We start from the raw sequence: 106558 nt of genomic DNA on the forward strand, positions 1-106558 counted from the left end.
GAACTTTACAAAGTTTCTCTTTGTTTTTTTTGCCTTGCATTATGACCAGACTAAGTGGGATTGCAAAGACAAAATTAAATGAAAGAATCTGGAGGCGTTTTGTTTATTTCTTTTTTTCTTTTAAGAACCAATTTTGCTGCTATCTTTCCACCGGGCACCACCTGTGTGTACTGCCTACCTTTTGCCAAAAGACAAACACGTGTTGTCACTCTCATTTAGGCTCGCACTTAAACTAAATGGTATCGGGCTGCTTGGGAGCTGATGATAAGCTACGGTGCAGTGACGCATACATCACTCACCCTGGCAACCGTGGGTTGCAGTTGAGAAATGTCTGCTCCTGCCAAAAGAAGAATTACATGTCCTGACCCCCGGTGCAGGACTCTCTCTTGTGTCAATAGTCTCAGACCTTGAAAAATAGAAGCCCATGCAAAACCGGCATATTGAGTGGGGAAGCTGTGGAGTTCTTAATCAACCTTGTAACTCAGATCCTGCGGGGGAAATGAATTAATAAAAAGGAAACAAAGGCAACCATGGCTTTTATAAATATTATTATGGTAATACTTTTGATGAAAACTTTTATTTGCCATATATCAGATTACCCTTCATATATATATACATATGAATAGGAAATAGTGCTTGCATTCTACTTCTCTCTCCTTGTGCCTATATGAATGGCAAGGAAAACGCTGGAAGACATGAGTTCCCAGTCTGAAGGCTGAGGAGCTTTCGGCCACTATACTTGCTTTCAGATCCCACGGGTGTACCAGCCCATACAGAGGGGCATCAGGCTCTAATCCAATCATTTTCACCCTGAAGGACTTTATTCATAAATATTCTAAAAAAGATTTGAAAAGTGACGGAACAGCGGGGGCTTATGCAACTAAGCTGCCTATTCCTGATACTTTGTTTCAAAAAAGTCAGAATTTTAGATCAAAATCTATCTCCATATTTGATCAAAAGGGAACGGATTGTATTTAGCTGTTCATTATGCAACAAAGTCTCTGCACTCAGGAGCCTGAGAAGCTCCGCTTCGTTGAACATTACTTTCCATTCGTCACATACCTTACTACCTGGGGGGGGGGGGGGGGGGGGGAAGCAAGTAGTTCGTTTGTATGCCCTATAACCAGCAAGCTTTGCTGCTCTGCCCCCAGGTAAGTAAACAAAGGGCGCAGGGTTGTGGACACCTGACTAGGAGCATTCAGTGACTAACTGCACGCCCCCCACCCCCCAGAGTTATTCCCCAAAGCGGCAGTTTTGGGGAATAACTTACGCTGCTTCAAAATCCGTGGCGTGCCACGCGTCCAGAGCACAACGCGACGCAGCAAACCGTGGCTCGTCTTTGTGTGGCGTGAGAGGCCGATGCTGCCGTTTCACAGCTCAGTGACAGAAAGCAGAGGCCCAAGGAAACCCAACGTGGAGTGTCAGCCAGTCGAGGGGTTCGATTGCCAACCACGGCGAAGCAGGCGACCGTCCCCCAAGACGCCAGAAGTCCAGGGTCCATAAATGCTGCCGGCTTTTCTGCGTCTCATCTGGTTGGAGCTAATGATTTGTTTTTGGAGTGTGTGTCGGCAAAGCAAAACCATCTGACAAGATGCCTCAAGGGGGCTCCTGACCCAGAGGCACCATTTTTAAGAGGGCCCCTCTGCTAGACCTTTGTTGTTTTTATATTTTCTGGTTCTTTCTTGCATTCAAATTTTTTGGATAGTAGACAGTATGGAGGGGAAATTTGCAGGGCGGGGGAGCATCAGCTGCCGGCTTATTCAGCCGTATGCCCTCTTTGAACCCCCTTATAAGTTCATGGGGATTTGATAATTTGGAGAAAATCCATTTGATTTAGAGATACAATCTCTAAGATTGTGTTTTTCTTAGGCAGCACCTTTGACAATAAGCGGTAACTCCTTTTATAACCCTTAATTCCTCACTGGTGCTGGGACACTTGGGAGGGAGGAACCATCATTAATGTAATAAGTTACGCCATCCACAGATCCAGCAGATCAATTCTGCCCTGGGGCTGCCTGGCAGGTTCATCTGGCCCCGTCCCCATGTTTGTTCACACTGGTCAAAGGTGTCTTTGTTTAGAACAATGTGCATCCACCGCCACACAAAGGGCAAGAAAAACACAGCCGGTTCGAAAAAAAAAGAAAAAAAAATCGAGTAAATCGGTAAAACACAACTCGACCACAATGGAACATAAACCCCCCCCTTCTTTTGTGAATTATTTTTGCGAGATCTCACATCGGATCAAACATAGCTGTCTGTCAAATGCGATGATTAAAGCAGACACGTGAGTTGGCCGTACCTGTCTGCCCTACCCCTCGCCTCGCGCCCGCCTATCACACGCCCGCCGTTGCCACGGGTTGCGTGTGCGCGCCGGCTGCGCGAGCGGAGCCGCGCGATAGTGTCACACAGTACAGCCAGACATGGCGGCGGATATACAGCCCGAGTGGATTTCTGCTCTCCCTTCTTCCTGGAGTTACGGGGTGACTCGAGATGGACGCGTCTTCTTCATTAAGTAACTATCCCACCCGAAAGGGAAACTAAAAAATAATACAAAAATAAACGCCTCAAGTAATTTCCCGCTTCCCGTGTTTTTTTTTTTTCCCTTCATTCCGGAACAAAGTCACCGTGTTATAACGAACGCCTTCTCCCTTCTCCCCCGTCTGTGTCTCCCTCTGTCTCCCCCTCCACAGCGAGGAAGCCAAGAGCACAACCTGGCTGCATCCGGTGAGCGGCGAGGCGGTAATAACCGGCCACAGGAACACTCCAGGTGAGCTGTCAAGTTTTCCTCCGCCGTGTTTAACGTATCTCGTGTCCGCAGTCACGTTGTCCACCAAATCCACCCAAACCGACGCGAGCAACACGGCGCGCGCCAGAGAGAGAGAGAGAGAGAGAGAGAGACACTGACACGGAGAGAGAGAGACAAACAGACAGACAGAGACGCCAATGCTGTGTTTCGAAATCCACGAGTGTTTTTTTGGCACCGATGCCGTGTAAAGTGAGCCCTCTCGTGGAATAAAGCCCCACGGAATCCCGCAGAGCAAGAAGTTGCGAGAGCTCAAACGATTGGTGGATGGCTCCCCCATTAATCTGCAGATATTTTCACAATCGATTAATTCTCTTAGATACGATTAAGTCTTAATTCCAGCCTATCAATACGATTTGATTTTCTGCTCCTGTTTTGCTGATTTATGGTAAATTTAGTATTTCTTTTTTTTGCTTTTGAACAAGTCTGATGGGTGATTATTTGCTATTTTCTGCCGTTTGAACAACAATTGACTACTTGCTTGAGAAATGATTTCACAGACTGATCAATTCTGAAAGTAAGAATTAGTTGCGTTGTCTAAAACTTGATCAAATGGTACAAATTGCTTGGGTTAATTTGTCCAACCAAAGGTCCAAAGCCCATGAGATATTTCATTAACAATAACACAAAAAAGGTAAATCCTCACATTTCAGAAGCAGAATCCCGCAAACGTTTGTCATTCTTACTGAAAAAATGATAACAGTAGATCTAATTTCAAAATGTTTTCAAATCCGACCCTTAACTTGCAGCTCTATCAGCGTGTGAAATGACAGCCGGGAGGGCGCAGCTCCCGTTAGTTTAGTACACACACATCTGTCTGCCACACCAGCTGGTTTTCACGCGTTTCCCTCTTCCACAGACCTACCCACTGGATGGGAGGAAGGATATACTTTCGAGGGTGCGCGCTGCTTCATCAAGTGAGTTTTGACAACCTCACATGACACGCACACTCGCACTCACACACACACCACACACACACGTCACGACACCAGAATCTGCGAACATGGATTGCGGCAGGCGCTAATTAAAAACAGGACGCATTTGTTCAGCACTGTTTTTTTTTTTTTTATCACTTGAGATAAGTGAAGAACTCATCTCGGGGCCACTCCTTAAAACGCTGCTGTGTGTTACAAGCAAAGATTGCATGGCTGTGCTTTGGGAACCTTTACTCCCCATTTCTGTCCTGCAGAAACATATCGCACAAGTTAATGGTTACTCGGGGACATTGTGAAAATACGGACTGACATGGGCACTGTGGTCGCTGTCTTCTTGCAGGCAGGCCTTTGTTTTGTCCGACTCCAACTCGGAGAGTCGAGTGTATATATAGTATTTATAACGTGCTTTTTTTCCCCGGCAGTTATTCGTACTTCTAAACAACAGCCTGTTGTTTGTGTTTACAATGTAAATAAATAAATGAATAAAATGCACACTATTTTAAAGTACGAATTCTGAGGTACGTGCCAACGTTCGGTATCACAGGAATTTCAATTCCATTGACAGATGTGTTATTCTGTATACGTTAGGCATCTTTACCAGAAAAGTACTGCACGCCTAAAATGAATCGCTGATATCATAACTTGGGTTTGTGCCGCTCTATTTTGGATGTCCGGCGCCTTGCAATGCGACCGCGCCGGAGAGATCAGAAGCGCCGTCGTTCACACAGCGCGGATTCATCGTCTGTCTCTAGAATGTTTTAAATCCCAGCGTATGACTTAAATATTGCAATGAAGGGCCTCCTCTCACACAGCGGATATATTGCAGGGGATTTTCTCTGTCAAAGTTCTGCAGGGATTGAAGCATTCTCATGGCAGGAATTTAGGATATTATGCCCTAGAGTCCTCGCTGGATCCTCCCGCTCGCGCCTCTGACACCTCGGCCTCGTTCGTCTCGATAGCCACAGGAAGCTTTCTGATCATCTGAGCGGGAGAATTCACAACAAATGCACCTCTGCTCGGTGTTTTGTGTGTCTGCCACGAAGCAGTTGAGCCATGTTGCCTGTAATTATAAGTAACAGTTCAAATGGTTGGTTTGACTGAGCTTGTTTAGCAGGTAAGAAAACAATGAATCTGACCCTCTTTTTGACAGTAAAGCTGAGCCCCTTTTGCTTGAAAATGCAGCGAAAACTGCACCAGAACCCCAAATGTCCTCTATTTCTCTTCATGCCCCGCTAAAAAGTAAATAACTTGCTAAACTGTGAGATTGCTTTGATAGAAAATGTTGAGTATAGTTTCCTTTTGTAGCATCTCCATAGAAAATACTTGTTGGCATACAACTGAGGTCAGAATATCAGCTGATGCAGACTTTGTCCCTGAAAAAGTACTTTGTGTGGCCGAGGCTGCCTCAGTGTGGCTTGTATGGGATGTTTCAGTACGAGTTCGAGTTTTTTTTACTAGTTCTGGGCGGCGGGTTTTCTTCTTTGTTGCTGTTTTACTTAAAGGTCTTTGCTGCGCTTGCTTCTCCTGGCTTTGCTGACTTAGTTCACGCGGCTCACGGCACGTGCACAGTGCGGCGCGTTGTTTCTACACAAACGCTGCACCAGACGGCGCGCGGAACATTTTTTGATCCTCGACGCGAGGCCCGGCAATAAAAGTCTCTGAAAACCACTCCAGAGCCGTTAACCCGATGGCAGCTGGACATGTTTCACAGTAAGTTATCATTATTACTTCATCATCATCATCGCTTTCGTATTGCCGAGTACGGAACTTAAGCTCTTTGTTGTTGTTTCATTTTAAAGCCGCTCGTTTAAACCGATCTACGAGACGAAGAGCGGCTCGCTGAGGGACTGCTTGGAGCCAGAGGCCCCGGGGCCCAGTCACATTGGGCCGGCCTCGGACTAGTGGGCGTGCGAGGGAGCAACGGAGGTGCGGGTCGTCGGTGTGACGGCGTCGACCAGACCAGACGCAAAATGTGTGTTTTTTTTCCTCGGTGCTGTTGGGGCTCGAGAAAAGGTCAACGCAGATGTTAAGTGAATTGGTTCCCGGACTCGGGCCACCGCCCACGTGGCTTTCAGTCAAAAGAAACAATACTCCTCTCTCCCCCGAGAGTGAGCGGCGACGCGTTCTCCTTCAGATGGCCACAATCAAAGTAGTTCCTAAACTAAGAGCCGGTGGGCGATGGAGAGAGTTTGGGGTCGGGACGGCCCCCCTCAAAGTTGACGGTTGATAAACGTCTTGGTTTCTGCATGATCCTCACATTTCCTCTGGGTCTTGAGGTATTATTTCGTGCAGTTTCTGTTCTGTTTGTGACGTAAGCAGGGTTTTGATGAGACTGGCCATCTGGCAGTTTTCTTTTTTTTTTATTTCCCATTTCATCTCTCTGGGACATAATTCCACATTTGAAGTTAAGCTTCATTGTGAACAATACGGTGGTGGTTGTGGGGGTTGGAGGGGGGGGCATGATTTGGGCGGTGGAACCAGCATTTAGTTTTTGGTCTGCTAATGAGGATTGTTGACCTGTGACAACCATTCCAGGGGGCTGAAGTCAGTGAGACGGGTAAAAAAACAAACAAAAAAAGACTTCATATTGTGGTTTGGAGAGCAATCAGCCTAATTAATAAATCCATCATAGTTGTTTCCTCGTGGATGAGGGAGGTGTTTACAGCAATTATGCTTATCCAAAGTCAGGTGCAGGTCTCCTGGCAGTTTCTCCCACCATGTTTGATATTGGTGTCTCATTTATTCTGTCTGGAAAAGGAGGTGGACTTGTGAAGTCTGGGCTTATTACTGTTGGTTACACACTGACGTCTTGTTTTGAAGGCTAATGAGTGAGTGGTAATTATTGCGGCTGACCGTCACAACGCTATAGACCAAAGGTCGTGCTTTATTAGTGCACAGTTATTAATCTTTCATTTGGAAACATTTTCTCAGAGTCCTTGGAGGGCAATCCGCCGCTTCAGAGTGCTCATCAGCATAAAGAGCAAAATTAATATTGTACCCGTCTGCTCTGCAACCGAACCCCATTCATGAGGCTGCTCCCTTCCAAAGCTGCATAATTCATCACCCAGAATATAGAGAAAGCATGTTAATTTAAATATAGCAAATCATGAGAAAAGTCTCTCTGGTGGATCTGTTTGCCTCATTATGTCCTTTTTGAAGGCCGGGCACTCTGGGCTCACTGCACAGTCAGCGCGGCCAAGCGCTCCACCTCGTTCGCCAGGCATCGGCTGCTACTGTCGGCCGTATGAAGATGTAACAAAACGCTGCCCGAGCGTCGGGTAAACGATGCTACGAGAGGGAACCGGAACACCGAACCCCTCCCTTGACCCGCAGCGTCCGCTGCTAATTCTCTGTTGCTCTGTCGTCAGTAGTTTTAATGATGCACAGTAAGTGTAAACAGGTCATAGTTCATCTCCAATGTGTATTTATCTTGCTGTGAAAACATCTGTTTCAAAGGACTAGATTTATTAAAGTTATTTCACAAACATGAGTTTATATGTGAACATGTCGCAATAACGTTCTTTTTTTTACCCTCGTCTGATCCATGATGTAATTGAACAGAACCTTCTTTGGTTGACCAGCTCTCCTACGGTCATTTTTAACACGTACCGGTTGTGTACAAAGTACCGTTATCAGAGTTTGGCAACTAGTAAATGGCATAATTTATGGATTCTTGTCGCGGTTCGAATTTGTGGAGAACCGCTCGGTTCCATCGGCACATTTCTCCACAGCGGCATTCTGCTCTCGCTCTGCGTCGTCTCTTTCTACGTTTTCATCTCCCGACACTTTGGAGACTGACACGTCAGGGCTCCAGTGAAACGAGGTGTGTTATCAGACATCTGAAGAATGGATTAGACTTCAAGCATATGGGATTTGTTTTCATTTTCTTGAGTGACATCAGCTAAAGTGAATGAAAATTCTGAGGAGTGAACTCACATTGATTCTCGTTTCTGTTCATGTGGGGGTTTCGCACTGGCTTAATCTCTGCTTTTACCTGGAGTGTGACTTTACAGTTCAGGTCCAGACCTTTCGGGGGGATCTCGATGGGAGTCCGTTGATGTCTGTCACAGGACCCTCCATAGCTATTGAGACGCAGAGTAAAGGCCGACTTTAAATGCTCCCCTTGCTCCCCAAGGAATAATCCAAGCTTTTATCTGTGCGCAAGCCTTCTTCCAGACGTGATTATGTTATCCTGGAAATCCAGTCGCGTGTGTGTGTGCGTGTGTGTGTGTGTGCGTGTGTGTGTGTGTGTGTGTGTGTGTGTGAGAGACCAAGTGTTTGGATTTGGAATAGAAAATCAAAGGCGTGATGATAGATGCTCGTTTCCCCCTCCAACAAGTGATCCTAATTTGGCTAATCGGTCGATTAAACTCGGATCAAGTGAAAACAAGTGCTCCCGTGTCAAAACGAAGCTGAGACCAATCAGGCTGTGACTTGAGTGTTTACTGCTCCTAAAAGCCGATGGCGTGCAGCTGCAGTTTAGAGCAGCACCTTCAATAGACCGTTAACCTTCAGTGTGACTCTATTTTGAATACAGGGATCAATCCATGTTTGGGTCATGATCATGGAAAACCCTTCTGATTTGCTGGCATATGCGACATGGCAATAATCATTTGATTTTATGGAATGGTTCAGCGTCACATGGAAACTGTTCTGTATACTATTGGTTGCCTGACGAAGGCTACAAAGACCGACTTTAAGGCAGCAGCAATATTCAAGCTTCATACAATGCTAGTGGTTACATCCCGCTCCTAAAACTAACCTCAAACCGAATTAACCTGAAAAAGCAGAACATTTTTTTGCACGGTTGGCAAGGCAACGGGCACAAATGTTTCGCTTTTTTATTTTTGAATTTTCCTTTAATTTAACCCGCTGCCAAAAAGTCAATTGTCATGCGTAGACGTGTCGGGCTCTGCCTTCCCCGGCTGCTAGTGCCGGACAATGGAGGCAACAAGAAGGGCCAGCTGCGGCCTCTCCCAGCGCACACGAGGTGAGAGGCGTGTTGCACGCTGGACTGCTCACCACTGATCAAGTAACCATGGCGATCATCTTCGCCACGAAGCCGAGTGTCTGTTCCCAATACTCGTGGATGATTAGCTGACGGCACACCGGGGCTCCGACGGCTGGGGGCTGCTGACTCACTAACTCAAGTCAATGCTCTGCACTCATGCAGCTCACACGTGTGTGTGTGTGTGTGTGTGTGTGTGTGTATGTGTGTGTGTGTGTGTGTGTGTGTGTGATTTCAGAGGGAAACCAGCAGGCCTGGATCTGCCGTACATCATCCCCTGTCTCTGTGTTGGGAGGCCGGGTGGGCGACCCGTAGCTCAGACTGCTCTCTGCGGGGTCGCTCGCCGCCATCCTGCGAGCGCTGGAGGAAACGTGTGCATGTGTTCTGGTGTGTGGATGTCGTGTACGGGAACATATGTGTGCGAGACCCCGCGATGTCGGCGAGCGCCCGAGGTGCTAATTAAGAGCTCTGCTGTTCGTTGACTTCTTGGTCGTCCCTCCGAAGGTTTAAGGGAGGCTTTGGTTGCTCGCGTGTGCTAACGTGCACTCGCTTCTCTTTGGGAAGGATTTTTTCTTTCATTTCAGATCTGAGAAATTAAAGGCAAGGGTGCTTTTAATTGGATCAAGTCTTTTTTTCTGTTATTTCCTGACATGCCGCTCTCTGACAGCCATCTGAGAAAAGGTGCACTTTCATAACTGAAATGCTTCTTCCATTAACTTTCATAATTTGTGCTGTGATTAACGCTACGGTACTAAAGAATATGAATGTGTTTATATTGATTTGATTGATGGTAGGCGTACCTTCTTTGGTCCTAAAGCTTCTTACTCAAGTGGTGTTTTGGTTTTAATGCTGCTGGATGTGCGTAATCTGCAACGAGCCATCCTTTGCTTGGGTCGGGGTTGAATCTGGGGACAGCTCGCCCCGTGGGGGTCATGCCGTAATTATTATTATTATGCCCCTATTATTCCACACATTGTTGCGTGTCTATTTGAGAACTTGGTATACCAGCATTGTTCCAATTCTTCGCCAAAGAACCCAATTTCCTAGGGACCCGCTTTGCTTTGTTCTTCCATCAAGTCCACTTACCTTTATATTCTATCCATACAGTTGGAAAGTAGAGAGGAACATAAAGGCAGCAGTGAGAAAGTTGTATTATATTTTTTGCAAAATATAGGATCTCAAGCCACCGGGCAGGCTGTAGTATCCTCGCGGTTCTCCTTTGAACGATGTTCTAAGACTGCTTCTAAAAGGGCCCGTTTGGTTGAACTAAACAAGGTCAAACTTGCAAGTGCTCGTGACGAGGTACTGCGGGTGCAAAATGATGGCTGATCAGTGCAACTTCAGGTAAAATAGTAATGATAATGAATCGTATTTGTATAACGCTTTAAAGGGTACTAAAGGCACTTTAAGGAAATAATTGCGATGACATAACCATGAGAAACACAACATAGTTAACCAGCCTCACAGGTTAAAAGCAGATGTAAGTAGATGCGTTGTCACCCCAGATCCCATGCTTGGACAGGGTTGAGGTGGTGGTGGGGGGGGGTCCACAGATCTGAGCGTGCTGGGAGGGAGGAGGTCAGAGAGGTGAGAAGGGCTTAAGTTTTGCAGGGCTCTGTACGCGATGAGGAGAGTCTTGACCTGTATTCTCATAGGCACCGTGATCTCGGCGATGGCAAAGCGTACGCCTCCTCGGCACTCGCTCCCTCCGCTGCTCTTGTCTCGTGGACGGTGCACGGCCCAGTTGTTTTCCAGATGTTCCGTGATGATTAGGCAGCTTTCGGAAGCCGTCACTCCGCTAAGAATGTTGTACAGCTGCGAGCTGTTGGAGCGTCATGTTAAAACGTCCACAGAGGGCTTTTGAGCAGCGTACAGTTTCCTGAAACAAATTGCTCCAAATTCAGCCTCTGAATTTCTCTTCATCCACATCCTTCATCCACATCCCAAAAATTATTTTGTCTGCCTTCAGCGAATCCTTGCCTTCGCCTTCACAGGGTTCACACCTTTCACAAGAATGGGTTTCTAAAGTTTCACAGCCTGTGAATAAACGGTGCAGCGCTACTCGTGTGCTGGCTACTGCCCCGATTTTTAATTTAGCCGCAGCGGTGGAGGGATTAATATCGTACCCTCCTGGTACTGTGGCTTTGGCTTATTCTCGTGGCAACAGGATCAGCTGTACACCCACACACCCCCTCCCCTCAGCATACCTCACATGTCCCACGATTGTCTCACCTGTCACCTGGGGGGGGGGGGGGGGGAATAATGAATGCTGCCTAAAAGAGCCCCACAGTAGTGTTTTCTATTGAGTAGAAGCGGCCTTCATAACCCTCACCGTGTCTCTAATGGCCTTCTAGCAATGATCAGATGAACCCGGTGAGATCAGCTCTTCTCTGGGACGAGCCCTTGTGTGATGCACTTCCATAGCTACGCTCTACAAACACGGGCGAATGACGGGCCTCTCCGCGGGCCTCTCGTTCGACCGCGTGAACGCGGTTCAGTGCGCGGCCCATCGGGACTCGAGTGCACTGTAAATCCTGCTGCTAGACGGAGCCCTCGACGGATATGAATAGTAGCCGGGTCGCAACGAGCGCCTCAAGCAGCACCAAGAGCCCCAAGGTGTGTGAGCTCCACGGGGACGTTCAAACATGCGTGCGAGTCATTTCGCGATGCGTCCCGGCGACATCTGAGCCTCAATAGCTCCTCTCCCACGCTCCCGTCCCTGCCTGAACAAATATTTGAACTCGCTGTGATTGATGTGGGCATTACCGTGGTTACCATTCGAAGAATTTCACCCGGTTTGGTTAGGCTCACTAAAACGATGGGAAAGGGAAAGTCATTTTCGGCTTCCCGTCAGGTGTTTCAAAGAATCACACCGCTGGGTACGACGCCCCAATGTCTCACTGCTTTTCACTATTTAGCAATCTTAATTATCAAGTTAATTAAGCATTTGAACAGAGCCATTTCTTTTTTTTAAGGCACTTTACCACCACCACCTGTTACTGCACCTTGCACTGTGCAGAACATGTGCTCCCACCATGGCCTTTGCGTGTGCAGCCGTGAAACAGCTTGACCAATAGGAGCGGTGAAATCAACCCTTCACGCTGCACATCAGCCCTGTTCCAGTAATCAGCCGCCAGTCCCTGTGCATTGTGGGTCTGCGGCAGCAGGGACGAATGTCTGTGGAAGTCAGAGAGTCTGCTTCAAACGGCAGCAGTTCTCGCTGGAGGACAGACGCAGCCCTTTTTGCACCTCTGTGCTGCTATTCGCAAGCTAGTGTGTGCTTGCACTGGCTCCTCCTCCTCCTGAAGAGGGGAGCCCCCTCTCAGACCTCTGCTGGTGGTTCAGACGAGAACACGCTCTGCCTCTGGGTGGGTGGGGGTCAGGGTGTTGGGATCCCTTCAAGAGTGTTTAGTGTTGGATCCTTGGAATTAGTTACGGCGAAGAAAAAACATTGTACTGAAATGGGGTATTATACAGCCACAAGTGACGCGATGTTTGTTTTTTTCTGTATCAAACAGCCGGCCGATCTTTTGAATCTCTTGCTCAGAATAAAATACTGAACATTTGTCTAGGATTGGTTCCGTAGTGATGTCATTCTCTCTCAAGGAAAACTTCTACTTTCAAGAGATTGTTTAGGAAGCGTTATAAATAACCCCAAAGTCTTCTGAGTGTATGTATATATATAGACCTCTGCAGATGTCATGTGGAGGATTCAATGTGTCATTCCAAGCGGCGTGATAAATGCGGGCCCTGGTCCTTGATGCCACTGACTTCTGTTATCATCGCTGCTGTTTGTTGAAGGAATCTGAACCTTTCCCCAAATCAATAAGTTGCAGTGACGCCGTAAGTCGAACCGTAAGATCTTCTCCCAGTTGTTAGATTTGCCTCTCTGTCTATTTGTTTTCATTGTTTATTTATGGAGGAGGGAGCCTCATTAGTCATTCAGTTTGACAGTGTAATGTGTACACAGGAAGTTTGCTCTTTGCCGTAAACCAAAGCACAGCTGAAGCTGGCTCACAGCCAAACTTCAATGGGCTTTACCCTGCCACTAGTCAAAATGACAGTGTTCTCAAAAACACGTTTTATTTTTATTTTTTCAAAAGCCTCGCCAGCACAGTACCTGACAGGACTTGTTGCGTTTTCTTGGAAGATTTGTTTAAGCAACATCTTCCAATCGATTTCTTATCTCTTATCTTTATTGGCAAAACGGCTAGTGTTGATACAATTGTGTTGTGTAGGTGTAGCTATTTAGTTTGGTAACAGAAATCTATGAGGAAATAAGCAAAACAGTTCTCATAGGGGCTCGAAAGTGCCGCTCCGTCTGTGCGTGGACGATTGTTATCGGCTGACTGGCAGCCGCAAAACAAGATGAGCGGCTTTGAAATGAAGAACTGTGATTCTTAGTTTGAGAGCAAAAACCAGAAGCTAAAAGCCACCGAAGCCACAAAGCAGGAAAACGATTGTGCGTCATGCTACCCAAACATGACGCGCTTCCTCTGAAGTTGTCAGCGATCCCAACGAAGTTCATAATGCAACGGTGATATTTGAGGGAGTCCGAATGACTTTGAACTTAATTATGCTCTCTATGTAAGTTTAAGAGGGAGTCCCGATGACAGCGTTCCTCAGGGGAAAGATGAGAGGTGTGTGTGTGTATGTGTGTGTGTGTGTAGGAGAGCGCCAGCCAGCTTTGGTCGTTCACTCCAAACCAACTGCAATGCTGTACAGTTCGGAGGCATTAGCGTTTGTTGTTAAGTCTCGGTTTTCCTGCTGCTCATTCGTGCATTTTTTTGGCACCACTTGCAAGGCCGCGGCTGTATATTGTGTACATTGTGTACATTGTGTACCTCGCTTACACACGGCTTCCCCTCTGGATGACACATCCACAGTCCGAAGGTGTGCAGGCGCACCTTTCCCTCCCGGAGGAATACACTGGCTCTGAGTGCCCTGACTTGACATCATCACTAACAACACATTAATGGGGGGGGGGGGGGGGCGGGGCGCAACAACGGAACAGAGCCGGAGCCTCATAATAACTCAACAAGAGACTTTCTCACTAATGAGTCGATGTTAATGCTGCACAGGGTTCTTATCTTGCCCCCCTGATCACAATCCAAGGGCGGTTCTACCACTTCTTTTGTTCCCGTGGTCGATGTGAGATATGGAATCACACGGTATTGCTCAAGGTGCTTCACGCAGTGTCATTTGAACGGGCATAGCACCAACTTGTTTTTTGACAGTACAGCGAGTGTTGTTTTTTTTTTTTTAAATATCCTGCAAGCTTTCAGGTTATAGGCTTTTCAAAATTCTATTCTTTGTACTGCTAGAGTTTTTACGTTCTTCTTCAAATGAAACCTAACAAGGTAGGACATGTCTTCTTACTGTAACTGAGTCAGGAGGGATGTTTCTTTTTTAGGGATGTGAATTGTGTTTCCAGCTGCCTTGTAGGTTTGGCACTTGCTTGTAGAGTAGTTTTCTCATGTCTAAGGGCGGTTCTACAAACATAACTGAATTCCTCTGCCCCCTTTTAAGTGGATCTCGATTACCATCTCATTTAATGAAAAGTTGGGTGTCCACAGGGTAAATCAATCCAGGCTAGCGGACAAGTGTGTTCTGTTAGAAGGACTTGTTCCTTTTACCACTCGCTATCTTAGGGTGCTGCACATGCTGCCTTTACTACAGAAACGTGATGATCCATGAGTCATGCATGTCTGCTAATCCTGTTTTCATGTGTTTTGTTTACGCAAACGGCCAGTCGCAGTTCCCTTGGGGTGTGTGTGTGTGTGTGTGTGTGTGTGTGTGTGTGTTTGCATGTGTGAGGCTTTCCCTCAATCTCCTGCAGTACTTTAATGGAATCAAAATGAGTCGTTTTTGTGTATTGGCCATAGGCCAAGCGTGTAGGAGAACTACAAATAGCCTCATTGACAGTAAGCATCTGGTTTGTCCTTTCTGGGTTTCTGTAGAAACGTGGCAGACAGACTCTATGACCAGGACCTGCTTTGTATGTAGATATAAACAGCTTGTTTTAACGCATTTTCAGGTGAATGCACACTAATGATGGCCCAGTAGACCCCCAGATGGTCTGAGACTGTCAAGGAAGCCCTGGGGACCTGGCAGCATGTCCCCTCGCTCTCCATTTGAGATATCGATGCGTCACAGCTCAGCCGGGGCCTGGAGAACGCCGTCAGTGTCTCACAGTGACTCCATTGTTGACATATAGGTTGTTACATGACTCTTACCTCCTACTCATGTATCGCTGTGGGGGCTGCAGTTGGAATAACCAGAGGCCGTTCCTCCGTCGAATCGGGGTGTTGTGTCCCAGCATGGAGCAGATGTGTGAGAGCTTTATGCCATGACAAGAAGGGCCGTGACTTGGTCTATTCTGTGCACACAGCGACTGTTGCAAAAGAGGGCGGGGGGGTGGGGGGGGCTTTTCCCTCCTCAGATCCGAGGGTCCAAAGATAGAGGGCATTGTGTGCCGCAGTTCCGTTCAGAGGATGCAGCGATGTGCTCCGCTGGCTGCACGGATGCTTTGGGTGAAGAGAGAGAGAGAGAGAGAGCGCACGGTGGCATTTCACACCTCCTGATTTATTCAAATGAAAAGTAGCTGGCGTCGGTCTCTCTGACGGGGTGAGGAGTTCAGTGACTCAGCTGTACACGGGTGTCGAGCATCTGATTCCCGCTGTATCGAGCTACTTGAGGGGATTAAGGCTTGGGGAAGTGTCGAGGTTTACTTTGGGGGTTGGAGGAAAGAAAAAAAGAGTAATTAATTCATGTTATTGATACTTTTTTGACAAGGCCTGTGCTGTGTCGATGTGATCGTCTGCTGTAACAAACTGGAGATCTTCTCTAGAAGTACAGCGGGACGGGCACGCTGAGGCTGGTGTCCCTTAAGGATCTGTGATGGAATTAACCCAAAGAACCACAAATAACTTGATTCTTTGGTGTAGAAGAATTAAATTCTGTAATGAAGCAAATAGAACATAAAGCAAACCGTAATTAAGTTATAATTAATTTGTCACATTTCTATTAATAAGCTGATGTGTAACGGCGTGGTATCTTAATCACTCTACATGAAGTGGGACTAAAAATGACACGTTTCCACTATCACTAAAAGTGGAGGTCCGCCTGCCAGACTGCGATCCACTTGTAAACGTTGGTTTTGAGCCCCGATGCTGCTTCATTTCCCTCCAGCACAGCCATTAGCGAGCAAGTTGCACATCTCTGTCTGCAGCACGGAGATGAAAGGCACTTTGATCTGAATTATTTTGGGTTTCCTCATTGGATTGAATATTTCTTTCAAAATTGTATTGTGGGCTATTCTTTTATCGCGGTTTAGTTTCTGACAGTGTCTGATTCAGTTTTCAACATTTGTCTATTTTGAGATCTATATATTCTATTTGTCTCTGCGGCAATTAAAAATGCATGAAAGTAAGTTTGTAAAATATGAAAATAATCCTTTTCTCGGGTTCATGACAGACGTACTGCTGACGTAAGAACTGCTGTCTGCAGATTGTGCTTGTTTCTGATGCAATAGCCTTCCGAATGAATACCGAAGACGTGCGTTTAGATGTACACCTACGATACTTACATACCTACTTAATCTCATACTTTCTAAAAGATTGCTATCTGCAAAAGGCATGTCCTATCTGGAGCAGCTGTGCTCACATGCCTCCCTTTCTGTGATTTCTGTGATGAATATGCACATATGCACATATGCACACATCCTTCGAGGCCAACTGCTATGTGGGGTTAATTGTTTGCGCCATCATGCGTTCCTTTGCTCATCTCCAGAAATGAATTTTTTTTCTTCCTCTCCAGCTGCGTGGCGGGTGGAGGGGGGGCTTAGTGCGGAGCTGACAGTGAGAACGAAGCACTTAGATGAAGAAAAGATGTCAGCCCGAGTGCCGTAAGGGGCCACGTTTTAGTGAGGGATGTTGCCCAGCAGAGGGCCTCGGTGTATTATAACGTAGACCATGTTGTAAAGAGCAACTTTTTAAAATTGTTGCAAGACACTGGAAGGAAGGAGGTGTGTTGTATTTGGATTGTAAAAAAGAATGTTTCAGTACAGATTGCACTTCAAGTATTTAAGTCTCCACCCTGTAAACTGAACTGAAACCAGTTGCATTTTTCTGTTACTTATTCATCATGTGGTTATATTGCTATGTTGGTCAAGGTGCCCACCGTTGTGTAGATATTTTAACTACTGACTGGCGTTGGACTGCAGAGGGCAGTGTTGGATTGTGGCCCCAGCACGTAGCATCTCTGGGGACAGTGTAACTAGAGTCTGCACATTTGCTCTATTAAGAGATTTGGAGAGTGAAAGGAGGGGCTTACGGTACTCTGACTTTTACAACGATGTAGACACTTGCCCCCACTCTCTGTGCTTGTAGCATCATCAATCCAGGTAAGTGGCATTAAAATAAGCCTTCGCCTCGGCCGGGAGTGTAGGAGGACGACTGGGTTCGTGGGAAACATGTCTCCCTGCTGCCTCACTTGCCTCTCACGCCGCCGCATGCGTCTCCCAGACAGAGGCCTCCGTAGCGTCACCTCCTCTCTAAGGCTACCTGCGCGTTTTTATGTGGTTGCAAATAACTTGGTGCATTGCTTTGTGACGCCCTTCATAACTCCACACATGCAGCCGTCAGTCTGAGGCCGGCACCTGATAGAAATGACTCACCGATTTACACGGAGCTTGATTTGTGCGAAACAATATTGTCCCTAAACAGTTGAAGTGAAGGAGCGACTGAGTAGCCTCTTTTTCTCCGGGTGCTTGGAGTCATGCAGCTGCATTATAAACTAAAAAAATGCAGTGCGGGGGGACCTGAGAGGGGGTGCGCCCTGTCAAAGTGATGCAAATGTGGCCTCTCCCTGTGATGAGTCTGTTCCACAGGGCAAATGTGAGTTTGGGAAATTGTAATACTTCCGCCTGTCCTCAATTTGTCAGCCCGCACACGCCCACCCTTTTTTTCCCTCGAGGCAGCATTGATTGCCCCCATTTTCAATTGTAGATTAACAGGGTGTCACATTTCCAGTGTCAAATCAGCATTTTGGTAAAGCTCGGGGGAGAGGCTGATTTTTTTTTTTTTTCCAGTGCCATTTCCCTCTGGCAGCAAAGGTAACGAGCTGAAAGGTCACCTCAAGGTTGCTTAGGTTACTTCACGTGAAAGAAGAAAGGAAATGCGTGCTCAAACAATATTGGTCTGGCCATCTGCTGTCAGCTTTCCTGAGCACACAATGACGGGTTTCGGGCTAGAGCTCATTTGGTCAAAAAATAAACAAGACATTATGATTGTAATCAGCAACCGTACATGTAATTGTAGGTTAACCCTCGTGTCACAGTAAATATCTCCCTGCGTGATTACAGGCGCCGAGTCTTCTGAGTGTGCCCAAACACAAATCTCTTTCCCTTCACTCCAACTCGGGGGAACTTTCTGAATTCTGTCTCTCAGCATTTCTCGTTCTGTCGCTCTCGTGGCTGACCCACTTCTGTTGGTCATCTTCTTCGTAATCGGCTGGACCGACGTCTGAGTGAGGCAGTGCTGCCCCGTCTCTCTGCTCACGCCAGCAGCTATCTTTGCCCGGGGAGGAGAGGAACTAGAGCTCAACTGTTTCCTTTCTCGTCTCTCAGTCGATGCATGTCGAATACGTTTTTGTTTCCCTTCAGCGGCTCTCGTGGTTTGTGGCTTTTCCCTCCAACTGCAGTGTAGCCATATATTTTCCTGCTGAAGTTTGACGGATCAATAGGATCACCAAGGGTGGTATTATTTGTTTGTGACTGTGGTTGACAGGATTGGATTTTGTTCCACATTGAGAGCACACACACACACACACACACATAATTACTATAGAGACACTTTCCATGACATTATTGGTTTATCACAAGTAGGACAAAGCAGGAGCCCGGCCCTGTGGCCGGCATACTGAGCATGCTCAGCACCGCTGAAGGCAACACGGTGGGTCAAAAGCTCGCTCTTCTGCTACAGTCATAGCCCGTCATACCCAGGTGGATAAGAGGAGGTCGGATGGCCCCTCCCATCACATGTGGCGACAGACCGCAGCAGCAGGAGGAGGAGCATTGTCTCTGTGACCTCATCGTTGTGTCGTTGTCCTTTTCCAGCTTCACTTTAACACGTCATACATAAGCTCAAATAAACACGTTTCTCTAAAGATTTAATCATTTAGCTTGTTTATTTGTGTATTTCTGGAGTTTCCTCGGCCCCATTCATACATTTTTAAATTGTATTGCATCTGTGAGTAGCTCCTCCGTGTCCCCAGTGCACTGCATTCACAAGTCAAACATTCCTTTAGTACACACACTGCATCCTCAGAACCTGCTTAGAATTAGTAGCTGCTGTGGTACCTCTCTCCATGCTCTTGTATTGTTCCAGCAGGTATTCTGCACCTGTTGAAGCAATTGCAGTTGGGACAAACCCATTCAGAAAGAAACTCTTTCATTCCCGGTTCACTTCTTTGTTCCCGTTCATTTGCTTTAAGGCTATTTGCTCACTCTTCAAAATGAGCAGGTGTCATAAAACTTTTTCATGGAGCCTTTCAAAGGTGACAGCACAAACATTCTAAATGGGCCTCCCTTTGTGTTCGCCGTCGCAATGTTTGTCGATGTCGTCTCTGACAGGAAGTAAGCCTGGACCAAAGCCGTCGCCCTGGCAACATAATTGCAGCGAAAAAGCTCCGCGTAGAAGGCTGTTTTCACTCAATTTTGCAGCGATGAGGGAGGATAGCTGAGAGAGAAAAGGGGGCTCTTTGGCGCCGCTAAGTAGATTTCCTGTCTGCGATGAATGAACTTTGTCCCGGCTCCATTGCTGTACTTTTTATAGAAGCCTTTTTGTGTGCGACGGAGGCCGACCCAGCATCTGACGGCTCTCCTCCGGGATCCGTCTGGAACTAAAGTGGGAATTCAGGAGGAGGGAACTGAGCTGACCCAGGGGCCGGCGATACATGCTTGGCTTGTTCCATTGCTGTTTAACGGCTCTCCTGTTGTGGAGGTGCCCCGTCTATGTGGAGGCGGCTGGCGCTATTGGCTCTGTCAAATCGGCATCATCAGCCTCATTGCACCCAAAGGCGAGCGTTGACACTGCATCTGCGAAAGAGAGAGCGAGGTCTGACTCCAAACACAAGCATTCATCTGGAGGAGGTGTGAGCGGACTTGAGAAGGTCTGTGTAGCTTCAGTATTGTGTTTTTCCCTCATGAATTAGAGGCCTTGGTTTATTCTATATTCAGAGGTATGATCTCATGCTCCGTAACTCAATCCAGCGGTCGTGAAACAACGTGTCTACCGGGTGACTTTAAAGCGAGCCCCCATGGCGTTCTCATAAACCCATTTCCTATAGAGGACACGCACATCTGCTGAACCGGTCGCATTAATGTCAAACCTCGTTTGACCCAGTTACTGCTGTTCCCGGGTCAATCCCGTGTCATCACTGCCCATAGACTCTGTGATCGTGGAGCTGCGCACAAAACAGAAAACCCCACACGACTCGAGTTGACTGTTGGTAAGTAAATCGCAATCTCTCTGTTTGTGGCTTGATTAGATTCATCTCCTCCCAGCGACCCCTCTGTTTTACGGGCTGTCCGGAGCTGATCTACAGGCCCTGATTTTCCTCCATTATTATTTTTTAGCTCCAACACTATCCTCACCCACCCCCCCGCCCGCGCATCCCCCCAAACAGCCGTTTGAGAAACTTCCTAGGAGCGGCCTCTGAATTTATCAGTGTGTCATTAGCACAGGGACGTTTGGCCTTAAGAGGATCCCGCTCTCCTACACTTCCTGGCAGCCTGCGAGAACGGGGGGCGGTTTGGAAGGATGGGGGGGGGGGGAGCTGTGTGTTTTGACTAGCACGTTGATTGGTCCGTTTGTTGTTAGCCTCTGCAAAATTAGCCATGTTCCTTTTTTTTTTTTTTTGGATCATGTCCTAATTAGTCGTTTCAACAGAACAAAACACCTTTTCCTTTCATCGCGTCTCCAAAAATTGCTTTTAGGAAAGAGTCACGGATAGAACTGTTGACTGCAAACAATCAGTGGTCATCCTTTCTTTTTTCTCTCGCCGTGGTACAACGTGGATGCAGTCATTATGTTTTTTGTTGGTGTTTTGAGATAAAACTTTCAGAGCGATATCAGATGCAAACGCTTTGATCTCTGCAGTCGACGCTGACAATAAATCCTGAGCTGAGATTTTTCAATTCCCAACAACCTTATCTCACAGCTGAGATGAGATGGAAACTACTCCAGAGGTTTCTTCTTGCTTTCTTCTTGCCGCTCTGTTCTTCGGAAACCACGTCAGATAGCACCAGGCGCCTTCCCTTGAGCGTGACTTCGCCGCGTCACAATAGTTAGTCGGGAGTCCTTTGAAGGCTATTCGATGCAACCAGGAGTTTTTCATTCCAGAAAACACCAATTGAATGGCCGCATTCGACTCGATCAGCGGGTGTTCATGTTTTTTTAAATATTTTATTTTGTCCATTTGACCTCTGCAAAAACATGTACGACAATTCACTGTCACTGGAGGGACCAGATCTTCTGTCAGTGCATAATGACCGCTTAGGCACCCAGGGGTCTGTTGTTGTTATTCAGCTCCATTTGACGCACACAGCTAATTACTGGAGCAGAAGACTCGGCTCTCTCTCCCCCTCCTCAGGCCCTCTCACTGACTCTCTCACTCACACACCAATGCACCAAGAGGGTGGCCGCTTCGGCCCGGTCTTCGCGCTGCCTCCTCGAAGACAGGCGGGAGAAGGGAGCATCAACGCGTGCGGTATTCCTTCGCTCTCGCTCAGCCGGAACGGAGCCCTCTGCAGAGCGCCGCTTCCCGTTGGCCTCGCCATCCACCTCGGGGCTCGCCAGCCGATGCACCGGGCAGGGTAATAAAAGGAGACGGCGCTGCAGTGTGGGTGGCAGCAGAAAGAGTCGGGGACCTGAGAGCGAGTGGGCAGCGAGGAGAGTGTCCCTCTGCCTCGCCGTCGTTCTGTGACTGTGTGTGGGCAGCTAATGAGCCTGAAAGCTTCTCACCGGCGTCTGTCAGACGAGAAGCGGATGAAAGGCAAGGCTCTGCAGCTCTTTGATAATTGGTACAATGTGCAGTATAGGAGGAGGTTTCTTTTTTTGTATCTATTTGTACTTTTGTTATCTATAGACTATTTGGACACACAAAAGAATGTTATGTAATTCAAGGTGTTAAGCATGACAGAAACATCTGCACATTAATCAGAAGAGTGAGCTGTGCATCAACTATTCACACTTATTGTTAACTTCAGAACAGTCTGTGGCCCAAAACACATTTCATATATTGTGCTGTATATGATGCAGGCCTTTTGTACCTACATCATATTGAATTATCTTGTCCAGGTGTTGCCTGCCTTCATAGATGGGAGTGATGGAGCTGACCCTCCGTGTTCTCCTTACTCCGTCATAAAGCCCAATGCTGCGGAGCCTTATATCCGAGCAGAGTTAGGTTTTTGAGTGGAGCTGCAGTTTGTTGACCTTGGCCTGTGTGATTTTCAACCCAGCCATCAAGAGGGAAATTCGGGGAGGCTTGTTGGTATGTGATTTGCTTTATAACCATCTAGAAAAGGCCTTCAGACTGACTGATAAAGTGTGAGCACCAATGTCTACAGTACTTAATACTCAGTGTTGTGAGGAACAAAACCTGTCTTGTTTTTTTAATGACTAGTGAGAGAATTTTCTTTACAAGAGTAGACTAGATTTCAGTGTTCAGCAGACGTCTATTCAGTAAAGCTTGAATAAAAAAAAAACATGCTTTCCGTTGGAATAACGCAGAAATTTCACAGATGGCTAAACAGCTTGCTTTGACTTGCCCCTCTGACACCTTTTTGTGGGTGTTTGAGGACACGCTCCTTTATTCGCCACGGAACTGAAGATCATATCGCGTATCCTCCAGATACTCCCTCCTTTCTGCCACTCCTTGGGGCACGGTGTCCACTCGGGGGCCCCAGGTGGTCGCCACACCCCGGGGGCTCCCAGCTGTGGCATTAGGCCCTCCCAGGAGGACCAAGGATGGGTGAAGGACTGAATGTTTTAGTGTACCCCTCCTCCCCCTGCCTCATAATGGAAGCGCCATGCATTATTTATGTCGTAGAGCTGGTCAAGGCAGATCACAGTACTGATTTCACACCAGAAATATGTAGTATTGCTACTCCTGTTTTTAAAAAAATATTTTTATATTGCCTCTTGAGATCTACATTGTAGTGTCAGTAGACATAGAGAGAATGAAGAGAAAAGAGGCCAGCGATTTCCTATTGACGGCCCCTGGGTGCCTTCCTGCACCATTGACTACACAGCAGGTTGATGAGCGGAGGAGTCGTTTGCCTTCTAGGTTGGGAGCCGAGGTCATTGTCCGGGCTTTCATGTCCTCAATGGCTGCAGGCTCCCCGCTGAAGCTACTTGATATTCAGTTCTTTCTCTCACTTCATCCCATTGAAACCATCAAGCTTCCACCAGGGTAGCCCACCTCCAGCGATCAGAGTGGAATACAAGCGAATCCAGGCCCACAGTATTACAATCCGCGGGACTGTGGCCACAACTTGAACAGGCCCATTCCAAAAATTCTGTTTCCTTTGTCACGACTTGCCAAAGAATGAGCGCAGGGAGGGGCAGCTACCCGCATTCATGTGTGTAGGCCCACAGCGGTAAGCGCCAGAAATAACACGGGGAAATGAAGCTCAAATTATTTTGCTATATTATTGACCTGCCTGGATACAGGCCCAAACCAACAATGGAACAAAATTCAAACCCGGAATATGGTGTCCCTTCACTTCATACATAGTAAAAATGACTTTTCCATGAATGTATTCCACGTGGAAGAGTGCCTGTAAAGAAAAACAGTTGTGCGTGGCTACTGTAGTATAAAATACGGTAATATATATCATCTTTATTTTGTTATTCATCAATGTCACCAGGGCACCATCACTACGGCTCCTGTGCGCGCGCCCGCGCGTGTTTGTGTGTGTGTGTGTCCGTCCGTCCGCAGTTGTGTGCTTTGAGTGAACAATAAAACCGCCGCCGGCCACCCGTTTTTTTTTTTCTCCTCTTCTTTACATCCGGACCGTGACGTCACCGCCTCTCGGGTTTCAGCGTGTCTCGACCACGCGAGTAATGCTCGCGCTCTCCCCGCACACCGCGAGCACAGCAGCAGCAGCAGCAGCAGCAGCGGAGGGAGCGAGCGGGACCTCAGTACACACGCTTCTACCGAAGTGACCGGACGGCGTTACCTCTGCCGGATACGACCCTTTCGTGCCCGCCTTGTTCTCTCTGCACGTCCGACCGTCATCGGCCTTTATGGAAGCGTTTTCATCGTAAGTGCAAAAAACAACAATGAAAAAAAAAAAAAACCTCCAGTCGACGCGTGCGACACACTGCGCACACGGAGCGGGACGAGCTTCTAGCGGGGTAACGATGGAGGTGTTCGGGGCGTGTGTGTGTGTGTGTGTCGAGGTGTGCTGACGGTGCCGGCTGGTGCTGTTAACGCGCTGGTCAGATGGATGGAGGTCCCGTGTTGGTGGTGGAGCGTGTTTGCTCCTCGCGTGGCTTTAACGCGCGGACAGGGTCTCGTGCACCACGCGCCGTGTCAGATTCCCTGTGTGTTGTCAAACATAAGCGATATATGCATGTACATGGACCTCATGTAATCGGGTTTTTAATTTTCCATTTTAAATGAAATTGTCCATATTGGGTGAAACAAGTACTTCTTATTACTTTAATTTGGCCGCACATTGGCAAAATAATTGTTCCAAATAAAATAGTATATTTCTATCTTTGGTATAAAGGCGCTTCCAGGTATTTTTGGAGGATTACAGTCATGTAAACACTGGAGCTGAAGGGGAAACGTTTTTTTCTTCTCAGTTTTATTTGAGTTTTTTCCCTGAATCTCAGTGCGGTTTTTGAAAAAACTGCTCTGGCAATCGAGTACCCTGGATGCAGTTATCGTAAACATTTTTCTCTGGAGGAGCCACTGTTTATCCCTCCCTCAATGTTTCACTTGGCATCAATGTTTCCTATCACTGGGCATCAGATGCGGGCTTCTGTACGTTCTCACTGCTTTTATCTGTGGAACACAGTCAGTTTAGCCGTAATTAGAGCTGTGCTGTCTGTCTCTCCTGCAGTGACCTAAACTATGTCCTCCCTTCATACTCATGTAAAGCAGATCACATTCACGATCGCCTCAGCAACATGTGTTTACTGGAGTGGCTTTTTTCATATTTGTGGTTTTGGCCAGAATTCTTGGAAACCGTAGACCGTTGGACCTGTTTCTCAGGATCCATTAGGATGTGTTTTATTTCTGTTGGGCTTATTTTGTTGAACTTTTTGTGTGCAGCTAACACCTTAAAAAGGCTAGAACATCTTAAAAATGTTTTAAATCTGTGTAGTCTGTTCGAGTGACTACAATAAGTTGTTTGCAACGTCCCATCCATTAAACGTCCTCCTCTTGGTACAGTGTGGTTTAGCACAATGTCACCGTGAGGCCAAAACATAAGGGTTTACTCAATGTCCAACGTTTCTTTCACTAGATACTTCGTTAAATCATTGACAATTCAGCAATGTTTCCTACAGAGTTTATTTGTGGTGCTCGGCCTGGGCCCGGGGGGGTGGCAGCTTCTTCCACAAACACCTAGTCTCCGAAACGTGATCACACACACGCAAACATCATTTTAACAAAGTTATTTAACCGAGCTATACAACATCACAGGATATTGTTTTAGAGTAAGAAATAGTCAATACAAAACACCCATCCAAAAATATTATGTCAATTATACATACACATACACTCACCGGCCACTTTATTAGGTACCCCATGCAAGTAACGGGTTGGACCCCCTTTTGCCTTCAGAACTGCCTCAATTCTTCGTGGCATAGATTCAACAAGGTGCTGGAAGCATTCCTCAGGGAGTTTGGTCCATATTGACATGATGGCATCACACAGTTGCCGCAGATTTGTCGGCTGCACATCCATGATGCGAATCTCCCGTTCCACCACATCCCAAAGATGCTCTATTGGATTGAGATCTGGTGATTGTGGAGGCCATTTGAGTAGAGCGAACTCATTGTCATGTTCAAGAAACCAGTCTGAGATGATTCCAGCTTTATGACATGGCGCATTATCCTGCTGAAAGTAGCCATCAGAAGTTGGGTACATTGTGGTCATAAAGGGATGGACATGGTCAGCAACAATACTCAGGTAGGCTGTGGCGTTGCAACGATGCTCAATTGGTACCAAGGGGCCCAAAGAGTGCCAAGAAAATATTCCCCACACCATGACACCACCACCACCAGCCTGAACCGTTGATACAAGGCAGGATGGATCCATGCTTTCATGTTGTAGACGCCAAATTCTGACCCTACCATCCGAATGTCGCAGCAGAAATCGAGACTCATCAGACCAGGCAACGTTTTTCCAATCTTCTATTGTCCAATTTCGATGAGCTTGTGCAAATTGTAGCCTCAGTTTCCTGTTCTTAGCTGAAAGGAGTGGCACCCTGTGTGGTCTTCTGCTGCTGTAGCCCATCTGCCTCAAAGTTCGACGTACTGTGCGTTCAGAGATGCTCTTATGCCCACCTTGGTTGTAACGGGTGGTTATTTGAGTCACTGTTGCCCTTCTATCAGCTCGAACCAGTCTGGCCATTCTCCTCTGACCTTTGGCATCAACAAGGCATTTCCGCCCACAGAACTGCCGCTCACTGGATGTTTTTTCTTTTTCGGACCATTCTCTGTAAACCCTAGAGATGGTTGTGCGTGAAAATCCCAGTAGATTAGCAGTTTCTGAAATACTCAGACCAGCCCTTCTGGCACCAACAATCATGCCACGTTCAAAGTCACTCAAATCACCTTTCTTCCCCATACTGATGCTCGGTTTGAACTGCAGGAGATTGTCTTGACAATGTCTACATGCCTAGATGCACTGAGTTGCCGCCATGTGATTGGCTGCTTAGAAATTAAGTGTTAACGAGCAGTTGGACAGGTGTACCTAATAAAGTGGCCGGTGAGTGTATATATGGTTAAGTATTTTGGGTGGACACCGATCCATTAAGGAGCAGGTCAGATGGAGGTGTAAAAATGCTTTGTTATTACTACAGGTCCTGCCCCAGCACCCACTGAGCCGAGGAGATCAAGGGGAGGGCAGGGTGGAGCCACATCTAATTTCAGGCTTTGACTGCTGAGAGCTAAATCAGCAAAATGGTGAATCTGCAGAGAGTTGTCCACTTGAGCCAGTTGACTAGTGGACATATACAGACCCGCTTTCTGTGTCAAATGTGTGAATCTTTACTAAGAAATGGAGAAAATGAATGTAAGATGTTGCGTATAAAAGCTGTAGTTACTACCAAAGCTGTGAAGTTGTGTTAAAGCTTTTTACACAACTTTACAAAATGCTCTTCCACGAGCCTGCAGCTTCCCATCCGCTCCTCCGTCTATGTCTTTAAGGAGATGACCTTGATAAGAAGAGGCTGAGTACTATTCTTGGTGATTCTGCGCTTTGTCCCTGCAACGGACCTACAGGATACAGTATGTTTTCCTCTCGGTACTTTATCTGCCACGATGGCCGTAAGGAATGCTAGCCTTCTGGCACTTTTGATGAAGCTCAACATCGTATCGGTTCACTGTGTGAGTTTACAGACCCAAAACCCAAAAAAGTGGGAAGAGAAACTTCTGATGCGCCATTCACGTGATGTATGGAACGTCTGTTCCACAAAAAGCTTTAAGGAACCAATTCTTTTTGTCTAAGGAGGAACCGCGGTGTCACGTTGGCCACCGGTGAGAAGGTCACGTTAAAGCCTTGTTCAATGACCACAACGCACTGCCCTTTAACATTTCGAATGCTTTCCCAAGATACAAAATTTCACTTCTGTAAATCGCCTTCTTGTTTTCCCTTAAAGGCAATTTGTTTCCATGGCTCTGAAATAAACACAAATTGGCATTCTCAGCTGTGTCACCTTGTCACACTTTGCACACGGTCGCAGCTGCTTTGAAGGGGCCGCTAATTGAATTGTTTTTTTTTTTTACCAGAAAAAAAAATCTGATTTGCTGCCTGAACGAGCAGCTGTTTTCTGGGGCTGAGTTAAAAAGGTCCGAAGTGAAAATTGAAGCTTAAAAAAACACGCAGCTGAAGCCTCTGGCGCTGCTCAGTGTCATCAACGTTTTCCACAACATGTACCCATATTAGTGAAGGACTCTGCATTATACCAGTTACGCATTGTATTCCACGCTGCGCCTTGTTTTGCTCTTTACTCTTGCTGCCCCCGCCCCCCCCCTCCCCTATATGCCCACTCACAAACGGCTTTCTCTGCTTATTCGGCTCAGCTTTTGTGATGCGGGCTATTCAAGTCCCCCAGCCAATGTCAATGAGGTGTTGAGGAGTTCCAACACAGCCAGCGTGCTAGTTACGAGTACTTACCTGGTCATTTTCAGTAGCCGCTGGCCTCGACTAACGCAGTGATCGTGTTCCTTCCTGTGTAGTCTTCCATGTATATAAGTGCAGAAATTAATGTGATTACATGGCTGATGTGAACTAAGGGGACCAGAGCCGACATGCATTCTGGTTTGAGATTGCTAGCCTCGGCGCTGTGAAGGATAAAATTTTGATCCTACGAGGTTACGACAATGTTAAAGTCCTCTCACTGATGCTACTGGAAAGGCTTTGGTTGAAGCAACTGCTGCTCTGAGATCAGTCATTAGATCATGTCCGTGGGAAAGAAGGCTGGCCGCTTGATTGCTCTGACCTGCACTGCTGACTACTCTACAGTAGGATGCCGAGTCACTTAAGACCTCAAAGCAGCTGAAACGACATTGAATTAAAGATAATTAGGACAGGTATGCTGTGGTAAGCCATTTTTTATTGGAGTTTTGAGGACAGGCCGAGATGCATGGCGTTCTCTACTTGAGTTTTCTAGGCCTGCACCTGTGTTTTTTAATTTAAGCATCCACTGAGGTATTGGTGTGAAATTCCAAATGTTTGCCTTGATATTCTAATTAAGATAAGAAAATCCCCTTGGTCCCGCAATGGGGAAATTTACAGGGCAAATTACACCTCTTTTCACAATGTATTTTTGTATTTTCTTTTCTCTTACTATCCCTACACCTTTAAACAGAGATTCAGCAAAAATATGGATTTGAGTTTATGTATTTTGACTTGTCAACTCTGTTGAGTGAAGGCCAGACATGCTTTGTCATTGAAAACAGTCCAAAATGAGCAGTGCTTCAGCCTTGCAGATGACAGAAATAGGTTCAATGTTGAACCAAATGTTTCCCCACCGTACAATGTTTGAAGAAAAAGGGTCAATGTTTGGATCCGCTTTCAAGTAAAATAATTAACGGCGCCGCCCCCCCCCCCCCCCCTTTAAAATCTGAAGATGTGTCGTCAAAACTCATAAAGACTTGACGACCCCCTCCCCCATAGCCCCTCGGTTGTTTGTGGTTAAACTGGACGGCGGGGAGTGACGGATCAAAGACCCACCCAGAACAATAAAAGCTAAGCCCATGGAGAGCTTAAGCTCTTCATTACTGTGGCTCACTGCTAATTATTGTCGACGGGACAGTGCTGAATCGTCCAGCCCTCTTCAAACAGGGTGGTCATTTAACTTTTTTTTTTTACGGCCGCTCCCAGTTCTTCCCTGCTGAGGTCAAGAGGCAAAGGAGCCTCCCTGTGCCCTTCGCCCTTTTTCCTCCCAATAAACCCACATGTCCCTCTGGAAAACGATACGACTTCCAACCAAGGAGAGTACCGTGTTTGAGCTCGCTGTGGAAGCAGAAATGTTACCATATGCTCGCCCACGTGACTTTCTGCCGACTTACTCTTGACTGTAGGATGTTGTACGGTAGTGACCACAGACCACATCCTCCATGGGAGGCGTGAGACCATTGCCAGAGGTGTTGTGGCGCTACGATAACCATAGGAAAATACTAGGATTGGCATTTTGTAAAATATTTTTACTCGCATGCAGAGCCATTGGCTTTTGCAGCAGCTGTTGATTACGATGCCGCCACTCCTGCTGTCACCAACTTACATTATCGGCCAGCAACGTTTTCAGAGGGCCCTTATGTTGTTTGGAACCAGGCAACCGACCCACATATCCTGTCAACAATTGCTTTGCGGTATAAAGCTGTCATATTTGCAATCAGCTGCTGATGCCAAGTGGTGGAAGTAAATCCGTGCCGTCATTCTTTTCTTCCTCAGCATCGTCACTCGTAAAGACAAATGTCACTGCTGCATAATGTGACGGGAAAACTAAATGGATCAAATCGAGACAGCCGCAAAAATATCTCTGGTGGACAGAGAAATGATGGTCGCTGATACTGATACTCTTTTTGGGGCCGGCTACCACGGCCATCATGTTACCTCGCGGGCCCCGCCCCCTCCATGTGAGGCTGGAGTATTTACCGTCCTCTCGTAGCACATGGATCATGTTTGGACTGTTTAGGACCTGCTCAAATTGCTTCCGTCCGCAACGGTATGTGGTCTTTGGTGTCGCACAGCCCCGTCCTTTGAAACACACGACCTGTCTGAAGGCACATCTGCAAAAAATGTTCCTAACAGCAGGGGGGGCGTTTGCTTCTATAGATGTGACCCACAGATCCTGGGCCAACTTCCTTTTGAAGGTGGTACTTTCACTAATGGTGGCAGTTTTAAACACTTCTATTTAGCCAATAAGATATACATCCTATTTTTATCTATTGTTTGCTCCGCCCACTTCTGAGAAAAAAGGTGGTGTCCAATTTGCTTTGTGTGATCTTGCGTCGTATGCGGAGCGCAGGGGTTGGGTGTCTTGCTCAGGGACACTTCGACACGGGACATGGAGCAGCCAGGGTTCGAACTTACTGTGTCGTTCATCTACAGCCGGCCGGGACCTTAACCACGGTGACGGCCAAACCAAAACAATGAGCTGAAAGCAGCTAGAATCTGCCCGGAGACGGCAGACTGGCTGACGACTTCCAGCAGAAACGGCACCACCAAAGTCCCCTGATTGTTATCGGAGTGTTTAACGAAAATAGATGTTGGTTACTTGAGAATGTAACAGGGTTTTTGCAACATTAAAAGTATGCATACGAGTCAGTAGTCCATGCGGCTACCAAAGTGGGTACAGTCATGCGATCCCTTTTTGATTAGACCATAATAATTTGAATTATCCCAGGAGGTATCAACCACTCTACTCTGTAATAAAACGGCACGCATTGTCAATTGATAGGTTGGCAAATTTGCACCATAATATTTAAACCTCTTTTCCTTTCGACTTCGGCCAATGCACCACATGAGAGCGAACCGGCGGCGCGTGCATTAAGAGCATCGGGGCCCAAATGCTCTGGATCCTCGGATAGTCGAGGGATCCACATATCCCATCCAGCTTTTGCGCAGCATCCATCCCCCTGTCCCACCACAGACACGCCAAACCCTGTTTTTCTTTTTCTTCTCCTAAACGTGCAGAAGAGTGCCGGCATGTGTGACGGGATCCCGGGGAGAAACGGTGCCGTCGGTCTGCCCCAAGACCGCACTGGGGGCCCCCGCTGCCAGCGGCGAATCCACTAATTACAGAGCAGAGCTGTGGGGACTGTTGCTCTCCGGGCCCGGCCCAAACTAAACCCCCTATTTCATCCTTGCTATTTGCTCTGTTCTGTACACAAGTACCCCGTGTTTAAAATCTGTTATTTCTGGGCTGCATCTTGACTCTCCTCCTGCTCCTCCTACTTCACGTTGACTTGAGTTTCACATTTGGTGTGTTGACACGGCGACCTGTAATGTCCGACTGTCGATGTCTTTCATATGTCGATACGCTGTTCTTCTACTAAACTTCTTCAAAGAGCTATCCGTTTTCCATGGAAAGCACGATAAACGCTCTTGGTTCAGGATCTACGGTACAGAGGAGCTTTTCATATTAACAAAAGTTTCGCAAGCCGGATCACACACTGACCAGGCTCCACTTGACCGTATTGCTCCTCTCCAAGGACAGTGTTGTCCGTGTGGTGGAAGTGGCTGGGGGGGGCCTCTGTGATTGGCCCACGGGATGAGTGGTAGCATCTTCTGCACCGCTGGGTCACTTAAAAGGTGTAGGATGGCAGCACAGCCTTCTGGAGCCGGTGGATCTCTAACGTGTGTGTGTGTGTGTGTTTTTAATGATTTTTAATGATCCATCTTTTTTCACAATGACCCAGGATATGTCTGGTTGGACGGGTTTTACAGATTGGACCAGTTCTTTGGCACAGCATGCCAATTAATTGCATATCGTGCATCTGTTCTGTCTCCACTCAATTTTCCTACTTCCAGAAAATGTTTGCCAACACAAACTCATGTTCCGGGGGTGAGGAGTTCGCTGAAGCCGTTGCAGCTGGAGTTCCGAGAAAACAAGTTTGCGTTTGTTGTCTGTGCAATTAGCGGCGTATCAATTCAGGCATTTTCAAGATGGATCAGCTCTTTTTTATGGCCTTATGTTTACTGTTGTGCATGTAGTCTTTTATGACACTAAACACTTTCACTTTTTCCCCCCCCCCCCTCTTTTCTCTCAATAGCCACAATGAGCGGAAGGTGACCTGCAAGCATCCGGTCTCAAGCTTACCCTCGCAAGACAATTGCATCTTTGTCGTCAACGAACAGTAAGTCTCTTGTGTTTTTTTTTGTTTTTTTGCTGTGAGAATGCCACTGGGTTGCATGTTTGAGCATTTGTGCGCTGCATGTGGAGGCTGCGTTGGCCAAGCATCGGCTCAGCAACCTTGATGCCAAGCGCTGGCGATAACGGAGCCTTTGTATCGCGTAGACATCAGCCAGCGGGAATGAGATGAGTCACGTTTGGGCTCTTGTCTGTTGCCCTGGACAAGAGTTGGTGGCCTTTTTTTGTAAAAAAAAAAAAAAGGAGAGAAGAAAAATACATGTCCAGTGACAGCGTTCCGTCCATGTGATCACTGCACTGCTTTCAGCAGGACCACAGTCTCGTGTCTGCCCACATGAGTGGGTCAGAGGCCAGTCGTCTCGAACAGAGAATGTCGCACCACACCCATCTCAAGAATGGTCAGTGCTCCCATTTCCAGTTTCATCCACTCTTTTTAACGCCGCCCATGGGTCACTTTTGCTCTCTACTCCTTCCAGAGGTTTGCACGATGTCCAACACAGAACAAAAGAGCAGATGTCCTTTGCAGATTCACTAGACTGTCGATGCGTGTCCCAGTCCGGTGGAGCACCAAACCTAAATGCTGTGGACTGTTTGAATCAGAGCCAACGCCACCACACTCCTGGCCTCAGCTTCCATCTACTTCCCTCGCCTTCTTAGCTTAATGTCGGGCGACACGAATCGGCTCCACTCAGCTTCCCACTTCGCCCATTAAGCAAGCCCCCGTCACAGCAGATCCTCCACCACGCTATAGTGTAGTGCTGAAAGGATGTGCGTCCTCCCAACTGGTGTCACTTATTTTACTGAGCAATGAATGCTGATTGGAATATTTTCTGCTTCAAGACATGACATTTCACTCCCCCAGAGTGAAATTGTGGCCGAAGTCCAATCGCTAGTTGGTAATGAATTCTCTGATGTATCATTAAGGCTGTCAGTTTGTTTTCTAAACTGATATATATATATATATATATATATATATATATATATATATATACACACACACACACACACATGATCTATTCAGTTTTCTTGTCTCACCAAATTGGAATGGAACAATTGGAGGCTGGTGGTGTTTTGCCAGAACTGTCATCCTGCGCCCACTTGACACATTCCTCCCCTCACCGTGTAACTCCCAAATCTCTGCCGAGGGACGCAACATGTCGATACAAGATAGTATCTAACGTGGCAATTAGTGTTTGCTTGTTGTACGGTAATCTGTCAAATGATTTTGGGATGTCCTAGAGGTTGACTTTGGAGGCCACTGCTTGAGTAAGGGATGTTTTGTTTGTTTATTGCAGTGCGTCTCATCTTAACAGTTGGCTCTGTTTTAGAAAAAAGCCCCCGCGGGGGAAATCTTCACCCCGGACAAGTAATAAAAGGCAAAGACGGATTTAAGCCGCCACAGGGATAAAGAGGCCAGGCGGAAAATCACTGTCTAATCTGCTCTGTGCTTTAAGTAAATCCAAAACACCAAATTTGGTTCAAATTTGTACGTATAACGTATAAAGTCTGCCGGGAAAGAAAAGGGCAGCCACTGCGTGTGGAGGCGTCTTTGCCCAGCCGTGATGAATAGTGTTACTGTGAGCAGAAAGAGGCCCCGTTGACTCTAAAAAGAGATTAGCAGTACCGTATGGAGTTAAGGGCGGTCACCATGGATTACACTCAGCACAGATAACTTCATTACATCCTCAAAAAGCGTTAATGCAGGCAATCAAAAAAGTGCAACAGAGTCGGTGATGCCGGGGCCTTTGTTGTTGCTCTTGTCCCAATTATTGAAGGCTTTCTAGGTTCCTCCTCTCTGAACCAAACTCGCAGACGGATGAACGCGCAGGACGCTGCTTTGCTGTGTGTGTGTGTTATCGAGGCTCCGATTCATTGGCGCCTCATAATCTGCTTTGACATTGTTTATGAGATTATAGAAAGGCTGGATTCTATACATCCGTCGCTCGTTCTTCCGTGACCAACTGCTCTCGGTGTCCATGTCGTGGTCTATTCTTAGTGGTCCACGTGACCGTGTGCAGGCTGATGGGAGATATTTGCACAACTCTCATGCAACGCATGGTTTCACAAGAGCGCGGCGTTCGCTTGCCATCGAGGTAGACGATGTGACGACCTTAATGCTGCAGGCGCGTTTTCACCGGGCAGATGTTGCCGTGCAGTTTGTCCTGTGCAACTTTTCCCTTTTAATATTGCTGCACCAACGAATGTTGGTAGTCTGACTGCATTATGTGTGTTTTAGGTGCTGCTCTTTAAAGCAGTTTTAAACAAACATAGCGGAGTTAAATCGGGTGCTTAAATGACATCCGTATGGGTACAGTTTGGGGTTTGCCACCCAGCTCTGAGCCTGTGAGCAGCGTACACCGATGGCTCGTGCCTTCCCTCCTTGTCTCCCACTCCTTTTGTTTGTTGAAACGCTAGAGGTCAGGTTCACTGGCAAACAAAAGTGTTTGAAAGCCCCCTTCTTTCTTTAGAAATGCTGTGTGGTCATTTTAAAATGCACCCTCAGCCGCTGAGTTCACGGTGTCCCCCCGCCACCCCCCAAACCTCACCCCATCCCGGGTTTGGTCAGAGCGCCAAGCGCCAGTGGCGGTGTAATCCCTCCTCACAAAGTCCCTGGTGGACCAGGCGCCGATGCGACGCACCACTACACACTAACATGTGGGGGACGACACGGAAGTGTCACTGAAAAGCAGCGTTGTAATTCATGGTATTTTCCGCGGCGCAAAACCAAAGTTGAAGATATGTCGTAGACATTTGTTGGTCTCTGTTTCCGTGTGAGTCGTGTTGCTGAGGAATGAATCCTGGAGAGTTCTAAGAGACAAAGAGTCTGTCAATTCCTTGTTTTTCCCGACGCTTTCATTTTGTGTTTTGGATTGAACAAGCCTCTCCCGTACAAATGTGAACCAGTGCAGAAGCTGAAATTACCTTGCTGCCTCTTAGTTGTTAGCATTTGCTTCATTTCTTTGTGTTTTTATGTCCGTAAACTGAGCTTCTTTGGGTTGGTAACAACTAGAGACTTCAAAGGACAAGACAAACCTTATTGATGAACCTCATTGTAATGCACCACCAGTTCTTCTATTGAGCTTGTAGACACAGGCCAGCTGTTACACCAAAGCAATTTGATACACACACTACTTTTCAATTTGGCTGCATACAGATTAATGATCAGGCAACAAACCCCAACACAAACACAAACGCACACACACACACACACACACATGCGCATACATCCTGCAGCTCAGAGACTAGAAATGGTCTGCTGACTCATTAGCGAATCCAATAAAGCAACACCTCTCTTACAATATTAATCCCCCCGCCTCTCCAAACAGATGTGTTTATGATGGCGGGTCGATTATAGATCACGGGGGCTCCGCCTGTTGCTGGACGAGCTGGAAATCCTCTGAGCTCATTTTCTTGAGTGAGGTCATTCGACGGTGGAGACGGCTCGTCTCAGTGGCTCCTTCAGAGTGGTGACTCGAACGTATTGTATTTAACTCGAGGGTGCTTTAGTCCCACGATTTTTTTGGAGTGTTAACAGTCTTCTAACCGGACGGAAGGACGGATTGAAAGATCTGTCTAGTTGCTGCTTATGGATTTAGAGTGCATGTAGATGGCGCGTCATTAATGCTGAATGGTACCATATGATATGCAGACTTCAAACCAAGGGTCATCTATCAAATGGACAGGTGAAAGGGGGGGGGGGGGTTGTTGTGCAGGCCTGGCTATTTCTGTCCTTTTCAGTGACCTAAAACCAATACATCTGATGGCTGAGGGATTATTTTTTTGTCGTGATTGCAGTATTTCTGCTCTACCCTGGTTTTGCTGCCTTGTTCCCTTTAGACCACACTGCCGTTCCCTTCCTCCATGTGCTATATCTGCAAGGCCCTGAGACAACTCTCTTCACAAGGTGTTCCATCCTGTGGCAAATGTGTCGAACTCCGTATGCTCTCAAGTTTTGTTTTGAAATAGTTTTGTCTTGCAGGGGAACCGATTCACTGCAGCAACTGTGTAGTGTGTCAGGAAGACTTTGCAGTCCATTCCCAGCTATAGGACAACTGGGAATGTATCTGCAGTGACATAGTGGGAGTAATTGGCATGATTCATAGGCCCAGGTTGAGATCTCATTATAGCAGTTTGGACTTCAGAGGGATGGGGGAGGACAGGCAATAAAGTCTGCTTCTTCCTAGTCTGTAGTAACTGTCAGTAGACATAAATTGGGTATATTTTTGTATAGCTATTGTTTTTCTGACTGATTTATTTTTTTATATATATATATATATATTATATATACCCCTATAGGCATGTTTATTTTTTTAAACTTTTAATTTATTTATTTATTTTTTAGATCTGCCTCCAAAGTGCCGGCGAATGAGAAGGATCGGCCACTAAGCACCATGAGTGAGGCCTCCAACTACACAGGCAGTTCGGACTACTCCGCAAACCCCACCAACACGGCAGACAGAGTGAGTGACACCATGAATAAAGGGAAATTCAAGCATGTGTGTTAAGTTAGGAAAGTAATGGGAAACTAGTCCTGAGGTTTTCAGAGTCAAGATTTATTGTTTGTGGATTGAGTTCACTTTGCCATTAACTCATTCATTTGGTATTTCTAGCCATCGAGACCTTCCAAAAAAATCCACAACTTTGGGAAGAGATCCAACTCCATCAGGAGGAATCCCGGTGCGCCAGTAATCAAGAGGAACTGGCTTTATAAACAGGTGAACAATAAATCACATGATGTTCTGGGCTGCAGAGCAGGTAACTCTGCATCGGGTCCAGCTGCTTGTTCCGAGCGTTCAGTCCGTCTGAAATGTACCCGACAGCTATTTGATGAATTGCCATGGAATCTGGTAAACCTATTTAAAACACAGAAGACGACAAATAACTATTAATAATTAAATAAATAAATGATTTAAATAAAGGTCCATTTCAGGAGTATCTCCCGCCGATTATCTTTTGATTGGTTGATTTGTGAATGCTGTTTAGAAATGCATTTCACATTATATTTGAGGAAAGTCCATGAAACATCCCACCAATATAAATGCAATGTTCGGACAACTTTCCTTCTTTTTCCACGTAGAACAATTGGAAGTTCTCTCCATTAGATCTGCAGCTTGCCCGTCACAGAGGAAGCTTTTCGTCTTCCAGGATCCGAGCACTCCTGCCCAGGCCTCTCATCCAGTGCGGGCAGTGGTTAAATACCAAATCCCTCATTTCGGCTGCCTGGTTACTCACAGGAGGGTGAACAGGGGGTGCTCGAGGCAGCTCTTTGCCAAACAGGAGTCTCTCATGCTTCCTAAGTAGGAAACTCATTTACTTTTGATTGCAGCCTCCCGGCGCAGTTTTGTGAACACATGATGGCTTCCTTTGGTACAGCTGCCAGCTGCTATTTCTTTGGGGACCTCCATCAGGGTCGCCGTAGATCAAGCAAAAGACTCACAAGTCTGCTACTGTGAATAAAGGCTGGATTTGCACTTTTATTTCCCTGCCTCATTGAAACCTGGAAGCTATTGAAGTCCTTGGCGGAGGAAAAAGCTGCAGCCCTCGAGGAGAACAAAATGCCGCAATGATTGATGTGACGGTGAAAGCCTCGTTGTTTTTCTTTTCCCGCCTGAACTGAGCAAAACCTGACAGAACTTCTGATGGAAGCGTATTCAGGAACGCGTCGTAAAACGAGAGGTTAAGTCCCTGATTGGACAGAGGGAAGGTGAGGAATCAATGGACGCCTTTCTGACGCGCCTCCACCCGTGAACGTGCCGGCCAGGATCTGGTTTGGCCATGTTTTTTAAATTATTTTATTCATACTAATGTGTTAAACATGCTGGGTCCATGGAAGTGAATTTCCATTCAAAATAAACTGCAGCCCACATGGTGTTTGACCATAATGACAGAGTCCTTGTGGTCCCGCCCCCTACTTTTGTCCCCCGGGTGGAATCCGCGATTAAGAGCCATGCTCAAGTTTTCCAATGAGGCGAACGGGGGGAGTTAATACCCGCTTCCTCACCCTTCATCCTGCTCAAGCAGCAGCCTGGAAAACCCCTTTGATCACAGCATTGCGATACCAAAAAACAATTTGGGCAGAGGAGATTTATTTCTGTTGCCCATACGACATACTTTTAAAAAAAATATTATTTTTAAAGCTATTTGGTTTCATTTACACCACGGAGGACTTATTATGTTTATTATATGACAAAAGTTCCATCTGGTGTCTGGTCTCTTTTGAATGGCAGAATGAAGCGTTTTACACCCCAATGTGCAGAAAGACAGAGTTTAGGAAGCAGAATTGAAGGCATAACATAGAAAGTTGCCAACTGATTATAATGCATAAAGTGGGGTTGAACCCTGGAAGCAATTTAAGCTATTGTCTTTGTGGAGGTACGGTTAGTCTTTAACTAAATGCCTCCAAGTAGCCGTCAGCTATTCACAGACGGAACAATTAAACTAATTAAGCGAGTAGTAGCCATTCACACCATTCCCCCGGTGTCTTTTCAGGACAGCACGGGGATGAAGCTGTGGAAGAAGCGGTGGTTCGTGCTGTCTGACCTGTGCCTCTTCTACTACAGAGGTGAGTCCCGTCTTCTCGGCCCCCAACGTGCCTCATCGGTGCTTCACCGTGTTACAGCGATACTGTTATTCCGCCAACGGCGCTCAGGGCTGTTGTGACCTTCAGAGGCATCGTGAATGTTACTACATCTGTATCCAAGGCCCCTGTGGTAAGCAGTCCTGACAGGACCACCCAAGGAGACTTATTAATTGAAATGCCTCTCGTCATCTGATTTGCCGTTTGAGTGATCATTATGTCCCCCGAGAAAAGTCGGTGCTTTTAATAGAGCTCTGATGCAGCCCTGATGTTGATAAGAGAAAGCAAGGCAGGATATGGGATTTCACACCACGGTTCCAGCGGTTGTGTTGTTTGGATACAGTGGTTGCATGCCAGCGTTGTTATTGGATTCAGTCGCATTCAACAAAGTTCATCTTGTTAATAGTTAAAGACTCCACATTGGCATTACCACAGTATTAGTATAGTATATTGTCCGATCGTCCTTAATATGTGCAGTGTATACTGTATATTGTTCTTTAATTGGGTGCACCAATTAATTTTATTAATTATAATTTTATTTATTTATACTGAAGCAAACATTTGAAGGAATTTCTATTTAATTTGCTGTTGAATAGCAAACATGCAGAAGGTAAGTTTTAGATGTGGGTGTTTTTAATGAGATTGTATTGACTGAGCTGCTATTGACTGGGCATCATGGCTTCACTCACGCAGTTCTAATGTTCAGGTCAAATATTGACACAGCTGTGTCCAGAGAACATTCGAGAGCTTTCCTACCAAAAAGAAAAGAAACCAATCCTGTGTATCATCGAGGCTGTAAAGTAATTGTAGTCGAAGTTTACCGTTAGTCCGCTTCTACAAAGAGCATAAAACCAGTCCACATATCCCAAAGCCCCCTGGCTCCCTTGATGCGGATACAGTCACCATTTCTGCTGATCACGCTGACATCTAGTCTGTGTTATTTCTGGTGTCCGCCTGCCTGTCGCCTTCTGTCCGCCCACCGGCTGATAAAAGCCCCGGGCAGCAGCGGAACCCAAAGGCTTCATCCAGACGGACACGTGGAGAAGTCCACCCATCAGCAGAGAGCAGGCACGGAGGTCACCGGCCCTCCGCCGAGCACGAGCGCTCTCTGACTGTTATTGTGGGCTCAGGAGCCCCACTGCAGAGACCTGATAGATGCAGGGAGCTGGTGGGCCGCGAGAAGCGTCTATCCTTCAATCCTTCAGACTTAATGGGCTCCAGTTCCCTCCCCCCCGGAGCTCAAACATGCAGTAACTGTGCCGAGCATCGGTCAGCACCACGTATGTTACTCATCCCATCACGGCCGGTTTATGTAAGGAGACTTTAACGTACACGCACAGACGCATACACTAAACAAGTGAGGCAAGTGCGCGTTTGGGGCTGCTGCTGTCACTTCCTTGATGTATTTAGTTTTAGTTTTCCAGCCCTGTTTTTGTTTTGGGTATGTGATGCAGATGGCTTACAACAAATTAGGAGGTTAAGCAATTCCCCGCTTTAAAACTGGCGACTCAATCTACCCCCCCGTGGAGAGTGCTGCATTGTTGATGTGGAGCACTGTCTGCTAACTTAATGAGGATTAGAGGGGCCGAGCTGCACGGGATGTTGAATCAATGCTCATCTTTTGCTCTGATTGGCTGCTGCTCATCGCACACACTCCACATTTCTCCTGGCCCCTTTTCAAAGTTTACAAATGTGTCACACTTAAGAGTTTATTGCAAAATCTCAGAGGGACTGATGTAAAAAAAAAAAAAACGCCCCCTAATGCATTGCGTTGGCTTGTTTTTGTCTCCGCAGACGAAAAGGAGGAGGGGATTCTTGGCAGCATCCTCCTGCCGAGCTTCCGTGTGTCCATGCTGTCTGTGGACGACCACATCAACAGGAAATATGCCTTCAAGGTCAGTGCGTGTCTTCATCAAACTTTGTGTGGCTGCACATTTATCGGATACGTACAAGTAGATGACACGGTTTCATTCACCCTACACATTGCCATTCTACGATAACTTCTTAGTTACTGTGTGACATTTTTCAACTGCTTTTGAACCAACAATTAAGGACGCTTCTGTATGACCAACATGAGTAAAAGAGACCACCAGCCAGAGGATGGGCTACTTCCACGTAGTTGCCCTTGACAAAGTAACCCCTTGCAGGGCAGGGGGCCCGTTCCATGGGATCCACTGGTGTGTACGCGATCTGTGGGTCTTTTTACAGAGACCACAAAGCAGTCTTGCCTAGCACGGCTAAACACAGACACCCAGGAGTCTGCTCAAGGTCTCTCCAACCACACAGCCCACTCCTTTTCCAACCTCCACTCGGAGAGAGCGAGAGACCGACCGGCCGACCCCTCTTCAGGAATGGCCTGACTTTTTGACTGCATATTTTAATTTTCCCCCCGTCTCTTAAATGGCCATGTTATTAAAGATTCCTTAGATAGATTAAAGGTTCCTTTCCCAAGATAATTCTGAAGTAATTGCAGCACTGTGACTTTTTCTTGTTTATTTTTTCCAGTCATTGGTAAACAGGATATTGAGGTTGTTCACTTAACATTCTGTTTTTCTCTACGTGTGTGTGTGTGTGTGTGTGTGTGTGTGTGTGGGTTTAACAATACATTGATTTGTCCACTGCAAGGGAAGAGAGCAACTAAAGAACATTGTTTCGGCCATACAATGAACTGCATGGTAAGTCCTACAATAAATTCACTCCCTTAATATAGAAGCATGCATGAAACTCCAGTTACTCCTGTCTTGCATCACTATTTGTTAAAACAAACAATTTGCTTTCTGTCCAGTGTGAGCGATCCCAGTTGACGTGATGCTTTTCTCTTCTCTCTTTCAGGTAACCTTCTGTGTGTGTGTGTCCCTTTTCCCTGTTCATTGTTCAAACAGGCAACGCATCCCAACATGCGGACGTACTATTTTTGCTCCGACACGGCCAAAGAGATGGAGGCTTGGATGAAAGTTATGACCGATGCCGCACTTGTGCATTCCGAGCCAGTCAAGAGGTTTGTTTAAAGAATCACTAGCACAGAGAGTGCCTGTATTTCATTTGAATTGAATGGCGTAAAAGACATTTGAAAATGAAATATGAGGGCGGTTGTTTGTAAACAGGAATTACTTGGCTCCTTGGTTCGATTCGAAATCCAGATTTTTCTTTTTAACCATTTGTTTTGTAAACCAGTGCTTAGGCACCAGTTCACCACCTGTCAACAACTAGTGTGATTTTATTACACACGGATGCAGTGGGCATGTAGTCGCTGAGATGTATGTATGCACGCTGCTGGTTGATCTGAACATGCACAGCTGCGCCGGCTGATGAGAATCAGTGACTCATCGGGATAGAGTTTTTTCCTTCTTATTTTTTTTTCAACTTTGTTAAATGTCTGTCACTTGGCTGCCCGCCTGTCTAATGCTCCCTCTGATGTGGGTGAGCGGAGGCGTAGTGGTGAAGTGCTTTATAATTACACGGAGCACTAGTGCCTGAAATTCACTGGATAGCAAGGGGACAGTGTGGCGCTGTTATAAGGCAGGAGTATAACGGCATGGCAAAGCCTTTCCACACTATTCTGAAGGCAAAGTATCTATTGTGTTATATTTTTCTATGCACGGCATCCCTTCGTTTTTTAAGGTTGTGTAAAAGGAGGAGATATGGTAGCCAAACTCCTTATCTGTTGAAGACCTTTCCCTTAAAGCGTTCCCACAATCTCTTCAGAATGTCTTATAAAGCATGAGTAAATGCACTCCCAGCTTTCTTTGGAACAAATGTGTGCTCTAGCGGTCTGCCGGAGCCGCAGATGGCTGGAGAAGACATTACGTGACTGGTGCTGCTATTTAAAAGGATACAATTGAAAACCGAAGGAGAGACTTTCCTACTCCCCTCTTACTGCTTACCCAGCGAGCCGTGCTGCTGAGGGGAATTTGCCAAACTTTGAAGCTGTGACCTTGAGGCCAAGGAGTAGTGGTGTCAGTTACCTCTGGAGACCTCCCCAAGGGCCACAGAGCTGTGTTTAGGTCTTTTAGAGAGAAGGCAAAGAGGGGAGCTGCGAATGGATTACCGGAGTCTGGGCAGCACCTTCGTGGCGTGCCCCAGAAGAGCCAACGCTTTATTGGAGGTATCTGATTTCCTTTAACACGCCTGGCCTCCTCTGGCAGCTGGAAGAAACATTCTACACCTCCGCCCATTTTCTTTGCACTTTCTTTTTGTCTCCGAGCTGGCCCCACTAGCAGGGTTCACAAAGGCAACGGATTAGGTCTGCAGTATATTTGATCCTCAATCACATTTTACTTGTGATCTGTTCCACAGATGGAGCTTCCCATTGAATCTATTCTACTCGTCAATCTTATGGGTCTTGATTGGCTTCAGCTAACACGGTTCCTGAGAGGTTTTTCATAAGGCCTCTTCTTTGTCTTCATCAGGTTGGACAGGCTAAAGGTGGAGCAGTGCGGGCCGCAAGAGATCAATCACGTGGCCAACTACCGGCCTCCGCTCACGCAGCCCGAAATCCACAACAATCAACTGAACATCGAGCGCGCCCCCGAAGCCCCCCCCGCCGCCGCAGCGGACGATGAGCGAAAGCAGCGGGACGCCGCGCGCTACGGCTTCCAGCAGGACGGGGCGGAGCGCGAGCGCCCGCTCACAAAGATCAACAGCATCAAGCTGCAGCCGGCGCAGGCGGCGGCCGTCAAGGCCAGCGTCGCCTCGCCGCAGACACCGACCGAGGTGGACGGGTCGCGCCACGGCCCCCAGGTCAACGGATCAGGGGAGCAAGCCGCGCAGGACGGGACTGGGGTCCCTCCTCGCCGGAGTCCCACTCCCGAGCCGGACCGCGCGCTGAGCAGGACCAGCTCCATGCAGCAACTGGAGCACTGGGTCCGCACCCAGAGGGGCCGTAGCCAGGACGACGACACCAGGAGGTTGGCTTGATTATATCATCCATTGTGGGTTTAAAAAAGAAAACGTTTACTGTTTTGCGTTGTGTGACCTCAAGCTTTTTGTGCGGCAAAAGGAGAAAGCAAGTAGTGTTTTTAGGTGATTGCACAAGAGTCAAAACTTGTTCTTCTGAGACAGGAGAGTAATTCTCCTAAAGCACCCGAGGGCCCGTTTGCATGTGCATACGTCTTCCCAAAGCTTCTTAGTCCTATTTCTGTCAAAAGCGGTTTTGTTCACAGCCAGAGGATTCACCATGACTTAAACACTCTGATATTACACTGTTAAGTGCACTAGTAAGTATAACTGGGCAGGAACAATAGCCAGAGCTGCTGCCTGCCACCGGCCTGCTGTGAGAGTCCCATTTTTAATTGGTTGGGATTAATCCTCCTCTCTCACTGTCTGCCCGTCTGTCGGTGTGTTTGTCCCCCCATCTGCTTATCGTCATGTTAGACACAACCTTTGCCTTTTTGCCTTCATTCACTGAAAGAAATAAGCACCATGGATTTATAAATGTGAACTTTCTGTAGTGGGGCTGTATGATGAGTGTAAACTCCCTCTCCATATTCTCCCCATTCAGTCTTCACTACATGCGTGTTCTCAGAATAATACTTGGTTTCCATTTAGTTTTGAGCCTTTTCTTATGCGTTTTACGCACCGATGAGCCTTAACAGGAAGCGCTCTCTGGGACGGTGCACTGACTTTGAACTCGCTGTGGAAGCCGAGCTTTTCAAAGCGGTGGTATCGCTGGAAAGGGATCATTTGCTGGCAAAGGTTTTCAAAGGCCAGTCGAGCCTTTCCCTGACTTGCTGTATCATAACATGACCACACTTTGATTAGTCAGATTCAAGTTATAAATTGGTGTTTTCGTTTTGCGTAATTTAAGATTTAATAATTCAGTAAAAAAGGACTACAAACAAACTCCTCTAGCTTCAACCTGCCACGCGGAGCCTATTAGTCATGATACAAAATCCCATTTAAATAAATTAAAGTTGTTCCATACATTTTTTACCTTTTGATGTTTATATTTAGACACTTCTTGAAAATAAGTATCTCTGCTACCTATCTATGTTGATATTCATTTGTAAATGGTGTGCTGATCTGTTACTGTTACTCTTCCCGCCCCCTCCATCCAGCATCACGTCCTACCAGACGCTGCCTAGAAACATGCCGAGCCACCGGGTGGCCTACATGCCACACTACGGCGACGGCTACAGCAGCATGCCCAGGAATAGCATGGCGCAGAGGGACAGCATCTGCAGCATGTCGCCCTCGTTGTACGAGCAGTCGCTGGGGCCCTCGGTGGACAAGCGGCGCTCCATGCGCGACGACACCATGTGGCAGCTGTTTGAGTGGCGGCAGCGGCAGGCCTACACCAGGCCGCCGCCGCCGGGCCTCTACAGAGACATGGCCAGTCCCAAGACCATGATCAACCTGTCGGAGCACGCCGCGCCAAGCCACTCCATCCCCCCCTCGCCCTCCCACGGCTCGCTGTCCATGTACGGCGGCTACTCCCCCATGCGCTCCTACAACGTCGCGGGCGCCCGCTCGGAGGTGTCCTCTCCCGTCTACAGAGGGGACGCCAGCATCGACAGGCGGCTCAGGCCGCAGCACAACAAGGTCAGCAGAGGCGCGCATTGGCACAAAAATCCCCATATCTTCCTTGTATTTGTTTTGACAAGATCTCAATATTTTGGCAAGTAAAACCAAAAGTGTTGTGTACTGCAGTACGCCTACCCGCCGGATAGGAGGTCGATGCCTGCGGGGATCCCAGTTCAGACCATCAGCGCCCAGTCGCTCCACGGCAAAACAGTACGTCCATATCCATGTTGTCCCCTCCTGTGTCCATCGCTGTCCTCTCGCTGAAGTACCCAGTTACTTCACCCTCAAACAAGTGTGCAGAGCCCACATTTGTGTTTAATTGGACTTTCGTTGAAGGACCAGTCTATTTTTACAACTCCACCTACTGTGCCTCTTTCCCTCTCCCTCTTTCTGTCCTCTATGCCCTTCCACGAAGACATTTTGACAGAATCTCAGGAGACAGCTGTAGGCAGAACTCGGATGCATGTTCCAAGTGGTCGGATTTAGGGTGCGCTCGCTTTAGGGGCTCTTTTTCACTCGCTTCACATGGGTTGAGACTTAAAAGCCTCGTCACTCGGCTTGCTAAGCTAGATCAGGGATGTATGTCGAGGCCGCCGTACGCAGCGCTATGTGCTCGCCGAGCTGGGAAAGTGTGAACTGGATTCTGTAACAAATGCTAAACGGCCCTTCTGTCTTGATCTGAACCGTGTTGAATTTGCATGCTGCTGACAGCGATTGCACCTCCGATAATCTCACGGCCCCCTGCATGAAAAAGCAGATGTAACAACTATTCACCTGTTTGGAGCGCCATATGTCTAAATCTCCTCTCCTGGTGTGTTCTCTCCTCTCCCACCCCCTTTTTGCGGTGTGTCCCTGTTTTTATTGTGGCTGTGTATTTCCCCTCTCCTCCTTCCCTCGCAGCCTGAGGAACTGACTCTGCTGCTCATAAAGCTGCGGCGGCAGCAGGCCGAGCTAAACAGTGTCCGGGAGCGCACCGTAGCACAGCTTATGCAACTAAACATGGACGGAGACAACCCAAAGGTCAGGCCCCCGGAGACGGCCTGTGTGTTAGTGTGTGGTGTGCGTGCGCCATCTTTAACCACTTCCATTATCCATCACGATCCAGAGGGAATTTTCTTTTGGGTTCTTTACACCTGGCGGATTTAAGGAGAAAAGGTGCTGCAATAGGCACTTTCTCCATGACAGGCTTTTCTTTGGCTTGAAGTTATCTCTTCGCCACAATTCAGCATCGGCTACTTTACTCTAGATCTTTCACGAAAACGAGCAGAATAAGCTAATCTCCCACGCAGAATTTAACTGATACAGTCAGATCCTTACATTTTATCCTTATCGAGCAAGCAGCAGATTTCAATTATTTTAATAGTCCATACAGATGTTAGCCGGAAATGAATCTCAAAGCCGGTCGTGAGCTTAAGGAGCGACCGGCTGAAGAGGTCAAGACTGCTGGCATGTGGAAATGTCAAAGCGGGATTTTTGCATTTCAAGTCTCCCAAGTGGATGTGGGTCAATCAAGCCTGAGAAGGATTGTGGGGTTTAGCTTTATAATCGATCTTGTCTCATATGGCCAAAGATCGTAGCCCTATCTGATGTACTTCAGTAGGTCAATTATCAAGATGCTCACTTTCAATTTTAGGGATGTCAAGTATTATTTCAACCTCAGCTCACTGTTAGTTCACCCATAGTCCACTCACTCTGTTTATAGTGTACACCTGCTACCTGATTTCTTCACCTTGACTTGTCCTGCCTTCTTCTCTGTCCGTTCCTATTTGGGCACACTGAACATAACCTACTTGTGTGGACGAGCGCAAGAGAGCGTCCGTGACTTCTTTTTCTTTTGTCTCACTCTTGCATTTTATTTCCTCTACTCTTTGCTGCTGACGTTAGAACGACATTCTCTCCCATCACCTCCAAAGGAACCTCATGTTTTTGGACTATCAGGTGGGGTAATGCATGACTGCATGGCCCTGTCTCCTGTCATGAAATGAATTCACCATGTAATGCTTTGCTATTGTTGTATTAACCAGCAGTCTGCTAAAAAAAAAAGCCTTTGATTCCCTGTTTGTTGAATATTCAACTCTTGTTTAATGCTCTACTACATGGCATGGACAGATGTCACACACGCACAAAGCATTTTTAGTCTGAGCCATTCATTCATTAGTCTGCTATACGTATTAATATCTATTCTGTACAGTTTAAGGATATATTTCTTATACAACACATATGAAGAGTTGTGTGTATCGTGTCATAGAACCGCTGCAGAATCTGCTGTTATTTAACTCAAGAGCTCTGACTGTGATTATAAACATGTATGGTACACATAGGCACAATGCCACATTGCTGCTAATAAATGTCATAGCGAAGTGTGCTTGCCTCGGATTTGTGTAACCATCGAGGATTATGTAATTTAGCTCCTCAGTCTGAAAATATATTCCATTTCTAAGCTTTGCATCACAATAAGAGCGAGAGAGAGAGATGTACCAACGTTGTCCGTGTTGTCACTGCTGTGAACTGACACTTGCTATATCGCTCCTCTCCACACTGGACTAGATGAAGGAAAGTGACCCTTTAATCGTCATGACTCACACTTTGATTGAGAACTCTGCCCCAAGGCCTCAACTTTACCACCAAGTAAGGCCAGCCGAAGGCTTTGCTCCGCCTCACCAGTCGCTGTTGTTATTTTGGTCTGTTTTGCAATGCTCCTCCTTCGGTGTCCAAGTCCTCATGGCATCTTGAGACTGGTCTCCCTGTACTGTCTGTATCGCCAGCACCTCCTCATCCATCGCTTTTGACTGTTCTCATGTTATGAGAAGTCATTCCAACATGGGCATGACTTGTCAAAGAGTAGGATGATCCCTCGCAAAGTGTCTGTGCAAGTTAGTGTGTGGGAACTAAATGTAGTTCATTGTAGATGTAGATTAATCTAGAAGCTGCTCCATGTTTAGAACACACCCAGCTCGCTGTGTGACCGTCCTAAATTAAAAATGAAAGCCCCATCCTTTAGCTAGCAAAGTTTCGAGTCTTTACTCATCGTGTTTTGTCTCGGGGGGGGGGGCCAAACCACTGAAGGTTAGTTAGGGTGGGGTCGTCGATAGGCCATCGCAGAACGCTTCTCTCATTAGACGAGTCGCCTGGAGTCTGACCCAGTTCACTAGCAAAGACTATATCTTACTGTGAAAAGGGGAACTAATGGCGGGTGTTTTAATGGTAGTAAAGTCAATTCACAAAACAAAGTGATACTACTGTTCTATTAACTCTGTTTGGGTCTACATGACCCGCTGTGTTCACCTGTTTAGTCAGCGAGAAGTGATGACCACGTTAAAGACAGATTTTCTAGCCAAGCGTTCTCTTCCTTCCTCCCCCCCACCACCTCTTGTTGTTCTGCTGGTGGAAACGTGAAACAGGGCCGACTTGTGTATGTGTGACGATGGCTGTGACTTCACTTTGCCACTTTTGTTTCCGCCTGCCCCCAGCGGTGTAAAAGTGCCGCCCCCCACCCCCATCACACCCATTTATTGGCAACAGCTGCATTTCCACCTGTTCAGCTGCCAGAATTGTGTCTCCCTCCTCGTACCCATGTCACTCGAAATCCACACCACAGTGAAGCCTCCTCCCCCCCCGGCCCTCCCCCTTGCTGTGGGAGAGTCTGCATGTTTCTGTGTGGAATGCCATGTGGACCTCAGGTCCCAGCTGCTTTAACTGTGTGGTGCAGCCGAGGAAAAAGGTGTTGAGAACAATGTGTGTGACTGTGGAGCGTTGACACCGAGACGTTTGGACGGTGAGTCATTTCTCTCGTTGTTTTTAGCTCCGTAGACCAGAAGGTTGGATTTGAAATTAGAAATATTATCTATGAAGTTGAAGTGCAGTTAGATTTAGGTATTTTAATTAGGTGCAAGAAAATGAATGGAAACTTTCTGTGTGACAAAACAGCAATGAGACAATGAGTTTAGGGTCCAACAGATCTGGGATTACTGTGATTATGTGATTACTCGCTGGAGAGCAGACAGGAAGCAAAAAGACCCAGAAAACAAGAGATGGGGAAGATGGCGTAGCTTCTGAGAGAAAATAGATCCGGTTAACTAGTCTAGTCTTGGGCTAGTTTTTGTGGCCCAATAAGCAGGTGACAGAACGTGGACATTGGCAGTTTACCCTTCTGTAGCCTAGTCGTTATTATCCAATAAGAGTATCGATTCAGAACAACACAGAAATGTCTCACTGTCCTAATATTGATGTGCAGCACATTTATTGATTCAGATTCAGAAGAGGGGATGAATGATGACTCTGTTAAAAATGGATTTTCTGGAAACATGGGATCCAATGCAGTTTAAATAATTTCCTGTTTGAGCCTTGTGTCTTTTTTCATCTTTAAAATGAGTAGATGAGGCAAGTGGAGAAACGTCCAAGTTAATTCTTTTATTTCTTTTTTTAAATAGATTTTGCGGTAGTAAGAACCGCAGGCTGACATTTATCTCCTTTTGGCTGTATTTTAACCTGTAGTAAATTAACCAAATGGCTTTTGTCCCGAACATCACCACGTTCAAAATGCCTGAGAATATTAGAGGTAAAGTTATTATTCTGGAAATACTGCATTTAATGCAACACACACACACACATTAAGTTGACAGCAAACAGGCAGAATCTTTTGACTAATAGTTGCAGTGAATCTGCAGGAGAAGAAGGCGGTTGGGGCATTGCATCTCATGCGCTGACTCTACAGTTTAGTAAGCAACATTATTGTACATGCCTTACCCTCGCATTTCCAATGAAACCACTGCGGTGTGCTGATGGAGACAAACAACCGTGGGTAATCATCCGAGAGGAGGCCGCGTTTCGACCGGCACGCTCTCCCTCCCTCGCTTCTTCAAACTCACATTGTCCGATTCGGTAACGTCCACTTCAAGGACAAAGTCCAGAGGGACACTGCATTCGATCTCCCGATTCTACTGTGTATGTGCATGTCGGGTGTCTCCGCCTAATGTCCCGTGTGTCCTCACAGCTGGGTCCAGAGGACTACAGGGATCTGGGCTACACACGCGCGGCGGAGGAAGCGGACATTGACGTAAGTTGCGTTCGCGACGTTCCGCGACGGCGTGCGCGGCCGGCTCACGAGTCTCTCCTGTTGTCTCCTCAGACCAAACTGAGCCGGTTGTGCGAGCAGGACAAAGTGGTGAGGACTCAGGAGGACAAACTTCAGCAGCTGTACCGAGAGAAGGTGACCACGCGCTGCACATCTGTCACATTACATTCACTGTGTGAGACGCAAAGAGAATTACACGGTCCAGATTCTGTTTGGATTATGAAAAAAAACCTTGTCTTAAGTTTATATGAAACACATCAAGAAACAGACAAAAAAAACAACTTCAACTTATTATATTTGTTATACGTATTTATAGCCCAGCTGCTGTCATCAGTTTGCAAGGATTTGGTTTCTGCGGGGTTTGATTAGCGGGTCTGAGTGTGGTTGCTGTGCAGCTGCGATCCTACTGCAACAGCAGCAATGCACCGAATTCCACCAGTAATTTCCTACTAAAGCAGGAAGGCATTTCTCGCATACGTGTTTTTATTGGTTTTGTCAAACGAGGAGAGGGGGGTGAAATGCAGCGTAATCTGAGCTATTTGGAGTTACCTCCATTAAAAAATCGGTAATATTATACTGAAATTTATTGTGGACATGGTTGGCTTATTGATTTTGCAAACCATAGACCATAGAAGGATTAATCAGGCATTTATGAATGAAGTAATTATTCTACTAATTAGGGATACCAAACTATGGCTGCCAATTTGAGTTTGCTTATTTTTATTTTTCACTCTGAAAATAGGATTACATTTGCCCTTATTATTTTTTTACATATTTTCATAAACTGCAATTACTCAATAACAAAAACAATACACAGTTTTACCAATGTCCTGGCTTTATTCAAACAATGCAAGAAGTTAGGGCGCTCAAAAAACGTGGCCGCGGGCCACAAAAGCGAGCGGCTCTAACCATCCATCACGTCTAAATCTGGCTGATTGTAATGCGGCGCGTTCCCTTCAGCACACCCTGGAGACGGCGCTGCTTTCAGCCAGCCAGGAGATCGAGATGGGCTCTGAAAGCCCTGCTGCCATGCAGAGTGTTATCCAGCAGAGAGACTTGCTGCAGAGCGGCCTGCTCAGCACCTGCAGAGAGCTCTCCAGAATCGCTGCTGTGAGTCACACGCTGCACTCGCCAACACCAGCCATGTCTTCAGTGATTATTGGGAGTTTTTTTTTTTTTTTTGCCTGCTTTATTTTCCCGTTTTGTCATTCACAAAGTGTACCCTCTGTCCAAACAGGAGTTTGAGCTGTCGTGGAGGGAGTACGAGAAGCTGGAAGCGGACGTGACTCTGGCTAAGAACAAGCTGCTGGAACAGCTGGAAGCACTGGGAAGCCCTCAGGTACGATCCTTCTTAAGACTTGTCCTGATCTCACAAAAAGAAAAACAACACGGCATGAGAGTCTGACCTTGGTCAGGGGTACATAAACTGCAAGAACAACAACAACGGCAGCAGCAGCAACGAAAAGCAGAGTCCTTTGAACACCGAGCGGCCTCAGCGGCGGCGTGGAGGGAGATGGCGGAGCTCTCAAAGCGACGCCGTCGCTGATTGATGACTGCAGCGGGGACGGAGCGGCCCTTAATCAAGGCCGTCTCTTATCCCATCTTTCATCGCGTGAGAGGTGGGCAGACGGGGGGAGAGAGCGCTCCAGCGGGTTCTCCCGGTTGAGCTTGAGTCGAAGCCAAAGCTAATTCCGGGCGGAGAAGTCTGAGGGCCGGCAGGGAGCCGGGGACACCCCCCCCCCCTTCACTGCCCTGCACCATCAGTGACGACATAATTACACATCACTTCCTCCGGCTCTTCTGCGCTGCTGTCGGCTGTGTTCACAACGCCAAGTTATTCTTCCGGTAATAATCAGTGTGTGTGTGTGTGTGCCCACCCAGACGGAGCCTCCCAGCCAGCAGCATGTCCGCATCCAAAAAGAGCTTTGGAGGATTCAAGATGTGATGGAGGCCCTCAGTAACCACAAAGCTCAGAGAGTGGCTGATGGTATGAGCTCGCCCGACGCCAACTTCAGCATGAATAATAACGAGGTGAGGCTCCACCACTAACGGTCGGGTTCAAACGATTCCGCACTGAAACAATGAGGCATTTAATCCCTTAATTGATCAACAGAAAGAATGTGTTGTCCTCTTTTCTCTTTTTTTAAACAGCATCGTATTTTCAATAACCTTCGGTTTTGGGCACCCAACGTAAAGAAATGTTTCTGAAATGATACAGATTGAATATTTGATAATTCAGACAAAATGAATCGATCCTAAAAGTACTCTGCAGTTGAAGCTCCACAGCTGTACAGAATGTCCGATTTAAGCTGAGTGATCACCCAACCCACGCTCATGCTGGTGCTGCTTGAGCGGATGTGTCAGTCCCCCCCTCCCCCCCCACTCCCCCTCTAACAGCTTGTGGAGCTCCTTCTCCCCCTCGCCGGCCAATCAGCTGCTTTTCCCATCTTGTGCCAGATGGCGGTTGCCCTGAGCGTGCTTGGTGGCGCCATGTGTCACTCTGTCCTGTCATGCACTGTAACAATCCCCCAGGAGGACGACTCTGTTCCCCCACGGCCGCCCCTCCCCCAGTCCTATGAGCCCGACCCCCCCAGCGCGCCCCCTGTGCCCCCTCATGCTGGTGTGCGCCCTTCAACGCTGCACAGGCCCGAGGAGAGGAAGAGGAACGGCTCGCACAGCGTAAGCCCTCACGCAGAGCCTGCCGCCCTCGTCTGTGTCGTCACACGTCGTCATCGCTCGCCGCGGTGCTTCTCACTTCCATCTCCACGGACATGTCATGTTTTTAGTTTTGTTTGGATTTTATCCCTTTTATTTTACTTCAAACCATACTTCCATTATTTTTTGTGTTTTCAGCTTCCCTTCTATCTTTTTTTTTTTTTTTTTTTTGGATTGACGTATTTTTTTGTCTGTTGTTGTACCCTTGTTCCAAACTAAGCTGTGTTTGAATGCTGCCTTTTTTTTATTTGGCTTTTAAAATAGTGTGTCATAGTTTTTCTTCAAGCTGTATATATTTTTGTTTGAAGGACTGTCAAAAGAGCCATTTTGTTTGCTGCTGTCTCTTAAGCCATTCGGCAAAAGAAAATGAAAACCAATGTTTCACATCTTACTTTGGAGCTAAACTACAAATCGATCATGACTGTAGATCTGTGTGTGTGTGTGTGTGTGTGTGTTTTGAAATGTTCTTTCTCATCTGCAGGGCCCAGACTACCGGCTGTATAAGAGTGAACCGGAGCTCACCACGGTGGCTGAAGTAGATGAGACCAATGGAGAGGACAGATCTGAACACCCTTCTGATAGAGAACATTCTGGAAACAAAGGTACATCACTCAGAGTAACATGGTGCCACTTTTGTGAGAACTTTTCAGCTTTTCCATTTTATTCCCACCGACACAAACTCAATTGCCTTATGAAGTATTGATCGTGTGACTTGATCAACTGGTTTCCAGAACTGAGTGTTGTTACTGTGGTATTTATACAAACATCTCTTTGATACAGAAGTTCAGAGGGTTAGGCTTCTCTCCAAAGCATTACGCCAGGTCAGAATATCACGAAGGAAATCTCATGGCAACCAGTATATGGCAGTATACTGGATGTGATTTACACCGCTCCGCCTTGGGTCTCAGCATTACTTAGTTATCCAATTAACCCGACTTTGATCAGACCCCGTGTCACAATACATCCTTCGTGAGGAGGTGGTTTGGAAAAGAGCAAATTGGCCTGAATCTGGTAAAACCGCTTACGCAGCGTTATGCCGAGAGCTCTGAAGTGGAAGGATTGCACAGTAGCGCCTCACTTGTTTCACACTGCCACACAATCGATGGTAGGAGCTTTCTGATGCTTCAACGTTTGCGGGAAATGCTTTAACTGTCGGTGGAGTGTGGCTGATGCAAGATTTCACATTCAAGGTTTCACCAATACGTGGAAGATTTCATCTTACTGACTAAAAGAAAATATTGTAATCAAACTACAAATATGTCATCGTCGAACCGGGACGCTTACTGACAGTTTGTTTTTTACCGACTAGGGATGTCCTACCCAGTGGGCATCGTGCCACCCAGGACCAGATCTCCAGTGACGGACTCCTCCTCCATCGCTTCGTATGTTACTTTGAGGAAGAGCAAGAGGCCAGATCCCATGGCGGGGAATCAAATGGTAACAGTTAATTGTTCTAAGCATGTGTAGACGACAAAACCTATAAAATAAAAACAATTCTGGGTGATAAACCATATTTGTCTAACAATTAGATCATCAATAATAATGCAGATTGCTTTTTTCTTCTCAGTTTCTTTTTTGTTTGTGGTCACAGAAAACTATCTGCCACTCTAATTGCATGTTCTTCCCACGTAATTGGCTGTTGTGGTTATTAAGCTGCTGGTCAGAAGTTAACATGTGGCAGTCATCACGTGACCAGGGTGTGACTCATGCTCCTAAAACCAGGCTGTCACAAAATAAAAAGCTTGGTTTAGACAGTTTCCAGCCTCTAAACCCATCAACTAAAATGTCCTGACCATGTCATCAGTGCACCACACGGTAGGGAGTGTGTGTCTGTGTGTGCTTCTGTTTGGAAAGACTGATGGACAAGTAGTATAAATTAACCTAAGTGAACTTTAAGAAATGTCCGCTGAGCGCACTGTCGTCCTCCCTGTGGGCCACGTAGCCTCGAGCTGTAAAAGAGTGTGTCAAGGGCCTTTTAGAGTTCAGCTCAGGCCTCTTCTGCAATCTGGACGGTGGAAGCTGCGTCCTCGGGCTCTGGACTGAACCCAGATCTCAGCCCTTACGGCATTGCATAGACCTGAAACTTCTCCTCAGTTCACTTCACATCCTCAGCTGGTCCTGCTCAGACAATAATGGGCCTACAGCCCTCTCTGAGTGCAACCATGTGTGCCAGCAGGAGCGTGTGCGTGCTTGCGTGCCTGCGCGTGTGTGCGCACACAGCAGCAGCTCAGGTTAGGGTTCCAGGAGCTGGAACATTAAAGAGCCGTTTTAGTCATTATTCTGGTTATTTATGTCAATCCTGTCTACTTTGTTGAAAGAGGTTGGAAAAAAGTATTTTTTTTCTCCAGAACGTGCGATCTTGCAGGAGACGATGCGATTAGTCCTATTTGGTTTCTAACAATAGCTAGTGAACTCTTTTTAATGCTGCCTCATAATGAGCTCTCTCACAACCACACTCAGCTAGACACCCAGACTCTGCACAGTAAAAGTTGACAGTGGCGACATGTGTCCTCCTGGCACGGGACAGCATGATTGACTTCTACGTGTTTGTGTTGCTGCGTCCCTTCCCTCTTTCTCCTCTTTCTCTGTGGGCGTCCCCTCTGGCTACCAGGAGCGACCTCGCAGCGCAGTGGAGCAGCAGCTGTGTGCCGCGGAGAGTGGGCGGCCCCGGATGAGTGTGGAGGAGCAGCTGGAGAGGATCCGCCGCCACCAGCAGGGTGCCCTCCGGGAGAAGAAGAAGGGCGCCCACGTCCGGGGCGGCGGCCAGGGAAACGCGCCCTCCCGCAGTCACTCGTTCACGAAGGAGAACCATTATCGCTCGCAGGTATGTGGTGACGGCCCAATAAAGTTACGAGAATGCCGATTACCAAATCCTGATATTCATGTCGTGGGAAGCATCTCTCTGCATTCCTGTCCCTTTTTTCATCCCCACGTGTGTCTCCTTCTAGTCCCAAATGAGGCGCAGAGAAGAGGGGATAAGTTGCATTGACGAGCTGGAGGCCTCGCTCCGGCTGCAGGAGGTGGTCAGGGACCAGGAGACGCCGGCCGAGGAGATCGCCCGTCTCAAAGAAGCCTCGCAGGACGACCACTTGAATATGGACCGAGAGGTGAGGCCCAGCGGGCGGGCTGTCCATCTCCTCAGACTCACAGGGCTATACTCAAAACCACAACATGCGTAATTAAAGAAACATACACTTACATGGTATTTTTATAAAAACACGTTGCCCTTTTCTGGATTCCATCAATAGAATTCCTGATGGTCTCACACTAAGTGTTCCTCGCTCGGGGACTGAGCCTGCGGTGATGCTCCATTTAGTTCTTACACACCCCAAATGAAAAATGTGGAGCAGGCTCTCTGTGCAAATGCTAACAGTGACGATCATCAGTTATTTGTCTGTAAATGTTCTGTTTGCATCTTTTTCACATTTGTATCTGCGTTTGTTTGGCTATTCTTTTCTTGGTAAAGCATTGGTTATCCCCCGTTCACTTGTTTGAAGTGTGTAAAGTCTGTCGTGTGTTTCCAGCTTTCAGTGCCTGACAAAGTGCTGATCCCTGAGCGTTATGTGGAGTCCGACCCTGAGGAGGCCCTGAGCCCTGAGCAGGAGGCTGACAAGCAGAGGAAAGTCGACCGGATCAAAGCCCTCATTGCCAAAAACAGGTACGCGGGTCATCGTGATCTGTCTGGTAACCTTAAGTTAAAAAAGGTGTGGATCTTTGGACAAAGAGGCTTTGCAGGTGAGCGCTGTGTTTCCCCAGCAGAGGTCATGCATAAAGATCTTTCAAGATGTGAGGGGCAAGTTTAGGTATCCTAGCAAGACATCAATGTGTCTATTCGCAGATGAAGCTGTACACTGCGTATTACTTAGACCATTGTGTGTTTGTGTTCTCAGCATGCAGAATACGCTGCCTAGTGTGGCGCTCAGCCCCGAGGAGGAGTCTGAAGTGGAGGTCACCGTACAGGAGAAAGAGAAGATGATTAATATGTCCTACGAGCTGGCGGCAGAGGCCTCCAAACGCAGCAAGCTGGTAGCAGGTATTTCCCCAGAGAGAAGAGGGATCTGAGGGCACGTGATATTAACAGAAGCTTGTGTGAGCCTAAAAATGCTGGAATAACAAGCTGCAGCTGCCTCATTTGTCTTTGTGCTCAGTCATTGACTGTTTGTTCATTAGTCTCATTGGCTGCTGTGATTATGTCATGTGTTGTTTGGCCGTTGAGCTACGGATGTGATTTTTACTTATTATTTACTTATTATTGTTTTTTTGTGTTTGCCTGCGTGTGTCGGACATCTCGCTCTTTCATTGCAGTGAAACGCCTGTCGTCCTCTTCCTCACCCCTTCCGCAGCCGTCTAACACACCCCCTCAACTCCCTGACGGCTCTCACTTCATGTGTGTGTAGTAGCACCAGTAAGGGCCTTCTTCCACCTGTTTTGTCCAAACTCAAGATGCTAATGTGTTCTCAATCATTGTCTGTGGGTACAACAAGCATGTCATGATGACTGGATTTAGGATATAAGGAGGAGTCCATTTGCATGTAGTCTGTGTTGCTGTAAAACCACTTGCTTCTCCTTTTTTTGTTCTTAGCTTGTATCGTGTGACGCCCCATGACTCCGCTCAAAGTTGCGGTGCGGCCTTTGTGCCGTAAAAGCGGCCAATACAAACGTTATACTTCATTTTTGTTGGCATTATCAGAAAAGATTACATTATTAACTAGGTTAACGTTAAAGGCGGTGTTGTAAGGGTGCTATTTTATATAAGTATACATACATACTAAGGGTGGGACATTTGAGAAAAGCCCTGAATATAATACAGCACACCTCCACCCCTAACGAAGAATTCATCGAACCCCTTTGTGACGGGGATAAACAAAACCTGAATCTTATAGGAAGTATATAGGAAAACGTTACATATCCCCTGTCTGCTATAATTTTTGGAACATCATTTAACCTTTGCCCCCATTTAAAAAAAAAAAAAAAAAAAAAAAAAAGTCTCACATTCTCTCTCTACAGCACAGGCTCTGGCCTCAGTGAGAACCTACACCTGAAGGAAACAGCAGAGGTGTAAAGATGCCCCAGAAGGCTTCCCCCAGGACCTCAGCACAAGGCCGCAGCCTACAGAGAGTGAAACTGCCTACTCCGTTCTCTGGGTTCTTAACTTCTGACTTCTGTATGCTCACTGTGACGTCTTCAGCTCTTACGCCACCATCAACGCTTTCCCTCCCCTGCCTTTTCTCTGTTGGTTCGCCTCGCCTCCGAACACAGCTCGATACTCTTATTGTTGCAGTTCCATTTTTAGTTTTTACACGGTTTTTAAGGATATTTTCATTATTTATTTGGTTTTATTAGGTTCTTGTAGGAGTGTGGGCCAACGTTGGTCATCAACATCCATCCTGTCATCAGCTTGATGGTCTCATGACCAAATCTTTCAGCTACATTTTACATTCATGTTTCACAGTCTGTTCTAAAAGCTTACAAGAACAAATTTTCCCCTAATTTTACATTTACCAGATAATCCTAGTTTTTTATAAATTGGTTTGTTTTTGGAGACATCAGCCATTAACCAACCATTCATATGTATCCATTTATTGTAAAGGACATTTGTCATTGCAAGAGATGAGTTTATAAGAGATGTAGTTTCCTCCATTATAATGAAAGGAGGAGCCACTTTATTGCTGCAGACCAATATTATTTGTAAATTCTCCTGTTTCTAGGTTGTAATTATTTAAAGTGGGATCTTCTGGAGTCCCTGTTGCATTGTTGCCGACGCATATGTGAATGTCTAAGTCACTCTATACTGTCTTTTTTTTGTATTGCTGAAAGTTATATTTAAACTAAAAGAAGGAAAAAAACTAGTTTGGTTCTATTTTATGATGTTAGTTTGAAGACTTGGAACTATGGGGTTAAAAAAAGATTAGCACATGTAAAAAGCAATAAAAAAGACGTTTGTGGATCCAGGATTCTGTGTACAAAGTGTAATTATCAGATGTTTACTGTGTATATAATGTACATGGTACAGCAGGATGGGGATGTATCCAGCATATGGTTGCATACTAAATTTGATTTAAAAATGTTCATATCCCATCTGTTTTATATCATGTGAAATAAATGTTGCTGTTCTTAAAGAGAGATTGGGTTTTGTTCTTTGCGAATAAATTTAAACTACTTCCCTTTTTTTTCATCAGATCAGGGTTCAGCTTGGTGCTGGACGACTAAACATTATGTTAACATGACTCGGGCTGAATTTATATGATCATTGTTTAAATATAGAACTGCGGCTCCCTCTAGTGGTCACTCTGCAGCCGAAAAGTGGATTAAAGTCTATGCATTGCATTTATTTCATTGGAGACGTCATCTTGCTCATGTCAATCGCCAGTTAAATTTCGTAAAGCCCTGTAATACTTTTGCTTTCATTTGGATTAATAACAAACGTATTGCCTGAACTGTTTTCATATGCTGTACAACAATGATCGAGGCCAATCAGCGTGCAGACGGCCTGGTTTGAGCCCGCCCCTCTTCAGTGACGCGCGTGTATTTCCATATCGAAAGTGTCTCGCGGGCACCTACGCCGCTGAAATGGCTGCCGCGGCTGCAGAAGGACCCGCCGCAATGTTTGTTGAGAGCGTCGCAGCGGCCGTAGATACACGCGAGGGCGACGGCGGGGAGAAAGATGAGGGGGGCCCTAGCGAACCGGAAACGGGAGGACGGGGCGGTGGCGCAGAACCGACATTGTCAGCGTCCGACGCGGCGGCCGCCGAAGAGGAGCCCGCGGTTGCTGCGGCAGAGAAGGCCCTTCGGGATGCGGTGACAAGCGGCGGCGTGCGGGCGAACGCGGAGGCGACGGCCGCCCCCGAAGAACCGCAGCGAAAGATGGAGTCGCAGGGAAAGCCGGGGGAAGGAAACAACGAACCTGGCGCCGTTGACGCATCGAAAGAAACTAAGGAGGGACCGGGAGAAGGCGGCCAGTGTCCAGGCACCGACTGCCCGAAGAGCGAAACGGTTGGCGAAGACGGCGAGAAAGCGCGCGGCGGTGGCGGCGAGCCGCACGAAGAGAGGCGGCAGAGTGTGGAGATCTCCTCCTCGGATGGGGAGCCGTTGAGCCGTATGGACTCGGAGGACAGGTTGGTCCGGGGGGGATATAGATGAAATATACTTATCCCTCATTGGACAATCCACTGTTAGCAATTATACCAACAAATACCTCTTTAATAAGTACATTTCAAAACGTATTCCGATGGGTGCAAGCTGTCCACACACTTAATTGAAAAATTAAATCCAAATTATTTTGCTATCACACTTTAGTAAACTTGCGCATCGGACCATGATTGGCTTCCAAATGTGTTTTGAAATTGAAATCTCAAACCAAAAGGAAATCACAGTTTCTAAAAGGTAATTTTACGATCCCAACGATTCCAATTAATGAAACAACAGCAAAACGTTGGGCTTTAGACCGTTACAGTAATTGTTCGTTGTCGAATGAGTGACGCTCCTAATGTGACGTTGACAGCGCAGCAGGTTAATAATCTAGTCTTCACAACATTGAATATCACAATGACATTTTTTGAGTGATGAATATGGCATGCATGGAAAATCAGTTGGAGCCCGACGGCTTTAACGCACACTTACTATCTAATGTGGCTTAAGAACATCTGCACCTGCCCCCCTCCTCCATTTCTCTCTGTCTCTCAGTGTCAGCAGCACCATGATGGAGATGGAGAGCACCATGTCCTGCGGGCGCTCCACCCCGGCTATGATGAACGGGCAGGGCAGTGTCAGCTCCTCCGGGGACAAGAGCGTGGCCTTCCCCTGCTGCTGGGACCTCTGTCCGCAGTCCTTCAACTCCAGTCCTGACCTGGCAGAGCACATTCGTGGCGTCCATGTGGACGGACAGAGAGGAGGGGTCAGTGGACTTTGAACTTCTGCACAAACGTCATGTAGCCAATGTTTAACAGTTTAACATTGACAGTCCAGACAGACACCCAAAACAGAGTTCAGATCCAACCGTTGATGGTTGAATTAGCAAAGATATTCCTTAAAAGTAATCACCTTCTCACAGCTGTCTTGGTAACTAACCATGCCCCACTTTCATGTTTTTCTACTTTTCTTTCTACATGTCCATCTCCACCCTCCCTCAGGTGTTTCTGTGTCTATGGAAGGGTTGTAAAGTGTATAACACCCCGTCCACCAGTCAAAGCTGGCTCCAGAGACACATGCTGACCCACAGTGGAGACAAGCCCTTCAAGGTAAACATTCAGGTTAATATGTGCAGTATCGGCATACTGAGTAGACAATCCAGTTGTATACAATGTTTGTTGCAACGATTCCCTTCTACGTGTTTGGGAGCGAGTGATGGAATGTGTTTTTCCCGCCGCAGTGTGTAGTTGGTGGCTGCAACGCCAGCTTCGCCTCCCAAGGAGGGTTAGCTCGCCACGTCCCCAGCCACTTCAACCAGCAGAGCTCCTCCAAAATGTCCGGACAGTCCAAACTTAAGGAAGAGTCGTCCTCCAAAGCTGTGCTCAGCAGGAGGAGGAAACTCAAGAACAGACGCAGGTGCTCCCTAAGTACGTACCGAACACGCACTGACCCCACCTCACTTCAAAATGTGGATGAGGATACCGGGGGGGGCGGGGGGAGGGTCTCTTCAGATGGCATCATTTTTTCTTTATAACCTTTTTTACAATACACACAAATGGCATGTTGCACTTTTGCGCAAATCTCCCATTTTTGCTCTTTTAGTTGAATATTTTTATATTATTATTTCTAAAATATTTAAATATTTCTATTGTCATTAAGAGACTTCACCAGTTTTTTTTTTGCATTTTTTAGTCTAGGGCTAAAATAATAATATCAACGATTCTGATTTTTTTTTAAAACAGCATTTAAAATCTTTACTTACATATTGTAATTCAGGTGGAAAGGGAAACTCCTGGGTGTCTTGTCATCTGACAGTTGTCTGTAAACAAAACGCAAGACAAATCCTACGACATTGAAAATGTGAAATGGATTGTTCTTCCACAGGTGGAACCCTGATGTTATATGTTGTTCTACTTCTACTCTCATGTGAGTGTTTTCCTCCTCCAGCGAGGCCCCACGACTTCTTTGATGCCCAAACCATTGACGCCATTCGCCACAGGGCCGTCTGCCTTAACCTGTCCACCCACATTGAGAGTGTGGGCAACGGCCACAGCGTGGTCTTCAACAGCACGGTAAGTCACCGCCTTTCTGCTTTAATGGATTCAAATAGCTGAGGTGCACAGATGAGGGTTGAAGGATGCGTTCTAAAATATGAAACCTGCTTTTTCTGGATTCGGCATTATGCCCTTTACTTCTGATAAGAGAACTATTTCATATAAACATGCATATACTGTAAATGCGGTCAACGTATTTTTAATTTATGGTGTTCCATTATCAGACACCAGGGGGCAGGAAAGCCTCACTATTTAAAAATCTGCCTGCAGATTTTTCCTGAGTGCAGTTGAATTGAACCTCGAGAATCGCCCCGAGGCTCCATGTTGCGTTTCTGTGAATCGCGCTTCACGGGAGGGACGACCGGACTGTTTATGTGTGCGAGCCCGGTGTCTGCTACGATATTAATGAGCTCTAAAAGGCCTGTGCGCCTTTCTGCCGAGGGCACACACACACACGCAGGAACAGCTACTGTTCAGCTGAAGGACTCTTGTTCTCTCCCTGAACGTGGCTTCAAGGGGGGGGGGGGGCAATTATGGAGGGAGATTCAGCGTGATGACATGCAGGTTTGAATAGCAGACTCTTTTTGAACAAATTCATTTCTTGTGCACTTCCACTTCCACTAGGGAGCGCTCTATCCTTTGTTTAAACAAGAGCCCGTAATACGTGCATGACATTTAAAGCATACAAATGGATAGCTATGCACCCCTTTCCCACTTAGAAAGGAATTCCGCCTCCAAATAATTCAAGCATTTCCGAAAATGTGCAGCTTCAGACAAACTCGCTGTTGGTGTTGAAGTGCAATTAGAGTGCTGACACCGGCTTTATCCTCACAACAGCGTTCGTCTGCTCTCGGCTCACTCCCCTTTCAACTCTTTTCTGCTCCTTTCTGCTCCCTGTAAACCTCAACCGCTCACCAGCAGCCAAGAATGTTAAAAGAAAAGCAGAAAAAAAAAAAATAAAGAAACTGTGAAGATAAAGCTTGGGAAGAGGTTAAGAGAGGTAACCACATATTTGGACACAGGCGGAGAGGGAGTAAGAGCCAGCCGAGGGAGGGAAACGGAGCCTCAGAGAGAAAGGACAAGGAGACAAGGAGAGGGGGGAGGGAGGGGGGTGCGGGAGAGGGGGTGGTGGGGGGGGGGTTAAGTGGAGTTCAGGGTCATGGAATCGGAAGGAGATGTGGCCAGTTGGGCACAAATTCTCCTCTCCTCTAATCCCCGGGGGATTGTGGCGGAGAAGGACTGCGGCGCTGCGTCAGACTCCCCCCCCCCCCCACCTCCTCGGGCCCCAGCGGACCCTCCCAGGCCGGGGGGAGGCGCAGGGGAGCAGTGGGGGCTCTGTGGAGTTTGGCCGGTGGGCCTGCTGACATGCCAGAGCAGCTCGGCTATGTTTATGATGGGATATTTTTGTTATTGCGCCAATCTGCGTCATCCGCAGCTTGAACCCCCGACCCCCCACCCACCCACCCCAAAACCAGACAGGCACCCTGGTTTTTAAGTGGGCCTGCCCTCTCCCCACCCCCGCCCCCCCCCCCCCCCGACATGGGGTCCAGCAGTTTCCTTCTTCTTCGTCTTACCTCCCTCTCTTGAGTCCGTAGACTTTTTCAAAGCAGGCGACCTCTCCGGCTCGCGAGCACTTCATGCCGCCTCAAGGCAGGGCCGCTTTTTACCAGGTCACGGCCTGTGATCATCAACCCGGTGCTCTCAGTAGGCTCTCTCTCAGAGTGGGGGGGGGGGGGGGGGGGGGGCAGGTTAAAAGCTGGGCGGTGGGCGGAGTCTCTGCCTGGAGACGTTTACTGCCGGACTCGCGAGGCTCCGTTGTTGCCTCTGAAGAGTTGTCTTGTCGGTAGCCCTCTAAGCCCCTGGTGGGAAGCCAGTAGATAAAGGCCTAGGCAGATAAACACGGGGGAAATGCAATGACAAAATTAATTTATGAGGCGAGACTAATGCTCTGAGAAGCTGGGAAAAGAGGTTTTATTTGTTTTTTAAAGATTGATTCGGAAAAGTCTGAGAGGGGTCTCTAATGGCAATTTAATTTGATCTCAATAAAGGAAGTGCAATATATATGTTTTGATTTGTAGATTAACTAACATCATCACATGTAGGCCTATTCTTTACATTTGACAGAGTGACAGGATTATTTTCAGTTAATTAATAAAAAATATGGAATAGAGCAAATTGCATTAGGCAGAATACACTTTAAATCTCCCTCTCTAAGTGCCCTCAAACACAAAAGTCAATGAAATATAGCGTAATAATGTATTTGTATATGGAAACATATTTATGACAATTTTTTTTTTTTTTAAATCTAGTCAACTAATGAAAAGCTTGATCTTGTGATTCTTCACAAGTAATTGGCACAAAAAAATTGAGAATAATCCTAAAATAATAACGCTAAATAAATAATTGGGAGGCTGTCACAGATTAACATTTGCATATCTAGTAAGCGGATTATAAACGTATCCGCCCGAAGAAACTGTACCGTTTAGTTTAATGCAAACGAGACAAATAGGAAGGGGGGGGGGATCCCAATGACATCGACGCGCCATCCAAGCAACGGCCTCATGCCTCATGTTCACATACGTGTCCGAGTGCAGCGGCACAACAGAAGGTCACAGCAGGTTTCTGTGAACGTGTGCTGCTCCACCTTCTCTTTCCCACTTTTCACCCTTGAAAGCTGCATCCCAGACAAAAAGGGAAGGACTTGTCTTGTCGGCTGTTTGCTAAACCTTCTTGCAGATCAAATCGAAGGCACCAGGCCACCAGCGACGATAACGTCGGAGAATATGTCCAACTGAATGTGTTAGTGGTGACGGCAGCTGTCATCATGATGAAACCTCTTCTTTCACTCACGGCAACACAGGAGGAGGATGTTTTCTAACTTCTATTTACAAAGTACGGAGGAGACGAGTGTTTTTCTTCGACAGCAGACCAAAACACGGCAACGGCGTGGAAGGAGGCCAGATTGTCCGATCAGGCAGATAAATAAGAATAAAATTAATCAATGTTGTCTGGGAGGACAAGAAGGGTTGTAAGATGAGTGATTGTAGTTTGTGTGTGTGTGTGTGTGTGTGTGTGTGCAGCCCCGTCCCTCCTGTCCTCAAACCGGTTTCCATCGACGCTGCGGGCCGAGAGCCAGAAATGATTCCAGATATTTATGTGCGTAAGAGAAGTTCTTCACACGTGAGCTCACTCTGTCTCCTAAAAATAGACATTCCTAACAAAAATGAGCCCAGTGACGCAAAAGGTCGGCTATGGCTATTTTTTACACTCCTGGTTATTTTTCCAGCTTTACTTTCCCCTTTCCGACAATATTTCTGCACATTCCAGACCGGTCTTTACTATAAACCAACACAGCATGATGGATGAAATGTTACACATGAAAGGGGCCAACTATTTAGGAAATTGCGTATTGTCTCAACTGTATTTTCCCAAGAAAGAAAGGACGGTCCTGTTGGCGGCTGTCAGACCAGGTGAACACAACTCGTAATGTAACTGCGGTTCGACAGAGGGAGTCACTCCTAAGGCGTCTCTTTCCCCCCCCCCCCCCCCCCCCCATGAAGGGCGGACGCTCGGGACTTGAATGTCCTCGGCCTCACGCCGGGTTGCGTGGGCGATGGATCCGGCCTTTGAAAATAGAAATCTCGCCTGAGCTCTCGCATGCATTATTAAGAGCGCTCGCGTTGCTCATTGGTGGTGGAACGATCCCACACTGCAGCACCCGGCGAGATGCTGGAGGGGGGCAGGTCTTTGAAGCCGGCTCTCTCAAAACCCAGCGCATTTGTTCCATTGTGATGCCTCCCATGAGATGTAGGTCAAGTTCCTCACCTGTCTGTTTGTGGTGGTCACGGCGCCAACGCTACAGCGGAGACTCACCGGGCCGCAGTGATCGCTCCTGTCCAGCTGTGTGTGTCTCTTATGGCTCAGCGTGTGCGTTTGCTCGATTGTCTCTGTGCAGGTGGTGGCCAAAAGGAAAGAGGGGTCTGGCAAGGTGAAGGTCCTCCTACATTGGACACCTGAGGACATGTGAGTAGAGCCGTGTAGACTTTCACCACGGAGAGAGTTAAAAAAACAAGGTCACTCTGGTGCAGCGTCTCAAATGCCGACAGTTTGAACTGTACATCGTCCTCTTTTTTTCAACAAAAAACCTGCCACATATTTGTTGTGTCGGTTTGAAACCCTGTTCTGTAGAAGTTATCTACTAACCATTCTCAGGCAGGTCTTTCACGCAAACATTTCCTTTTTGAGCAGCATTGGTTTAGTTAACATCAACCATGTATTGTATCTCCCTGTGATGGTTTTATGAATCTCTCCTCCATCCGCGTATCCTCCAAATCCGACCTCTGTTGGGCCATCCAATACTTTCTGTGGAGAGCTCTTGGTGTCGGGATTCCAGGTCCCTTTTTTAAGTCCTCATCACACCACTTGATGTAAACGGATGTCTGTTTGTGGCGCTGGTTCTATAGCGGGTCCGTGAATGAATATTATTCATTTCCCAAAACGTTTTTAGACGAATCCCATGTGAGGGGAAGGCGAACCTCGACACAACTTAAGCCCCTCAAGCGTTTGGCAGAAGAGCGAGGAGGTTTGAGAAGGGCTTTTGCAAATGGGTTTGTGTCATCGAGAGAGAGATTAACGTGGACGGACGCGTTAACATTCAGCAGGGTTCTTGCTCGGGGAAGCTCCCAAAGGAGAGCAGAATAGAAAGGAAAGGAGAGGAGGTAACCAGAAAGGAGAGGAGGAGGAGGAGGAGGAGGATGAGGAGGAGGGAGGGGGGACAAGGTCAAAGGAGACATTTAGCTGACTCTTTTATCCAAAGTGACTTACATTACCCATGCGTTACATGTTGCCTGGGGAGCAATTATGGGTTGGGTGTCTTGCTCAGGGACACTTCGACATGGCACATGGGGGCAGCCGGGATTCAAACCGCCATCCTTGCTGCTCCCAGCGCACCACGCTACTCCATGCGCCACCATCGCCCCAGTGGTGATGGACCCAGACGATGCATCGTGAGGCAGATCGCAGCTGACAGCTCCCGAACGAACGTGCTGCAGCTGAACCCTCGTTCTACCGGCCCTTCGTCTTCCCCTCTCTGATCCACCTCTGATGTCTCCCCCTCGCCCCGCACGTGGGAGTTTAATCTTCTGCATTTGGGAACTAATGAGAGAAAGGAGGTAGAAGAGGCGGATGAACTCTGGCGATCGGCAAAGACTCCTCAGATTAATTCCAAACAGAGAGACGCAGATGGAGATTGATCCTGAGACTCAAAGACGGATGGAGGCGGAATGCGGGAGACAGAAAACGGTCGAAGGTGAGGAATGGAAGTTGGAAGGAGACGGTTGTGGGAGAGAGAAATGAAAAGCAGAAATAAAACCGAGCGAAGGACGTGATCAAAGAGGGAAAGCGGGAGTTTTTTTACTCCGTCCTCTCAGGAGAACTCTACAAGGCTCATGATTCTTGCACCTGCTCTGAAGCAAGACAGCAATTAATACGCATGAGCAGAAGCCTTCCATAGAGGTGAAAGAACACACAGTGTTCCTGTGAGGGTTACTTAACTAGACCAAAGTAGGAAGGAAACGCTAAAGCTACACGTCACAGGTGAATCGACAGCGTTCTTCTTGTAGTGACCCGTCCAGGTACAGATTAGTTATTTCACAAATTTCCCAGAAAGCCCAAGCTTATCCAGGCATTGGATCGCTGCTCAGGGATGGGATCAAGCGTCCTGTAAACTGTGGGGACGGTTGGTAATGACTGTCTGTTTACACGAGTTAATGTTTAGCCTTTGGCGCAATACAATGTCTTTTGTAGCTGACCGGCAATTCAGGGGTCATCTAGTCGGACATCAAGGGCCAGGGACGACATCAAGTCTCTCACTCACACACACAGAAAATGATTAGCCACGTGAATGTGGGAGGTCATGTTTATTAAAGTTGGAGCAAACCATTCACATTCCTACCAAGACTCATTAACTCCATTTGGATGAATGAGTAACTGATTAACATAAACCATTCTGAACATGAATCACCAGCGGCGCGCTGAAGAGGAAGAGGAGGAGGAGGAGGAGGAGGGGAGAGGGGCTGAGAGAGAGAGAGAGAGAGAGAGAGAAGGATAAATGCTGTCTAATCTTTGACGGATGGCTGAATGGGTTCCCCGACATGCTGTTGACATACAAACCCAGTGAATGCCCCCGGAAGCATGCTGGCACATCCTTTTTGTACCGACTGCACTGTGCTTTTCATTCATTCACAACCTTTGGTTATCTTGTTTTCTGTTTTGGTAACTGCGTAAATACAAACAAGGCCTTAGTAAAAGCTAATGAGACCTGTTTGAAATTGACACAAGTATAAACCGCCTTTTTGAAGCCGCGTTGGGGGGAGGGGGGGGGGGGGGGGAAGTGCCACAAATTCTATTGTATGACTTTTCCATCATACGTTTGTAACATAAACCTCCCAAACTCCATAGGGTCAAAGGGCATCATGGGAACTTGGTCCAATTAAATTAGCAACACTAATCGTACAGCACTTCGTACGGAGTGACTGAAGCTGTGAGGAGGCGCTCGCTCGTTCTGCTCCTCTTTGATCGGGGACACAATGAGGAACGCTGCACCTTGATGTCTGTCGGCAGTTTATAGATGTACTAAAGATTACAGTTAAGGAACCACTGCTTTTCACTAGCAGTAATAAAACAATCTTTCCTACCCGGGGTCAAAGCATCGCACTGAGGCGAAGCGGTCATATAGACGTCCATCAAACGCATCGTTTGCCCAACGATATATGGCCCTGACCCGGGATTCAACTGTGAGAATTACGGCTCAATGAGAATTGAGCAATCTAATAAATACTACACAAATAAGTGTTTGGGTACAAGGAGGAGCAACCCGTTCAGGACCCGGTTTTTAAAAGAATAGGGTATGAGTGTGGACTGAGCTGATGATGCACTCAGGTCACTGAACACCCAAAGGCCTTCATGCTGTTCCTAATAAAGTTTAGTGCGTTTTGGCCGTTTGACCTCCACTCGGTGGCTTTGTTCCGAACGAACTTCTTACACGGGGAGCTTGAAGGCCCGGAGCCAGCCATCAATCCGGACACACTCGCTCCGGCATGTTTACAGGGAGTCCGGATTGGATTGGGCAAGTGAGCGTGCGCTCTCTCTCTCACGCACACACACACACACACACACACACACACACACACACACACACACACACACACACACACACACACAGAGTGTTTTCTGCACTCATTCATTGGAGGTTTGGGTTGCACGAGGACACTAACTCAGGCCTAGCCTAAACTAACGCTGCTTTGAAGGGAACTGTTCCTTGTCTTGTTGTTGCTGCCTCTTCTCAAACTCACTCTTACTTCCATTGTGAACATTACAGGGGATGGTGACACTTTTACCATAAAAAGAAATGGAGAACTTGCCTCCATAGTCATATTTCTTTTTTAAATCATCACATTTGCATGAGCAAGTTACTTACTTTTATTTGTGTTTTCTAAACCAGTTTTAAAAAGCATTTACCCTATTTTTTTCTTTTTCCACTTTCTTTATGAATACACTAAGCTTACTTAATTTAAGAAAACTACCTACAGGAACTAGGACTTAAACACATAAGTGGATATGCAATCTGTGTTAAAGTGAGCGTTTGTACATTAACAAGAGAACCCCACCACACCCCACCCTTTTGGTTGTTTATTCTCACCTTTCCTCCTTGGTTCTCCACCTCTTACCTGCACCCAGTCGAGCTGACAGTGATGCATGTGAAGTACAATCTGCCCCCCCCCCCCCCCTCCTCGCCTCTCCTACCCAACGGGCTGACGAGGCATGTGAATGAGTGATTTGGGTGCAGCCGCCCGTTTTCTAACTGCCGCCTGCACCGAGTGTGTGTGTGTGTGTGTGTCTGCCTCTCTGGGGGCTCCTGTGATGACGCACATAGTGACGGGGGGAATGTTGGGGGAGGAGACGGAGCGGGGGCTAGAGGAGGGAGGGGAGGCGCAGTCGACTAGCGAAGCTCTTTGTTTCTGCTGCACCCCGACTCGCCAACGCCACATGCTCGCACGCTCCCTTCTTTCACCGGGGGGGGGGGATCGCACTACGTTGGGTGCAGTAGGGGGGCCGCTGAGCAGCATACTACACCGTGTGTGTGTGAGGGGGGCGGGAGCGGTTTGTGTGCTTAAAGAGCCTAAAATCAAGCTGTTCTCATTGTTCTCCCAAATCTCTGAAATACACACAGTCTGTGTGCACACAAGTGAACAAATGTTGATCATGAAGATATAGTGCAGAAGTTACTTGTAATTAACAGCAGGGAGGAGAGTAGTTGGCTTGTTCCTCTGAATGTGTGTGTGTGTGTGTGCGTGTGTGTGTATGTGTGCGCGCTTTGGTCAAGGCCATGTTCTTTCCTCATGGAAACATAGGAAGGTGTTAACATGTGCGCTGGACTCAATGAGGCTCTTTGTCCATCCCTCTCACCCTGTTCCATTCATCCTTACACCCACTCCACCCCCTCTCTCTCCCTCTTTCTTCTCAGAGCTTCAACCCTGACCACACGTCTTCTCTCTCTCTGTGTGTGTGTGTGTGTGTGTGTGTGTCCTACAGACTCCCCGACGTATGGGTGAATGAAACGGAGCGATCTCAGCTGAAGTCTAAAGTGGTGCACTTATCCCAGTTACCGCAGGACGCTGCCATGCTGCTCGACCCAAACATCTATAGGTGAGTTCTGACGTCAACAGTGGCCTGTTTGAACACGTGCACCCACACACACACCTGCACACACACACACACACACACACACACACACACACACACACACACACACACACACACACACACACACACACACACACACACACACACACAGAGACACACGGGTCATACACTGCTGCAGATGCGAATCTTGTGTCAGGCAAACACATGTTATCCATGTGTAAATGTTTGCCCTTTGTACCACCAGGTGGCACCAACTCCTGATTTGATCAACTACGGCGCGTGTGTGTGTGTGTGTGTGTGTGTGTGTGTGTGTGTGTGTGTGTGTGTGTGTGTGTGTGTGTGTGTGTGTGTGTGTGTGTGTGTGTGTGTAGGTGTGTGTGTGTGTGTGTGTGTGTGTGTGTGTGTGTGTGTGTGTGTGTGTGTGTGTGTGTGTGTGTGTGTGTGTGTGTGTGTGTGAGAGAGAGATCAGAGAAACATTTTAAACTGTTCAACCTGATTCAGTACGTTAGCAGCAAGTGCAAAATGTTCACAAAAAACAAAAAGATGTGACACTTTTAGGATAAAACAGGAAAACTGAAATGCTCTTTCCTCTTGCAAATGAGACTCCACTGCTTGTATTTTTGTTCCACTCGACATTAACCGTGATGTTATTCAAATCATGTGCAGACTTGTTCCACTCATCCATGAGATGAAATAGAACAAGGTTTATGATGCACCGTAAAAGGCCGAAGATGAATCCTGAACAGTGTGCCTAAAAATAACAAGAGTGGTCATCTCGCCTCCCGAGGGTGCTGATCAGCACGCAGTCCGGCTGATTTTAATTGGACCCGGAGGTTCAGTAACTTCAGGTGCTGCCGCTGGACTCTGGTTTCGTATTTGAATGTAACCGTCGGCACGCAGCCAGTTCACCTCAGTGTTGTTCCAAAGCATGAGGTCCCCAAACAAATGAGGTGGCTGCTCCCCGTGGCAGTAAGCGCTGCGGCGTCAGAAGCCCTTCACCTTCACAGCAGGGAAGAGACGGACGTAGTGGCCGTCCAGCGATTACGATCCTCCTACTGGGCTGAAATCGGCTCCTAACACACGATCACACGTGGAGACGCTTTTATGCCGCCTCACAAACCTTTCCTTTTCTTTTCAGGGCACTTCCTCAAAAGCGGCTGAAGCGCAGGTAAGCTGAAAGAGTTCATTAATTGAGTTAAATGTACATAATGATTCACACTTAGAGGTCTTTTGGGATATGGATTTTAGAGGCACAGTACACCTGTGTGTGTTTCTGATGATGCACCAGTTATGCACCAGATGCACCAGTTATTTCACCTGGTTATAGAAATGCAGCATATCAATTACAGAATACTCACTGTATGTAATGTGTCATTATTATGAAGTCATTATATTCTGTTTTGATACCACAAATACCCAATACCAGAATATAGGATTTGAAAAAAAGTGAAAAGTGCAAGTCACTATATTTGAATATAATCCCTTGATTTAGACTTATTGTGGTTATTTTCCACTTGATTCTTTTACGTTTGTTTTTTCTCTTACATTCCTCTTTACATTTTTAAATTTAAATTAGCTTTCTTTGCGTCGATTGTTGCAGCAACAGCGCTGCCCCTGGATGAACAGGGAGGGGAGACATCAAAGATAGCCGCGTGATGCGATGTTGCCACAGCATGGGCTCCTTTTCATCAACAGCCGTGCACAGTCCTTTGTACCTCACGGTGGTGTCGCTCTGTGCATGCAGGGACCCATGCAGCACGGTCGCTGCATTAGGCTCCGCTGCCGTGTTCCTGTACTCTCTGAACACATGCCGTGCCTTCCCTTGTTCTTTGTGCTGTAACGGAGATCAAACAATGGCGAAGCCTCGACGCTACGCTAATAACGGTGCATCTGCAGAGAGCTCCTCGTAGCTGCGGCTCCGCTGTGGGGATCATTACTTATCGCCCACGGCTTCTTGCTTCCTGTGTACCGTGACGCCAGTTAATTGGGAAACGGGCAAGTTCGGAGGCGCGACCGTGGGCGCCTGGCTCGTAAACGAGGTCATATTTGGCCATCGTTCATTATTCCATGTGTTGACCTCAGCCGCTCAGTGCAGCTCAAGTGCTGAAATCCACCGTGTAGTGTGTGTAGTGTGTAGTGTGTGTGTGTGTGTGTCTCTACAAATGGAGCCAGCTCTGTGTTTGATCACCCAGCATGAAGCCCACTCCTGTGACTGTGATCCCTCTCATGACAACACGGAGATCGACTCATTCTGTCCCTCTCTGTGTCTCTGTGCCCAGCCTGTGAGGACTCGTCACAGTGGACTTGGTGCTTGAGTCTCCATGGGACGGGACGCTCTTGGTGCCGTCTCCGCTGAGCGAGGGGACGATTGAACGGAAAGGAAATGAAAACTTGGGATTTCTCCCTCTTTGGTTTTGTTTATGTGAACAACGGTAGAAAGATGAGACTCACAACTTTTTGAAGAGTTCAAAAATGAAATGAATGTTACTTTTTTAACTTAAAATATTGTTAATACACTGTTTTTTTGTCAACTATTTATGCTGATTTGTAACTTATTTTTATACCATGCAAATGCTGATGTAATGTGAAGGTTTTTGAACAGAGCCGTATTTACTGTGATAATCTATGTTTACTGTCACTTTTAGGCATATTTGGTAATGTATAGTTGTAACTAAGCTGTACATGAAAGAAGCCTTTGGATGATCCTATTTATACCTACAGAACGCAGTACTTTTAAATGTATTAGTGACATTAAAGAGGGAGGTTTGAAGGTCTGAATCTTAGTCAGCATGGATATGACTAACGTTTGTATCAAGCACTCAAAGTGTGAATCACAACAGTTAATGTTCTCCCCCAAGTAACGTAAACTGCGTATATTATAGTTGTTCATTTACTTTACTGCTCTTTAAGCACACGGAAGCAAAAAAAAAACAAATGGTCTTTTACTGTATGCGATGGAATGCTCTGCAATAAAAACGAGGGAAAGGACGGATGTTGACAGATGTGCGTTGTTTGTGCGGATGACGAGGACGGGCCGGCGTTCGCACGGCACAAAAGGAGCGATGCGCCCTCGGCCGTGTGAGCGCGACTTCCTGGTGTGTGCGTCGTGGGGCCGGGACGGGACGGGTAACGGGGGTCAGAACCCCCGCCGGCCTCAGCTGTTTGCAAACATGCCTGCAGAGAAAAACAGGGGGGTTCAGGAAGAGGTCTTCTGCAATGCGGCTCCTCTGCTCTTCCACGCCAACACCATTCGTGGGGAGTTGGGACTCAAAACTATAACGAGGCCTTCGGGTCTTCCATTCTTTTGCTGCGGGGAAGCACTGAAAGTTTTTTGGCGCCCCCAACCCCCCCCCCCCCCATTGTGTTTGTGCGCTTTTGGTATGTCCTTGTGAGTTTTGTGTCAGAATGATGGGATGAGTCCATGATTTGCAGGCAGCACATATTGGGGTCGTTACAACGAGGCCAGCATCAGCCCGACTTGCGTCACAGTCAGTTGTAAACTTTTTCATGTGTCAGCAAATATGGTCTTTAAAAAAAAAAAAATGGGGATTGAAAGAGATTTAAAAAAACTATAACAATGAATAGGATACATATTCCAGTCGAGTTATTTTCACTTTACTGACACACAGATGTTTGCCAACGATGTTTCTTTTTCATGGGGCAATGGACGAGCCAACATTTTATATGTATGAAATAATGTGTGTAAAAACAGGACGCGAAGCCAACAAGCCATGTGGCCACACCATTATTAGGCCTTTATACCTATTCAAAATAGCTATATTTCTTAACACACTTGCTACATATTTCTCTCTCACAGGTCTGATTCAAAGACGGAGTCACGTCTGCAGAGAACATCATGAATCGACTCATTTAGCCTCTCTCACTGCATCAAACAAAAGTCCATGACACAGTTTACACTCGTCACCTTCGAACTTCCTCCATTTAACACGAGCGTCGCAGATTTAATGCCATCAGCCGGCAGGAAGTTCTTACTGATAAGCGTGCACTTATTAGGTGAGAGTGTGCACGTTATTTACAGAAAAAACGCCGGCACTCGTGAGTCATTGCGCGAGATCCTTCAATGGGCCGGTTTCTTGTATCAGGGGAGTGAAAAAAAGTTCCCGCAGTTGTGTGGACGGCTCCCGATTAATCAGCTGCAGCCCGATTGGCTGCGAGAAAGAAGTAGTCCTCCCATTTATTGATCCACGTCTCCTTTTTGTGCACCGTTGTGATGTGTTCTCCTTGGCGTGCTTGTGTCTTTCAGGGTTTCTTTTTTCATTTTTTTGTATGGTTGTATGAAACATTACCTGCTGTTTTTTTTTTTTCAGTTTTTTTTTTTCCAGGATTGTCGAGCATTTATGGTGTTTGACAGCTGTGGTTTCAAGTTTCAAGACATCTATCCTGCGCGTTGATCGGGCCAAGTCTAGCAAAGAGCCGTCTTTGTTTTTTGCTGTTGCTCTGAATTACTGTTACCAGATGCTGTATTCTTTTCTATTCATGAACTGCTTCATTTCCTCATTTAAATCCAATATTTCAGTTATTTCTCTTTCATAACCTAAAAAAAAAAATAGATTTGACTGATAGATACGACTGTATATCACCATGACGTAGAATATCCAACTTTGGAGGCATTTCAAGGTTCCTTAACCCCTTCTGTCGGATTGAGTATGTCCACGTTCCACTTGACGTCTTCATTCTCCTCGGAGCGTTGCTTTCGTTCGGTTCCACGGGTCGTTTCGGTGACCCCAGAAGGGACGTCAGAGTGATCGATAGAAACGGATTGAGAAAGCAGCTCAGGCCTTCTGTTCCTTCAAACCCATGACCCCTGAGAAGAGCTCCTCCTCTTTCACGTAGGAGGCCAACGCCGTCGGCACTGTCCAATATAAAAGTTTTTAATTTATTCTATTTTTTTACTACTTTTGTTTCTGATTCAATTTTCGCATTTTTGCCGATTTATTGGCTTGTTTGGCCGTTCCTCCAGTAATGGAAGCACGTTCTGTACTGCGAAATGAACCTTTTTAAGCCGGGTTCATTACTCATGGGTTTCATGGGTGTCTGTGCGCGTTGTCCACATGAATGTGTGGTCCAAACCGCTCGAACCTGAGACTCTTCCATCGGAACCATCGGAACCATCCATCCCAGATTCTCATTTTGAACGAAATAATCCCCCTTTGGCTACGAGCATCGCGTAAAGAAGGGAGGCCTTACATCGGGGGGGGGGGGGGAGCAATGAATCCACCAAAATGTTTCTGAAATTGCAGAGAAAGTAAGTATGATGTTAAAGGCTAAGAATCATAATTGGTTCATTCTTAAGACTCGACCATTTTTTTAAAAGTTGGCAGCAGCGGTTATTAGACTTGAGACCGAAACTATAATTCAATTCATTACAATTCATCATGAAAAATAGTTGGCGACCAATTTCCTCATGAAAGTTCTGATGCAGCCAATGAGTGTGTTTCAAGTGATGAATTACAAGAAACATCTTGTCCTCGGTTCGTCCGCATTGAAAAGAATGACAGAGTAGAGGCCAACTCACCATCACAGATTCGGATTGTGACGGATCAATAACCCCATTGATCCGTCACGAGATGCAGAGGGAATTTGTGTCTGTAAAGTTTGTTTTGTTTTAATACATTTCTGTCAGATTTGTTCCCGTCAAAACCCACATGTTTGGGTTTTTTTAATAAAAAGTGCTGGGAGGAAATGGCTTTTTATTTGATTATTAGTTATAAATAGATGAATTGATAAATTGCAGTAATCAACAGATTAATCGGTTCTCAAAACATTCAGTGGTTGCAGCCCCGGACTTGCTCAATACTTGAGCTCAGATGTTTGTATGCTTCTGGTTGAATGCATTCATAGTGTGACATCGACCCATTTAGTGATTTCTGCCAGAACCTGCAGCCAGTTTAACGCATGGTGCGTGTCAGCATGGGCACATCAGTGTTTGCACACTGCATAGCTCTTCTTTTTTATTGGGTTTCCTCCATGTTTCTGATTGTTCTGCTACAGTGAGAAGCCCTAATTGGCTTTTTATTGAGGGGCCTCTCTCTCTCTCTCTCTGGGTTTTTTCTTTCACATGCTGCGAGTCTGCGCTGTGTCACAACTGTTCATCCGTAGCTTCGTTCATTCCGATGGTTCACTCCTTTGTTTCAGCGTCGTGCAAAACTATATTTTGACAGCTTTGGACCATTAAATTAGTACTGCCTGCGTGGAGAAGCGGTCAATAATACGTCCTTAAGTGGCCCTGACTGTTGAACCCGCCTGTCAACACAACCATCTGATCCTGTCTAAACATCTTCCAGCTGTCTTCCATCTTGCTCCTGTCCTTGTGCTCTCTGGCCCGCTAGCCACTAGCTTACATTGGTTCCTTTGCTTTTTTTTTCTCCTGAATTTAATAAAACGGTTGTGGGAGTTATTTGAACTCTGCTGCCAAATGTCAGCTCAAAAGGACGTAATGCTCCTTTGCTCAAGGGTCGGGTTCGTCGGCGTGCAAAAGAAAGGGGATTAGATCTCCCTCTCGTTTCTGTGCATTAAGTCAAGAGGCAATTATTTTAACTTGCACTCCTACAAAAAGAATCCCTCTCATTTGTCTCCAGTAACACACTGGAGCGTGTGGCACACACTCTCCCCTCTGTGTGTTCGGGAGGTTTCTGCGTGTCAACCTCTATATAAGCATGGCAACAGTGCACAATATCATGAGCAGGTAATACCATAAGGACGCATACAAAAGGATGCTATGAAAAAGGTCAGCGCGGCGCATAAGTTGCCAAGCGGGGTGGGGGGGGCCGTCTTTTTAAAAATTGTTTTTTGTTAAATGCAACCACCAAATCCTACGGGGCTTTACCGCACCGTAGTGATTATATATATTTTTTTGTCTTCTCATCTAATGGAAAGATCATGAATAAGCGCGTTTCTTAAAAAAAAAAAAAAAAAAAAAAACGTCATGGTAACCCTTCAATATACCGTGTAATCAGCCTGTCAGCGTCCTTATGAAGACTGTCCAGCCACTAAGAGGCGCGTGGTTGCTCCCTCGGTGCGATCAGTCCACTCGACTCCCGGCGTGACCCCGCGGGGCGGTGTTTAGCGGTTGTGTAAGTCATCATTACGGTTGGCCTGCTCGCAGCAGGGGGGGGAGGAGGAGGCGGGACATCAATGAGTTAACGCGGACGCTTTGTGAGCAACATTCAGGGGGCACAAAGGGCCTCTGCAGCAGTGCGGAGCGGCAGGGCCACAGTCTCTATGGTCGGGAGTTTTCTCTTTCAGCGCAAAGTAATGTTACGTGTTTTGATTTTGTTTGCCATAATGGGTTCTTGTGGGAATAAGAGAGTTATCTGGTATCTCGGATTGGACTCTGCACAGAGACACACAACCGCCAGCTGGGCATCGTCATAAGACGAATAACCACCAACATGAACACAAACACATTACACTGAGACGCGTGATTCATTAACCCTGCCTGTGGTTTACTGTTCTCACATTAGTCCATTTGTTCTCATATGTTTATCTGTAAATGGGGTTTTCACAGTTGCGTACTGCAGTGCAGTGGCGTGAGAATGCTTACACACGCGCTTCAGATCAGACTCATTCGGTATCGCCGCGGTTGCGAAACAAGTCTTCGGTTCTGACGCGGCTTCCCTAATCTAAGCACAGTCGACGTGCTGATGGGGAAGATGGCGGAATGGGAAGGCGGTGATCGCAGGAGGAGGAGGAGAAGAGAAATAAATGGTTAGGGCCGTTTTCTGTGTTCTAAACAAGCCGTATTGGCCCATAACCCGTTTCCCCGCCAGGCGTGTGTGCGATCGCGGCCCCCATCACGGGACTCGCACTGGCTTCAACTCTGCCTTTTAACCGATTCCTTCATGTCTTTCATGCTAGTGATCCTCCTCTGATACTACCTTCTCTGTTGTGAAGAGGACGCATGGCAGCAGTGCAGCGCCGCACTGTTGCGCAAGATAAACGTCACAGGAAGTTCTTCCGAGGACACGAAGACGTACTGTAATCACCGCCACAGTGGTTTGGCTCATGCTCATCAGCATCATCTTCACATACTCGGTGTACAAGCAGCAGCGGAGTCATTGGGGATTGCTCTTGTGCCAGTTCCCCCCCGTTTTCAATATATTTGTCCTTAAAATGTGATTGGGCGGCTGCCTCTCCACGTGCAGCCTCCCGTTTCCCAGGCATCAGCGATGTGTCAGAGTCGCAGCCCGCCTCTCGCTGTGGCGTCTCTTTCCCTCGAGCCCTCTTTCCATCCCCTGCTCCCTTCATTATCTGCTTCAGATATCGAGCATTACAGCCTCTGACAGCTAGAACTCTATTTCCTCCTCACATTAGGCACTTTCTCTGAGTTTGATGAGAGTCCATCAATCCCTCCTGGGTCTGGCGGGCCCACCAAACAGGAAATAGAATACGACGCGTGGGATTCAGAGTGTGTGTGTGTGTGTGTGTGTGTGTGTGTGAGACGCTCGGGGCCGTTACGCTGCAGTCCTGTGCACGTGTCAACAACGCGCAACGCAACAAACACAGCACAAGACGTTACCGGTGAATTAGGTCGCGTTCTGGATCTCCGTTCTCTCCGTGATTCAATGGTTTGTTTGAGTCCATCAAATAACAGAAACATCTCTGAGCTGCTCATTAAATGAAATCAACACTTTGGAGCACACGTTTGACCTCGATCGTGGATGGCGGTGCAATCCTAGAGACCACAAACATTTAAGAAATGTACAGAAAAAAAGACAACGACTCTCAAAATCTTGATTATTCAGTTTCATAATTAATCATTTTTGGGCCAAAGGCAACGCCATTGGCTTCTCGAAACGTGCATTTATAAAAAGGATGACCATTTTTTTTGAAACTACATGTAAAGGGTAGCGATGTTGGAAAGGTAGTCAATGTGTAACCACCTTAAAACCTCTTAACCCCGCTCGGCCCGGCACACCCGGATCCCGTGCAAATGAAACTGTTGACCTGCGCTTGTTGGATTTGGCTGACTTGCAAGTTTAGTGTTTAGCTGCCTGTTCAGGTCAGATTACTTTATGCGGTGGTGACCAGTCTCCCTCTCCACACACACACACACACACACACACACACACACACACACACACACACAGGAGGAATGGGCATGTCACGCTAACTCTGGCACGGATGCTACAGCTTTCATCTGAGGGCCGGCCCACCTCTCTGAAGGGGCTCCCCAGCACCAGCTGCATCGCCTCATATGGAAATAACTTGTGCGAGAGAAGGATTCACGTGTCTTTTCAAACTTCTCAAACTCCTGGTTCCTGCAGCGCTGTGAGAGACGGGATCGGGGGAATCCTTGGACAACGTGGCAGCGTCTCTGTTGCCATGTCGTTCACGGAATCTTCTCCAGGAATGAATGGGAGGGTTTTGTACTCGGCTGTGTGTGTGTGTGCACACACAGGTAATCGCTAACTCAACCGTTAGCCTCCGATCTCTCTCGTTAGAAGTGACCACTTGACAGCTGACACCACGAGGCTCATCTCTTTATATTATGATTCGGATAGTTGCTTGAACACAACATCCAAAAGTTATCTGATCTCGTGCGACAGCGCTGTAAATCCTGAGCGCTGTTTTCGCTCTGCTTTCATCGGACGCTGCTGCGGCTCAAAATCGGAGCTTTCGATGGACTTTCTCCGCCGATAAATGTTCCTGAATCTGTTTCCTGGGACTATAAGTCATGTTTGTTATTTGTTATGGGTCCCGCTTGTGTGGTAAATCACATTTGGCGAAACAATGGTTCAGCGTGTGGACTGAAAAATGGAGGCTTGCATCGTATAAGCATCATCAATCTGTCAGTTTTGTTTTGGTCAGTGCATTTTCATCCGAAGGGAGCAACCAATCCGTTTGCAGATTCAAGCCTGGAATATAAATATTGACGTCATATTTGCTCCTTTTAAATGGATCCCGACGGAGGACACAATTGATGGAATATTTGTACTCTCAAGGGGTTTCCAGCTCTGCTCGCTCTCATCATCGTGTCGTCCGTTAACCTCCGGCTCGCGATGCGATGCGTGACATCCGCACGCGGCGGCGGCGGCGAGGGGCTGACGGCACGATGACAAGCTGTCTGCTGCTCTCGGAGAGACCGAGGAAGGACATTGATGATAAGGGCCGTGCACAGATGTGTCTTTGTGCCGCGCGGTCGGGGATGATGCGTGAGGAGGGGAGGGGGGGGAGGGGCCTCCGCAGCCTCCTGCCTCTCAGGGCTCCTTTGGCCTGTGTATAATTGATGGGTGGAATGAATAAGAGATGAGTTTGTGACTGTCAGCCAGCCTGATGGGGATGGACGGAGCTCAAGTTTGGCTCCCCTCATCTGGCTGATGATGATGACGATGATGATGGTGAGGATGACTGTGCCCTCCCCTCCGTCCCGGGCCCGTGCATCACCGCCAGCGTCACCGCTACCTCTTTCGGGATGGCTACGCAAAGATGGAGAGGGAGAGAGGGAGGGAGGGAGGGAGGGAGGGTGGGGTGGCGTGCGGAGGAGGAGACGAAGAGAGAGCAAGAATGGAAGTTGGATGTAGAGGAGGGGAGGGGATAGCAGAGGGGGAGGGGGGGGAGGAAATGGCTCACACAAAATGATGACATGTAGATCAGGCTTAGAGGGGGATTTGTTGGCAGTAGTCTCCTGTAAACTGGACGGGACAAACTATTTTCACCATTATCTCTGCATCGATAATCAATCTCTTCAATTTATTTGAGGAAATGGAGACAGTTTGGGGGGGGGGGATGTAGGACACGTTTGGACAGGAGAGGGCTGCCATAATATGAATATATTACCCGGTTCGTCCCTGAATCATTTTCCATCTCCGTCTCCCATTTTTATAACAGTTTTGCCATTCCGAGGCAGCAATTTACATATCAGTGTGTTTCTTCGGAAAGGGGTTACCAGCAGAGATTGGACTTCTTACAGATTTGATGGGGGGAGAAAAAAAAGCATTTTCCCAAATGGCTTATCGTGGCTAGTCGTTTCTCTCCCTGATGTGAAGGCTCATCCTAAGTGGTCATTTTAGGGTCTAGTTATAACACGTGTACACATTTGTTAGGGTTAAAAGCCCTAAGTGAATGAGTAGGAACGTGTTGCTGTGGTGGACATTATAAGCTTGGGGTCGTGATTCATTGGATCCAAACGCTCACTGCGGCCGCCATGGGAAACCATTTTGAAATGTATTGACGGGTGATTGGATGAACCATCTGACAATCAAACTCCTGGCAAAAGCCATCTGCAAAAAACATCTTTTTCATCCAGAAAAGCCCTCCGTGCTTTTATTGGCTCCTCCTCCGAAGCAGAAATACTTACCGGTTGTGACATGACTTTTGCTGTGGCGGCTTTGTGCCTTAACCTTTTCAGGCGCCCGCCATTGTTGTTTTGAGCAGACGGTCCCCTCCCGGTGACTCAACGACACCAAATCTTCTTTCCCTACCGGATGCTGGTGGGTGACCTTTGACCTTACGGATTCCCGCCAGATAAAGATGCAAAATAAAGATGAACCATCATGATCTAGGTTGTGACTATTTATTTTTCTGTAATAAAACGATGGTACATAAGACAAGCATAGATGAATAATCATTAATATCATCAGCTTCAGGAAGGATATCAATTGCATCGGCACCTGTTTTGACTTTTTTGAACTACTGACCTTTTATTTCTCTCCTTTAAACAGCAATTCTCTTCTCATGAATATCTGAATATTTGAATGTATTGGCGTCATTTTTGGCTGTCTGTCCGCCCCGTCCTTTGCGAATGGAGCGGAGACGTGCTGCGGGACTCGGCTGCTTTACAGGACGACTGCGGCGGAGCCACGGAGAAAGGAAGTCTGCCCTTTACACAGCCGCCGGGGCCCCGGGTGACTGACATTTCGGCTAATGCCATCACATGAGCCGTGCCATTTCAGCGGAGACGTGGACAGATGCCACCCTTTGCTCACACCGCTGCGACCACACAGGAAACTCCAAGCCTCGCTGTGTTTTTTTTTTTTTTTTTTTTGGAGCGAAAGCCTGCAGAGGTACATTTCTAATGGATATCCATAGAGGTACGCGGCCTCCATAAACGCCACATGTTGCATTCTTCAAATGATCAATGAGTTGCAGGTGACGGCCCGGAGGATACACGGCCCAGGCCGCGGCGCGGGGTCAGGCGGCGCGGGGTCAGGTGGCGCGGCTCTTATGCGTGACACCGAACGGCTTCAGATGGATCTTTGGACTCGTTTGGACGTGTCTTAATGTCATTTTACTTCAGACGGATCCCATTTGATAACGGGCCTCTTCTCGGTCTGAGGGGGGGTAGGAGCTCAAGGCCTCTCTCTCTCTCTCTCTCTGTCTCTCTCCCCAACAGTCCGCGCTCTAGTGTTCGTTCGATGGGAAGCAGGCGACCAGGCGAGCGCTGTGTCGAGGTGAGCCCAGAGTTTCAGCTGAGTCCAGCATTTTTTTTTTTTTTGTCCGCTCCCTGATGGCTCCCAGATGTTTTTTTTTACAGCAGCCGTTCTCTCTGCATTTGCTCCCCCCCCACCCCCCCTCCAACACCACTACCACCACCACCACCCGCTTTGTCTCTCTTTCTCTCCTTCCACATATTCTGCCTGCCCTTTCTTTCCTATTTGTCGCGCTCTTCGGGGATCACACCTTTCGCAAAGCTTCTCTGACCTGATCGCAATCACCGGTCTTTGCTTCTTTCTCTCCTTGCTCATCCTCCAGGGCCAGTGCATTATGTTTCCACTATAATATACTGGACTCGAGGGCTCGTACGCTCCCGAACATGGCAGACATTGCCCTGTGCAGCCATTGTGTATCAGAGCAGATGTAGCTGTGAGTGAGTCCTGTGTGAAAACACCTCCCATGAATGAGTGTGTGTGGAAATAATAAGACGTAGAGAGGAAAGGACGAAAGTGAGGGAGGAAGTCATAAATAACAAGTCCCCACCCTCCCCCCGTCCAATCTGAGCTTTCCTGTGAAAACGGGAACTTTATTTATATCAATGAAAACAACATTTTGAAAAAAAAAACACGTATTGAGTAATTCTCTACAAACATGTGTACGCAGCCTTAAAGGAATACACTGTGGTTTAAAAATGGGGAATTTGTTAATTAAGGAGTATGAAGCTAATCTGTGGTTTGGGTATAAGGTCAATAATGCAACCTACCCTTTGTAATTAGTTTCATCTCCAATGGGAATAATAATTCATTCATAAACATTGCAATATCCCACCCAGTTTTTAACATTTGATTTGGCCTAAACATAAGAGACCCATTTCTTTGTTTTTCCTTTTTGGGCGTTTTTGCATTCCCTGAGCTAACCTGAATGGAACACCGCATTATTTTTGCCACATGTTCCTATGTTGCACATGATCTTTGACGTCAATGAACGGTGTCTCTAGTTCCAATGTTCCTGCCACATGCACTAAAATATATCCTGTTTTTCAGACTGTGTATCTGCCAATAACGAGCACCGTTATGCTCACCTAATAGTACAATTGCATCCTCACAATGACTTTAAATCACTTATGCTCCTCATCTTTTGACTGCAAAATTCAAACAAAAAAAAAAAACCCTGATGTTTATAATTAGCCGCAAACTGATAGCAAGGCGAGGCAGCCTTACAGGCCTTACAGCTGAACCAACGCCCCCAGTACAAGTACATGAGCACAGCATGGAAAGCATGCACCATACTGTGCATCCCGGTGCAGAGCGATCCTCATGCTCATTCATGCACTTTACCTCTACGCCATTAATGGGCCCGTAGTCATTACTGCTGCACCGGTAGAACGATGGGACATCGCCCCTCCCCCCCCCGACCCACCATCCCGTCTCTGGATGCAGGTTTCACACGAGGGTTCACCGACAGACAGGGACGTTGACTGTAAACACTGTGATCTGTTTTGATGACGCACGACCCCGGTGCCGGTGCTCAATGATACGGAGACGGAACTGAGGTCAGGGGATTCCTCGTCAGCAAGCACATTCCTGCGGTGTTGACCCAATGGACTCCAAACTGCACCGCGTGGCGTTTAAACCTGTGGGGGTGTGGGGATGTGCATTAATGGCACAGGGCCTAAAGGAAAGGTATGTGCATTGTGGACAACAAATAGCAAAGAAAATAAATTAGTTTTTTTGAGGTATCCATTCATGAGACTGAACCAGGCACATAACTCTATCATGCATGCGTTTTAAATGGATGGTTGTGGAGACGTGTTTTGTCTCCGTGTTGGTCCTCCCCAAAATGTGTCTGTCTTATCGTATCTGGAAATAATGATCAGAATCCCACCAAAAGTTTTGATTGGATGTTCACAGACGGACCCAATCCCCGAAAAACGACCAACGACCGTGATCTATAATCTATGGATTTAACAAAACACTCCATATATCATTTATTTGTAAATATTCCACCTAATCTGCTGCAGAATATATCCAATTCAAAGTAGTAGTTCCACACTTTGGAAGTGTTTCCACCCAGAATCAGGTTACCCCTCTGCCTCAGGGTCTCCACGCAAAGCGCGGCTTACTTCCTCTTGGCTCCAGCGTCATACTTATAGATTCTGTTTGTGGCGTGTTAGATAAATTCGACTAAACTAGCAGTCAGATGATCTTTTTGTGCGAGTAGAGCTTCCTGCCGCCGCTCACAGCTTCCCGTCTGCTCGGCTTGCAGGCGAGTGACGAGGTCCCGCAATCACCCATCTCTGAACTTGCGTCATTTCTTTCATGTGAAATGGTGTCAGTGCAATTAAATATGTATATATAATGTGTGCATATAAATATGCAAACACACAGGGAGGAACGGCATGAATTCCTCGAGCAATTAGAACTTTTTCTTTTTGATTTGTGTTTCACATGACTTTACTTTATTCAAATTTCTAATCCTCTAAAACCATCAACGAAGGGCAGACATGTTCATTTTGATTCCACAGTTTGGAGGAATGGGATGGGAGGACTCCGTGGGGAGCAATTTTCCTCTTCAAGAGATGAATGTAATCATCACACAACAATGCTTATAATCAGCAGGGGGACAAGCTGGTACACTCTGGCACAATGACGAACCTTGCTCCAGATTCCTTGAATCATATAAAATGTAAAAATGCTCATTATCATGAGATGAACTGTGGACCTTTGCTCATTCATCTCACATCTCCCTGTTTATTTCTCTTCTTCTTTTTTTATTTTTTGTCAAACAGAACCCTGCTGTTTTTTTCTGCCCCCTCTCTCTCACTGATTACCACTTTCCGTAAAGTGTGCTTTCCATAATCTCTCCCCCTCCATCCCCGCTCCTCCCTCTGTCCCTCCCTTGTTCGTATTAAAACGTCTCCCACTTTAGTGTCACCCTGGCACAGGTCCCACTCGCCTCCACCGAATGATCCAAGGCTTCCTTTCTATCCTCCTTCCCTCCATAACTCCTCTCTCTCCCTGTGTCTCTGTCTCTCTCCCTGTGTCTCTGTCTCTCTCTTTGTCTCTCTCTGTCTCTCCCTCTCTGGCTCGGCATGTAAGGAGTGACGCACAGCCCTGCTGTCAGAGAGCGATAGCAGACCTGAGTCTGGCTGTGACGTCACCAGGTTATCTCCAAGCTGTCCTTCTGCAGCACTTCTACACACACACACACACACACACACACACACACACACACACACACACACACGCACCAACAGTAATTGGCTGACAACCGTCCGTATCGCGTTGCATCTGCTTGTACAGTATATGAGAAAAGTGCCCACAGGTGACGTCATGCTTCACAACGCCAACCTCCAAACCAAATACCGTTACTCGTGCCTCCCGCACGCCGGTCAGAGGACGTGTGTGGAAATCATTAAACACTCCCACACGTGCAGTGAGCAGTGAAATGCTCGCTGGGATTATCGGGCTTCTTCGTATGCGCAGGCCGTGGGTAGAAAGAACCGACATGCTGCATCGGTAAAAGAAATGGCTTCAAACTGCAAGGTTACCTTCTCTTCCTTTCAGAGAAATGTATGACTTCAGAACATGGGATCAATATTATTAATCCCAAAATGTACAAAAAAAACAATATCTAATATTAAATATAACTATGCAGAGGTTTTAGTATTCAATATTGTTGGAAATATTATGAATATATTATAAATAAATAATCATAATTCATTGTCATATTAAAATATTAAAAATAACATGAGATGACTTTTTCTATTAAATCATCATGTCAACTAAATTTTGAAAAGGCTTGTGAAAAATGCCCATTTCAATGTCCCGGGGCTTGTTATCTTCTAATGAGCCTGATGTAGGAAGGAGGAACAAACCTGAAGGACAAACCACAATGACGTTATATTAATTTATTCAATATTGAATGGGATTTATTCAATAAAACATTTAAAAGGATGGGAGTCAATTTCATTTATGTTTTAAAACTCAGGAAGCTGTTAGATCAGTATTGGGATTATTTTGGACCCATTGAGCTCCATTGTTGGGTCACCTCCAGTATGAGAGGAGGGCTGTACTGACGTGTGTCCATGATGGAGGAAAAGGTACCAACCGAATGACACCAGTTTGAACTAAACTCTCAGCTTGCAATTCGGTTCTCTGTGAATTGGATTCTAATGAGCATTTTATTTCGCTTTAGTTTCTAGTTATTCCCTTCTCACCCAACAAATGTGTTTTTTTTCTCCAGTTTTGTCCCAGAATATGAATTATGAAACACCTTTAATAGTAATGGTTTTCGAGGTATGTAACTGGGTCAAAGTCTTCTTGTTCATTCGACGTTCTCCTGGGGATCCGTCCGTTTTGTCCTGTCCGGTTCTGCCCTTCCCTTAACGTGCCCAACTTCTGACAGCGGTAGACGCTTTGTTCTTGTTCTTTGCTGATGGGACAGTGTTGGTCCCTGAGGGGCCGTCTGAAGTACACCGGCTCCTCAGAGAGATGGCTTTTTCTCTTTCTTTTAAATACACAATACCTGATTTCACAATTACAGTCAGTCTTGTGCGCAAACCACAACCATCGGAAGCTTAAAAAACTCATAAAAACAGCCACTCTCAATATTCATTTGAAGCGGAAAATCGGCCAATGCTCAGGTTCACTGGGTTTTGGGTTGAGTGAATAAAATTGGACGGCCTCCTTTTTTCTTTTTTTTTTTCTCCATTCCATTGAATTCAGATCAGGACACGAGGCCAACTCTCGGATGTGTGGCAGAATGTGGCGTGCCCCGCCTCCCTCGTAAAGCTCCACCTCCCACAGCGCCCCGGCGTTTTGATCGCTCCGCTCCGTCTGATCATCATTCGTGATCCATCCCCCCCCCCCCCCCCCCGTCGACTGATTCATATTCTCTGCTGATTTCTTTGAAAAGCAGTAAGCAGGTTTCCAAATGGTCTCTCGTCGAACACACTTGTTTCCCGGGATACTTTGTCATCATCACCCTGACCAGCATCTGGCGACGAGGGATTCGTAGGGAGAAATCAGGGCCACCAGGAGACAGGGAGATGTTTGCAGCGGTTTCTGCGTGTGACCCGGGGGACTATTTTAAAATAAAATGCAATAGAAACCCCCAGGACGGACTTCCCCAAAGTAATGACGCACAGCACGACCGACCAAGCTTTGCTTTTGTGTCCTCTAGCTCACGTCAGACGGCCATGATGCAACGTGGCAAAGGATAAACGTTGCGTTGTTGCACTTTGAACATGAAGCACATGAACGTGTGACATTTGCAGCTCGTATGGAAGTTCTCTTTTCAGAGCCGAGTCAGGTCCCTCTAATGTAGATGTGCATGTGGCTCCAGCTGTGGATCCCGATCTCCTCCCCCTCATTAATCAATTAAATTATTACAAACCTGACCTGCAAAGCTCCTTGATATATACATTTTAAACTATTTCCCAAAGGTTAGTAGTAGTTGGTGAGGGTTTGTAAAGTTGAGTTGTGGCTTTACTAAACAATCTTAAGTCCACTTCCTGACGTGTGTGTCGGATTGGTTTCTGTTCACTTTTTTTTCATATTGTGGTTTTCAGCAGTCAAGCTGTATTTTGGCTACACTAAAATCTCTTTAGTTATGCATAGTGCATCGGTCTCTCCTAGAATGGTCTTTATCAGTGCACCAGTCATGGAATAAAGGAACCTATAAGTAATTCACAAACTAACAATGCATGTGTGTTTCACCAGACAGAAGGGAAACAGCGAACTGATTACATGGAGAACAGATGAGGGGAAATCACCTCAGAATACTGATAGTTACTTCTGATTACATTGAAGCTCTCACCATCATATCATAGTCAACATTATCAGAAGAAGGAACACTGAAAATAGATGGAGTCAGATGAGGAATGCTCTTCATTTCCTATTTTTAATGCTGCACCTCAAGATTAAAAACATCCTGAGCACTTCTGTCAGGATGGATTCAGGAAATTAAAAAATTAAAATATAATAACCCAAATGAAAAGTTTGATCTTAGGAGTTACATAGTAATTTCATCATTTGTATCATCCAATTGTCCTGTCAAACCTTAAAATGTGCAGTGCATCTTGATGTTCCTTAAAGAGGCTTTGGATTCACACAAATGGCATCAATATAATGCATGCAATCATCGGCCATCTTTACTCTGGCCCACATGACCAAAAGAGAATAAAGCAGGGTTGAAATGGGAATAGCTTCAAATGTGCAGGGGTGTTCTTTTCATATTTTTCTGGGCTTTTTCTTCCTGATTGGTTGAAGCATGTGACACAGCACCATGTGTGGTGATACCACTGCCCTCCTCCTGGGCTCTAACTCACTCCTTCTGGCCTGATCGTGTGACTCATAGCTCATCGGATAGTAAGTCAAAGGAAGGACACGTCAAGGAGAAGTTCAGCGCCCGCCACCCGTCTGTGGCATCAGATGTGCCAGCGAGCCTTTAGGCTGTGAAGTGAGAACTGAGCAATCTGAAGGAAAAAAAGAAAAAGAAAAAAGGGAGTCCGTCTCTTGCGCTCCTGGCTGAAAAAGTAGTTCTTCACAGCGATCAGAGGCGTCGCAAAAGACCCGCACGTTGCTGGAAACCGTCTCTCCTCTTCCTCGGCATCAAAAGAATGTGCCATCTGCGAGCGGAACGACTCTACAGAGGACAGGAGAGGGATTAATGCGGCGCTTCAGATGGGAGGCGCATAATTGTGTCCTCGGTTTGATTTGGCCAGGTGCCTTCTTGCATGCTGAGCCAAAGAAACCAACCGCGTCACTGAGGTTTAGAGGCAGATCCGCCCCGAAATACCAGCCAGTTTGAACCTTAACCTTTAACTGGGTTGTGACTCCATTCAATGAAAGCTTTGGCCCAATTCACTTCATATCGTCCAAGCATTTTGTTCTGACAACAAGTCATGATTCCAACTGAAGAAATATAGGGATTTTACACTGAAACGTTGCTGTGCTTACCTACTGTCATGTAATTGTTTGTTAAAGATGGATTCCATATACCAGTGAGTGAAGCTACTGTGAAATCGATCTGCTAGTTTCTGAATTATGGTTTTTCGTTCAAGAGCAAGCGTGTCAATATCTGTTGATGCCATGCTTGATGATTCATGAAGAATCGGTTAATTGGTAGTTTTAAATTGGTTAAATGAGTTTTGGCAAACTCGCACGAAGCACCCTCAGACCTCTGCAGCTGCTCGATTGGGTCTGGCACGCGCCCGGCCGTGTCCTCTTTTTTTTTTTTAAATTGCCATCTTCGGCTGTGCCAAATGTTGATTGACTGGTTTCTCCGCGGAACCCAAGATCAAAAAGCTTTTTCATCCACGCCCTTTCAAAACAAAAGTAACCCACAGAACCAAGGCATTTCTAATTCCTAATATGTTACAGCTGCTCTTATATGTAAGCATTAGGAAATACAATACATTTTGAAAATAAAGGACTATGTACATAATGCTACATATACGACATAATAATGTACATAATGCTACATATACGACATAATAATGTACATAATGCTACATATACCACAATATATCGCAATAGTTAATAATAGTTTTGTAGTCAAAGCTCACTGTGACCAGCATTTTTTGTGCCATAACCTTTGATTTGCTCATTATATCAACAAGAAAATGCTGCTAAAAGTAAACTAGTGTTATGTTGCAGTGATGACGTTTTGTATATGACTGCAAATACATAAAGGATCTTGCATCTCGGTGTTGACTGAGGAAACTCTTGGTGAACTTTAACTTAAAGCTTTCTTTGCCCCTCGATCAAACTGAGCCAAAGAAGGACGCGCTCAGTACTCAAACAAAGACGTCAAGAAGTCGTAACTCCCGTTTCGGGTTACATTTCTAAATGTTTTTCGTGAAACTGCCACCCTTGGGGTTGTCCAATGATCCGGCAGATAATCTGCTGGTGTCGACAGCGCGACAGTGGAAGGCCCAACCCGGAGGTTGCAGTGATAGATTGCCGTGGTGCCCTCTGCACTGTTTATCAGACCTCTTCCTTCTTTACTGCCGGCATCTATCAGGCTCACAGTAGTTAAATGCTGGAGATAAAAGCATATAGTGGCGGGCCCACATAAAAGACAACCCGGTTGATTTATTTGCTTGTCCTCCGCCAAAGATCTGTGCTTCTCAGGGCCGCAGTGCAATGGCCGCGCTGTATAATGGCCCTTGTTGTGCTGTATCCACGGACACCTAAACCCTCTGTGCCTCCTGGCAATCATTGTCATCGCCTTAACGGCTCTGTTTTTCACCGTCAATGCATTGTCTCATGTTGGTGAACCGCGGAGCCACTCGGAACTCGATGTTCTCTGGGTGGCCGAGTCATTAGAAAAATCAAAGGATTTCTCGAGTTGATAAGACTTGAAGAGAGACGCGTCTCCCCACGGCGTCCCGCCCGGACACTGCAGCGGCCGCTTGAAATCAGTCGCCTGCAGTTCACCCCCTTTGATGGACATTCGGAGACGGCAGCGGCTGATGGAGAGGTTCGGGTTGTTCACAGCGAGAGAGAGAGAGAGAGAGAGAGAGAGAGAAACGGGGAACGAGACAGAGAAATTGAGAGGAAATGGGAGAGAGCAGTACATCCTGAACTACGATAACCTTAAGTCCTCCTCTGATGACACATGCTCCCATCTCTGACTGGGTTGATTATGGTGACAGCAGCCTTTGCTCATCTCACCCGAGCCGCTGCATCACGTTCTTGTGATGGAGACACTGGGCAGGAAAAAAGGTGTTTGTTGTTGCTCTGGAAAAAATGCTTTTATTGAGTCTCGCTTTTGAAGAAGGGGCCCTTTTAACAGGAAAAACAAAAGGAGAAAAAGGAAAGTTTTGATACCGGCTTTTTAAAAACAACAGCTAACAAATTATTTTAGAAATAAAAAAACGACAACAAAGCACTTTATCACTGCAGTTAAAGTGTTGGAAACTGACATTGCTATTCTGTGAGAGGAGAATACCCAATCAAGAGGAAGTGTTCCATCTGAATAGAGTTTAACAAGTGCACTATGTACACTATGTACTATGGACTCGCTGAGAGTTTTATGAATTTATGATGGCCTGCTGACAGTAAATATCTACTGTGTCTGATACATTTTATCATCTCAATTATTACATGTTGAAAGGTTAGTGTTTTTTATCTCCTGTGATAGCATGTGGGTCTATTGATGTTTTATAGATGATGACCACGTATTAAAGGCCAGACAACGGGAGATTGTCCTGATCATAAAAGTGTAGCATTCAGTCCATCAGAATCTGTAAGTCACAAAGTCTACAAAGCAGGACTTCATGTGTTTCATTATTGTGAACATATAGTTGTGTATGAGGACACTAACATATTTAATAAAAGAGGGGAAAAATAGGGAAAAAAGACATTATAAGATATGGTGGCATTGGTATTTACTGTATACACTTATTTGTGCATGGCCATAACTGTTTCTGCATGCATGCGTGTCTCAGTTTGAAGAGATTCCTCACTGGCACTTCTACATTGCATCATTTCGTTGAACGTTCACGCCTATTACATATAGTGGAATAAGATTCTTGCATGCAAATTTGTTTCCATCTTGTTGCTCTTCTTATTGAGGAACTGTAACATGCATTTAGCTACAGTAGATGCAGCAGAGCCGGTATGCGATAAGAATTCTCCATCCTGACCACAACCACTACTGCCGTCACCAGCGCTGCCACAGTGTTTCTAAGAAATAGATCACCTCTAAATATTGTGTTATATAACCTTTTAACAACTGCAGATTTCTCTCTCCGCTTCCTTCTCGAGAGCTACGGGGACCACAAGCGTGCCTGGAGGCCAGATGCAGATGATGGTCTGTTAGTTTGCGGACCCATGGTCAGGCCTTCACGATGACATTAACACTCCAAGAATGTCTGTAGCACTCATTCTCAACCATCTTTCCACCCTCAGCTCGAGCAGTGTAGGCTAATTCTCCCCTGCAGAATGTTGTTATGAAGGATTGCTTGTACAGTGTGTTTGTTAAACCGCAGCACTCACTCTTTAGGTAAGCCTGTCTTTTCTTTTGTGGTGTGTGAAACTCCTTGAATTCTTATTCTAGTATAATATACAGTATTGTAGAGGCAAGATTTTACTCTTTCTTCAGTCTTCAGAATGAGGAAAATTGAAAGATTGTTCCTTTAGTCATCAAGATCTCTTGATTTGGGGTTTAAACATGCAACATGGTGACAAAGAGCAAGCTCTGAGCTAGTTTGGACCACTGGAGCAATGCCGTGCAGCATCAGGGAGATTAAGTGAGGACACATGAAAAGAGATCTTTCATGCATCAAAGACGTCCCCCTGGACATGCTCATGACATGCACAACAGCTTCAAATACTGTGAGGCGGGTTAAGCTCACTTCCATTGGCTCAATCATACCAAACCGCGAATCTCTCCTCCTTCCACTCCTTCTCTCACTGACTCACTTTTTGTGATCGCAGCCCTGATGTGACGAGGGTTTCATGAAAGACATATTTAGACAGATCATAAGCTTCAGCCCGGGCTTTGAAGCCCACGATGGTGATGTTGACAGCAACTACTGGAGCACCTAATTAGGCTACAGAGACTGCACCTCTGTGAGGGCTTCTCTGATGCAACATGCAAGGCACCCAGCTAATGCTACCACCCTGTAACCCTGTAACACGGCAGAGATAACGCTTCAAAAAAAGTAGGGCTGTCAATAGATTAAAAAAAAAAAAAAAAATGAATCGCACATTTTGAAATACATTAATCGTCATTAATCGTGTTTTGGTTTTTTTTGGACACGGTCGTCCTCTGCAAGGTAGATGGTGAGATGGAAGTAGCCTAGCAGCTGGCTTAGCCTAGCAGCTAGCTTAGCCTAGCGGTACGCAAAGTTCCTTCTGTTTGACACGTGATGGAATTCCTCTCCACAGTTGTTTGTTTTATTTCCAATGCGAACATCTCCCTCCATCTTCAACTACCGCCTTGCTCTCTCCAAATCTAACTGCAGCTAGCGGCGGTTTTGTCTCCGGGGTCAACTTTGTTCACTTCCGGATCACCAAAAGACTGGTGAGTAAACAAAGTTGCGATAACGGAGTTAAAATATTTTTTAGCGCATTCATCTCGGTCACATTAATCAGACGGGAGGAGTTAGTATCTGAAAGGTGTAGGTTGGCAGGGGTGAAAGAACTGGGCTCGGTGCATCCCTCATGTCGGATGTACAGTCACATGTTCAGCCTGCCGTGTCATAAATCGTGGCTCAGAGTTCCGTCTTGATAAAACATCAGAGGCCTGCGTGTGTAATGGCTGTCGCCTGTAAAGTCAGCTCTTAGTGTGGAGCCCCGCTCTGCTGGGCTTGTATGAATTAAACATAGACCCGGGCCATTATAAATGACAGGGTCAGAACGGCCAAATAAGGATGTTGGAAAAACAATGCGACCGAGCGAATCTATCATCTTTGCCAGCGCAGTGAAACTTTGTCTTGTAAGGCCAAGTCAGCAACTGTAAGACTGCAGATCCAGAGGAAACACTCGTGACAGTGATGGTTGCAGAGGGGAGGATTGGAGTGTCTAATAAGTGTCAAACTTATTAGAACATACTATTACACTTGAATTTTACTAATTTATTATATAATCTGAAGCTTTTTGAGGGTCGCCATCAAAGATTGTAAAAAATATGAACTTTTTCCCTCCGGCTCCAGCCTCATGGAACATCTATGGAGCACCGTGAAGGTCCACTCAGATTGATTTACCTTGGAGCTAGCTTCAAGTAGGCACTCAAAGGACTGCACTTCAATATTGGCTTCATTATTCAGCAACTCAATTGCTGAATTGCTTACTAAGTTGCAACTAGCTATCATTTTAACTATCAATTAATCCTTTAATATTTTTATTATCTGTGCAACAGTGTACTTGTGTGAGTATTTGCTATTTCGCTTTGTTATAGAAAATAAATACACTCATGTATAACCAGTGTAAACAAGCTGATGAGATAATATTATTATTACATAACTTTTCACTTTTGGTTGAGAATAACCAACAGTTGCTGTTCTTTAAAAAAAAAAAAAATGCATCCATGCATGATTTATATTGATTGGTTCAAGCTCAATCTATATCTTTGCAGCAGCCTTAAATTACCTGTGACATTGTTTTCCCTTTGGATATTGGGTGCCTCCTGCAAAAGGACGCCGGGCGCCAAGACTCCAGCAGCCGCTTCTAAATTGATCACCGGGTGGAACTCAAACTCCCTGTTTGCGTCATATGGCTGGGCTTTGTTATCCGGACTAGGTACAGACACATTGATGAAGTGGACCCTTGAAAAACAGTGGAAGTTGACCAGAATGCATCTGTCTCTTGGAAGAAATAAACCAAACAAATATATAATTAACATGGAGACCAAGACGATCCTTCAGTAAACACTGTTGGTTCTGTTTAATCCTGAGACATAAGCAAGTTACAATTGAGGAAAAGAAAACATTTATAAGATACTACATCATGTAGCAGCTAAGTTAGCTTGATCGGATCACAGATTCAGATTTATCTGTGGCTTTTGCGTGACTGTTAAACTCATCATGACCGATAGCTTTATGTGTTTCCCTTAATCCCTCAACAGAGCGACGTTGTGGTGACGGTGATTTTTGGGGAAAAAAACGTTCCATACCAAGAGTTTGTATAATCACCCGTATTCTTCTACAATATAAATGCACGCTAATGGAATATCAGCAAAATTGGACAAAACATTAACAATTGCGCTCTCAACCTTCAACTGTTTGACTATACTGAAGCTGTGGGAGAATTTAAATGTTTTATTTATTACTCAACATAATTTTAAATTGTATTGAGGTGATTAAGGTAAATCCATGGATTTAATGGTACATTCAAACACGTAAGTTAGATTGGCGTTTTTCAGTTTAAACATTTAAACACACACGTTTATCTCATGTTCAGATTTGGATTAGTTGTGTCCCTGAGTTTTGTACCAACACCTGATCGGCTGCAGTAAAATGGCTCTTTCTCTTCAATATGATGCAGACTTTACTTTGATTTCAAAATAAGAGCATGCAATTGCCCAAGGAATCTTGTCAATCAATACACCAGTTTTATTTTCAAAGAGCAAGACAACCAGATGATAATTAACAAACTGCGGGCGGTCAAACCGGGTCTTGGTTTGTTTTTATGTAATATAGATTACTCCAGCCCTGTTCCCCTTGTGCTGAACCATTGTTTTATATGCGTGTATCACTGTGGGAGTCCTGTATTTTTAGTATGACTGTATCTCTCACATTCTTCCTTGTCAAATAGACCATCGTCTAGTGTGGTCTGAAAGGTAAACAGGACCCAGGGGGGGTCTGGGAGCTCCAGTCTGTATTCACTCCTCAGTGTCAGAGTCAAGTGTTGGCTAATGGAGCCTGTCAAAGTCCCTGTAGTCTAAAACCACCGGCCCTGAGAGGCCTTGTGCGTAGATGTCAAGTCACTAAAGCAATACCCAGCAGCCTCGCAGCAGGACTCAATACTCTGCTGTCAAAATTGATTCATACACTAAGTGCAGAGCGATAAATGCTGCAATTAATCTTAATTACGCTTTGTTAATCCTGACGGAACTCTATTAGCTGCGACTTGTCTGACCTCCAAATTTAAAATACCTCTGTGTGGAGTTGGTCAATATGCTAACAGGTCTGCCATAATTTAGGTTCCTTTCAAAATCAGAATTTTTTTCTTTTGGTATTCTGTTAATTTTTCATACGTCATTTGTATTGAGTGCTTCAACATGGAATCAAATGCAATGACTTTTTATAGAAAGTTATTCATTGGCATACCAGTAGGACTCACGGCGTCCTTTCTGTTTGAGGTGAATGAGCGACCTGGCTTCCCCCCCCCCCCCCACTCCCCTGCCCACTGTTTGGGTCTGAGAGTCAGTTAAGCTCCTGTAAGATTCAGGGGCCAAATATCCTATTCATCAATGTCTAGTATGTGATGACAAGGTCATCGAATGCGCACTAACGATGAGTCAAAGAACAAACCACTGCTCCACCTCGTATAGAACTGCTCCCCCTCCGGAGCCTCCATAGTGACGTTTGTGTCACGACTCTTTCCGTGAAAATGAATTCACGAGTCAGATCTTTCTTCACTGCCCAAGACGTATTAGCCTTCTCTGCTGCTGCTGGTCGCACGTGCAGTGTTCATTCATGCTGAAGTCACTGCCGTCGGTTGAGTGAACCCGGCTCTCAACCTGCAGCACCGGCAGCTGTTATGTAAGCTCAATAGTGCAGGAGAGTATTGGCTCCAAAAGTCGACTTTTTGTAGCTGGAGAGTTTGCATTCATAACTTAAGTTGATTGTCTTTTCTTTTATTTATCGAGTCTTTTATTTACAGATGTGCTGTGGTTACAGAGTGGAAAGAGAGTGAATATTGTACATCTTGAGGAGGAGACATGTTTGGATTTTTAGCGTTTAAAAAAAAAAAATTATTCCATAAGGTCAGTGTGCTTACGGTCAAAAGCTTCTATCACTCCTAGCATCGGCTCTTCAAGCATCGGCCAATAACTGTAGGGAGTAAAATACGGACCAGAGTTCCAAAAGTCAGATATAAGATGGCAATTTTCCGACTGGGGCTTTTTAGATGAATAAACACCAGCGGTTATTATGACTCTCGGTCAGTGAGGACCAACCAACCGCACTGAATAAAAGGCAGTGGGGAGTGCTGTCATTATCTCCACTAGCAAACCTGACCTGCAAAATGTATTTCAATTTCCTACAACTCAGAGAAAGCTGCTTCTGATTCTTTACAAAAAGCACAACTTTATGTTATTCTTTACTTTATTGAAGTTTATCGATGACTTCAAGCCCCGCAAAACCCGGCCGCAGTGAATTGCACCGTGACCAAGCAGCAACACCCACTCCTCACCAGCCTCATTACAGGAACATCCCCTCACCCTGACTGTGGAAAGAACAAAGAACAAACCAAACCCCACCAATCATGACTACTGCCCACCTTCACCAACCCAAAATGTTCCACGGACTTGCCTGGTAGATTTGAGTGACCTCACAGTACTGTTCTTACCACTCCTCTACCTGTTCAAAATTGTGCTAAATGATTTGAATGTATTAAGAACCTTTTTATTTTACTTCCATGTGATGGATGGACGCTGACCTCTTATTGTTTATACCTCCTGGGTGTGTACCTGCCGCATCTTGGGTCATCCCAAGGTCAATGAGTGAATGAGTGATGTCAGCGTCTCCTACGGAGCAGAGCAAGTGTTTCTCCTTCCTTGCGCAGTGGAAAATCCGTAGCGCTCCTCTGCCAGTCAGTCACACACAATTGGCCATGGTTTCATACGTCTCTCCGCGGGAATACGTCTCCTTAACAGACTCTTCAGATTCCTGAGCGGTTAGTTCGTTCATCTGGCTGCTTGAGGCCTAGACATCCGGGCTTTCTCGCACAGCGCAGATTAGATCAGTGCCAGGGCCCTTTGGTCGGTCTGAGAGCTCCAAGTCTCGGGCTTTTACCGCTTGGACTATGTTTAGGCCCCCAGTCCCCAGGGAAGCGTCCAGTTGAGGCCAAGCAGAGAGGAGAGGGCTGCAGGGGAAGTCCAAGTCCAACACACACAGGTCTGAGCACCAGCCAGGAAATGACCTGGGCCTTTGGAAGTCATTAAACCCTTAATCTGGTACCACAGGGCTTACGTCACACTTCAGCAGCTCCCATCGCACTCTCCTGTGGAGATTTTATCCAGTATTTCCAGTGAATGTTTAGGTTTTTACTCCATTGGAGACTCTAGTTTGTATTTTATGTTTCTGACGATGTCTTGAAGAAAATAATTGAAACCATCAAAGTGTTAAATCATAATACTTGAATAGTGCATGAACACAATCTAGAGAAAATATCATCCTAATTATGTCAAATATTGATCAAATAGAAAGTATGAGAATAACTCACACATTAAGTCAGAATCAGAATCCATTGTTTCATGATGTTTTCCATTTCTTTAACGTGTCTTTCGGTGGTTGCGTGACAAAAGTGTTATTTGTGTCCAGTTGCCATATGGTGCATCCCCCCCATATGCACATGAAACTGGTGGGATAGTGAGAGGAACAGTCCAGTGCACCAGTAAGGCAAAAGGAGGGTGTTTCAATTTTTAAACATATGCCATTTTAGCACTTTAATAATTGAAAGCACCCAGTGAGCCGTGAATAACTTGTGCATAATGCAGACCCAGAGAATTTTTTTCAGCACCGTATATTCTGAGAAATTTAGCTCATGTCTGCACTCGGTGTAGTGTAGTCCTTATTACAGTTTCCTGAGAGACAGAAGAAAAAAAAAAAGCAGCAGTCAGGAGTTTGGTGCTTCAAAGGGTTCAGAAGTCAGTGAAAGGACTGTGACTCATGAACTCATTCATACGTTGGGTGAACCCCGTTGTAAATGCGTTGAACCTCCTCCACCACAGAGGACACGGCATTGATGTCTTTAACCCTGACGGCTTACCGACTGCGCTCGTACATATTTTTAAAAGTTACCAGCTTTTCTATATTTTTGCTTTACATCCCGAGAAATGTTTCAGCGGCGGGGGGGGGGACACGAGTTACCCCTCGTTCTTAATCCATATTTCAACAGAGCCATGTACCTCCGCAGGCTTTGCCTTTAAAGGGTAGCAGGGCTCTGTTGGTACAGAGCGACTGGGCGCACGGTTCCTATAAACACTCCTGACACAAGCTCATGTTCAGTGTATCCCGGGGCACACGCGCCTCCTGGAAATTCAACCAAATCTATTTTGCTCTCAACAAACGAGGGGTCAGACGAAGCTTTTCAACCATTAACGCAGCCAAATGGTGCAGCTTTGATGGGTTTTACGCAACGGCAATGCAAATCTGCATTTTTGTGTATTATATTTGTGTCCATCGAGTTAGTTATCCAAAAGATATATCTTTTTTACAAATGTAGGAAAAAGTGGGAAGGATAAAGTGCTTCAACAAACACGAGGAGTGTTTGGATTGCCATTGTAAATGTCTCCCTTCCCCTGGACAGCTTCTTGTGGGGCTTTTTCACTAAGTAATGCTTGGATTGCAGGTTATCTGTATATGTGATCGAGTTTGCTGTTCTAAAGGTACAACAAAGCCCTCCCTTTTTTTTCTCTCCTTCAGTCCACCTCTTCAGTACATCTGTGTTTGCGAAGCTCATTAGAAAATCATTTCAGCCGCTGAGTTCAAGCCTTTCGCTTGTCGATGCAGCGATGTTCTCTCAAACTATTTCGGGGTGTTAAGAAATCGTCGACTAAGACGTATTCCATTCCTGTGTTATGAGGTACATAATAAGTAGTCATTAAGATTCTCCAGTTTTCAAACCGAGCTTATTGCACATATCGTACTCGGCAGAGGCTCGTGAGCGGCAGAGATCGTGTACGATCTGTTTATAACGCTTAGGCTTAACCAAATGACAACTGTAAGCTGCTAGAGAGGTTTCTCGTTTTTGTCAGTTTACTTAAGGCAGCCTTTCCTCCATTAAATGACGTCAAACAGCCACCGGGAAGACTAAATAGGGCTTTTTAAATTCAGTTGCCGTCTACACAACTTCCGTCAAGCGGTTCTTAATGGGAGGCTTTTACTCCCTCCTCCTCAGTTGATGAAAGCAGAAAAGTGAAGGGGTGGAGATGCTTTATATTCTCAATTTAAGAGGCAAAAGCGTTGCCTTAAAAGTCTCTGCACGGCGCATCGACCACGTAGGTGTTTCTCATAAAAATGTGTTTGATAGAGAAGGGAACCCGAGAGGAGAGTGAGAGTCCGCAAACGAAGGCCTCGATCTGCCTGCTTCCTCTTCAGGGACCACACACTTCACAGATCACTTCCTCTTCCTCCTCCTCCTCCTCTCCGCTCCGCGAGGGGCCCGACGGCGCCGCGCTCTGTGATGGCAACCGGGATTAGCGGCACAAACAGCGCGGGATACATGGCAGCTTAAAAGCCTCTGTCCCAAATAAAAGTCTCACAAAAGTCAGAAAGAGGAGGGGGGGTGGGGGGGGGGGCTGTCAGGATCTAGAGAGGAAGACCAGCCATGTGCGATTCGAGCTGATGGGACGGGGGTCGGGGGGGGGGAGGGGGCTGCACGCGGCTGAGTTGGCGTCTGCAGCTTCTCGGGGACAGGAAGTCTGCTGTGGTGTCTTGTCTCCGTCTGTGTCTCGATGCCAGTACGCTGTCCGATACTTTGAATGCCCACCTTCCAAAGGTCAGCCGACAGCGAGCTGCTGAAGTCTTCTTTTTTTTTCTGCTTTTCATTTATTTATTTTTTTCATCACAGTTCTAAATCGTGTTTTACGGTAAATCACCTCACTAGTGAGTCAGAAAAAATGACTAAAGAATGTCTGAAGTTCGGCAGATTTGGCCCCGGGGGAGGAAAGTTGACTCGCATGCTTCAGTGAAAGCCCACAGCTGTTGGCTGATTCTGAGTGGTACCCTAAATTGTTCCGTAGGTTTTCATGCTTGATGATTATTTGTGTCTGGCCTTTGAAAGCCCAGTCGCACGTTATCTGGATTCCTCTGGGAGTAAAGTCCTCCCTTTCAACCTTTAGTGCACAGAATCTATCTGGATTTTTTGTAAACCTGTATTTGCCACTTCGGGGAGCAGAAGCACACTGTCAACAGAGCATTGAGAACTCTTAATTAACCTCCGACAACATCTTAGGTTGGGATGGCAGACATGTTACAAACACAGAAGAACATCATTACTCATTTTGAATCGTGTTCATGTCCACCAATAAATATATCTAAAAGTACCTCTCTCTAAGTTTGCTTTAACAATAGAAACCACACGACTGTGTTGCCATAATGCATCAACATCATCAGTCATGTATTTAACATTGTGAAAAAACAAAACCAAGCTCTTATTAAGCTCTTGTTTCAAATACAAAGTGAAAACTTTCAATTGCCTAAAGCTTAAGCTTGCCTTGATCTTGACTGTGATTTCAAGCTTAAAACAGCCAAAGCTTTCCTTACTTCAACCAGTTGTCTCTGAAAGAGTTTCCTCATTCATCATTGGATCTCATCATCCCATAAAGGTCCTTGGGCTCTTCCACTTGAGTACTGTATGTTTGAGGGTTGTTCCAAGTCCTTCGTTGTTTAAACAGACAGAACAAGGCACAAGTTCCAGGTTGAAGTCAACAAGAACTTGACTGATTGTTTGAGAATATGCTTTTGGAAAAGGTTGTCCATAGCCCTCACCCTTTTTTCCCCCACTGGAAAGTTGCCGTGAAGCACTTTGCCCATGACCCCCTGTTTCCTCAACAAGTGAATCTGTTTCTGGGCCCGAGCTCCCAGCAGCGTTCCTCCTGTTTAGGAAAACATGTAAACTGACGTCAAAAAAATAGAAGTGAGCAGTCAGCTCCCTTGGCCTTTCTCGCCTGGCCCAGGCGCACCATATGAAAGCTGACTTTTGTGTGCCGGACAACTCTCACACAAGGTGGACGGGCCGGTGTTTTTCCTGGCACGCCTCGAACAAACATGGCCCAATTAAAGCCGGGGCTGCCCGGTCGTGTGGAGCCATGATCTACAGTTTCACTTTGCATTATTTGAGAAGGCTTAGGCAGTAAATCTGCACTCCGCCGAACAAGAGAGACAGAGATGTATAATACAAGTTCCTGCAATTTCCCCGGGTTAGCATAAATCCCAGGCTCGAGCAGATATCTGGTGTCTTAAGACAAGCGGCACGTCCCACGCCAGCGCGCTGCCACATGGTCTGAGCGAGCTGCGGTGGCAGAGCGGCTTTGAAAACTTTGGCATAAAATATTCAGAAACTCATACATGCAACTCCCCTGCATATACGCAATACAATTTGTGGCTCCTTTTCCACTCAAATCTTGGAAGTGCATTATTCATCTGAGATAGTGTTTCAACTTTCTCTCTTTCGGTGCCAGCAGTGCTCCCGCCCACTGGATTAAGGACCCGTCTTCTAATTCATCACAATATTCTTCCCTGTCATTCTCCAGAAGCTGAGCCCCACTAGTGTGTACACGTCTGTGTCTGCACGGTGGAGACAACCTTTTTACCTATTTTGGCAAATTAACTGTTGATTAATTGTTTCCAATAGCACATCGTTTTGAGGTCAAATCCTAATTTGTAAATTAAACTAGTCGCGATATTGTTTTGTTTTGGAAAATTCTATTTAATCCTGGATTTCACAATTCTAGTGGCCTGAAATGAAATGTGGTGTTTCCTTTCACCACTGACTATATGCATATGTTAAGATTTGAATTATGATCTCACATTGTTTGAAAGCAATCTCAAGGAAAATATTCAGGCAGTGAGTTTCTCTGTCACAAAAATGAGTTACATTTAAGATACCAAAACAAGTATTATCTGTACTGTAAACACACACCTGTTTTGGAATGACCTTTTATAACCGATACAGTATGTTACAGTTATGTTATATTTTTCCATGTCTACAGAGGCAGATGTTTGATTTACCAACAATCACAGCAGACATACCCTTTCCTCTTCACCAGTGGACTACAGTCAACTGGAAGCAGTGGATATTTTAGTATTTCATTCACGTGCAGATCATTTTCTCTACTAATTGGACTTCCCCAAAGCTGAAGTTAATGCATTATGCATTTATTGATTAACAATCCAAAAAACAAAAATATTCGGTCATCTCGGAAAAAATTCCAAATCTTTGACAAACTGGGACCATTAAGGTTAGTGCAAACTTATCTTCTGGTGATCGATTGATTGCGTTATTGTTTCAGCCATAGATCGCATATTCTTGCATTTCCCACAAAACTAGAGGAGACTTACGGTTCGCGTTCATCTTTTAGGCTCCATGTCATCATCTTTGCCGCGAGCCTTTTACTTCTGTAGATATTAGATTAATAAAATTGTATTGAGACATACAGTATAAATCCTGATGTTGAAATCGTTGACTCAGACACACACGTCATGCGGTTGGCTCCGCTGTAGGTTCCTGCTCCGTTATTGCCGTGATTTTCTACTTCATGAAAAGTGTGGACTAATTACAGTGAGGGTAACAACTCCAGATCAGATCCAGGGTTCTTAAGAGAAAGGAAACTTGTGGGTTTTCAGCCTAGAAGGCCCCGGTTCTGTGTGTGTACACACACACACTGGCAGATAAATGACTGTGTGGGGACGTGTGAGCACGTGCACGTATTGTGTATATATGATGGCGTGAGACGGGGTGTCCACAGCCCCTTAGTGGAAACTTGGCCACGGGCCGACCATTGCCCGTGAGGGCTGGTAAACACGCCGCGATGGATCTCAGTATGCACACAAGTGCCAAACCCAATGTAAACTTGTTTCCATCACTCCGCTCAGCCTCTTCTCTTCTTCTTTCCCTCTGACTTAGTCTTTTACTTCTAAATCACGCCGCAACCTCATTGCAATCTCCGGGCCAAAGCGTGATAAAAAAAAAAGAAGCTTCCCTTGATAGTTGACAATCTTGATAACTCTGCTTTCAAGATTATTGAAAGCTACTTAGATATTTGCCAATCCGATCACTGTCATGCTGGACATGAGGGGCTCCAGGGCAAAGGGTTTTAGTGGTAAACAGCTCTGCAGGGCCTTCACACTTCCTGAGTATACATCAGATCTGTCAGCCGCAGTCCCAGGGCCCGGCGTAGGTCATCGGATGACTGCCCTCCCCCCCCGTACCCCCTCCCTCCCCCATGCTCCCATTGACATCTAAACCAGATGTCTGATGAATTGCTCCTCATAAAAAGATTCCTCTTTTACAATGGACCGTGACATTGCCAAATAGGGTAAGACGGTAACATGTGCCTCCCCCAGTCGTTAAAATTCTTACGGGTAATTCAGGACGGCTTCTAGAGGTGTTTTTAAGGGACAACCAGGGTTATTTTTTGGGATCCGCGATGATCTTATCCTGGGATGCTGCTTGCGGTGGTTGCAGGGAATGGAAAGTGGCGCCTTAGAGGAAGACGCAGGTTGTGATGAGTTTTATTCGTGGCCATTGACACTTTGCAGGAGAACAAGGTTGGCTTTCACAGTTGACAACACAAGGTTTGATCCAGATATTTCACATCTGCCATGGCTGTAATTTATCTCTTGTTTTTCAGCCTATGATATAACCTGCGTCATTTCCCATTGTATTACCACACACTAATAGAGTTGTTTTGGACAACCTTTTACCCCTCACATAATGGATTTCCCTCTGAAATGTAGAAGAGGACCAACTGAATCCTGCAAGAAACACGAATGCTTTTATATCCCTGTTTTCTGGCCGACTTTGACTCCTCTGTCATGCTCTTATCTTCTGTTTGTGAAAAGAGAACGTTTCTGTTCCCGTCCTCCATGAAATAATAATTCTTCTTCAAAGAAAAGTCACTCGTGGGCTTCGATGAGATGGAGAAAAAGAAATGTGGTCGCAAAAATGTGGTCACGCACCATGTGATGCACTGCATCGAAAGAGCTGTCTGGCACTCAGTGAACACAAGAGGTGATGGACAGGACCTGAACTCCTGCTGCTCCTATCGCTCCCTGTTAGCGCTTCTGCTTCTCCCGGGGCCTCCGGGTGATCACAACCGACAAGGAATACACACTCTGTCCACACCGATAGGTAGAAGGAGGCCCGCTGACCCGTCTCAGCCCGGGAATCAGCACGTCAGCATCACAGAAGCAGGCCCTGGTTAGCTCTTTCTGTGTCACGAAGGCTGCGGCGGGATTTTCATAAATTAAGGGAGGATCGTGGGGCTGCAAAAGCACGAGTGTGGCATGATACAGCATTGTCGATTAGAAAGCGCTGACCCCGTTTAGATTCCTATGAGAGGGCCAGATGTTGAAAAGCTTCAGGGATCAAGAAGAAGGAGCTACAGAGTGGAGAAAGAGAATGACTAAACAATTTGTCTTTGTTTTTGCATTAGCAAATGCGAGCGGGATCACGTGTGTGTTCTTGTGCTCGGTTTCATTTGTCTAAACTGTGTATGTGAGAGGGCGTAATCCCATGGGGCCGTCACATACGAGGGCACGCGTGCCTCCGGAACTGTGACGTAAGCCCACAGACGATCTGGATGCTGAAACATTGATGGAGACCTTCCACCGTGACGC

The 106558-nt window shown here is 46.4% G+C and overlaps 2 protein-coding genes across 6 annotated transcripts; both read left to right on the plus strand.

The window, feature by feature from the left end:
* Nucleotides 1–2339: 2339 nt before the first annotated feature.
* Nucleotides 2340–59377, plus strand: LOC119195672 (pleckstrin homology domain-containing family A member 5-like). 5 transcript variants are annotated; one of them, XM_062562939.1, is made up of 29 exons: nt 2348–2512; nt 2691–2767; nt 3663–3720; nt 32269–32352; nt 36709–36826; nt 36977–37081; nt 38856–38928; nt 40738–40838; nt 41826–41941; nt 43353–43850; nt 45000–45483; nt 45592–45675; nt 46366–46485; nt 47350–47403; nt 48013–48093; nt 50459–50521; nt 50594–50674; nt 51500–51649; nt 51777–51878; nt 52421–52570; nt 53072–53218; nt 53736–53856; nt 54564–54691; nt 55866–56078; nt 56203–56361; nt 56779–56912; nt 57145–57287; nt 57560–57659; nt 58262–59377. In XM_062562939.1, the coding sequence occupies exons 1-28, from the start codon at nt 2421–2423 to the stop codon at nt 57649–57651; spliced, it is 3828 nt and encodes a 1275-aa protein (XP_062418923.1). In that variant the 5' UTR covers nt 2348–2420; the 3' UTR covers nt 57652–57659; nt 58262–59377. The 5 variants fall into 5 exon arrangements, with proteins under 5 accessions (XP_062418925.1, XP_062418926.1, XP_062418923.1 ...); XM_062562937.1 differs by having other exon boundaries at nt 57560–57641; XM_062562940.1 differs by lacking the exon at nt 57560–57659.
* Nucleotides 59378–59777: 400 nt separating this feature from the next.
* On the plus strand, nt 59778–74128 carry LOC119195673 (zinc finger protein aebp2-like). Its single transcript, XM_037450802.2, has 9 exons — nt 59778–60369; nt 60938–61148; nt 61384–61491; nt 61623–61809; nt 62330–62454; nt 66392–66459; nt 71029–71142; nt 72278–72307; nt 73419–74128. The coding sequence occupies exons 1-9, from the start codon at nt 59825–59827 to the stop codon at nt 73423–73425; spliced, it is 1395 nt and encodes a 464-aa protein (XP_037306699.2). The 5' UTR covers nt 59778–59824; the 3' UTR covers nt 73426–74128.
* Nucleotides 74129–106558: the final 32430 nt, after the last annotated feature.

The sequence above is a fragment of the Pungitius pungitius genome, chromosome 6 (assembly GCF_949316345.1).
Source record: "Pungitius pungitius chromosome 6, fPunPun2.1, whole genome shotgun sequence".
In the NCBI taxonomy this organism is placed as follows: Eukaryota; Metazoa; Chordata; class Actinopteri; order Perciformes; family Gasterosteidae; genus Pungitius; species Pungitius pungitius.

Excerpts from the sequence above, each read along its gene's own strand:
- LOC119195673 (XM_037450802.2), top strand. The coding sequence starts at position 59,825 with ATGGCTGCCGCGGCTGCAGAAGGACCCGCCGCAATGTTTGTTGAGAGC. Across the intron at positions 60,370-60,937 it reads CGTATGGACTCGGAGGACAG|TGTCAGCAGCACCATGATGG; the intron begins GTTGGTCCGGGG and ends TCTGTCTCTCAG. Across the intron at positions 66,460-71,028 it reads CATTGGACACCTGAGGACAT|ACTCCCCGACGTATGGGTGA; the intron begins GTGAGTAGAGCC and ends TGTGTCCTACAG.
- LOC119195672 (XM_062562937.1), top strand. The coding sequence starts at position 2,421 with ATGGCGGCGGATATACAGCCCGAGTGGATTTCTGCTCTCCCTTCTTCC. Across the intron at positions 51,879-52,420 it reads AAGCACTGGGAAGCCCTCAG|ACGGAGCCTCCCAGCCAGCA; the intron begins GTACGATCCTTC and ends GTGCCCACCCAG. Across the intron at positions 57,642-58,261 it reads CCTGACGGCTCTCACTTCAT|CACAGGCTCTGGCCTCAGTG; the intron begins GTGTGTGTAGTA and ends CTCTCTCTACAG.